Below are 144,179 nucleotides of genomic sequence, written 5' to 3'. Positions count from 1 at the left end.
TGCATCCTCGTTCGGGTAATATGCGTAATATTGATTACCAATAAGAAGTTTGTTGTGTTTGAACTTGAAAAACCTTTGGGCTTTTATTATACTCCACAACTTTTTTTGCGTGCAAGTCGAGTTGCAGGGCGAAAATCTAAACGAATGCTAAAATCTGAACCATCAAGCGATGATCGCTTAGCAAAAACAAGTTCCTTAATTTTGTTCGCAGATAATTGGACGATGATGTGTAGATTCCTACCAGTAGTATATCTGCCAATTCTATGTGCACCGGTAATGATACCAGTTGGAATCTCCAAATCTAGCTTTTTGGCAGCAAGTGCAACAATCTTCTTTTATGAATCTTGCCAGGTTTCTGATTTGCTGTCCGTAACTCCATAAAAAACTACGTTGTCTCGCCAAGACCGTTCCTCGGCGTCATCCCACGTGCTTTAAGGGTTGCATTTTCTTTTCCCATGCGCTGAAGGTCTTGACGTGTTTCGTCTGTGTCAAGTTTGCAGCTATCGCAGGTGGCGGTTTGTGTTTCAAGTGCCTGTAATTGTTTGTTCATACCAGCTATTGACTTAAAAATGGATTCTTGTGCATCTTTCAGTACGGTGATAGTCTGGGACCGGTCGCATTGGTTTTCCTCAATGCGGATTGAGCGCTGGCTAGTTTTTTTTTTTATAAGTTTAAACATTTCAGTCATGGTTTCATTTCCAGGTCCCGTATTTTCCTCAATGTCACCACACAATAGCAACAACAGATTACGAAATGGGTCAAACAGCGTTCCAGGGCATTGAAGCACGACTATAAACCGATTGTCTGACTTGAAACAGTCAATAATTGCATAGGATTGACCAACCTGTGCAAAGAAGACGAGTCGCGAATCGTTGGCCATTCTAGTCGTGCCTCCATGCCCACTTACGAGCGAGCACGCGAACCCAGCTTTTAAATGCTCGGACAGAAAGATGTTAGATGTCACTACGGCTGCACGGCTGAAGATGGGGCACAGGTGCACAGACTCGGTGGTGCTCGGAGAGCACAGCAACGCAGTGTAGATAGGCACGGGTAGTAGGTCATCCGTCTGCAGGCTGGGCCCATCATCGAAGCATGTTGCAGGGTACCATACCGACAATGCAAGGAGGCCTACGATCTGCGCAAGGAATACTTTTCTTCGTTTTAGGTAAACTATCGAGAACCTGTGCATACCGCATACCACAGACTGTGGTATACAAGTATGAGCCAACCGTGTCTGGAGGAACGCGTCTGACGTCGCACGCGACGGGAGTTTCACTTTAGTCATGCCATGACCAGACAATCACAATCAGCGAACCCCCTTATTTTCCCATGCTGATTTTGGTCTACGCGAAGTAAAGAAGGAGATTACGAAAGCATTATAGAATAACGCGTTCGATGCATCGAACACGTTATTCGAAGGTCGTAGGTGCGATTTCTGCTCACGGCTGGCTATTTTTTCATCCACTTTTCTTTCTTCTTATTTACATTCCATTCGTTCTAATAACTTCCCCTGTACATTCCTTGGCATTACTGTCTGTTAGATCTCATTATTGTTGTGTTAAACACGGAAACACGAGCCCTTAGGTATACACTTCTTTCCCTTATATATATATATATACACTCGAAGAAGTTTTTCAAATGAGCCAATGAGCCAAACGCAATTCGGAACTTAGCGGTCGCCTCAACTTAGCGGTTGCCACAACTTAGCGGTTGCCTCAATTTTATTTCCAACGGTTTCGACCGGTAAGCCGGTCTTCATCAGAGTTTGCGATCAAGTGCAACGCTATGCGAACATGCCGCATCGACATGGTGGCGCAAGAAGGACACGGGAGAGAGCGACAAATTATTGGTATTTTACATGGGTGACATATGCTGTTGTCGAACAGTTCTCTTCGTCTCATTCGTTGGAGCAAGGAGAAAAGAGCAGAGAAAAAGACAGAAGGCTGTGAGAGGTCTCATGCAAAGTGCGGCATGGGTCGTGTGTATGAACTAAAAAACAAATAAATGAGACCACAGAATGTAAATAAACAGACTAAAACTTAAAAAGAAAAAATAAATAAATAATTGAATAAAAATTGGGGAGCAAGGAGGTAGACAGAGGGGGATAGGGCGGCTTACGCGGCGCGTCATTGAACGTCGCGGAGGGACATTGTTCGTGAGCTTGGGTGGCAAGCAATTACTTGTAGGGAGACGGTGGACTCCACCAAAGAGGGCCCCGATACGGCCCCTTCTGGGATCAGTTAGAAAAAAGGAAAGGAGAATCAGGTGTTTCGCTTTCGCTGAAAATATACTGACACGTTCCATATGTTGAAAAGGGGGGGGGCAGATTTCGGGGCCAAAATGGTGAAAGCACACAAGGCCGTTTAAAAAGTAAAGGCTAAATCTACAGCCTGAAGATACATGTCAATATGACTGCGTGCATGTATCCAGCCCCTTTGTACCACTCCCCAAAGCGCCTGTGATCGAAACCGGCTGGCGCTGGTTGGGCTCTCTCACTTAAGATAAAGACGCATAAGGTAAACGGAATGACTAAAAGTTTTAGGAAAGGTGAAACGTGAAGATGGGAAAAAATTGGCAGATCCCACGTACAGTGGAATCGATTATATGCAAAGCATGCATGAGGAATGTTGGTATGTCACTTTAAAATCAGCAAAAGGTGACGAGGTGGAGGTAAATAATGCCGTACGTGACTTACGTGTCGTGATTATTATGTTTGGATGTGTCATTTGCCTTCGTCATCTATTCACGTCAAGTGATACCAACTTTAGTATATGTGGAGCTAGCGAAACGGCCAAGAGCACGTTATGAGCGTGGTATGTTGATATGTCCTTACATGACACGCGTGTCAGGATTATCATGTTTGAACCAGTCATATATTTCGTCATTCATTGACGTCACGTAACACCAAACATGGTATATGTGGAGCTAGCAAAACGGCCACGAGTGCATCATGAAGGGCAGAATTTACTCCTATGTAGCGTTGACGCGCGCGCACGCTGGGCACAGCAGCGCTATATTAGCAAAACGTGAGCACTCTACAAAGTCTGACGCCAGGATCGACCAGCGTCCGTCGCCGCAGCCCAACGGCAACCGGCGCAAAATGCTACATCCTACAATTCGCGCCGATGCGTTTTCAGACAACACTGCTTCTCCCTCTTTTCGTGACGAAGGGAGGCTGCACGTGCTGAAACGCGCATGCGTCAAAGCAGCGCAGCGCGGCGCGCACCTGCGAGTATATGGCAAGACCATCGCCTGGTGTGGCAACGCCGGCGTGACGCGACAAAATGAACGCCGTGACGCGACAAAATGAAATGGACGCGACAAAATGAAACATGTTTGTCATGTTTGCACACCAGTATCATGTCTTCGTCATTCACTTACGTCCCGTGATACCAAACTTGGTATAATTGAAGCTAGCGAAACGGCCGCCAGCGCATCATGAGCGTGGCCTCTAGTCATGTTGTTACATGACAAGCATCTCATGATTATCATGTTTGAAGCAGTCACATACCTTCGTCATTCGTTCACGTACTGTAATACCAAGTTTGGTATATGTGGCGTGAGTGAATCGGTCGCGAACGCATCATGAGCGTGTAGAGTAGTCATGTTGTTACATGACTCGAATGTCACGATTTTCATGTTAGGGTCTGTCGCTTGTGTTCGCCATGCAGTCATGCCATACTATACCAGTTTTGCAAAATGCCATGTGAACGAAACCACAGCAAAAGCTGAAGGACCATGAATTGTAAATCACGACATCCATGACATACATATCATGATTTCCATGTCATGACTAGTCAGATATATTCTTCATATAGTCATGTTATGTCATACCAAGTTTGGTATCGATACCATTATCCAACCCGCCAGGAGAGCTAAAAGTCATAGGCGGCTAGATAGATAGATAGATAGATAGATAGATAGATAGATAGATAGATAGATAGATAGATAGATAGATAGATAGATAGATAGATAGATAGATAGATAGATACGCTCAAGGTCGCCGAAGTTCGCTGAGAAATGCTTCACATTTAAAAATAATAACAAACATGAGGGAATAGGTGATATTGTGCGAGATATGTGCACAAATATAGAAACTAGGGAAGTGCAAACAGATAAAAGGTAACAGAAAATTGACATAATAAAACAGTAAATAAATACTAAGATAGATATACGAACAGAACATGGAGAAATACTCGGTTGGTCCCTTCCCCCTAAAACTTTCTGGCACTTTCTTTGAGGATATCAAAAAATAATAATAATATTAGTAATAAAATATAATTAAAAATAAAAAAAAATAATTACGCCAGACTTGATTCTTGTCTCATCTAATCCCTGCACGACCTAAGGAACGATAGGTTGCCGATGCTTTTATTGATGACATGTGTTAGGGTTTGAAATTTGTGGATGAAGTATGACTCCTTTTGTTCCCGTTCACGAGTTCCGGGGAAGCCTGACTGGAGGAGGGTGACTCGTATTTTCACGAATGTGTGTACTGGAAAGTTCAGATGCTTCAAAAAAAGCAGATTTGGTAGAGTGCGTGCTTGGGCTCTGTGGTTATTGAACCGTAGTCAGAATGCCGAACCAGTCTGACCGATATACTGCTGGCCACAAACATCGCAATGACACTATTACGATCTGGCTGTCACAATTCAGCGAGTACTTAATTTTGAATGTGAAGTCTGAGGACGAAGCCTTGGGAACACAGGTTATGGTCATGTGTTTGCACACTTTGCAGCGTGGTTTCACACGTGGCTTACAACCAGATTCACTGCTTTCAGGTTCGGTCGTCTTAGCTCTAACTATGACGTCTTTTATGTTCCTTCCGCGGTGGTAGACCACTCGCGGCGGCTCCTTGAAAATTGAGGATAGACGCGCGCTATGCTGTATAACATTAAAATGTATTGAAAGGATATCGTTGAGACGGTAGTGTGGATGAGTATGTGATGACAAGGTTAGTTTGGTTTTTTGAAAGGCGTGATTTCGGGATCGACAGAATTTCTTACATATCTAAACTATGTGCCCGGCTTATAGCATCATCAATGATTCTCTCTGGGTGCTCTTTTTCCACAAGGGCTGTTTTAGGATCCTTGACATGACCTTCAAAATCTGACACGTCCGAAAAAAATTCGGCGGCATATGCTTGCAAGTATGGGATGGCTATTTTGCAGTCATGCGGATGGCTACTCTTAAAATGAATATACTGATGGTGATCCGTTGGTTTTTTGTATAGGTCCGTGCCAATTCGTTTCTCAGTAATTTGAACATTGACATTGAGAAAGTTTATAGTTGACTTGGAGTAGGTGTGTGTAAACGAGATTGTTGAGTGAATTGAATTAAAATCATCTATGAATTACAGCATACTTTCCTCTCCATGGTGGCAAACAATGAATATATCGTCTTAGAATCTTTTGTAAACAAGAGACTTCAGTGTTCTGCTTGCAAGAAAAGGTTTTTCAATAGATTGCATAAAAATATTTCCGTAATTACGAGCCATATTTGTACCCATAGTTGTGCCATTTATCTGGAGAAAGTGCTTATTATCAAACTCAAAGTTATTGTGGCTGAGTACCAACTGCAGCAAAGTCGACAGCGTGTCCTCATCTAAGCACTCCGGCACACTGGCCTTCTTGAAAGCTGCGACTGTTGCGTCAATGTCATCTGACTGTGGAATGTTCGTGTAAAGGTACACTACATCCATTGTCACAAGAATGATATCGTTGTGAACCTGGAGTCTGGTGATTTCACGGAAAAAGTGGTTAATGTCCTCAGTGTATGAGAGGATAGTTCGAACACTATTCTTGATGATGAAATGTAGCGCGCTTGACCTTCTTTCTGTTACTGTGTCATTGCTTGAAACGATAGGGCGATCGGGTGGTTGGCTTTGTGTATTTCAGGGAGTAGGTAAAATCGGCCTGGAGCAGGGTGAATCGGTTGCATCGCCTTACGCATATCAGCCGTGATTTTTCCGTTCTTACGCAGTGAATTTAGTTCATGGATTATTTCTGATTCAAGTAATTTAGTGGGGTCCTCTTCGAGTTCTGCATAGAAGTTCTAGTCCTCCAGTTGCCGATAACATTTCTCTCAGGTACTCAGTTTTATCTAATATTACTATTGCATTGCCCTTATCCGCATGCTTAATTACCAAATCCACTCGACGGCTTAGGAGCGCCACTGACTTACGCTCTTCCGAGGTGAGGTTGTTTCAGTAGCGCCTCGTTTTTGAAAAAGCCAATATATATTTATATATATATATATATTGAGAGAGAGAGAGAAAAAGAGAGAGACAGAGAGAGAGACCGAGATCCTTCGTCAGCAGTCAGAACGTGGTTTATTTTGACGTTTCAGCCAGAGTCTGGCCTTCATCAGAATTGAGGGTACAGTTTGTTGGTGCTTAGCTTTATACAACCCTAAATGAGAGAGAGTACGCGAGAAAAAATAAAAAATAAAGTGATAAATTTATAACATAGGCCCCACCCCTCCACCCCAACCCCCGCCCGGCCGTCCCGTTTTACCCCTTTTTTACCAAGGATCACCTTTAAGATGTCTACGTTCTGCATATATTTCCATGCACTAACGTATTGTTCCCGACCAGACGGCGGCAAGTCTCCGGCGGTTCGGTGTGGAGAAAAAGAGCTTTTTATTAAGTTAAACCTATAACTACTCAGTATCTTGTGGACGTCTCGTCTTCGAAAAGGGGGGGGGGGGGCACCGCGCATTGCCACAGAGGCTGGCAAGCGAGTGCGATGCGATTCCGGCCCGTTCCTGGATTACGCAGAAGGGGGCTTCTGTCTGTGCACAAGGTTACTGTTGGACACGTCATACTTGGCCCAATTGATTATTTAGTAAGATAGAAACAGAAAGAGACGACATCTGTACTTGAAAATAGTAGTTACATTTAGATGTATTTTCAGTTGTCTTGTGACTGTCGCAGCTGCAGTGCCATGTAAACAATTATTATTGTCAATATTGCCGTTCTTGCTTTCTAATACTTTCAATTACTGCAAGCGTACCCGAATTATCATTTATTCCTCTTTCGAAAGGGTGAAATCGGTGGATGAGGTATGACGCTCAATGTTCACGTTCTCGGTTTGTTTAAAATCCCATTTCCAAGAGTATTATTGATAGTTTGTTGAATGCATGGTCGGGAACGTAGATATGTTTTGATAGAGGTAGTTTTGTGGCTGATTCCGCATGGGCTCTGTGATTACTTAAAGAAAAATATAAATCGTGTTTGTATTTTCCGTTGTACTGCATAGTGCACACGTTACATTCTAGTAGATATACCACAATAGAGGTAGCGCATGTTAGTTTCCTCGTATGTGAATCGAAATGTTGGATTGCCTGCTGGTTCCTTTGTCTGTTTCTCGCATTGCTTTACATACAAGACATCGCGACTTTAAACAAGGTTGGCATGAATAATTAGTGGATGAAGTACTGATCCGAGAGCGCACAAGCGTGGCTTTGGTGTTGCGTGGTCGTTGCTAAACGACATCAGGAGTGGATAGAAAGCGCGTTTCAGACGTTCACTTTGTTTCAGAATTTTCTTATGTCGTCTGAGCATTTTGTTTACATTGGGGAAGTTCGTGTTGTAAGTTAAGCAGAGGTTTGTCCGTTGCGGGCCTCAAGAAGGACATTTCTTCATGTTATTTGGTCATGTTTATCTAATTGATTGATTTATTTGTGGAGTTCAACATCCGAAAACCACCATATGATTATTAGAGACACTGCAGTGGAGGGCTTCATAAATTTCGACCACTTGGGGCTCTTTAACGTGCACCCAATTCTGAGCACACGGGCCTAGGACATTTCTGCCTCCATCGGAAAGGCAGCCGCAGCAGCCGGGTCTCGATCCCGTGACCTGCGGGTCAGCAGCCGAGTACCTTAGCCACTAGATCACCGCGGTGGGGGTCATGTTTTTCTAGGTTTGTACCGATCGGTGTCAGGAAGAGAGTCATACTTTTGGGGGCTATTCTAGCATCAAGGTACACTTGCAATGTTGATTTGTGCATTTCATGGCTGGTTGGTTTGCCAGCGAGTTTTCGTACTTTAACGAAGCTGGCACTGCAACTGAAAAGCGATGAGCTGGACTTACATTTTGAAGGTCAATTTTTTTTTTTTGCGTGCGAGGAAGAACCTGATGAAGTCGGCTGATTGCAGTTATGTCCGGCACGCCTTCGTCTTTATGTGGGGGGGGGGGGGAGTTCCGACGTATTGCTCCCGGCGAGCGTTGAGCGCAGAATATTTGTGTTCGTTGCGAGTTCCGGTATCGGGGTCCACCATAGAGGGACGCGGATTCGTAGTTAAGCAGGCTTCCCTTTGAGGAGCGGTGTAGTGGCGCTGTCGCGTGGTGCTTTTCGTCTTGCCATCCGCAATGTAGAGACGCGAGTTCGCTCTCTTGCGGACTTCCCCCTAGTAGTCGTACGCTGATGATGCTGAGGCGGTGGTTGTGGCTCGCAGTTGTCACAGTTTTGACGATCGTCGGAAAGTGCGGTGCGGGGCTCCAGGAACATGTTGATATGCAGGGCATATATGTATATATATATATATATATATATATATATATATATATATATATATATATATATATATATATATATATATATATATATATATATACATATATATATATATATATATATATATATATATATATATATATATATATATATATATATATATATATATATATATAAAGCGAGAGAGAGAGAGCTTCACAGTGCCGTACAAAATCCCTAGAATAGACACGAAGAAGCGTAGCCATTCGACAAAACAACTCAAATCTCAATTATTCTGAAGTGTCGAGTGCAAAGCAAAAGTGCGCATGTGATGCAAGTGTAGATAGAGGAGACAGAACGAAGTGAAAATACTTTCAAAAACACTTTTTGTTGCTCGCATGCGTGCAACAAGTTGTGCGTTCACCACTAGGCACCAAAACTGAAGAGTAATGACACATCAATGCTTCATCCACAGGCTGACGCTTTGGACTGCAGAATGAAGAAAAGAAGCGTATATTTAAAGGTTTGTTTTGTTTGTGAAACACAGTTTTAATGAGATCAAGCAGATAATCATGCCAAGAAAAATAAATTGGTGTTATGAGGAGCACTAATTGCAACGTAACTGTGAAGCAATAGATGTGAACGAAAAGATTGCCGTGGTGAAAGCGCCACGAGTGGCCTTCAAATAACGTGTCCGATGCCTATGATTTTTAGAAGGGCATGCTTATAAGGGCCAGTACTGTAAATTGTTTTCTTCGTGTATTTGTGTGCAGCCTAAAAATATTTGACTTTTACAAAGCAAAGCTACCCGTGAAGAGAGAGAGAGAGGACGAATATGAGAAATGTAGGGACGTTAAGTACACTGTGTCCAGTTCTCAATTCTGCGCTTTAGGATAGGGGAAAAGAAGAGTTAAAGAAGGAAAGAGACAGTGACATAAAGAAAAAATTGCATATTGAGCAAGTGCAGGGTTCAACAGGCTGACTGTCAGTGATATTGCCTTCAATAGGAGTAGAATAGTCTGTGTGGATTTCTGGGCTGATGTAATGTGAGACCGGGAGCCCAATATCTTTTCCTGAATAAAGAGAAGATTATCCAGTCTCTTCAAAGCCCGCCGCGGAATCTGGCAATCTTGTTGAAAGTTTGGACAGGGGCACACAAACTGAAGAAATCCACGTTAATATGACGTGCTTTGTGCTAATGCAACAAACCTCGCATTAACACAGTGAACACTTTCGTTTTGTATACCTTGTATACCTATTAACACACTGAACACTTTCGTTTTTTATAAACATTGCAACTGCTCGGAAACATTTCGTGTTCGCATTTTTCGCCAGTCTAACCAATATATCCTGCAGGTCGAGTGTTCCCAAGGAAGCCTCATTTTTTGCTGCATTTTTTTATGAAAAAAAGGAGATCCTGGTGTTTCCAGAAAGTGAAGGCAGTAGATGTATTGGCGGAAGCAGCAAACTCAATTATGTATTGGTGGAAGCAGCAAACTCAATTATAGTAATATAGTAATATATTTCACATTTACAGTATTTTTTTCACTTCGAGAAGCCTTTTGAACAAAAGCTTTTGCTTTTACGGCAAAGGGTACGTAAATATAGGCTCTGTATGTTGTTCCATAGCTACAGCGAACGCAAGGCCTCTAGAATGTGCGGCCACGGAGATGACCTAATTATCGAGCGGTGCTTATGTTGAAAGCAGATGTTACAGCCAGTTAGCCTCATTTTCAGGCCGCGCAACGTGGTTACCACTGCTTTATTGTAGCGAGTTACGTATTTAACGTTTTTCGCCTCAACAATAGCCAGGAGCAGCTAAGCTGATGCACCTTCCTGCAGCCCAGAAAGGTAGTACTTGTACGTGTATGTATATTGGTGAACACGGCACGATGACAAACTGTCCTCGTTAACAGCGGAACACCAGGAGGTTCTCTAGCCTCGCATGCCGCGATTATGCGCGTTAACCCGGTGGTCGCCTGCCGGCGCCTAAAACCCTTTTATTAAGCATTCTCGGCAGCTTTACTGTGCAAGCGTTATCACTGTTCGCAGCAGCCGCAACGCGCAAGTAGTTTAGTTGCTTGCTTTTTTTTTACTTCTGATAAGTTGGGCCATGCCAAGAATAATGTTCTTGATATCGTTCTTTTACATACACTGCACCAAATGTCCAGCGTAATCCTGATATTTATGTATTTCAGTTACTCTCCCTTGCCTAGATGTGAAGAAAAATGATCCTCATTGTTGATGCGCTTTTACCCTACAGACGAGTGCTCGTACACCTACCCAGTCCACTGTAAATACCTTTGTGCTACAAACTATCGTACCAAAGTGTAGGGTTCTCCCAAACATTCTAGCCCTCAAAAACCTTCCTGTCCTTCTCTTCGTTTAGTCCTCAATACTCTAAAAAAAGTGTCCATTCCTTTATTTGTCTCCTAACAAATATCTACATCTGCAAAGTTCAACCTCACGAGAGAAAACAAAAGCAGATGTATCGCTGTCAGCAGCGCCAAACATATGCAAGCTCTATTAACATAGCAAGCTTATCACATTTAGGGCTAATCGTTTTCGCATAATTTAAATAAATACATATGATTGTAATTAAATTATCTGTGAATACGAATTTATCCCATAAACACCTATTTTAAGGACCGATATGTCCTGTCCCGCCCTATCAAGGTGGTCAAGTGGCTAAGGTACTCGGCCGCTAACACGTAGGTCGCAGTATCGAATCCCGGCTGTGGCAGTTGCATATTAGATGTAGGCGAAAATGTGGTAGGCACGTGTGCCCAGATTTGTGTGCACGTTAAAGAACCCCAGGTGTTCGGAATTTGCAGAGCCCTTTACTACGGCGTCTTGCATATTCTTATGGTGGTTGCGCGAGGTTAAACACCAAATATCAATCAATCAATTAATCAATCAATCAATCAATCAATCAATCAACCACTGAATCAATACTTTTTTCATTCTTCATCGAAAGAAAATTTTCTAAGCGGTCATTGATGCATCGGCTTGCTTGGCCCATTGGCTCAAATAAAATTTACGTCAAGCATAAGTTCTTCCGTGCAATTTTTAACGCCGGGATTCTACTGCACCAAGCTGATATCTCGGCTGCGTCTTTCGAAGCAAGCGTGTGGCGGCAGCCATATTGCAGGATAGTGATCACCTATATTAGAAATACCTGCGTCAGCACATTGTGATAGACACTGGGACGATAAGCGCTTCGTTGCAAGACTAACGTATTTCTATCACCATCCACGACACTCCGGAAGTCCACTTATCTTCGGCGATAGCGGTGGTTTCAGTGTTCTACGATGATCAGCTTTCAGGAAGTAGAAACCGAATGTTAGGCTTGCAAGTAGTCAGCAGTGTTAAGTAGTCTCAATCAGCCTGTTGATCAAAACCCCTTCACAGACGGATGGAAACGCCTTAGCCAACGTAGCTGTGTTGTGCCCGAATCCAGTGTTGAGAATCATAAATAGACAGGAGCATGCTCGCATAGTTGACAGCAACTATCTTACCAGAACCTGTTCCTTGTCTAGCTGGTTTATAGCTGTGGGAAAAACATAGATGGATAAGTCCCATGCTCTTTTCTTGTACTTATTCCTGCTGCTCATGCTTAGGTGTCTTGGTTACTGGACACAAGCACGCTTGCATCTATCGTAATAAGTTTGAAGGTTTCAAATGGAACAAGCGCAGATATCTTGTATTCAAGTATTTGGGCTTGTGTATGTGTGTCTTTGTGCGTGTTAACCTCCCATACAACTCAAATACGGCTCATGCGTTCTTAAGTTGTTGTCTTCAGACAGGATGTAACACAAAGTTTCCTAGCACGAAGAAAAACGCAAACTGAGGTCCAAATTTTCGGGAGCTTAGCATTTAGGAGAAATAATTTCGATACATGTGTTCGTCAGGCACCCTCCAAATTTGAAGAAAAGCTGAGAAAAAAACGGATTCCTAATAATACAGGAGCACACAAAAACCGTAGTACGGCCGAAAAATTGACGTCCCTAAAAATAGAGAATGTACCTACATTTGGATAAAATAAACAAAAAATATAACCTTCGCTTCATCAGCCGGCCTTGCCGAGCAAAAGAGATTCACATGTATACGTCACATATTTCGTTCAGTCGTTTTTGTGACATCCAGCCCTGGAACAAGTTTTTTATAGTGGGATCTTTGATGAAAATAATAAATATTTGGCAACTGTTTTTATATAAGCAATTACAGCATCCTTGCAAACTTTACCAAACATTATCATAATCTTACCGACGAAATGTGAAGGAGTGCACTGAGAAACGGCCAGCTCTTTTTTTTCTATACACTACGAAAGAAAAGTACTTACACTTCGAATGAGAGCTTGCTCCCAAGACGCCTTTTTGAGATGAAAGACATTCGCAACTACTGTTCTGTGGGCACGGATTATACTTACTTGCAAACTGCTCGTCATTATAAAAGATGTCCCGAATACCATGCGGCGCCAATTCAAGAAGAAAAAATGGACGAACGTCGCTACGCGAAGAATTGCTAATACAGATTCTTCCCAGCATGCTCTAGCAGCTGCTAATTATTGTTTTTTATTGAAAATGATTTTAAAATATAATCAGAACGAATTAGGTTGAAATTTTTCACCTATTCGGCAAAATATATATAAAACATTCATAGGCATGTTCAAATCACTATTTGTATTAGATTTATTTTCTCTTGCAGTACCGTTCTAGCAAGTCTTTATTTTGTATAAATACATAAAGAAGTGTCTGCGTCCATGTGGCCTTCGATAAATTAAGACTAGTAGTCTGCTGTCTGTCGGCCCTGCCTTTCAAGCCCAATGAGGCTTTCGCTGGCCAATTTTGTATCTGTGTTCTGCTTTTTCAATATGCGAACAGAAGGATAAATCATATCGAATTACACTATCTTCCTAAACATAATGGTTGCGTGCTTGATTCCTTGCCTAACAAAGAAGGACCGAGACATATAAAAAAATGACAAGTTTCCAGACTGCAGCGTGCATCTGGAAGCAGCGTTCTCAAACAACCTCATTGTGAGCTAGCCACTCAAGGCTATACGCTTCCCTCTTGTGCATTTGGTGGCATAGTAACGTTTAATATTCTTATTTCATGTGATTTATTTGTCTGCTGGAAAACTTGGAGTGTAATGACAAGTTGCTAAAAATTATTCCTGTTTAATCACATTTTCACTTGCATAAAGACATCAAAGTCATTTCAATGATTATGTGAGGATTTGTTGAATTCACAACATAATAACTCAATCAATCAATCAGTTTTATTGTGTATCATACATATAATGACAGGTTATTACTATACAGGTAGGACCCCAGAGCCCAGTCAAGGCAGTTGCAGGCAGTTGCAGGGTTTTTAACAGTAGAAGGTACTGCTGAGCTACCAACAGATGGTAAGTACAAACCAGTGCAACGAAATACAATAAATACATATATTTGATACATAGCAATACAAAAATACATATAACTACAAAGAAATCGGAATAATATTCTTAATTCATGTATTACTGTTGTGAGTTTTGCAGGTGATTGCGGATACATTGTTTAGACATTGTGTTCGCAATCACCACAAAGACAAGTGAAGCAAATACTATTAACAAAAAAATGGTAGTCGTTACAACAGAATACGTAAAAAATATATACGGGGTGGGTCTTGCGTAACGAGGTTGCTCTTATTCTTCAATCGTGCTACGTGATATTTGGAACATCCGGTAAAGGAGGCACCTCTGCAAGGTTTTCTAGTTTTCGGCCTGAGACCACGGCGTTCTTTGAATTCATTTTATGGTTGTAACTGGCCCTAGTGACACAATCGAGGAGCAACATTTTTCCTTTCTAGATATTTGATTTACTAGAAATGTGAACATTCACCAAAAAAATACGTGATACGCCAGGGCATTATTTCACGATGATCACTTCCTCTAGGCATAGCGCAGGAACATTCTGTGTCGCAACCTTTTTGGTCAATATTCAGTGGGATAAAACATTTTAGCCCCTTGATTATTGTTTTCATTATAACAAGAATGTTTGCAAGCTCTTCCTATCAATATAGCAATAATACTTCAAATTTCAATATCAATATAGCAATGTCGACTATTAGATTTTACGTATGCTTTTTGCGACCGTGTAGTACAAGAAATCGGCGCATGCGGTGGTCTAACATAACGCGAAATACCGCGGAATCGGACGTACGTTTCCAGCCCTATCCCGGAAAACGACGTTCATTTTTGCTCACTTGTGACATCCGTTTCTACTCAGCCGTAGAATCGAAATAGGCCGAACTGCGAGTGCCTTCGCAATCACCTTGTTTCTGCGGAATTAGAAAAGCCAGATTGACATGTATACCAAAGCATCTGCTTGCAAGGCATAGCTCACCTGGCTGGATAGATGGCACCTCTATAGGTATCAAGATGATCAAAGGAAACCCAAAGCTATTCTGCCAAAAACACGGTGCCTTCTTCTTTAGTTGTAAATGCCTTGCATGTTGCCTGTTGTCCATAAAGTTTCCACTAAAATACACGACGGGAACAAACCCGCCCATCACTGTGGTTGCAGGAAGTGGCACAAGATGCCCGCGTCATAGCCCTGTAACTCGATTTTTTAACGACCCTTTGGGCATACCAAGATACTGTACAAAGATTAAATTTATTTTAACTGTGTGATGAATTTAGTTTGCTGCATTAAAAATATTTTAGGAGAAATTGTCACCCCCATTTGGCGATTTCCACAACCGTGAAAGTATACGCTTGCTTACGGGGAGCTAAAGCTTTACTAGGACATTTGTTCCGGTAAAATGACAAACGCGATCCAGTGTCGAGGTAACACTGTAACGTCAAAAAGGGTAGTTGCCCGCTAAAAGTTTGTATTAAATTTAAAATAGCACAATTTTACACTTTTTGATGACGAACCTTGCCATTACTTGAAAAAATGTTTTGTATTGTCCCGTGGTTATGGCGATGAAAGAGGCGGCTGTCGGGCCGTTAAAAAGGATACTCTTTCACGGCCAAACTTGTGTCCGGTAAATAAAAAAAAATCAGAAAAGATCAATACGCACTGTGCACTCTGCACTGGCAGCAACCGCCCAGTAACGAGATCTACAGTAAAGCGCAGAAGTTTACACATGTGACACCAAAAATACCAGCGTTATCATTGGCGGACGCATTACTTACAAAATAAAGTGTAGTGGTCACTTTACGCACACATGCTTATTAAAAAATCTAAAGAAAAGAAAATTCTGCAGTTGCGCTCAACGTGACAGCTGTAAAAATGCAAACAGAAAGTTTTCGAGCGCTGAAAGCGTACCAGAGTTAGAGCAAAAGCTGGAACAGTGGCATTCATAGAGGCCACTGTAAACTTTTTTGGGCTACTATTTCGCAAATGCTGCCAAGGCACCCACTACGCTAGTGGTCTCAAACTGACAAAAGCCAGCGGACCGAAATAACAAAATTTAGTTCCTTAAGGGGCAGAACAAGGAACAACTTTAGATCAGAGGATTGGAGATTGTGTTTTGTAAAAAGGATGTTTTTTTATATCTTTTGAAAACAGTCTTTCCCGTATCTCATATCTTGGTCCCGTCTAAACGGTATTTCACATCAGCATTAAAAAAAAGAAACACTTCGATACCTATATCTATACAGACTAAACTTAGAAGATGTCAATTCTGAAATATAGCGTTTGTTGCACAGCCATGGTCGAAGACATGTTGACCACATGGAGGGCCTCGGGAAAAATATGCTGCAAATCACTTGATCGTACCTTACTCGAATAAAGCACTTTTAACCATAAGAGGTGAGGCACCAATGTCGTTTCCATATGGCTGAGCCCCAAAGCTTACTTTCTTTTAAAAAATAAATTAAGACACAATTTCTAAACCCACTAATCTGATGACCTACAACGCTTAGCGGTGACTAGAGGAGAAGCGCCAACACAAACTTTTTGTGCAGAGGCAATCCTTGTCTTCACCTGTGAGCCAAACTAGTTCACCCTGAGCAAGCAGAGCAACTGTTCTCACAAGCAGATCTGGGCCGTGCGCCAACGAAGTGCCGGGCCATCTAGCGGCTTCAAGCGAGGGGTCTGTAGTCCGCGCACTTGAGCGCCCTGCACTACTTCATAAATATTATTTTTATCAAGTTGGGAAGAATCCACTACGCCGTTCTTTGTCATTCAGCAGAAAAAAGAGGTACCAGCTACACGATTGCTAGGCATTGTGTGCGCTTTGTTGGTGCAGTGGCTGATGACGATGAGTAATTATGGCTGAGACTTTTGTAATGAATTGTAAGCATTAAACGACCCAATTACAACGCAATAAGCATTGCGTGACATCTTGTAACACAATTCGCACTATTCAGCGACTGGTAGTTATTTCAATTTTTTACCATGCTCTATAACAAAATATATCGCCGTTATTTTCCGACATAAGCCTGTAGAGTTTCAATAGCAGGCATGGCTCGATGATCAATTGCTGGGCAACAACGGAGAGGACCCAAGTTTGAAACCTTTCTCATGCTGGGAAAATTTTCCTAAATTGTGTCTTTTCTTGATTTGCGCGGACACCAGCTGCGGCAGCGGCTAAAACTACGGCGCCAAACACGGTGCTGTTGATATTTTAGAGCAACCTTTGCTCTTAAAAGATATTTAAAAGCATGGGAGACATGATCGGTGCCATTTCTCTCGTTTCAGTCGTTCTATCTTTAGTAAATGTCTTAGTATTGGGGCTAAGACATTTTCCATTAGCTACGAACCGTTTTGCCGAATGGGCCTTTTCTAGGTCTGAACAGCGCCTCCAATTCAGGTCACTGATGACGACACTGGCGTACAGTGGCCTACGAATTTGTCAGTAGAGAAGTCTCGGCGGTCAGATATTTTTCATATTTATGAAGTTTCGCCAACCAGTGACTCCTCAAGTACATATCACGCGTGACGTCTCTGCCACTGCGAATGCGCAGGCTAGTTTCCTGAACAAGAGTACCGAACAAGTGAGGGTGACTTGTGCGCTTGAGCGGCACACAGGCACAGCCAGCTACTTTACCAAGCCAGCCGCTCACCCACATCGTCCCCTCAAACCACGCGTTCAGAAAGAGTGTGTGGCAAACCCTCTCTTATGGCGTCATCCTTTGGCAGGTTCAGAGCACTTCCGGTAATACTTCTTTCTGCTTCATGCGGAGCAAGTCTATGTTACGGGCGGATTGAGAGTGCTCCCAGTACGTTCCATTGGCCGATCTCGAGCCGCTCAGTCGTGAAATTCACTCCGTGGAACAACTTCTTCTACTGCGTGAAAATCGGCGGGTTCGTCTGGAAGTCGCAAGCGCCCCGTGCCTTGAAACAGTGCCAACTTTAGGTTCGCTAACGGACGCCGGTCGCTTCAGTTGCGCCTCGCGTCGGAGCTCACGTTTTGCTAGCGTAGTCTCGCTGTGCCCGGTGTGCTCACTCAAGCAAAAAAAAAAAAAAGAGACGGGCGCATCATGTTCAAGTATGACCATGCCATTTGCTCTGATTGATTGATTGATATGTGGGGTTTAACGTCCCAAAACCACTATATGATTATGAGAGACGCCGTAGTGGAGGGCTCCGGAAATTTAGACCACCTGGGGTTCTTTAACGTGCACCCAAATCTGAGCACACGGGCCTACAAACGCCATTTGCTCTAGAGGAAGTGCTTGTGTTCCATTGGTAGATTCCCTTCTGTTGCTCCCCGTCAAAGTGGAGTGCTCCGGCGCAGAGTTCGTGGGTGAGCCTGAATTAGCCATTGATTGACGCCATTAGATTAACAGTAACATCAACATTGTTCTGCAGTTGGTGCAGCAATGCGCTCTGTTTTATTTTGCGTGGCACTGCCCTTTGCGCCCTCTGGTCGCTTGGCTCTGTCCGTTGGCTCACTGAGCCGCTTATCTGCCATTTGCGTCAGAAGTCTGCCAGGTCTCCGTTGCATAGTTGGTGCTTGTGCTTCGTCACCAGGGCCTGTTCTTCTGACCGCACTGCTGCATCGGCCGGGTGAGCGTGTGTTCTCTCACGAACAGATCAGCTCTCGTTTCTGCTCTTGAAAAGTTGTCTGATGTTCGGACGACCGTACTACGTATGTCCTCCTCATGTTAAAGTTGCAAGTTGAATCTTCGTGTGACGCCAAAACCATGCGCTCCTGTGATCCAATTAGGCGATGTTCTTTACATCCCTCCTTTGCCTGCTGGCCAGCTTGACAGCTTTACTTGGCTGGGAGTTGACACGCGCACTTGGTTAGGAAGGGGGGGGGGGCAAATTACTTTCCTTCCAGCGATGTCTCTCTGCCCTCTCTCCCACTCCCCATATATCTGCAGTGTTTTTGAGGTGACTTTCACTCAGTGATAACGCCTGCATTTATTCATTATTTTTTCTTTTCAAAATCCACTTATTTGCAATGCTGCTCACACCCCGACGGCACGGCTGCGAACGAATGAATGACGTCGCTGATGGCGCTACTAGTGCACGTGAGTTGCAGTTCGACGTAAAGAAATACGTAATTCACAGAGCAGCCATTGAAGGCGTTTAGCGTTTCTCAAGCTGAGCGATTTTTTGTTTCGCCTCGCAATATACAAGTTTCTTAGTAAAAAAAAAAAAAACTACGCGCATTCTAAATGTTGTACCTACAGTGTATTGGGAGTAATTGTGTGTGTATACCATCTGTATTTCTTTTTCATTGCTAGGCATTATTTGTTTCAGCAGCAATAATTGGCCTGCTTTTATATTCACTTGAATAGGTAAAATATTAACCTTAGTTAGCAGGCTAGATCAAATAACTTTGTAATAAAGCAGTTATTTTATACTCAATAAGGCCTGGTTATTTTTTGGCAACAAATGAAAGCACGTGGAACAAGCCAAATATGAAATCAACGAGCGCTCACGCGCCACAAGTCGTCCCACCAGACCCCAAAAAAGCTTGCGCAGAGTATACTCGAACATAAGAACACGGTTTATTATAGACCACTTCTTTGCCACAAAGAAGCCGCCAGCGGCCATTTGTCCATTAAGCACCTGTTCAAACAAAGTATTCGATGCGTGTGCGTCCACCGAAAGAATGATGCCCTCTCAGATAAACCTGGAAGCAAGAGGCCCTGTGTACAACTGATGTTTACCTAAATGGGGCGAAACAGGCCATGTTTACGTCTCATATGGCTTTCGGTCTGCTTGCTTTGTTCAATTACCGGGAAAGGTATGTTTATATAAGGTTGGCGCAAATTTTCTTGTCCAGCCTTTGCACAGCGCCGCAGAACTCCCTTCTTCTCTGGTCTCTGTTGATGTTTTACGGAGTTTCGATTCAATCAACTGTGAAATGTTTACTGCTTTCTGCTATAAATATTCAAACAATAAGTATCTTTTTGGTGAGGGGGATCTTAGTTACCTCCATTCGGAAGCATCATTAGTCTTCATTGCTTCAGTGCTTCTGCAATATATAAAGTATATATGTATTAAGACTTCCACCCTTTTTGACAGCTTCGAATAAGACATAGTGCTCGCGTCGACAATATCAGCGGCAATACCAGGCAAAGGGGAAGTGAGTTAATGAAAATTATTGTGACTTTCTTCAATTCTCATGAGATGGTGGGTCAGAGAATACCAAGCACTAACAAAGTTTAAAAAAAATTCAGCCTCTATGTCGCATACCAGTGCTGTAAACTAGTGCGTTGTTTTGAAGCAATCCATGGTCACCTCACGCGTACTTTCATAATCTATGTATCAACACATGCGTGAGTGATTTGTTTAAAGCTCTATGAAAAAAGGCATCTCTCAAAACACCTGAAAATATTAAGACACAGAATTTGTCGCTTGAACTTTCTGTCTCAATATATTGTTCTTACTACAGGACACTCGTAAAGTCATATATTTACAATAGTATTGAATGTTGGGCTACTTGTTACCGGTGCATTTTTGGTCAGAGCGCGAGATAGACAAAGACGAAAAACGGAAGGAGCACAGATGATCGCTGACTTGCAACTGAGAGTCTTGTACAAAAAACACGAGAACGTTAAAGCGGACAAAAAAGCTTTGGAAAAGAGGAAACAGATCAACATTGAATCAGCACGGTTGAGATAATAAATCACTAAATTGGAAAAAATAAATTTCTTGTAACCATTTTACACTGTAATATATGTACACTTAGTATTTACTCTCTTCTGCCTAATTATTCATTTTTTGTCTCATCCTCCAGAGTGGGTTTGAGCCAATAATACAGGCCTTCATCATCATCATTGCACAGAGGTGTTAAAATGAATCTGTTCCAATAACACTTAGACTTGGGTGTGTTAGTAAATAGTCGGATAAGTTTAGCGCGATTTAGACGAAGGTAGGAGACACTCAGAACAGGAACTTGAGAACATCAAGACAGGAGACACACATACCACGAAACACGAGCATGAGGCATGAGACGTGAGACGCGATTACGCACAGTAGGTATGTGAACGGCATCACCACCGATGCTGGACATTGTGCAAATAAATTATGCTGCGCAATCAAAACAATCACCTCGTATCTGCTTGTTTCACTGCAAATGTCAATGAATGACGAGAGTACCGTCTGGAGAGAGTGAAAATACCTTTATTTGATGTTCTCCGCGAGAACATTTGTCAATGAAATTCTGTAGGCACTGCGTTGAAGTGCCTCGATGCGCGCAGCGGGTACACGTGCCACCACCGTATTGTCTCAGCAAAGCGCAGGAAGTCCTCCCCCCCCCCCTTTTTTTCGCATAGCATTGCTATGTCAGCTTAGCGTAATAAACATTCCTTTCGTTACAATTATCAATGTATGAACTTTTGTATAAAGCAATACACCACAGTGTAGGAAAGTGTTTATTTTCTGCGTCAGATATGCGCGACTTTATCTTTTTATTCGATACTAAGCACAAGAATGAAGGCAGAAGTCACAACTATATTGAGGGGTGCTGCAGATGTGCAGATGTGGTTGTATTTTGGTATTGAAGGCAAACAGAATAAAAAGCAAGGTAACAAGCTGTTTCGGGTAACAGACAGACAGGTCGACAGACAGACAGAACGAAATTTTCACGTCGAAGTATCCCAAGAAAGACAATCGTCTTTCAAAAAATATCACCACCGAAGCACTCCGTACAAATGTTTAACCAGCAAAAGCTGTAGTGTGTCGCCCCGGTGTTGAGCAGTGAGCTCGATCCGGCACGGCACTGAAGCATTTCACAATGGCTGGTTGAGATGCATATATACATAAATATTAGCAAAGATCTTTACTGACATTCCCTCTAAAACACCTTATTTACATCACGCTCTAATATATGTGACAAATATTCCTCAAGTAGATAATGCGAAACATCTTGGTGTAATATATGACCAATCTAGGTGTTTGAAAGAGCGCATTATATATACTACCGCAAAGGGTATTGAACGGTTGGATTATTAAGCAAACTGGGTATATATAATTGTAAGATTGGTGTGCGCAGAAAAAACGCCCTTATCAATATATTGCATGTACGTTATCCCGATTCTGGGGTTTGGGTGCACATTTTTCAATAGGGCGCCTGCGTATAAGCTTCATCCTTTCGTATTGATATAAAGACAAGCCTTGAGGCTATGTTTATGTCTCTCTCAATTCGTAGCAATCGAGGTTTTCTATATAGAAGCTCGGGTACCACCCTCACTTGCCACCAGGTTTATTAGTAGCGGTGCAAGCATTTTTTTGTCTATACGAATCCATGCACACTAAGACGTTCAGGAATAATTTTTATTTCCCATTCGAAATTATTTTTTGATGATTTAACCCGAGATATTGTACACCTCAAATACGGCGATACCTAGTTGTCTCGACACATTTATATTTTTCCAAGCAATGCTAATCCTATATCATACCAATTTTGGACTCCAAGTTAAGTGACTACCTCGCACACGTGCCAATAAAGACAGTCAATAGAACTGATGATTCTCAAAGTGAGGAATGGTGTAGAATTGGTATTGTATCTCCTACTCTAAATTCACCTTTGTCCGTTCGCCTTCCAGATTTCATGCATATCTTTATTACAAAACATTTAGGAATCATTCTAGCGTTCCGAAAATTCACATCATCAAGTTCTGCAGTATTTTTTTTTGACAGAATCCTTATCGGTGTACTCTTGCCTCCCAGGAAATAAGAAATCACATGTTCTGAGTGCACTGAAATTTGAATTTCCTCCATATAAGTTTGATTAGTTGATTTCTCTTCCATTGAATAAGGGCGTATTTCTTAATGCACTCGCAAAAACACTCGAGATGCACTCTCAAAAACAAATTTTAATGACCCGTGTATTCATGTATTGCCGGAGTCTAAATTCATAATAGGTGCTTGAATAAGGAAGAAAATGTTGTTACAAGAATTTCTCGCTTCACTATTACGGCCACAATAAAATTTCAGCACCTCAGACACTGTTGCAACAACAAACTAAGCCAAACGAGAAAACTTGAAGATACAGTCACTACGCTGCATTGTCAGCCTCCATATTTTAATTTTTATTTAAACAGCGCTTGTCTGGCAGCTTCTCCGAACTGTTATTCTTGAAGAGTACATGCTACAATCAAACATTGTTTCATTTTCTACCAAATATATTTCAAGTTGTAAAATAATAATTTGGGTCCCATTTGCTGACTCCCTAGACAAGATACAAATGTACAATATGTGCTTTCGTTCGGGGATTTTTACCTAGGCCACAGTGGTGGGAAGGTTGCCAGTGTCTTGGCAGAGTTTATGAAATAAATGTTCAAAGAGATTTAGATTGTAGAGACAACTCACGCTACTATTTTCTAGATTGCGTTTATATTTCTAATTAAAATTTCCTAAATGACGCAGCTCAGAGTCACCACCTGGTTTACCCATCTATTGGCAGTATCTTCAATTTCGTTACATTTTGCTTATTTGTTTTTAACTGGACGACATTCAATGAAATATTGCTACGTAGCTGACGTATCAGCAGTCAGAAGACGACAACGAGGAAGTGGTCTGTTGGTTGTGCGTGCTGCTTCCATCTTAGCCGACGCCATACACGTCAGTTTAAATATAGATTTTAAATAGACACGCCTCGTGTCATTTTCACGTAACATCTTTTTGGTGGACGTGCCGGGTACTTCCCCGTCTTCATCACGATCTCCGCAACGGCCGCATCATCATAGGTCCAACCATGTCACAGGTTGAACAACCGTCGTCTTCGCCACCTGCCCCTACCGTGACTTCTACATACGTCGTTCTACCTCCTGCTCGTGATCCCGGTGTATTTTCCGGTCAGGATGGCGTTGACGTCGACAAATGGATCAACCGGTACGAACGGGTCAGCGCAAGCTATAGGTGGGACCCGACTCTTATGCTTGCCAATGTGCTTTTTTACCTCGATGGCCCACCGCGAGTGTGGTTCGAGACGCACGAAGCGGAGATTACGAGCTGCGACTCCTTTGAAGAGAAGATCCGCGACCTTTTTGGCGACACCGTTGGGCGGCAGATCACAGCGCGGAATCAACTGGCGGCTCGTGCACAGACGTCGACGGAGTCGTACGTCGTGTACATTCACGAAGTCATCGCCCTATGCCGCCAGATTGACGAGCACATGAGTGAGTCGGAGAAAGTGGCCCATGTGCTGAAAGGCATAGCAGACGACGCATTTAATCTTCTAGTTTACAACAACGTTGCCACAGTCGACGCCATCATTAAAGAGTGCCGGCGGTTCGAAGAAGCCAACAGCCGCCGCATTACTCAGCGATTCACCAGGCTGCCCAACACGGCCGCGACCTCATCGTGTGAAGCCGCCCGCCAGTCCCCCACGTATGACAACGTCACACGCATTGTTCGTCGGGAAATCGAAGCCGCCTGATTGGCTCCTCTTGAGCCACCCGTTTTCGCAACGCTCGCCTCTGACCAACAACAGCCGTCAGTGGCGTTAATACAAGCTGTGGTGAGGCAGGAGTTTGCGAATCGTGGACTTCCATCAGCATGTTCCTTGACTCGCCCTGAAGTCCCGTCCTACTCCCGAGTACACGCTCGCCGTTTACGTCCAACAATGCCCTTCCGTAACCCTTCGGAATGGCGAACACCCGACGACCGGCCTATTTGTTTTTCCTGCCACCAGCCTGGGCACGTTTCTCGCTATTGCCGCCGCCGTTTGTCAAACCAACCACGTCAGACTTTCTCTAACTCGGCGCTCATGCATCCGACGACCCCTCGACGTCCAGTCGCCACACCCTTCAATTTCGATTCGTCGTCATCTTACGAGCCTTCCTCTGACGCCCCTTTGCCCGGTCGCCGCTACCCTGACGCCCCTTCATCGGGTCGCCGCAGTTCTCGCTCCCCGTCGCCGCTACGTCGCCAATCCCGCTCTCCGCCACCTCGGCGCTTTTCCTCGCCGAGCTTCTCTGGACGACCGCAGCAGGAAAACTAGATATTGCAGCTTATAGAGGTGAAGCTGCAATACCAATGACGGCCGAAAATCCTCTACTGACGCTTCCCACGCACCATAGCCTGCTTGAAGTACTAGTCGACCATGTTCCTGTGACCGCCCTCATTGACACAGGTGCGCACTTGTCTATTATGAGCGCTTGTCTACGCTGCCGCTTACAAAAGATTATGACGCCATCTACGACGCAGGCAATACGTGTTGCCGATGGTGGTACTGTACCAGTAATCGGAATGTGCACTGCTCGTGTCAGCATTGCCGGTCGTCACGCCGTGGTCCTTTTTGCCGTGCTAGCCTGCTGCCCTCATGACCTCATACTTGGCCTTGATTTCTTTTCGGCACACGCGGCCTTAATTGATTGTTCGTCTGGTACCCTCAGCCTTGATCTACCAATCTTTGCCGACTACTCTGCAAAGCCCACCAGCCGCTTGAGCCCAACCACTTTCGTTCACCTGCCACCTCGAGCCGTCACGTACGTGTCTTTTTCATCGACCCCTCCCGTCCCTGACGGTGATTATATTGTTACGCCAATTACTGACGTTCGGCTGACGCGCAGTGTTACTGTGCCCTATACCGTCGCGACCATAGCGGATAACTGTGTGTTACTTCCGCTCCTTAACTTTGGTTTTACCCTTCAAGTGTTTCCCTGCCAGATGTCTCTAGCCCAGCTAACTGCCATAACAGAGGACGATGTCAGTGTTGTCGCTGTATCTGCTCATGATCGAAGCGCAGTCTTGATCGATCTGGTCACCCAGATCAGACGATGCTATTTTTCGAAACATGATTGGATCGGAGCTGTCGCCTCACCAGGCCGACGCCCTCTGCCAAGTTTTGGGCTTATACAGTGACATTTTCTACACTGACGCTCGTCCCTTGGGCCAGACTAAAATTGTCACTCACCGAATCAACACTGGTGACTCTGCGCGCATTCACCGTCGGCCGTACCGCATGTCAGCGTCTGAGCGAGAAGTGATTCAGAAAGAAGTGGCCAAAATGCTTACGAAAAACGTAATCGAACCATCAACGAGCCCTTGGGCATCTCCCGTGGTATTAGTAAAAAAGGAAGACGGCTCATGGCGTTTCTGCGTTGATTATCGCCACCTCAACAAAATTACCAAAAAAGACGTGTACCCTCTACCACGCATTGACGATGCCCTTGATTGCCTCCATGGCGCCACATCCTTTTCATCTCTCGACCTCCGATCTGGCTACCGGCAAATTGCTGTAGATGAAATGGATCGAGATAAGACCGCCTTTGTTACCCCTGACGGTCTTTACCAATTCAAGGTCATGCCATTCGGGCTCTGCAACGCTCCAGCGACCTTCGAGAGAATGATGGACACGCTCCTACAAGGATTTAAATGGTCGACATGTTTGTGTTACCTGGACGACGTGACATTTTCTCACCTACCTTTGCAACCCACCTTGAACGCCTTTCGACCATTCTATCCATATTTCGACGGGCCGGCCTGCAGCTCAATTCCTCCAAGTGCCACTTCGGTCTTCGTCAGATTACCGTATTGGATCACCTTGTTGACGCTGCCGGCGTACGGCCAGACCCGGCGAAAGTACGCGCTGTAACAAACTTCCCAGTCCCACACTCTGTCCATGATGTTCGCAGTTTTGTGGGCTTCTGCTCCTACTTTTGCCGGTTCGTGAAAAACTTTGCAGCACTCGCCCGGCCACTCACGGACCTTCTCAAACAAGACGTCTCATTTTCTTGGGGCCCTCCTCAAGCTGACGCCTTCTTTCAGCTAATCACTGCTCTAACGACACCTCCTATTCTTGCACATTTCGACCCCGATGCTCCCGCAGAAGTGTGAACAGACGCGAATGGTCACGGAATTGGTGCAGTTTTGGCGCAAATTCAGCGGCGCAACGACCGTGAATTCGCGTACGCAAGCCATCTGCTTTCTAAGTCTGAACGCAATTATTCTATAACAGAACGGGAATGTCTCGCTCTTGTTTGGGCGGTTTCGAAATTCCGTCCTAACTATATGGCCGCCCTTTCCGTGTCATCACAGATCATCACGCGCTGTGTTGGCTTTCTTCTCTGAAGGACCCCACTGGACGACTTGGTCGTTGGGCATTACGCCTACAGAAGTGTTCTTACTCGGTTGCTTATAAGTCTGGATGCCTCCATCTGGACACCGATTGCTTATCCCGCTACCCTGTTGATAAGCCCGACGAACCAGACATCGAGCCTAGCCTCAGCGTCATGTCAATGTCCCAGTTTCTTCAGATACGTGATTAACAATGTCATGATGCTTCTCTGCGACAACGTATTGACCGTCTCGAATCTGCTCCGAACGACACGTCACTTCGCATGTACGTCCTCTTGAATGGCACGCTGTATCGTCGTAGCCTCCAGCCAGATGGCCCTGAGCTCTTTCTTGTCGTGCCGAAAAATTTGCGTTCAACCGTGCTGCACGAGCTTCAAGATGAACCAACTGCTGGTCATCTGGGTGTATCTCGGACGTACGACCGCGTGCGTCGCCGCATCTTTTGGCACGGTCTCGCCCGGTCCGTTCGCCGTTACGTGTCCCCTGCGATAAATGCCAACGTAGGAAGCGACCTACTGCGCCCCCGGCTGGACTTCTTCAACCAATCTCCATCCCAACCAAACCTTTCTTCCGTGTTGGTATAGATCTTCTCGGTCCTTTTTGCTGAGTCGAAATCGGGCAACAATTGGGTCGCCATTGCTGTAGACTACGCGACTAGATATGCCATCACTCGAGCGCTCCCCACCAGCACCGCTACTGACGTTGCGGACTTTTTGCTCAACGACGTCATCCTACACCATGGCGCTCCTCGCCAATTACTCACGGATCGTGGCCACGCATTTTTGTCCCGTGTGATCGATGACCTTCTGCGCTCTTCCTCGACGCACCACAAGCTGGCCACTTCCTACTATCCCCAAACAAATGGCCTTACCGAACGGCTAAATCGGACCCTAACGGACATGCTCGCGATGTATGTGTCCTCCGACCACCATGACTGGGACCTGGCGCCACCTCACGTGACCTTCGCGTACAATTCTTCGCACCACGACACCACTGGTTGTTCACCCTTTTATTTGCTTTATGGCCGTGATCCGACGTTACCACTCGACACCTTACTTCCAACCACTACAACGTCGTCAACCGAATATGCACGCGACGCTATTGCTCGTGCCGACCACGCACGTTAGATCGCCCGCTCTAGACTTTCGGCTTCGCAAGCCACCCAGAAAGCCATCTACGACAGCCGGCATGCTGACGTTCACTTCTCATCCGGTTCTCTTGTTCTCCTGTGGTGCCCAGTTCGTCGAGTTGGCTTATCAGAGAAGTTATTGTCTCGCTACATGGGTCCTTACCGTATCATCCGCCAGGTAACCGACGTCACCTATGAGATCATTCCTGCATCTGAGACCACAAGCCTGCCTGCAACCACACCCAGTGATGTTGTGCACGTCAGCAGGCTAAAACCTTACCACCTGCCTACTGAAGACCGTAGTTAATGTGCACCGAGACGGCGCTTTTACCGCCGGGGGAGTAATGCTACGTAGCTGACGTATCAGCAGTCAGAAGACGACAACGAGGAAGTGGTCTGTTGGTTGTGCGTGCTGCTTCCATCTTAGCCGACGCCATACGCATCAGTTTAAATATAGATTTTAAATAGACACGCCTCGTGTCATTTTCACGTAACAATATTAAGAGTTTCTTCTCAAAACTTCCCGGTTCATGGGCAATCCCCCAGCGTGGGTGTGCGCGACTGTCCAAGGTTGTACTCTACTGGTTACATGTTCGTGCTTCCTAATGAGACTAAGCACACCTTTTACTCGGGTTTCCATCAGTGGTTATTTCAGATGCCGCACATTGTGTCTTGCCTAGTTACCGTTATTGAAGTCTATAATGAGCGCGTAAACGCGTTTCGCAATGCGTTGATTACAGTGGTTTTTCTTGAACAACAGTCTCGCAGAGACGTCACAGTCGCAACCAATGTGCCTCTGGAGAAACTGCCGCTGAAAGCAGCGAGAAAAACGGCGTTTGCCCTAGCGAATGTGCTCCCGCAATCATAACGTGGACCCCGCACTGCCTCGTTGTTGTACTCGTTTGAAATCGCGAGCCAGCTCGACAGTGAGGCCTTGGGAGAAACTGTTGAGTGCGGACTAGGGCGTCCTGGCTGTGACAACGTCAAACACAACGCTGCCAAAGGCGTGCGTGCTTATGACGGAACTAAAAAGCCAGCCGAACGAGACCGCTCTTGAAACTACTAACGAGCGAATTTTCCTTTCTCCTAGCCATATACAGCTTTCAAAGTAGAAGACGGGAGCGCTTTTAGATAGAGCATGCGTTAGATACCTGTGAGAGGGACAGCGATGGCTGTGGGCGCAGCTGATGGATTCGCCCAAGCTCTAAGCGGGAATGAATGCAAGTGCCATAAAGCACTTCTTGGGCCAATACTACTGCATCACATTTTCCCGATTGAAGAAAATCATCACTTGAAGCAAGTAAATTAACACGCTGAATCACGTGAGAAGTGACCGCGGTGAGACATAACATGCGTGGAAACGCATGCCATGAACTGCAGCAGGGCCTGTAACGTTCCTGCCGTTGTAGTCAGCAACAGGTGGGTGGGTGCACTGGGTCACGGCGGCAGTGGAAAGTCGCAGTGACGTTTTGGCGCAACGGCGAATGAGACTATTGACACGTGTGAAAGCTCCGGCATGGCAGCTCCCGGTTGGGTGATCGTGTCGTGTTGGATTGTGCCGCGAAAAGAAAAAAAAACTCTTCGGAGCCAACGGAGCCTAATCAGTTATAACACCACGAAAACTTTCACTGTCCTTCAAACCAAGGAGGAAAGAGAAAGCTAGGGAGATGAACACTACACTCTTACAAGCCCACGCCCGCCACAGCCGTTCCCTTCTAATGCTCAATGTTGACGTTATAATCCTCACCATGCGTTTGTTCAATTTTCGTCAGAACTTCAAGAACGCCACGGGACGCGCTGCCTTTGCTGATTTTTCTCCTTGCTTCCAGCACACTGAAGGCACCGTCAGCCTACAGCAAGGACCCGCCAGCAGTAGTCTTGGGTTCAAATAGAAGATAACCAAATAGAGGAACGTAAAATGAGAAGTGACCTTGGCCAATATTACGATTTTAATATTTCAAATTTCTGATCACCGACAACGCCACGATCGAGAGAGCAATAGTCATGCCGCTAATCGGCCAGAACGATCTTTTAGTCTCGCTTTAACCGGGTCTAATTTTTCCTCTGTTAGGGCCTCTTACTGTTGTATGGGTGTCGGTTCATGCGAAAGAGGAGCAGACAAGTTTCCTGGGAGCCAGTAACGTTTATGGCCACATGTTCTTCGTTCCGTGGGCCGGTCCAGATAAGCCCGGGCGAGATGCGGTGCATGCTTTTTATTCGTTACATGCACGTGCGCATTATCGGCTTGATCAAACGCCGCCCTCGGCTGAACTCCACATCCCTCCCCCTTTATATTGGCTACAATCTACCAAGCTAAACTCCAGCTTGATATCTCTCAGGTGGTCGACGGTTTCTCAACGGGTAGCGTCTCGCACCCGCCATCTGAATGTCTTGCGAAACGTCAGGACTACTGGTGGTAGCAGCGCAGGATGTCCCTGCGTTGACGCTCGGCTGAACCACCAGGAACTCTGATTTCTCCTGGTCCGATGCCTCGCAGTATGGATCTGTGATGCGCCTGAGCAGCTGGTCTTTACGACGATGCCAGGTGAAACTGCCCCTGGGAGTGGTAACACGAACGGTGACAGACAAATGGTCCGACTGCCCCACCACAGTGCCAGGGACACATTTAGGTCTGCCAGGATAATTGCGAGCCATCACTCGGTCACGGACTGCTATGTCACGATCACGACGTGGGAGAGCCATGGTTTGCTTGAACTGATTATATGCAACCCTTCCTCCCACCTCTGGCTTGACGACGTCGAGTCGACTTTGGAGCCGACGATGTGGCAGCAAGTTTATTGGTGACTCCTTAGTTGTCGCATGAAGCCTTTTGCAATAAGCAAGCAAAAATTTTTGTAGTCTCGGATGTAACGTGTCCTTTCCACTAGATTTACGAAGAGCGTTTTTAAGTGTCGTAGCAAAACGCTCTGCAAGCCCATTTGAGCTGGGTTGATATGATGCTGTATATACGTGACGACAGCCCATTTCTTTGACAAAAAGTTGAAACTATTCCGAGTTGACCTGTGGGTCATTATATGTGAAAATCGTTTCAGAGAAACCAAAACACGAAAACAGTTCTCTCAATCTGTCAACGGTAACGTCTGCTGCAGTCGAGCGCATAACCAACGCTTCCGCCACTTGGAGTGCGCGTCCATGACTACAAAAACATCGAGTGCAAAAAGGGGCCAGCAAAATCTATGTGTATGTGCTGCCAAGGCGCTGTTGGCCATGACCAAGGGTGAAGGGGCGCTTTGCACGGTTTGCGACGTTGTTCTTGACCACTTAAGCAACCCTTGACATGATGCTCGAGGTCCGCCGTCATGGACGGCCACCACACGTAGCTCCGCACCAGTTGCTTGCTGCGCACGATGCCTTGGTGCCCTTCGTGGAGTTCTTCCAGCAGCAAGCTGCGCATTTTTGCCGGCATGATCACTCGCATCCCAAACTGAATGCAGCCTTGGTGAACTGTGAGCTCGTTGCGTATGTCAAAAAAAGGCTTCAAATCTTTTTCAGTCACAGACGACGCAGACGACCCCGCAACAACAAAATCCATCATTTTACAAAGCAAGGGGTCCCGAGCTTTTGTTCGCGCAATGTCTTGGCTCGAAGATGGCATCGATTGCAACCGAAATGAATACAAAGTTTCCTCTCGTTTTTGTGTTTCATCTTCCACAATTGATAGCGAGAGGCGCGAGCAGAAATCGGCTTTAGCGTTCTCGCGTGAACACCTGAAAATGAGAGAATACCGATAAGCTGATAGTGTGACAGCCCAGCGCTGCAAACGTGCTGCCGCGATGGTACGAATGCCGGTTGTCGGGCCCAAGATTGAAGCGTTTTATGGTCAGTCAATAATGTGAACGAACGACCGTAATTGTAAAAATTGAACTTCTTAACACAAAATATTATTGCAAGAGCCTCTTTATCAAGCTGGCTGTATTTTTTTTCGGCATAGGTCAATGTCTGCGATGCGAAAACGATTGGCTTCGTGCTTCCATTATCCAAAACGTGAAAAAGAACCGCGCCTAAACCATATTGTGGTGCATCGCATGAGAGCTGCAACAGTTTGCACGAGTCATAGCGCTCCAAAATGGGCGGAGAAGCTAGCAAGCTTTTAATTTTTGTGAACGCTTCCTGGCAGCGCGTATCCCAGTACCACGGGGTCTTTTTACGCAGCAACATGAAAAATGGTTACGCTACATACCTAGGTTAGGAAGTAACTTGCCGTAGAAATTGAAGACTCCCAGGAACGACTGCAGCTGCTGCCTGTCTTTAGGGGCTGTGGCTTTGAGGAGTGCGTCAAGCTTCTCTGTCGTTGCCGAGATGCTTTGGGTGGTGATTCTGTGACAAGGGTAGCGAAGTTCCTGCTCGAAAAACAAGAATTTCTCCTTCTTGACGCGGGCGCCTCTTTCAAGAGGTCGTTTTAACACAAATTCTAGATTCATGAAATGTTCTTCGCTGTCCTTACCAGTCACCAAGATGTCGTCCAGGTAGCAACAACAATTCCCACGCAAACCCTTCAGCATGATGTCTATTATTCTTTGGAAAATATCGGGTGAGGATGAAATCAGAAACGCGAGTCGGTGAACAGCAAAAAATCCTTCCTTCGTATTTAACGTGAGGTATTGTTTCGACGACTCTGACATAACCACTTGCTGGTAGGTCCGATCAAGATCAATCTTTCAGAAATGCTCACCTCCCCACAAAGCTGCGAACAGGTCTTCCACCTTCAGCAATGGGTAGTAGTTGACATCAAAGCACGGGTTAACGGTCGTCTTGTAGTCGCCACAAATCCTTATGCTGCCGTCTTGCTTGATTACCGGTACTGCCGGCGTAGCATATACCAAAGTCGTAACTGACGATATAATCCCGACTTTCTCCATTTTGGACAACTCATCGTCAAAAATTTTTTTGCAATGCAATTGGAACATTCCCGGCCTTTAGGAATCTCGACTTCATATGAGATTAAAGAGAAAGTTCGGCACGCTCTTCTGTTTTCGTGCCTAACTCGTCTTTGAAAAGGGGTCAGTAGTATAAGAACAATGCGTCGAGCCTCTTTTTTACGCTGATATGGATTGTGTCTGACCTTGAAATGTCTTACAGGTTTCAGATTTTTGCCTTGTCCAGTTGGACGGCGTGTAGCCACGCCCGGTCCAGTAGAGGTGGTTTCTTGTGGCCCACGACGTAGAGCGGAAGACGCGCCAAACGTTCGCCGTGCTGCACGTTTACCAAGGACACCCCCAGGGGTCGTACCAGTGCTCCTGTTTAGGTATGAAGTTTTACTGAAGTGGGCTCCCGGACGGCGGAGGCAAAGAACTAACGGAACCGAGTCGTTGATATGACGGAAACAGACGCACCCGTGTCTAGCTCCATTTTCACCAAGACGTTTTCGATATTCATCTGTACGGTGAGTGGGTCGAGCTTAGCCATGGACACGCTAATAGAGTGAGGGTCGAAGCTTTCCGCGATACAACCGTTAGAATCTTGACATTTATTTTCTCAGGCTTCTTTTTAGACGAACTCTTACGACCACTTTGGCACGCTCTCTGGACATGCCCTTTTTTGTTGCAGTTAAAACAGGTTTCGTCCACATGTGGGCACGCTCCACTCCTGTGTTTTGGTGAACCGCAGCGAAAACAGCTTTTACTTGTTTTCTGATATTCAGCTTGTACCTTGTTCACGTCACCGACTGCGCAGTCACCACCGTGTGCCTCAACGGCACTCTTTTTGGGCGCTTCCATGGCGTAGAGCCCGCTCCACCACTTTATAGAACGTTAGTTTACTATCTTCTCATAGCAGGCCACTCACGAAGCGGTCCCGAAGGGACGCGTCCACTGCACTTTCAAACTCGCACGTTCGCGATAGTTTACGAGGCTTGGCGACAAAACCAGACAAGTACTCACCTTCCTTTCGACACCTCCGATGAAACTTGGCTCGCTCTCCAATGACGGACGGCTTCGGAGGCAGCTGGTTGCTCAAAACCTTCTTGAGGACTTCAAAACTCTTTTTAGAAGGCAGTTACAGAGCTGTTACTGACTTCAACACCCTGTAAGTCTTGGGACCGATGATACTCGAAAACGCATGCACCTTGCCGCTGTCGAGTACACGATTGACAATCGAGAACGACGTAAAACACTCTTCGTACGAAGCCCAGTCGCTGGCAGACTCGTCGAAAGGTTCCAGCTGCCCTAGTCTCGGCGAAGTGCGTCCCCGCTCCCTCGGCCTCAGTCATGATGAAAGTCACCACTTTGCACAGTGCAAAAAGACGGTCTTCTTCATCGAGCCAAACTTGGAAACACTTGCCTTCCAAATTGAAGAACTAAGGCTTTAAAATTCCGTCCTCGTCGCCAGTTGTTGTGTGGGTGTCGATTCATGCGAAAAAGGAGCAAACAAGTTTTCTGGGAGTGAGTGTCATTTATTGCTATATGTTCATCGTTCCATGGCCCGGTCCATGTAAGCCCTGGGCGAGATGCGGCGCATGCTTTTTATTCGTTTCATGCGCGTGCGCATCATCGGCTTGATCAAATACGCCGCTTGGCTGTACGCCACACTTAACATGTTGGAGTAATTACTACAGGCAATAAAAATGTGCGCACAGAATGCTCGAGACCTTAAGGGCGAATATTTTCAACGCTGCGCACTCGGGTACGAAGTGAAGTTTCCCACTGAACTCCACTCACCCGCCATCTCATGGGCCCGGTGACGTATACAACAAGGAGTGTTCCTGCGCATGTCGAAGTATTAAACGTCACACCGTGATATTTATTCCATTCCACGTGTGAAACTTCTGCAATCTGTTGCTTGAATATAAGTAGAGATGTTGATAGAATAATAAAGCATACAATCACAACAATATGGGCGCGTTATACCTTATTTTTAATTCTTATAGAGTGAGATGCGACACTAAGCTGCCTTCACTTCGGTTTGGTTAACGTACTCGCCATTCTCGCATCGTGCCTGTGCGAGCACTGAGAATGCTTGGCGTACTTTTTGCCCGTGAAAATAATTTGAAGCACTGCAATGTAGCGAAGTTACAAGGCACATCACGGGTGCAAACAGTAGGCGTCGTATAAAGCTTGCTTTCAGGCACTGTATGTTTTGAAATATGGCAACTACATTCAGAGACAGCTGATTGTATGATACGGTCTACTTCTATTTACCAAAAATACGGGTGGTAATTACTAGGGCAGTTTTGCTGGGTTTACAGTATTGATTGAAAGGGCTCTTCTAAAGGCCGACATATCACGTCCTGCTCATCTACTAAGTAGAACGTGGGGTTGGGCTAGTTGCTAATTTGTTGTTGAACTTCTCAAAGAAAAAAATTCAGACAAAGAACACAAAAGGCACAAGAGCACTCTTCCTCGTCTCTTATTTTCGTCGTCTGAAATGTTTGCACTTAGAAGTTAAATAATACTCTACGAAGGTTCGCTTGCTGCTTTCTGATGGCTTCGTGAATAAATGCACACGACAGTATGCTAGATAAGTTATTTAACCAAAATGCATGCAACAAAAAACCCATAGCTGCAGAAAAAAATGTCTTCATCGTCGCGCAACAAAGAAATGCTGTCTCGGATGCGTTTACAGTGATGTTTCACAGAGCCACTGTTGCGGAAAAGCTCGCAGCTCAAGTTCGGCGAAATTAATTCCCAAAGCAACAAGCGGGCCGAAATTTCCCATTTCCTATGAGCCTCTCTTATATGATGAGACATCAAGCTGTCGGGGTTCGCCTGTCCATACCATTTTTAAGCTCGTACAATAAATACAGCCTCCAAGCAACGTTGGACCGAAGGCGCCCTACGTTTCCTCTAATAAGAAGTTGATTTATAGCAACGCTTTTGAAAAGTGTTTGAGCCATGGAAAACTCTCTGGTATCAACCGCGTCAATGTATTTTCTTCAATTAGTGACGTATTTGGCATAGAATAATAGAAATCTCGGCCTCTTCAGGGTATTGTGTGAGGAACAAAAAAATGACTAGAAAATTATGTGCATGAGATGAGTTATGTGAACCACTCGGATATTTATGGCTGGGCTTGTGTTTCTATAAGATTGAAAATGGTTAGCATTGTACCTGGTTTGCCTGTATCTTTTCTAAATATAGTGCAGAGGTAAGCAACCTCGCGAGCTAGAACGGCAAGTTGTATGAACCCAACATGGTGGGGGGAAATGGTGGATTTTAGGAGCAGGAGACATTGGCGTATTTCCAGATGAAAGGAAAAAAAATAACATGCTGCAAATTAACATTGTAATAAACTAGGATATGAACTATGCTCATTTTCAGTCCGCGTGTGACAAGGTTGTAATTGAGAAACTGAAGTTAGAAATATATTCCCTTTAACGCAACATTTTCTGACGAACTCATTAGACCACTCGCGAATCTATTCTCTCTCTTTTTAGAGGACCTCTGCAATGAAATAAAAATGTTGTCTGTCTAAGTTTGTATATGGGGGAGGGCAATGCCTAATGCAAGCGACTTGTCTTTGTTCCTTCCTAAGTCGATTTGAGGTCAGAACTGTCATGGCAACCTCGTAACTGGTGCATAAAGACACCCATCACTGACGTCGAAATTGAGTTGTCTGTAAAAAAATTTTACAATCGAGTCTCTTTTAAGGCAGACTCCGTAAACGCCCCGGCTCACCTACACATAGAGACATCGGTCACGTAAAAAATAAACAAGCATGCATAGTACGATCCTCACTTGCCCTCCGGCTGGCAACGTTAACAGCCCGCTACCCACCCATTTCCCATTTTATGGACTTATGTGTTGTTTGACGCATAGAGTACGCTACGACAGCGCATGGCAATAAGGTTACATAAAAATCCACTCCCACTAGGAATCAGTTCAGTGTGTACACAGCTACCCTCGTTTCCAAGCACCCAGTCCCTCTTTTTTTTTCGCGGGCAAAATTGCTTGGCTTCTTGGTACAACTAGGATTAAAAAGCAGCGTCTTCGGCTCGTTGTGACAACTGTTTTAGCAACTACCACTCAACTGATACTATATAACTTATTACCACTATCTAAAGTCAATCGTGAATGCTGAGCAGCTGCCTAAATACATAAGAATAAAGAAAACCCACTAAATTTGTTTAAAAGGTAGTAATAACAAATGCATGATCAGTAAAAGATTCCAGCAAGGTGAAGCAAAGGGTGCGTCTGAATAAACCTCATCAATACGCCGAAGTTTCGTCTCTTACAAACCTACTGAATGGTTAAAAGTTTGGTGATTTGATTGCTGCTTCCTGGCTATGTTTCAGACTTAGGCAGAAATATGAAACACATTGTTGTATCTAAAAGCATAACTTGATGACTATTGTTCTTGTACTATAGCTCACTTTTTTTTCTTTCAATTGACTATGTTAGAGACTTGAGTTGAGTAGTCCGTTACGTTAGCAAATTTAAATGTCAAAGAAGTGTCACGTCCGGCGCAACCTCAGAAGCAAAATTGGTAGTGAATGCAGTCGGTAGATGATCAACATATTTGCCTTGTTCGAATATGGCTAACCAACCACCATGCCTGAGCACCTTCTGCTATTTTCAGAGTGCTGAAAAGGGTTAATGGGTGCATGACAACAACTGCATCAGTTTTGGTACACATCCTAAATCTCAACAAACTGTCAAAACAGACGACAAAATGTGCATCACACATTGCGGCAAGTGATATTTCAAACAGAAAAAAATAAACTCTTGTTGTACAATAAGCTATTGGATTAGGAATGAATAACCTAGATATTTTTGAGAAAGTGCTTCGCAATGAAAGAATGACTTCGTCAACTTAACATGAAAGGCAGCAGTCTGGCAGTGCCCTGCGAGCAGAGCACCCTCAACACCGCATTCGGGCACGTGTGATGACCCGAAAAAGTATTGGCCTTGTATCTGCATGTTAATCTGCAAATGTCGTCGAAAGACGATGTTCTTGTGTGTAGAGAAAGTGAAAAAACATTTATTTGATGTTCTGCGCAAGGAAATCAGTGAATGGTATTCTGGAAGCGCTGCGTTAGAGTGCAGTGGAGGTGAACGAGCGTGAAGCGGAGGCGAACGAGCGCATCAAGGCACGCCACACGTGAGACATGACCGCCTTCTGGCAGTTTTCTGAGAAAACAAAGCGCGTGGCTCTTAGGCGGGTGTGTGCGCCCTTCTCAAAAGTGATATTGTGTAGAATTCAAGGCGACGTGCAGGTGCCACCACCGTCTCGTCTTAGCAAAGCCTTGGAAACACTCGTCTTTCCGCGCAAGCGTTGCATGGTCAGTGCAGCGTGATAACCGCTATGGTCTTTATTATTATTTATGTATGCCTTTTCTAGTAAAAGACGCACATGCAGAATATATGCGTGTTGTTATGATGCCCCAGACATGCGCAATATTTGCTTTTTGTTTGACGATTGCACAAGCATGAACGCTCAACCTTGAGCAACATCGGTGGGCGCTGCGGATGGGGTCAGCCGTTTCAAGTTCCCAATGCCGCTCGGAGTGGACCAACACACGAATGTACAGACAGACCAAAATTTTTGCGTCAAAGTTCCCCAAGAAAGACTATCGTCTTTGAAAAAAGTGGCCCCGGATCTGCTTGGTACATTGCGAATGCCACCGAAAGACGATATTCTTGCGTCTGGAGAGAGTGAACAAAACAATAATTTGATGTTCTGCGCAAGAAAATCGGTGAAAGGTATTTTGGAGGCGCTGCGTTAGAGTGCCTCGAGCGTGAAGCGGAGGGGAACGAGCGCATCGAGGCACGTTGGACACGAGCGCTATCTGCCAGTTATCTTCGAAAACGAAGGAAGGCATGCATGCCTGCAGAGAAAGATGCGTGCCATTCTCGAAGGCGATAAGATGTACAACGCAAAGCGACGGGTAGATGCCACCACCATGTCGTTTCAGCAAAGCGTTGGTAACACTGGCGTTTTTGAGCACTGCGTTGCACTGTCAGCGCAGCGTGTTTAACGCTACGGTCCTTGGAATTACTTCTGTGCGCCGTCTCTTGTATGAAGGAAACATACAAAACATCGACGTGTTGTTACGGTACCTCAGATATGGCAATGGTTGTTTTTAAAGACGATAGTATTTCTTGGGGAACTTCGACGCAAAAATTTTGGTCTGTCTGTCTGTCTGTCTGTCTGTCTGTCCGTCCATCCATCTGTCCGTCCGTCTGTACATTTGTCTCTTTGTCCACTCCTAATGGCACCGGGTACTTGAAACGGCCGACCCCATCCGCAGCACCCACCATCGTTGCTCAAGATTTAGCGTTCATACTTGTGCGATTGCCAATTAAAAGGGAATGATTGCGCATGTCTGGGGCATCATAGCAACACGTATGTATTCTGCATGGGCACCTTTTACTATAAAAGGCATACATAGTCCATTTAAAGAACCATAGCGCTTATCACGCTGCGCTGACCATGCCATGCTTGCACGAAAAGGCGAGTGTTTCCAACGCTTTGCTAAGACTAGACGGTGGTGGCACCTACCCATCGCATTGCGTTCTACACCTTATCACCTCTGAGACGGGCGTGCACTCCCGTCTCAGAGCCACGCGCTACGTCTTCCAAAAAAAACTGCCAGATGGCGATCATGTCTGACGTGTGACGTGGCTTGATGCGCTCGTTCGCCTCCGCTGCAGGCTCGAGGAACTCTAACGCAGCGCCTTCAGAATACCATTCACCGAATTTCTTGCGCAGAACATCAACTATATCTTTTGTTCACTCTCTCCATACGCAAGACTTTCGTATTTCGACGACATTTGCAGATAACATGCAGATACGGGTCCAATTTTTGAATTGACAATCGTACAAGTATGAACGCTGAAGCTTGAGCAATACTGGTGGGCGCTGCGGATGGGGTTGGCCGTTTGAGTTATCATTATGGGCGGACAAAGAGGCAAACGTACAGACAGACAGACAGACAGACAGACAGACAGACAGACAGACAGACAGACAGACAGACAGACAGACAGACAGACCAAAATTTTGTCATCGAAGGTCCCCAAGAAAGACTATCGTCTTTAAAAAAGGCGACCTTGAGCGCTGGCTGCTTCTGGAGTCTCGGCGAAAGCCAGGAACATTCAATCGCACTTCGAGAAGACAGACCTGCAGGTAATTTGAAGGCATGCGTCCCGTCTCTGCCACCTCGATTGCACTTCCAGAAAGCGTATAATATAAAAGCGCATTGCACCTCAGGTCTTATCTAGCCCGAAGAAGCTGGCCAGGCTTTGATTGAGAGAACTTAAATATTTATTGATTTCTGTTCGCACTTTCTTTTTATGTACTATTCCCCAATGAGGCACTGCCGAAACTTGACATATGAAAGCAATTTTTGAGTAATTTTAGTTTCCTAGTCATAGAAACTATACAAGCAATATAGCAGTTGGAATCGCTGTAGAGTTATTTACTTGTCATAATTGTTACTCGCAGGAATCCAGACAAAACTTATGTTTCAGTGGTCACGATTGCGTCGAATGCTGAAAAATCGCTGAGCAAATCATTTCGCTGTAATCAAAGTTTTGAGAATTACACATGTCATCGCTAGGACACCAAGGGCACGTAATATAACGTAAGCTGTGCGCGCTGTGGTGATTTCATCAGCACTTTGATCAAAAGCCAGAAAAAAGTTTCACCACGTGGTGCTCCAATTAAAATTCAGTTTGATATCACTATCGAACGCAAATAAGTAGTTCATCTTAGGTCGCATGCTTTGTTATTACAAGTTTCGTTTTAAGGACCCAAACCATTTTTTAATTTTGCCGTTCACTGTAGCATGGAGGAAGGTGCCGTATGACAATGGGGGAAAATATCTAATAATCTTTACATTAAAATATTATCTTCTCCAAATAGAACACTGTATTCATAAAACTAGTCACGTAAAAAAACTGTATTTGTTTTCGATTGAGGTTGAAAGCTAATCGTAGATTCAGCAGCACGTTGTGTAAGTTGGGTCTGAATCTAGACCATAATGGTAATTTCCTGAATCATGTGATTTCTTTTGTTGCAAAAAAATGTAATTGATCGCTAAACACTTTGACCAGTACGGCAAGGTGTGCCTTATGTGAAGTTAGCATTCGTTGCACAAATATTCATAAATAGCACCCCAATATTGAAAAAATTTCATAACTAGACCAATTCCCCTATTCTTGCAGAGCGTATCCAGAAAAAACTGCAGTAATAATATTGAGCTTCCAACAACTTACATAAGAACCTTTGCTTAATATGTAAACCACAGTTGGTAATGAAATAAAAAAAACGACTTTCTGTGAAAATGATTTCGATAAACTACGCTGAGATGAGACTCTATATAATTTGGAATTGCCTCACGTGACCAAAATATAATTTTTGCTTCGTAATTTTTTAAAAATTCACTGTTTTCAGTGCACAAAATAGCAAATCACTACCTGCGGTATTTGCAATAAGTGCCTGTGATTCGCTTTACTTCTACACGAAGCTATCAGTCGACAGTTACAAGTTCAGAACGGTATGGTTCAGGATGGCAATTTTTGAGGGCATAAATTTTAAAAACGCGCTTGTTAATGTTGGAGCTTTTCGCGAGTTTATTTTTATGGTATCTTCACGTGCACAGCTTAGCTGATAGGTAGGCTGGGAACGTCTATTTTGAAGCCATGAGTCAAAACATACTCATTTCCCCCAAACATGTTTAGCATCGTATTTTGTATTGGAGCACAATTAGAAATTCGATATTGAAAAACTATTAATGACATGTTTATTTAGGGTTAGGTTAAGGTTATCACTTATTAAAGTTTCTGTTATTTTTTTCATGGCCACCACTATTCACCAAAATCGCCGTAATACATCGGCACCGGGGAGTAGGAAACTTAAGGTTGCATATACATGCATCCAGACGACGTATGGTTTCATGAACGGCGAAGTGCCGCCAAGTATATCAATCCGGCCATGAATAGGGGAATCGGAGTTCTCCTTCCGCAATGGAGGCACCAGGGTGAGGCACCCGGGTCTCGAGGAAGGTGCGCTCTCAACTTGCACTGCCGACAGGGAATGCGCAAGCGAAGCGTGCAAACAACGACTCACACATAAGCGCAGAGAGGTCCATAATCAGCGTTTTTGCTTACTAAGCTCCCTTACCATTTCGCTGAAGGCAGGTACGTTGTTCTACTTGTCTCGTTGCCTTCTCGCTGGGAATCCACATCAGGTCTTCATTTGTTGGAGCATAAGAGGAACAAGCTCGAAAAAGGAGAAATACGTCTGTGGTACTGCACTCCTTTTTTTCTCAGCAGAAGTGGACGAGCAGGAAACGTTAGGTTTCGTCTAATAGAAAAACGAAAGAAAAGAAGATGCGCAGGGTGGTTCAGGGGCATTTACGGACGTCAAACGTAAAAGTTTTTTACTTCCCATAAAGCATTTTAACAATATTTTTTCTTCACATTGTTTTGAGTCTATATGCAGTGTAATAAACATGCGTTTTGCTTTAAGGTGTTTCATTAATTGGTTTCTTTTGAGACGGAGACATGCAGTGGCAGATGCGCCAGAAATTAGGTGCGTTTAAAAGGTACCATAATTTTTTTAGAATGCAGTTTGATATGCAAATATATAAGGACTATTACTTAGGCCGATTGTGAAAAAACTAGACTGCGAAATGGAACAAGGATATACTCCTATTGCAGTCGGGCAGCAGATAGTCACCAACAGATTCGTATGTAAGCAAGGACACCGTGGCACACGGAACGCCGCATATAAAGTTATTTTTCTATACCCATGGATTGATCAGTTTTCTGAAATACGCTCTACATTCACGTTCACTGTGAAAAGCGGTATCGTCATAAGATATTTTCTTTCCCCAGTCATCACCAACTTATAAGAATGCTTTTTCTGAAGAATATCAGCAACTTATAATTGCTGCCGAGGCGTATACAGGACAATTTGAAAAATTTTAACCAGTGCCATGGTAAAAGTGAAAAATTCAAGATCACGGAACACAATCCAATAAAAAATGACCAGTAAAGTTGTGAGTCTTCTTAGAGAGACTTTATGTGGGCATTTTTTGTGATGAGATGCCACGTGTTACGTACCTTTACGTTAGATGGACATATTTTCGATGTACACTATGTAGAATACGTTTACCATGAGATACAAGTGTGGAGGACATTTTGTCTTAACTACCTCATCCTAAGCTCAACGTATGAAACATGCAGCCTTCCCCGTGATGCCATTGCATCTACATCATTAAAGGTTTTCAACGAACTTAGAAAGGTTGAAGTAGAACCACGTAATGCAAAATCCGGAAAGGGTGAGAGGGCAGTGGTGAGTCCGCAATTCATCGTATTTCTCACCACGTAAAATATATTGTCAGACATTTCAAGACTGATTTTCCACCAAAAATATGCTCAACAGACTCTGTGCCGGAATGGATGAGTTGTCCTCGAATGCGAATATGTCGTTGAGCAGAACGTGCCCAGTCAAGCACCGCATGCTGTTTATCCCTTGCAAAACCAATGTTACCTATTCAATTTTAATGTCTTGCGGTAATATTTATGTGGGCCACACGGGGTGTTTCTTTAACAGTCACTTCCCTGACTGCTATACCTCTTGAAAGAGTGCGTTGTATACCCTGTTGTGTGCCCACTGTGGCGCCTGCAGTGACACCCCATAATTTTGCCGTGCCAGCACCGTTTATGGACACACGGATTCTCACTTGGAACCAATCGCTGAAGCCTTCACCATCAGCAGAAATTGGGACACGTGTGTTAGGTCACTGTTGATTGCGTTACTTGATTGCGAGCAGACTTACTTGGAGAACATGTAATGATGCTGCAAGTGTACTGTTTCTGTCATGTGCTTAGGTTCCATGTGTGTGTTTAGCCCTCCCTTTTTTCTGTTTTGCTTAAATAAATCCTTCATTTGTCTCTCAGCGCTCGTGTTCTCAAGTGCTCAAGTGCTTCTGCGTTCTTTGCTTTTGTGCTGCTTTATATTGTAACAAGGGCAAAAAATTCAGAAATGACTGTCCCTTTCACGTTAGGGTCGATTAATATATTAAATTTATTAATAGGTAACCTTTGATCGATTTATCTTTTCTCCGATAATGGCTTTCATCGCGATATTTTAATCAATTCATTGACATTTTCATGAGTTCTTTAAAAAGGGCATATAACTGTTGGGGAAGCATTGTTTGTGCTTGATCTCGAGCGGGGTCATACTGTCAGACATGGTAGAGATCTGAGATCACTTGTGGACGTTCCCGCTTTCGTGAAAGTCGTGCTTCGCCGAGTGGACAGAACGATAGTGCCGTATTTGGGTGATGACATGAATTTAACGATCAATGGTCTTGGTTTATGGTGGATATCACAGCATGTCACATTTTGTCGAAGCTCGCCTATTCGTGTGCACCGAAATCGGAGGTGTTTTTTGGCGACCACATATCGAACAGACATAACAGACGCATGCTGCAAGGTGGAGGTTTAGGCCATATCGCTAATTGCTAAGCAGAGATGAGGAGGAGAAGCAGTAAAAAAGACGCTGACACAATGAAACGGCATCCTTTCTTCATTCGGTAATTAGATAATGCTGACGCCCTCATTAACACTACAATTGCACACTGACGTGACATTTTCTTAGAGGCTCCCCATGCAAGATTGTACGGCAATATACTGGCCTCAAATAAACCATCGGTATAAACGTTACACTCTATCGAGGTGGTGCTGCGAAAAATGCCACCACCAGCGCCCCGACCGACGCTCCGGCCATAAAGGGTAATGCAGAGAGAGCCGTCCGCAAGCGAACGGGCATAGACCCTCCTGTTTTGTCGGTCTTAAGGCGTGGTTTCTTGAAAGTAAGTACCCGGCAAGCTTCTTCAGTCAATCCTACCTCGCTTCAGAAAAGCAGGAAGCTCATCAAAGCTAACGGCGGGTACAACGAAAAAGATGTTTCAGTTATTTCTGTTTTGTAATTTAAGTGCAAGCGAACATCGTATGACATCGAGTTTGAGGCAAACACTCCGACGTGCGTTATTGAACAACTAAAATCGTTAAACTTGGGCATACACATGATGCCAAAGCGATGAAGTACGTACCTGAGCCATCTATTCTACGATCTGTGAATCTCGCTTTATCTGGCACGAATGGCCCTGACGATTTTCGTTTTTGGATTTGCATTTTCTATCAATCTCTAGCTTCCTGTGCGTTTAACTGTTGCTAAAATGTTCTGTTGACAGTTTTCTTCCGTTCTATATACTGGAAATAGGGTTAAATACGTGTCCACTTTCTCAGTGAACATTAACAGGCAAAACCGAGGCCTCCGAAATATCTCCGGCAATCACGATAACCAACGGTAAGAAAAACCCGATTGTGGTCGCGATCAGTTTGCGATTAACCTGTGTGGCATACGTGTTCACATTTCCTATATAATTAAAGCCGGAACTTGGAGCCTCCAAAGCCCTACGTGCGTAATTCTGCGTCGTGGCGGCCACTTCGAACTATCGGTGCTCACGGAGTGTGCGATGTTTATCGCGCGCGTCACCTGTCTACTGTTGCAGGGTGCGAATGCACCACAGTCAGAGGCTCCATTAAGCTTCATAATCAAAATTACCATGGTTCTTTGTGGTAACGATCGGACGCACTAACCTATATCACCTACATTATCACACGTTTTCATGCGACCGGCTGTGGAGACACGAGTAATTCGCTAACCTAACACGCTCGTGACCGCGTGTATCCAGGGCTCTCGCCATTCTGCTTCGCGAATTCTGCAGAAATCAGCAAAACTGAAGTCCTTTACATTCGTGGCCATTTACAACGCAGCAGTAGCGTCGACTGGGTTCTTTTTTGTAAAGCGCAGAGCTGTTGCGTCTGCTCATTTTCGCCGTCGTTTTGGCGAGTGAACCAGCAAGCACAATATGGCAGTTAGGTGACGCGTCCAACTAGCGAAGATAAATTCGTAGCTCTTTTTGTAAGTGATCGTTGTTAAAATGCACCAAACATTGAGCTAAATCTTTGTTTTGTACGCTGTAGTTGCACCTAGTTGCTCAGCAAACTGTGCAAGGTAGTCGGGCTTTGCACTACTCAAAACTGCGTCGACAGTTGGCGCTGCGGGTCTGCAAAACTTCAGAGTGTGACGTCTCTACAGGCGTTTGCGGGAAGTAGAGCGACATAAGTTTTTCGCGCTTGTGAAAGTTCATGGGAGTTGCGCAAGTGGACCTCACTTATTCACATCGTCGTTGCCTTCACTCGGAGCTACGCGCACGTCGGTCATCGTGCGTACAGGTGTGTGGCACTAATAATAATAATAATAATAATAATAATAATAATAATAATAATAATAATAATAATAATAATAATAATAACGAAGTGAAGTTCATTTTCCTTTCATACAAAGGAGGAAGCCGGGGCGAAAGGCAGGGCTGCCTGACAAAGGCCTCGGCTTCATTGTACAGCCTGGCGGCAGTTAACAAAACAATATAACTTCATACATGACATAATGAATAGATAAATCAGCTACACTTACAAGTACAACAAAACAAACTGTTCTTAAGCATATAGCAGTGAAAATGTTATAACCAACAGAGACAAGAGTAGAGTAAATATTTCTTTGTCTCCTTTTATATATTTTCATTGAAACATCAAAATTAGCATTTGTAAACATTTTAATCATGGCCACAGTCAATTTAAAAGTTAAGTTTTGTTTGTCATAATTAGTACCCGTTTAGGGACCTGCAGGCTTTGTTTTCGAAAATGGTATGAATGATTAGTCAAAGTATTGCTTTGACTATGTAAACGATTGACATCACTATGCTGCAACAGACAAAAAAATAGACTTGATTCACTTTAAGCAAAGCATAGTGACAAAAAATGGTGATGTGGGAAGATCCTGGGGACTGCCGCCGAAACCATGAATGCACCGCAAAGCTCTCTCTTGAAGTACTTCTAGTTTCTGATAGTTAGTAGTCGTAGTTGTTCCCCAGACCAGAATACAATATGTTAGTTTAGAATATACAAGCGCATAGTACATCTGTAGTCTCAATCACACGGGTACAAGACTAATCACCATGTAGAGACAGCCAACACTTTTACTTATTTCAGACGCTAATTTTGAGACACGCGTTTTCCAGGAAAGGTTTGATTGATTGATATGTGGAATTTAACGTCAAAAAAAACCACAATATGGTTATGAGAGACGCCGTAGTGGAGCGCTCCGGAAATTTTGACCAACTGGGGTTCTTTAACGTGCACCTAAATCTGAGCACACGGGCCTACAACATTTCAGCCTCCATTGAAAGTGCAGCCGCCAGCCGGGATTCAATCCTGCGACCTGCGGGTCAGCAGCCGAGTACCTTAGCCCCTAGACCACCGCGGCGGGGCTTTCCAAGAAAGGTTCTGGTGGAACCAGACACAGAGAAATTTTATAGACTCAACCTCAAGTATTTTTACGTGTCCAAACTGAATGTTGACCTTAAAGAAATCTGCAGTAATAGTGGGTCTAAAAATGATATAGCTGGTTTTCGATAAATTTTAAAAAACATGATGGTACTTAGCCATGATTGCAGGTTACCTAGGTACCCATTTACTATACTCTCTGCTTGTACAAGAGAATTTGCTGTAAAAAATATACTTCTATCATTAGCATACATGGTAATGTCATGAGAACCTGGTAGTGTAGGTAAATCATTGATATATATTAAAAACGATAGTGGTCCTAGTGTTGAGCCTTGAGGTACTCCGCAGTGAAAGCTAGTTGGTTAGTTGTAATGTCGTTCACTCGTACGTACTGCATTCTATGACTTATGGAATTTTACACTAACTTGAGTGTAATACCATGCACACCGTAGTAGTTTGAATTTTGTAAGAGGATTTTGGTACGCAGCCAAATGCCTTTCGAAAATCTAAGAACAGACCACAGGTGAAAGCTAGTGTTCTATGTTTTCAAATATTTTATCTTTAATAACAAGCAGCGCTTGCTTTATGAACTTTTTTTTTAGAAAACCGTAGTGGGAAACGGATAATATGTTGTTCGTAGTTAGAAAACGTTCAAGCATGCAATTTATAAATCCTTCAAATAATTTCGAAAATACTGGCAACAAATTAATCAGTAGGTAGTTTGACACGTTCATTCTGTTACCACCTGTGTATATTGAACACACCTTGGCAATTTTTAGGTTATTAGGAAACACACCTATTGTAAACATCAGGTTAGCAAGATAAGTCAATACGTCAGGTATGAAAGGCGCAACGTACTTAATGGGAACTGATCTTATATCTTCGCGACCTGGAGATACATCATTTCTCGACTTGTTGATGAAAGTCACTATTTCCTGAGTGGATGTGGGTGAGAAAAACAAAGACTTTGATGACGAAATAGTAGCGTTGTTGAATGCATTGTCAAGTTTAGGCGGATCACAGAATGGTTTACCAACATTGACAAATTATTCATTTGAAGCACAGGCTAAATCGAAACCGGACAACATTCCATTCGGCGTACTTCTCTTGTTCAGTACATTGTTATCTTTCACTTTTGATAGATTAGTCACTTCTCTTCATACTTTCCTACTGTCGTTTCGAATTATCGTGTATCGCTAAATGAAAAAAAAAATTGTTTTTGCAGACTTTATTTATTTATTCAGTTGATTTCGGTACTTTTTGCACTCTTTCCAAATACTGGGTTCCTGTTTCCGAATGAAGGAATGGAACATCTTGTTCTTAGTGCAAATTTTTAAGTAAGTCTTTATTCATCTAAGGCTTTCTGATATTTTTCCTGTTAAGTCTTCTTTGAATTAGCAGGAAAGCGTTGTTATAGGCGTCTGAGAACTCAGAAATGAATTTTGAGTACGCCAAACTTACGTCACCAATAATGCATATGCTATTCCAATTTATATTCTGAGCGAGAATAAAACAAAATTTGTGTAAATTATCTTCATTTATTTCTCCCATTAAGTAACTATCTACTGTAACTTTATGTTCTCGCACTTTTTTGACGAAGTAAAGAACACGAATATGATCACTAATATCCGAGCTCAATAATACACATTCAATACTACTTGGTTGAATGCTTGTAACACAGACATCTAAAAGAGTGGCGGTGTGAATAGTAATTTTGGTTGGTAACGTAATGTGATTGTAACATGCTAAAGATGAAATCACACTCTTGAAATCGTTAGTGCTCGAATCGTCATGCAATAGATTTATGCTAACGTCACCCAAGAGCACAAATTGAACAGTGGTATAATTTATATTTCAAGCAATGTTTCAAGAAATTTTAGAAAGTGCCTCTTATTTCCAGTCGGTGGCCTATAAATGGGCGCTAAAATTACATTAGACAGTGATACAGTGAAACTGTCAACAATGGGAGTCATTATTAAGCAGTCCTCGAGTACAGAGTGCGGGTACTGGCATTTAACATAAACAGCAAGGCCTCCGCCTCTTCCGCTAGTACGTAGGAGACCGTTATATATGTAGTTATTGAAACGAAGGCGATCATTATGTGCGAGCAGCCTAGTCTCAGAAAACACCTATATATATGAAAATCTGCTGCTGATGACGCGAAAAAATGATCGAGTTGATCCCATTTGTGTTCCATGCTTCTTACCATAAAGTGGATAACAGATAGTTCCCGGTGTCGGTTTTTGGAATCTAGCGTTGAAAGACTCGGGTTTGTAGACAGAACAGGTCGGTATTTCGTACATTTCCATAATTGTTTAAGCGAAAAATGATGAAGCGATAGTGATAATTTGCACAAATCACTCATTGGCAATCCTGATGACATTCGATGATTTATTCCTTATGGCGAAAATCTTGCCTCCGCTCGTCCATACGAATTTCGAAGACATTTCTTTCTTGCGGGTAATTGTGGTTCCCAGTAGTTGCTTATTAGCACGAGTTAAATGCACGTTAACGTAGACCCGATCACATCCAGGAAGTACCAGCATCTCATAAGTGATAGGATGTTTCCTAGCTTTCGCAAGAATCACCTGTCGCTTATCGCGTCGCACGAAACGAACGATAATGTTGCTCTCGCCCGTCCCTCGTATTGCTATCTTGTGGCATATCAACAGCACAGAGTGGATTTTCAATTAATTTGCCAAGTTTTCCTATAACGTCAACAGCATTGTCGACTGACTTGACCACCTTAAGCTCGAGATTATTCAAACGGCTACACTATTCAAGCTCATCCACTTGTTGTGATAGCTCCTTATTTTTTTTCTTGAGAGCTTCATTATTTTTTAGCACGACGCTAAGTTCCTGCCTCAAAGCTTTTAGTTCTCTGTGAATCGCATTGGTTTCATCGCAAGTATCGCTACAAAACTCGACACTTTCTTTGACAGAGTGCATTTAAGTCTCATTTCACGTTTGAAATCATGGAGAGTCATTGCGAAATCTTTTGACATTGTTGCCAACAAAATAACAATACAAAACTAAGAAACTCAAAAATACAATGCAATGGATGCAGCGTAACAGAGCTTGGCAGCAGTGCACAGAGATTTATAACATATGCAGGAAAAACTAGAGGTCACCTGTAAGAAGCAGAATTATTCTGATGCCTATTGCTTGCGCACCACTGCCAACTTGTCTAAGTAATAATAATAATAATAATAATAATAATAATAATAATAATAATAATAATAATAATGACAATAATCTGGTGTTTTACATACAGAAATTACGACATTATAAGGAACGCTGTGGTAGAAAGTTCCAGAACCTTCGCGCCCATACGCTTCTCTATCACGACGACAGTTATAGCGTGAGAACAAAACGACGACACAGAGACAAGAAGGACACGAAATCTCTGTGTCGTCCTTTCGCTCTCGCGCTATAACTATCGTCATGCCATACCAACTAGCCCAAGCTGCCACACTCCTAAGCTTCTCTATCGTCCACGTAAATTCAAGTACACAGGCCCAGACATCTTTGATTCCACTTGAAAAACAGCCGCCGCGGCTAATATTTGTGTTCGCGACCTTAGAGTAAGCTTTATAGCACCGTAATAATTATAATCAACCGCGGAGCGTGAACTTAGAGTGTTCTTTCTGGCTCCACGTTCAGACCCTAGAAAATGTATTTCACGGCTGTGCTGCTTTCGCATCACAGACAAACACGTGGGCCTCTAGACTGGCTGACGTGGGAGGAGAAGCGTTAGCTGAGTCACATTTCTCTCGGGTCTAATCATAATCAGTGAGTGCGCTTCCTTGCGCTGAATACTCACTCAACTAATAGCGGCGCCTGTTTTGTTTTCTTTACAGACAAGGTTCTATAGCACTTTCGGCCATCGTCATACTTAATCACTAGCTTTCCAAACAGCAGTGTAGCACACCGGGGCGTAGTAGCCCAGCCTGCCCTCTCTGCCGGGTAATATATTTTCTCGCCTTAATTCAGAGGCAAGCAATAATCTTTTATTTGCTAAATAATAAAGTATAACGGTAATAGGTGTAACTGGTTTTTCGTGTAAGCTATGGTATGTTATGCGAGTGCTGTAATGTTTCCGCGTCAATGGGCAAAATTACATCGGGTGTTTCCAATATTTTTGAGGGAGTTGAACTGTGAACGCTGCAGTTGCACAAATTTATTTAAACGGATGAAGTGTAGAGGCCTTGAACGAGGAAATCTTCTTATCAAACAGTAGGAAAGGATCTCTTGTCTCAGGGAAAAAGAAAAACCTATTTATTAACTAACAGTATGTCAAACAAGACTGAGTAGACTGTTGCCTGCGTTAGCTGTGAGCACTCATGTTACCACAGTGGCTGTGCAAGGATACATGAAGGAAGTTGTGGCGAGCGTGCGGTTTTAAATGCGAAGTATTTCTCAGCGAACTTCGGTGACTTTAAACCTACCTACCTACCTACCTACCTACCTACCTACCTACCTACCTACCTACCTACCTACCTACCTACCAACCTACCTACCTACCTACCTACCTACCTACCTACCTACCTACCTACCTACCTACCTACCTACCTACCTACCTACCTACCTACCTACCCACATACCTACCTACCTACCTACGTACGTACGTGCCTACCTACCTACCTACCTACCTACATATCTATCTATCTATCTATCTATCTATCTATCTATCTATCTATCTATCTCTCTATCTATCCGCCTACGACGTTTAGCTCTGCTGGCGGTTTCGATAATGGTATTCATACTAAACTTGATATGCCATAACATTACTGCATGCCGAACATATTTGACTAGTCATAATATGAAAAACTTGACATGTATGTAATAAATGCCATGATTTACATTTCATGGTGCTGCAGCTCTTGCGGTAGTTTCGTTCACATGTCATGTTGCAAAACTGGTATGGTATGACATGATTGCATGGCGAACACAAGCGACAGATCCTAACATGAAAATCATCAGATGCAGGTCATGTAACAACATGACTAAATGCCACGCTAATGATGCGTTGGCGGCCGTTTCACTAGCTTCAATTATACCAAATTTGGCATTACGGGACGAGATTGTATTACGAAGGTATGATACTCGTGCAAACATGATAAAATGAGAGGCGTTTCATGTAAGAACATGACTGAATGCTACGCTCATCATGCGCTCGCGGCTATTTCGCTAGCTTCTCTTGTTCCAAACTCGGTATTACGTGACACGAGCGGACGACATAGGTTAATGACACATCCAAACATGACAATCACAACATGTGTGTCGTGTAACAAGACTACATGACACTGATAATGCGCTCGCGGCCGTTTCGCTAGCTTGACGTATGCCAAATTTGGTATCATGTGATGCTAATGGATGACGAAGGTATGTGACTGGTGCAAACATGATAATCATAAGATGCGTGTCATGTGAGAACATGACTACATGCCGCAGCGAAGGCGCCAATACATTTCAACGTGACGTGGTGCGCGTGCTCGCCGGCGTTCATTTCGTCGCGTCACGCCAGGTGCCGGTCCTGCCATATACTCGCTGGCACGCGCCACACTGTGTTGCTTCGACGCATGCGCGTTTCAGTGAATTCGGCGTCCCTCCGTCACAAAGAGAGGGAGCGCATCGGCGCGAAATGCAGCATGTCGCATTTCGCGCCAATTGCCGTCGGGCCGTGCCGAGTGGCAGAATATAGAGTGCTCGCGTTTTGCTAACGTTGCGTCACTCTGACCAGCGTGCGCGCGCGTCAACGCTACATCGGAGCATAGTGGGCCCTTCATTAAGCGTTCGCGGCCGTTTTGCTAGCTCTGTGTACATACCAAATTTAGTGTTTTGAGACGTCAATGGATGACAAAGGTAACACATCCAAACATGATAATCATGACACGGAAGTCCTGTACGGCATCATTTACCTCCACCTCGTAACGTTGTGCTGATTTTAAAGTGACATATCAACATTTCAAAATCATGTTTCGCATAACATCGATTCCCACTGTATATAGGATCTCCCAATTTTTCAGGTGTTCATTTTTCAACTGACTACCTGTGGTCTGTTGGAAAGAAAAAACTACTAAGATTTATGTGACGCTATGCTCCCCATCCCAATGTACAGAGTGCTATATACAGCATACAAGGGTGAGAACGTACTTAAATGAGTTAGAAAAATACCGGCAGTTCGAAGTTCAAAACGTCCTTTTTCAATTGACATACCGCCAGAGTTCCTATTTAAACCTTCTCAGAGGAGCGTGGTTTTTATACGCCTTGGGGATCACACTGTTTATTCTGGAAGAAACCGGAAACTATTTATGACGTTTAGCTGCACTGTTGGGAAGGAGTTTACATTTTGGACGTATTACAAAAGACAGCGTAAAAATAATTTCCGTTAGAGCTCAAGGAATCAGGTATTTGGCATTAGAGAATGATGACGAATTACCTTTTGATTTTATTATGATGACTTCCTTGCCTAGTATATGGCGCTCTAGAATGGCTGGATTTCACTTTGACCCTACCAGGAGACCAGCAAGAGATTGTTTTATAGGACGTATCTCAAGGTTTCCCGAGGTAGTAATAACAGACGAATGTGTACCTTTATGGTTTTAAAGGGTAGAGAGAGAGAGGACAACTTTATTTAAAAATATAAGAATCCCAGTATGGGTCTACTAAAAAAACCTATCCATGAGACAGGCCTAGAAGTTGTAAATGCTGGAGCAGTGTCTTCATGATGTCCGGGGAGGAGTCCGCCAGCCACTCCTCCAGGGTCGCAGGTCTTAGGTTTATAGGTATGCGCTTGAGGCTCTCGCCCAAGGCTGCGCGACCACCCAGAAAATCCCACAAAACGTGAGCATTATCCGGGAAGCCACCACATACCATGCAAGCAGGAGACCAGTCTTTTCCTTGTATGTAGTGTTGAATGTGTAGTGTCATTAAAGAGTGAGTTTGGGCACGCTTTATCAGGGATGCTTCGCGTCTCGTCATGAAATGAGGAGGATCGGGATAAACCCTGCGATTGTTGCGCATCTCATCTAATCGTTCGCGCCTCTCTAAATGTGCATAGCAAGTAATTCGGTGCGTTTCAGTGAATCCAGCCACCACAGAGGAGGGCCTGGGAGATTTACGCAGGACGTGGCGTGTGCCACTTCATTCCCTCTGATCCCCGAGTGACCAGGTATCCACTGTATACGAACACGTAACGAAGGGTGGTCAGCTAACTGCTTCGTTAGCTTGTTGTAATGCGCGTCTGGAATGTCACCTGTCGCGAGGGCTCGACAGGCAGCTTCGCTATCTGTGCGTATCAGTAAATTACGAGCATTTGGATTGGGCATGGTAACTGCTTCTACTATGGCCGTGATTTCTGCAATGCATTGCGTATTAATGTTGTAATGGAAGCCCCATGACAGTGGTAGTCCATCGGAAGCTATTCCCGTTCGAAAGCCCTGGCCGGTATGAGGCGGAGATGCATCCGTGTACAAGATCCACTCTCCAGTGGTTTCTTGGAGATGGTGTACTCTTGATTTACGTCATCCTGTTTGGTTATATTGATCCATGTGCCATGGAACTGGTTCGACGGTGATCTGTTCGAGCGTCGCCCAAGGAGGCCGGGTTGCTTCAAATGCGACAGGTGCTGATATGTCGTAGCCTAAATCACGAAGCAGGGTGTATCCTTGTGCGGAATGTTTGAGGCGCACGAATTGTGCTTTACGGTGAATTTGGGCTAACTCGTCGAAGTTTGGAAGGATCGCAGTTCTTTCAACCCTATCAGACTTTGCATATTGAGGAGTACCCAGTATTTTGCGAAAAGTCTGACGAAGCAGGGTGTCGAGCTTCGGTTTTTGGGTCTTGGTGATGTTAATATATTGTGACGATGGAACGCGTTTATTTACAGAATGGGTAATGCAGAGGTGTAGCTCTGCGAAGGATCAACAGCGTCGCTCGCGAGCCAGTCGAGTCTCTTCCTCCTCTTCGTCGAATCTTCGCTAGCGCGTTTCACTTCCCGGTTCGCAGACGATGCCCTCTGGGCGAGTCACTCAGATGGTTGATGATGGCACGGTTTAAGGCGCGCAACGTGTGTCAGTTGTGCTTTGCTAGAGCGGTGACCATTGCTTGTGACGCTCGAGATTACGTACGTGACGTCGCTGAGGCGGTCAAGAATGACGAATGGACCGGAATAGTGGGCCAAGAACTTCGGCACAAACCACGTTTGCGGACTGGTGTCCATAACCACACAAGATCGCCCTTTTTATAAGATACGGAGCGATGGCAGGCGTCGTAACGTTTCTTAGAACGCTGCTGGGATGCCAAGGTTCGGAGGCGTACGATGCGACGGGCTTCTTCTGCGCGGCAGAGCGTCTCGGCTATCGAGGTTTCCACGTCTAGCGTAAAAGGTAGTATAGTGTCGAGACAAAATCGTGGGGAGCGAGCGTACAGCAGGTAAAATGGAGAGTAACCTGTAGTCTCATGCTTCGCGGTATTGTACGCGTATGTGATGTAAGGTAGCACTTCGTCTCAGTTTTTGTGCTTAGAATCGACATAAATAGACAGCATGTTCGTGAGAGTCCGGTTCGTGCGCTCTACGAGACCATTGGTCTGCGGGTGATATGGTGTGGCATGGCGGAAATGGCAGGCAGACAGACGCAGGATATCTTCAACGACGTCGGCAACGAACTGACGTCCGTGGTCGCTAATGACAACGCGTGGAGGACCATGGCGGAGAATTATACAGCGAAGCATAAACTGCGACACGTGCATGGCCGTTGCAGCAGGTATTGCAGCAGTTTCTGCGTAGCGCGTTAGGTGGTCAACACAGACGACGACCCATCGATTGTTACTGCTCGATCGCGGAAATGGACCGAGCAGATCGACACCAACAGTCTCGAAGGGAGAGTTAGGAGGTGGAACAGGATGGAGAAGTCCTGGCGGCGTAGCCGTGGGGCCGTTTGTGTCGTTGGCATCGTTCGCATCCAGCAACGTATTTTTCCGTGTCGTGTCGCATCTTGGGCCAATAGAACCTTTGCTGGATTCGTTGAAGCGTTCTGGCGAAGCCCATGTGGCCGCAGGTTGCGGCGTCGTGTAAGGACCGATAGACGTGAGCCCGTAAAGTGCTTGGAACAACTAGAAGCAGACGGGCGCCTTGTCCGGAATAATTCTTCTTGTAAAGGACGCCGTCATAAACCACAAAAAAGCTTGGGTTTACGTGTTCATTTGCGGAGGCGAACAGAGAATCTAAGGAGCAGTCCTCTTGTTGGGCTGTCCGGAAAGTCGTGAGATCAGGGAATTCAGAGGCAATAGCGCCGATATACTGGTCGAAGTTGTCAGCGTCGCACTCAGTCGTCGGTAGAGGAAGGCGCGATAGGCAGTTGGCGTCTGCGTGCCGGTTACCGCTCTTGTAGCGTACTGTGAAGTCGAACTCCTGTAAGCGCAAAGCCCATCGCGCCAGTCGTCCAGATGGGTCTCGGAGGCCTACCAACAAGCATAGAGAATAATGGTCGGTGATTACCGAGAAGCGACGGCCGTAGATGTATGGGCGAAACTTGTGCACGGCGAAAACGACTGCGAGGCACTCCTGTTCTGTGTGTAATTTCGTTCTGCCTTGCTCAACGAACGACTCGCGTGAGCGACCACGTGTTCAGCATTGTCATAGCGCTGAACGAGCACTGCACCAAGGCCGATTCCACTGGCATCTGTGTGAATTTCCGTTTCAGCAGAAGGATCGAAATGGCGTAGTACCCATCCTGAAGTCAGTATGAACCGAAGCTGCTTAAAGGCTGCTTCGCAATCCGGTGTCCAGTGGAAAGGGACATCCTTTTGCAGCAAGTCAGTCAGTGGTTATGCTTTATCAGCGAAATTCGGAACAAATCGACGAAAGTAAGAACACAGGCCCAGGAAGCTACGCAACTCCCTGAGGGACTGCGGCTGCTTGAAGTTGCTGACAGCGGCGACTTTCTGCGGGTCCGGTCTCACGCCATTTTTATCCACCAGGTGTCCCAGAACCAAGGTTTCACGTTCTCCAAAGCGACATTTTTTGAGTTCAGTGTAAGCGCAGCTTCTTCGAGACAGGTTAGAACGAGTTCAAGGCGATGATTATGTTCTTCAAATGTTCGGCCAAAAATGACCACATCGTCCAGCTAACACAGGCAAATTTCCCATTTGAGGCCCCGTAAAACAGTGTCCATATATCTTTCAAATGTGGCGGGGGCATTACACAAGCCGAATGGCATAACATTAAACTCAAACAGACTGTCGGGTGTAACAAAGGCCGTCTTTTCTTTGTCAGCCGGATCCACGGGGATCTGCCAATACCCGGATCGCAAGTCCACCGATGAAAAATAGGACGCTGAATGCAGGCAGTCGATGACATCATCGATGCGAGGAAGCGGGTACACGTCCTTCTTAGTTATAGAGTTGAGACGTAGGCAGTCAACGCAGAACCCCCAGGACCCATCTTTTTTCTTGACCAAGATACAGGCGCGGCCCAGGGACTTGACCATTCTTGAATTACGCCAGAGGTTAGCATCTCGCTGACTTGCTCTGAAATTACCTTGCGCTCTGACGCGGAAACTCGATAAGGTTTCTGTTTGAGGGGGTGCGCAGATCCGGTGTCGATCTTGTGACGAGTGCGTGTGCTGGCCGTCTGAGGTCTATGCGACTTCCGTGCAAAATCAAATACTTTAGCGTGGCTGGCCAGCAGTGTGACCGACACTTTGCGCTTATGCGAGAGAATAGACTTGCTAACCATCTTATAAAATTCGTATTCCGTGCCGGAGACATCAGCATAGTATGAATTTGCGGCATTGCTGAGAGCTCCTATGCAGATACTGCACTGCCCTTCAAACATGGCAAGGCGCATTCCCTCTGGTAGTACAACAGACTCGGATGAGCAGTTAACTACCCATAATTTAGTTTTTCTCTCGGTGAGAGACACAATGCAGCGCGGCAGAAAGATCTTTTTCTTCATGCAAGGCAAAGGCAACGGCTCAATCACAATATCAGGAGAACTGAAATTCGAGTCGGCATTCGACGCAGCAACGGGCACGCTGGCAGTACACCATGCCGGTAGAATAGCGTCTTTAACTACAACGAGGTTGTCGTCTCCGCTACGCTGAGGCTGCTGGGCGAGGGCGGACAACAGAACCTCGCCTGCCCCGCAGTCGACAGTCGCACGGCACTCTTGCAAGAAGTCAATTCCAAGGATAACGTCATGCGTGGAATGAGCGAGCACTGCGAATTCTGCCTTGAACGTTTTACCAGCAACACAAACAGACACAGTGCACACACCTACTGGACACAAAGCCGTGCCGCTGACTGCTCGAAAAGTAGAAGATTTATCCAAATAAAACATAACCTTGCGGCCAAGTCTCTCCTTGAAAACTAAACTCATTACAGAAACTGTTGCACTGGTGTCTACCCGAGCCATCGTGGGAACATCGTCTATGAATACATGAACCTTGTTGTGAAGCATGTGAACTAATGGAGGCATACTTGTGTGCAAAGCGGTACGTCCAGCGACCTCGCCTCCATCGGCCGCGCCGGCTAGTTTCCCTGTGGCGGAGAGGAAAGCCGCGGCCGGGGACGGGGAGATGGGGACCGTCGCTGGCGCGTAGTAGGTGGCGTCAAGCTCCTCACAGAGGCAGGCGAGTCACTGCGGATGTTTGGCCGGTGCCCGTGCTTCTGGGCAGTTGAATCCGAAGGCCAGTAGGCGTAATCGGGCTGTTGGCTTCGCCGTGCAAGCATCGCTGGTCGGTCAAGAAAACGTCGTGCGTGGGCGACGTCGCGATGGGCAAAACCGGGCGATATGTCCGTGAACACCGCACTGGTAGCACACGGGGCGTTCCCGAGGCACATTGAATGCTGCGGTGTGGAGAGGATGCTCAGGGAACTGTTGCCACTCGGACATAAACGGAGGCGGTTGGCTGTCGTAGCTATAACTGCTGCGGGGCGCATAAGACGACTCGACGTAAGTATTCGTTGGTGGCGGAGCCCTCAGCTGTGGACTTCGGGTGGAGTAACTGCGCTCGTCGAAACTCGCAGCATTGATGCTTGGGGATAGTGTATCACACTGCGGGTCTCCAGCTTGCACGGGAACAGAGACGTGGCGACGCAGTTCCTCCCGTACAATCTGACGAATGGTGGAGGAAAGGTCGGCAGGTAGAGGATTTTGGCAGACATCGACGGTGGCAACAGTCGTGACGTTGGCCATACGTCCGAACTTCGATGTGATGCGACGAGTTTTAAGAGCCTCGAAGGTTCGGCAGTTGTTAATCACGTCGGCCACGCATTCCAGGCTCTGCTTGCCAATGAGGAAGTGGTAGACGTCATCGGCAATGCCCTTGAGTATATGGGCCACTTTGTCTTCTTCCGTCATGTGGGCATCCACCGACTTGCACAACTTCAGAATCTCTTCAATGTAGGTTCTGCCTGTCTCACCGGTGACTTGAACCCTCTGCAACAATGTCTGCTCGGCACGTTTCTTCTTCGTTGCTGGGTCTCCAAAGCATTTCTTAATTTCCTCCACAAACTGGTCCCAGGTTGTCAACGTGTCTTCATGGTTCTCAAACCATACCAGTGCCGTGAAATCGAGGAAGAGCCCCACGTGAGACAGCTGGCTAGCCGCATTCCGACCGTTCGATCGGCTCACCTGCTGATAGTGGCTTAGCCATTCGTCCACGTCATCGCCGGGTTTCCCTGTGAAGGTTCGCGGCTCCCTGTAGTGGTAGGGCGACGTCCTTGCGGCTGGTTGCTGGTGGTCTTTATCCGAGCTCATTTCTTGAGGTAATGGTGCCAAACGCGCTAGTCAACGGCTGCGGCGAAGCTCATGTAGCGGTTCCGTCGTTAGGGGACGGTGCCTCTCCGGTATCACTTGGTAGTAGCTAGCTTACCCAGCACCTCCACCACAATTGTGACGATGGAACGCGCGTATTTACAGAATGGGTAATGCAGAGGTGTAGCTCAGCGAAGGATCAACAGCGTCGCTCGCGAACTAGTCGAGTCTCTTCCTCCTCTTCGTCGAATCTTCGCTAGCGCGTTTCAATATGAATATTGATACATGATGCGTGGAATGGCTAAAGCTAGGGTAATGCGCCTGAGTTGGTGTTCTTTGATGCCTCTCAACTTCCGCGTTGTGCGTTTCAAAAGACGGTGTACTTGTGTCAACTGTTGTATTGTATGTCGGAGCCGCTCCTTTGACTGACCGTCATCTTGCCACCAGAAGCCTAACACTTTGATGCAGGGCTTCTTGGGAATATGGTCATTCTCTATAGAGAGTGTAACGAGTTGCCGGTCTTCCTGAGCGTTTGGAAGCTTCCCATTTGTTACGACGATAAACTCAGACTTGGCACTGGAAAGAGTTAGCCCTCTTTCTTCAAGGTATCGAGAAGTCGTGTAAATGGCCGATTGTTGCGTGTGTTGTATTTCTGATGGGGAAGCCCTTCCGGCCCAAAGGGTGATGTCATCCGCATATATTGTAAACTGAAGGTCTTGTATAGATCTGAGCTCCCGCGTCAGACCATTGAGAGCGAGGGAAAAGAGTGTCGGTGACAGAATTGATCCTTGCAGAACGCCTCGTTGGAGGTACCGCATGCGCGCTTTTGCTTCGTTTACCTGCACGGCGACTGTGCGGTCGGTAAGAACATTTTTAACATAGTTGTATAGCTTCGGTCCCGGTAGAATCGCCCTAAGGCCCTCAAGAACAACTGCTTGGGTTACGTGGTCAAACGCCCCCTTAATATCAAGGCCAACTACAGCACGCAGTTGAGAGGTGCTGTGCACGGTGTACACCTCCTGCAAAGCAAGCATCGCATCTTGCGTAGACATGTGTTTTCGGAAACCAATGACGTGCGGGTCAAACGGACAGGCTCTGTACTACTGCCAGAAAAGTCGCGTTAGTGCCATGCGCTCCATAAGTTTCCCTGGAACCGATGTCAGTGAAATTGGGCGAAAATTCTCAATTCCGTTTGGTGCCTTATTGTGCTTGGGGATAGGAATTACAGTGGCCACTTTCCACTCTGCGGGTATATTGCCTGTTTCCCAAGCTTGGTTGATGGTGTCTAGAAGAAACTTCAGTAGTGTTTCGGGCAAATTTTTTAACAATTTATTGCTTATGTCATCCGGGCCTACGCTGTCTGCCTTTTACAGGCGTCGGTAGCCATTCGCAGCTCTCCCATTGAGAAAGTTCGGTCGAGATCTTAAGAGGTGTCGTCAGCTAATACCGGAAGAGGTTGAGCGCAAGGGATTGTTGTAGCTGTTGGAAAGAAGTGGTCGGCGATTTCTTCTGCCAAAGTTTGTTAGTCAATCCCATTCTTGAGCTGTATTACCTCTAAGTGATTCTTTCGTTTGGGTTGCCCAAGCAAGGTGCGAAAAAGAGACCATTCTCTGCTCTTGTGCAAGCTGTTGCCGGTGTGCTCACAAAAATCCAGCCAATTGTCGATGGCTAACTTATCCGCATACTCTCACGCTTCTCGCTCGACCTCTTCTTTGCGGGACTTAACACGTTTGGTTAGTTTGTCCCGTTTCCATCTCCTAATTAGCCCATGCCTTTTCTCCCAGAGGGTCAGAAGGTGTTGATCGGTCTGTGGGTTGTCATCATTGCGCTAAACTGTTTTGCTGGTTTGTCTATGTGCTGTAAGGAGAAAACGGTTCCAATCGTCAAGTGTCGACGTTTTTACTTTTGTAGTGACCTTGCGAAAGGCATCCCAATTTGTAAGCTCCAACGGTATTGAGTAGTACCCCCGCCTGGGACGTCTTTTTCAATTAGGTAAGGGAATTGTAATTTCGAGAATGCAGTGATCACTGCCACATGTTTCACCTAAATTGCGTCAGTCGGGTGTCTTCTTTGTCCTGCTCCATGCCAAATCGGAATTTGTGTCACGTTGCACAGAATTACCGGTTCTAGTGGGATTGTGACGTCATTGAGAAGAGAAAGGTGGTGTGTGGGTCGAATCGAGGAGGCACCTTCCGGCCTCCGAAGATGCATGGTAACCCCAGTAGGTATGACAGCTATTGAAGTCACCTGCCCATAGCAAATCCGATTTTTCATGTTGCTTGAAAAAGTTGTGCCATGGACTACGGCACATTTTCGAACTAGGTAGGCGATATGTATTGATGATGCTTATGTAGTACTGTGGGAAAAATCTACATTTTAAGAAAATGCTTTCTTCTTTCTCATTATTCAGATAGTCGACAGGTTCCTGCACAACAGTGTGTTGATTCGATACCAGCGTTAAGGTGATGACTCGGTACGTAACTTGTGCAGTTCCATTCACATGTTTTTGTGGGATGCTAGGAGCATTATAGGTTGTATAGCCTGGTAAGATGATTACCGCTAATGGTTCCTGGAGAACCATGACATCCGGTTTGCGTGGAGATTGCGTAATGAAATGTAAGAGGGAGCTACGATTCCGGCGAATACCTCAACTGTTCCACTGCCACACGATAATCCCCGTAGTGGGCTGTGACGGAACGGGCTGCGAATCACTCAACGTCGCCATTATTATGATTGGTGAATTTATACGGGTATGCATCGTCACGTGCCGTACTTCGCCTGCGCGTTGTCACTGCATTTCTGAGTAGTTCAAGCGACTGCGCGAGGGCTGCTAGTTGCTTGAGGATCTCTACTTGTTGTGTCTGTATCTTATCTTGCTGCTTCTGCAGAAGATTAACTTGTTTTTCTATTGTTTCTAACTGCATATTATTCTCGGTCTTACATGCGAGAAAATAATGTGGTGGTGCTGATACCTGTGGAGCAGCAGAAGATGAAGTAGGGGTAGATGAATGTGTAGATGTGTTATGTTGTTTCGTGGTATTGCAACCCAGTGGAGTGAAAGACGGACTCACCTTGTCCGACGGAGACTGCCTTGGCTGCTTGCATGGTGGTCCTTCGGAAGTCGTAGGCGGCTTCTGGAATAGGAGGGCCTGTAGATAGCTAGGTGTTTTCGGTTTGGGTGGTGGTAGTGGTGGTGTCGGTCGTTTTGTTGTGTAGCCTGGTGGACTGCCCGACTTGGGCCGAGGTTCAGGTTGTGGGTCTGGTGTGGAATCTTGCAAAGCTGAAAACCGGTTCTGGAGCAGCAGTAAAAGGTAGTTTTGGTCGTACTTCTTGGCTGGTTTGGTTTGTCAACTCTGGCTTGCCTGGCTCTTCTGACGCTCAGCAGAGTCCGTATGTGTGGTCTTGAGTCGTCTCTTTTCCGCGGCGAAGCGAGCGAGGTTGTCGGCATGCTGTTTCTTGGGACACCATGGGTCGCGTGCCCCATGCGGTCCCTCGCAGTCGAAGCGCTTAACTTCACATTCATGCGTTGTACGCCCAGGTTGTTGGTCGGCAGGGAACTGTTGGCCACATGTTTCTCAACGAGTGAATTCATGTGTCGTGGGACATACATCGGCGTGGTGGCCTATGGTTAAACAAATGATGCACTGTACCGCGCGAGGGCGAAAAGGTTGAGTTTTTGTTAGCCACAGGCCCATCTTGACTTCTTCGTTGGGTACCGTGGCACCCTTCACTGTCAGAAGTATTGTCTCGTAATTGCCTATGCGACATGCTGCCAGAATCTGCTGGTCTTCAATGGCAATGATGCTGAGAAGCTGGTCGTCAGGAATATCTTTTGGAAGACCATGAACAACGCAGCGTGCGTGTTGTGCTTCGGTTGCCACATAGGCAGTCACATCATGGCGTTCCCCGTTAAACGCCAGTGATCGCAGGCCAACAAGTTTCTGCGTCACCGATTCTCGTCCACTCGTCGCCGTGACAAGGTTCTGTAGTTTTCTTGCTTGTATGGTGACGTCGCGCACCTCAGACGCTGTGAGTCCTGCAGCGACGCCGATGGCGTTGGTGACTTGGTAGGTCGGATATTTTGCAAGGTGGAGTTTTGTGCCCAGTCTAAGGATGATGGTCTGTGGGCTTACGTGGCGTCTCACAACATGCACGAGATCAGTTTGATGATCTTCACCTTGGTCTTGTGAATGTTCCATAGTTGTTTCGTCCTCCATTACTCCGGAGCGCAGAGCCGCGTTTCTCCCTGCCACGGGGAGGTTCCGGCGGCTAGCGTTAGCGAGGCTGCCGCGTGGCAGAAACGGAAATCAGCATCTGAAATAATATTGCACTGCTCCGACGTACTCCACTTGATGTCCATGTGGCGCCGGAACACTGGTCGAATTCTTGAAAAAAAAGCAGAGAGTCGTAAATCCGGTGACTCGGGTATTTCGGACGAAAATTGCGGAGCCATGGCGAGATGCGACTTGTCACCTGAAACGCGCGTCTATAAAGGGTAAAAGCCCTAGTGACCATGAAGAAGTACTAGGACGTGATGTGTTATAGTAATGCTTGACGACCATAGTTATTTTTTGTTATGTTCGTTATGTACTCTAATATCTCTATCTTAGCACGCCGTGTGTGAAGTTAAACTAGAAATAAAAACAACAAAAGCAGGGTAGTTCAGCGGTAGAATACTGGGCTGGCACGCAGTAGACCCGAGTTCGAGCCCCAATGTGTCTTCGGTGCTAGGTTTGATAACAAGTCACAAACGCCAGTGTAGCTCAGTGGTAGAATATTTGGCTGGCCCCCAACAGACCCAGGTTTTGAGCCACTCTGTGTCTTTAGTGCTAGTATTTTTTTCTAATTTCAAGCGATATGGTTACGAACACCAGCGTTGGCGGTGGCGGCAGTGGTGGTGCGGAAACTGCGCATCACCTGAGTTGTGATCTCATAAACACTTCGCTGTAAATATCATCAGGTGTTTCACGTCCCTAAACAATGATATTAACACAAGGTACGTCGAAGTGAAAGGTTCCGAAAATTTCGACTATCCGGTGTTCTTTAACCTGCATTGCCACAGCACAGCGCGCACGCCTGAAGTATTTTGCCTACAACAGAATGGAACCGTCTCGTCCGGGTTCAAAAATCGGTAACTTCCGGTTTGCAGTCGATTGCTGTAAACAATGATTCCACATGGGGGACGTCCGAATGATATAAAATACCCGAATATTTACCATAGACACGAGAGGTGAAGAAACCCGATATTTTAGCAACGGTAGAGGAAGCTTAGTTTTTTCAACAAAAAACGCTGAAACAGCGCGGAGACAGAAACGGGCACAAACAAAAGAAGCAAATAAGCGATACAGACGCAAGTCTCAGCCTACAGAAAACAACGAACTGTTGGGCATTCACACTCCGCCTGACTGCTTACATTCAGTGAATACAAAGTATTGAAAACGAAAGGCAAACGAAGGACCTTGCAAATGAAAACAAGCTTTTTGAATGAGTATGAAGTACCAAGAGTCCAATCTTTTGAAACATAACACTCTCTAGTAATGTATGGTGCTCTCTAAACAACAATGCGTTGATATTTGCAATTCTGTATAACGAGATGCGCAGGGCGGGCCCCTGGGACCTTCTAAAGCACCTGTTGGATGACACCAACACCAAATTGAATCAGAGGTGCACACTGATTTGCACATTTGATGCAGCTAGGCAATAATTCTTGGGCGTTTAGGTATTGGCAAAACTATTTGGGAAGTACTTGCCATTCGCCTCCTGTCCGCCACCTCTTTTTTCAGTCTGAAGAGAGGGTGCTAACCCAGAACTAGACGCGCGATTTGTAAGCGAGGAGATCAGGTAGGTAATGCATGACTTAGATGGCAAGTCAGCTCCAGTTCCTGATAAGATCACGAACAAGGCTTTGAAAAACTTGGATGACAGATCAGTACAGTACCTGACAGATGTCATCAAACAGGCATGAAAGAGTGGTAGTGTCCCAGAGATGTTGTAGGCGGCCATCACGATGTTCATCCCCAAAGCGGGCAAACATCACAGCCTCGACAACCTTCCGCGGAATTTCCTCACCTCAGGCGTAGGAAAGGTGGCCGTATGTGCTATCGTAATCAGGGATACCCAATACTGGGAGGAACGCGACATTTATCCCCACAACATGGTAGGCTTCAGAGCGGGCTTCTCAACACAGTACGCCATGAAGCTGATCAAAGATCAAGTCATTAATACGAACACAACAGACATAAATGTCATATTAAAACAGCACTTGAAGAGGGCATTCAACATTGTTCTCCATCCCTTCGTGCTGAGTCAGATCTAAGGCCTTGAACTTCGGAGGCACTTTCACAACTACACAAAATTATTTATGACTGACAAAAAGGCTATTCTCAAGATGGGCGATTTTTTCCGGTTAAGGATGCTAAAAACGCACTGAAGATGAAGACACAAAGAACACACATACACACACATAGCGCTTCTTTCGATCCGATAAGGCTTGAATATATAGGGACGCCATAAGGCCCAGTTTTATTCCCGACCATAGTTAACTTCCCCAAGATCGGTCCATCCTAAAGACTCTCTGAAGCCAATGGCATAACTCATACTATCTATGCAGACGACGTCATCATATGATGTACTGGTGGCAGCAATCAATGAATAGAGGTTGTGGTACAAGAAGCTATTTAGGTCGCGAAGACAAATTAAAACCAACTGGTCTTCAGCGCCCGTCATGGAAACCTTAACTGCTTTTGTACAAACCCAAGGGAAGGGCCCCCTAACCGAGAACGTGGAAGCCGTAAGAGGAAACATAGAGGACACTCTTAGAACATTTGAAGGCGGCGTGACCCCCAGGGTAGACTACATCCGGGTTCCAGCTATGACTATTCAGTCAAATGGCTCCAATAACCGTATGGTTACAAGACTCGCCAGAAAAAGTGACAACGTGATCAGACTGATAAGAAGGGTTGCCAGCAGGCAACATGGACTTAGATAAGGTAACCTCGCAAGGTTAGTGCACGTCCTTATGGTGCGAAATTTCACCTGCGTTGCAGCCATGCACAACTGGCAGAGCTGGGAGCGTTATAAGGTCAACTCGTTAATCAGAAAGGTCATCAAAAGAGCTCTCAGGCTTGCCATTTATACAAACTAACACAGATCGTTTCGTCTCGACATGGAGAACACGCTGGACGACATTGCACGGGTACGCGAAAGAGAACCATTCACCAGACTGTCTAACACGTGTTCCGCTAAAAACAACCTGCGGGAGCTGGGGATTCCACCGATGGAAATCAAGTCTCGCGTCTGCAGCAATCCTAGTCGACAGCAAGAAGGGATCGCCGTTCTCTCCATACCGTGAAATGTTCACTCCGAGCATAACAAGGATAGAAAGCGGGCCAGGACAAAGTCTCAAGCACTCAAGAACTTGCCTGGGACTGTTGCTTCGTCGATGTAGACCGGTATCCCGAGGGGAAGGCGTATACGGCGGAGACCATCAACCACAGGAGCAGTATCAAGAAATCAATAACGGTCCGGAAGATGGTGGCTGAAATAGCAGAGCCAGCGTCGATTGCGCTTGCCTTGATGAAAAACGGGTGCTCCACAATTTCCAGCGACTTCAGAACAGTGGTCAGAGCATTTGCCAAAAGAACCAGCTTTCCGGATCATCCGGGACAAATAGATCGAGCCACACAAACTTGTTTGATTCCCATCTCAAATGAGACGCATTGAGGGAGTCCCACCCAACTTTATCAAGTCCGTCCACATAGCTGCCATTTAGTCGTCGGGAGCCACGGCGCTAATATTTTGGAGAACCGTGACTCCCCCATCTCGTGTAAACAACTAACAAAATATTTTGCCTCACGCGGAGACAATACCCTCCACCCCACAGAAAAAAAGCAAACTTCAGGCTCGGAAACTCACACTTGTTCATGTCGGGGCGTATCCTAACCCTGCGCTCACCCGGCTCGTACGCTGACTTTGCTGGAGCATTTCATAGACTTGCTCGTTAACGACCGACGGCAGAGCAGCCAACACAAGGTATGGTCACTGGCGTCATAGAGGATGGGAGTTTGTGAGGACGCTGTGACTGACGTTCTCTGTACACCTCAAGTACGGCTTGTCGCAATCAAACGAAGATCGAAAATTCGGAAAAAGCGTGAAGACTTGCACACACTCCGGAGGTGGCAGGCCGGCATGCACGACCAATTCGAAGATGCCTGGCAAAAAGAAAGCTGGTGTTGATCAAGAAGACATGAGCAGTATGAGAGGAGAGAAGTGGGGGCTCTGAGCTCAGAACAGGGCGTGCCATCTGACCTCTCGACGCTAACTTTGCTGGAGCATTTCATAGACTTGCTCGTTAACGACCGACGGCAGAGCAGCCAACACAAGGTATGGTCACTGGCGTCATAGAGGATGGGAGTTTGTGAGGACGCTGTGACTGACGTTCTCTGTACACCTCAAGTACGGCTGGTCGCAATCAAACGAAGATCGAAAATTCGGAAAAAGCGTGAAGACTTGCACACACTCCGGAGGTGGCAGGCCGGCATGCACGACCAATTCGAAGATGCCTGGCAAAAAGAAAGCTGGTGTTGATCAAGAAGACATGCGCAGTATGAGAGGAGAGAAGTGGGGGCTCTGAGCTCAGAACAGGGCGTGCCATCTGACCTCTCAATTGTGTGGAGCGGACCACAGCCAGGCCACAACCAAGAGATTCTTCACGAAGCAATGTAACAGGTTGCTAGTACGGATCACACGCAAGCATATTGGATAATCCGGATGTAGCATGGAAGATACAAAACGTGAGAGGCAGAGTTCTGCGGCGCAGGGAAGCAGGTGATGGCGTAGAAAAGACAGTGGCGTACGTCGCGGCTTAGGAAGACACGAATATAAGCACTCACATGGCTGGCAGTGTGTATGGCCGTGTCGGATACGAGCTTCTGGGCTGGTCTCGTATCAGGGTAAGGCAGTGCGTCTTCAGAGAAAAGAAAGAGCGCCACTTCGAGCCAAGCACAGTCAATGATGGAAAGATGCTTAGACAAAACCCAGCCGAGGACGATGTGATGTCAATATGAAGACAGCCCGAGAAATTCGCTAACCAGCCTTGCGGTACATGCAGCGTCCAGCGCTTTGTGCTTCGTATTTTGAGTGCGAGTCATAATACCAGGGAATGACCTCTTGACCTTATAGAGTTTACGGTAGAAGTTTTCATCCATAGCTGAAATCCCAGCTTTAGTGTAAATAAGTGCAATCGCAGCAGTTTGTTCCACCGTTACTTCCATTAAATTGCATGGTGACAGTGCAGACCTTGTAGAAGTTGCTAAGCTGGTAGTTCGTTTCTGTGAAACTGCAGCAGCTAGTTTCCCTTGCTAGGGGGCTGCCGACGACGTATGAGTAGAAGCGAGCGAAGGTGAAGTGAAAGAGAAAAGTGGTCCGTTGCGGAGGTGGTGAAAAGTCTGAACTGTGACACTGGTATGCTCAGTAGTGTCGTGTGTTGCAGCAGCATTATTAGCAGGTGGCATGCGATAGTTGCAGAAGCTCGCCACATGACTGGCGAAACCACAAATATGGGACAGTTGTCGCATATGCGCCCTGTCTTCTGTACATACTGGCTTCGATATGACATTAATAGCGATGGAGAAGGGCGGGCTGCAAGCGGGCTTATTGTTGCACGGAAGGCATATGTCAGAGGCGGAGAGCGGCAGCGTATGCCAAAGGTGCAGCCACAGGTTGACACAATTGGGTCAAAGGTGCTGGCTCGGAGAGTTGATCGCAGATAGCTGTCTTCACAGAAGGAGCATGAGATGCATCAGACTTTACGAAGTACTCGGTCAGAGGCAGCATAGATAGCTAGTGCGCCATGTCCTCCTGAACGAAGTCTTTGATTTCGGTAGACATTGCTGTAGCGGGTGGCAACATAGAAGCAATTGTGGTGCTGAGAGTGACTCAGTAGATGTGGCAGTGCTGTGCACAAGCACTCTTTGTCGACGCAGCTCATCAAAGGTCCGGCAAAGAGTGACGACGGCCGCGACAGAAGTCGGGTTTCGCGCAAGAAGCACGTGAAAAGCCTCGTTCTCGATGCCTTACAGGATATGCTTGACTTTTTCCTCTTATGTCATGAAAGCGTTAACAAGGGCGCAAATAATGATGTGTAGCTTGTGTATGTTGCACCGGGATGCTGGGCGCTCTGGCTGAGGAGTTGTTTGGCGGGAGTTTTTTAAGTTGTGTTGCTGAAAACTCCTGCGATTGCTGCCTACTAGGTCTGCAAAAGTCAGACCAGCTAGGAAGCTCACGCTCTTGGTTTTAAAATGAGAGGTTGTCGAAGTCAGCGTGATAGAAGGTGAATACGCGTAGTTTTGCCGGGTCGTCCCAGTTGTTGGTTTCACTCACACGCTCATAGGTGGAACGCCAACCTTCCATGTGAGCTCCACCGCTACTGCAGAAATAGGGAGGTAACATTTCACTGGGCGGCCACACCGTGGCCACCGGAGATGGTAGCACCGATAATGCCGGGCTGGTTGTTGGCAACATCGGTTATTGCGGCAGCTAAAGAAGGTGGAAACGTTCGGTCGCAAAGTTTCAAGGAGAGGTCAGGCATTGCAGCAGCCTCCACCAAAAGTCTTAGACGACTTCGTGAGTAAGCAGCGATGTTTTTTTTTGTTCGTCAGATTAGCACCGTTCCAACTAAACAAAGATCTCGGGCGCAGCAGCAGACGCTGCTGATGGTCATGATGATGATTCCTAAATGCCTGGCTTACACCCACTTTTGAGAATGGCCCGAAAGTATCTTGTTTTTCTCATCACAAAAAGAGTGCACTGCATATTATAATAAATGTTGAAAAGAAATTCTACTCATAGCCACATCATTTCACTTAAACAGAAACTTCATCTCTCTGTCGATTAAGTATTTTACATTTTTTAGGTTCATGCGCTTTCGACCTATAAATTGTGCCTATTTTCATTACTTTATTTCTTTTATTTTTTATTTTGATGGTATGTCTTAACTTCCCCTTTGCAGGGTCTGCCTAGAGGCCTCTTAGCGTTACTGATATTGTGAGTTTTCTTCAATTATTTCCTGTTTTCTACCTCAGCTGACTTGTGAATATATACATGCTCAAGGGAGGTTTGACAGCAGTTCTTACGAATCTTTCACCTCGACAACCTTGTGTAAATAATACGCGAAACACTTAATTGCACTGACTTCAATATGTTTCCACGTTCTCTTTATTTGCATATTTGTAACAGGAAGGCGAAGCCACTAATGCTGCGGTGCATCTTGGAAGGCGAAAAACCCTGGCGGAAAACACGTCATGGCAAGAGCATGACGCGGTCACCTTTGCGCGTGCAAATGCCTGAAGCTCAAGCTGTCAACACGTAAACCCGTTTTGCTCTCACCGCAATTACCACGCGTGCCGTCCGCACCGTGCATAAATCTGTGCTCGGGCTCCCCGGTGAATCATGCAGCTGGCACTCTGCGACGAAGTTTTTTGGTGGAGCAAACGCTAGGGCGCTTCGTTATTAGTAATGCATCGCATTACTTTACTGCATCCCAGCACAAGGACAGGCAGTTGTCGCAAACAATTTCGGCGTTACCGAGGCAGGAGCTTTTCGGTCGATTTCGTTTTCTAGCTACGCGGCATCTTTGCAAAGGGGATACAGAGTATTTAAAACAGAGAAAATTGACAACCACCTGACTTTAGCGCGAAGCATCAAAGAAACACGTGCGAATTTATTAGATTAAGAGCTCCTTTGCTGCTGAAAAATGTGTTCTTGTCCAGGTTCCGGACGCATGACAAACACCTTTTTGGGGTGGTTGCCCTGCCGATTGAGCTAACGAGGAAGCTAGCAAAGTGCAATCCACCGACAAGTGGAAACACATAGACACAAGTAATGCACATCAGTTTATGCGAAATCACACAAGTTGGTGGTCCCGTTAAGGAAGAAGAGGGTAATCACTTCCTGCAAGATGCGCTCTGTATACAAGGAATATGTAATAAATGTCATCTCTCAAAGTGCTTGCGTCCATGTGTTTGTGTCTTTGTGTATGAGAGAGGGAAAGAAAAAGCAAATTGATAGAGATCTTGTAGTAAGCTCATCAGGCCTTGCAAAGTTTTATATTTTTAGGGACTCACTTTTATCATGAGTAAGCTAAAGACTTGCCTTTGTTTTAAGCTTATGCACTTTAAATTTTCGCTGAAACGTTGTCAACTAGAGCAGTAGGTTTCCCTTTGATGGCTACATTGCTCCGAATTGGATAAACTTAAAGACTGCTTGGCGACATTTATACTACGCTGGCGCCATGACTACTTTCTGACATCTTTAAACTTCCATTTTCGATCACTGAGTGCCCATTTTCATAGGCAATAAATGCGAAGCATTTCTTAGCGAACGTCGGCGACCTTGAGCGTATCTATCTATCTATCTATATATCTATCTATCTATCTATCTATCTATCTATCTATCTATCTATCCACCCAAGACTTTTAGCTTTCCTGGCAGTTTCAATAATGGTATCGATTCCAAACTTGGTGTCAAATAACATGACTGTATGAAGAACATACTTGACTAGTCGTAACATGAAAATCATGACATGTATTTCATGGATGTCATGATTTAGATTTCATGGTCCTGCGGCACTTGCGATGGTTTCGTTCACATAGCATATGGCGAAACTGGTATGAAATAGCATGATTGCATGGCGAACACAAGCGACAGACCCTACTGTGAAAATTGTGACGTGCATGTCGTGTAACAACATCACCACATGCCACGCTCATGATGCGTCGCGACCGTTTCGATAGCGTCACATATACCAAATTTAGTATTAGAATACGTGAATAGATGAAGAAAGTATGTGACTGGTGCAAACATGATAATCATGAGGTGCGTGTCATGTAACAACATGACTACATGCCACACTTATGATGCGCTGGAGACCGTTTCGCTAGCTTCACTTACGCCGAATTTGGTATTACGTGACGCCAACGAATGACGAAGGTGTATGACTGGTGCAAACATGAAAATCATGAGATGCATGTCATGTGATGGCATGGCTACATCCCTCCATCAAGGCGCCAATACATTTCGACGTGACGCGGTGCACGTGCTCGTCTGGGTTCACTTCGTCACGTCACGCCGGCGTTGCCACGCCAGGCGCCAGTCCTGCCATATACTCATAGGCGCGCCCCGAGTTGTGTCGCTTTCACGCATGCGCGTTGTAGTGCGTTTGGCGTCCCTCCGTCACGAAACGAGAGAGACGCAGTGTTGTCTGAGTAATGCATCGGCGCAAAACGCAGCATGTCGCATTTCGCGCTGGTTGCCGTTGGGCCGCGCTGTCAGACGCTGGTCGCGCCTGGCGCCAGACTATATGGTGCTCGCGTATTGCTAACGTAACGCCACTGTGCCCAGCGTGCGCGCATGTCAACGCTACTTTGGATTATATTGGGCCCTTCATGATGCGCTCGCGGTCGTTTTGCTAGCTACGCATATACGAATTCGGTGTTAGGTGACGTCAATTTATGACGAAATATATGTCTGGTGCAAACATGATACTGCTGACTTGCGTGTCAGGTAAGAACATTACAACATACCATGCTCATAGCGTGCTCGCGGCCGTTTCGCTAGCTCCACATATACTAAATTTGGCATTGACACAATGTGACTTCAAATTACGCGCGTTAGCAAATACTTGTGCCTTCTAGATGATTCGCGACGCACGAGCCTGCGGGACCCAGCTGCGTGCGAACCGTGTTGGAAAAAAGAAGAACGTAGAAGAAAAGGCAGAAGTGAATCCTCGAGGCAATCTAGCTGTGTTATTATTCTTGGAAGTTACATTTACAAGATTGCGTTGCAGAATTGCGCAACTAAATTATTATTTGCATAGAGTTGGTCTAAAGGCGTCACCTTTATGTCAGACTTGAGAAGAAATGGAAACGATAGATCACTTCTTTTTGTTCTGTCACCGATATTCTCATCAGCGGAAAAGATACCTGGTAGCTCCGCTTGAAAAATTGGGATTAAAACTAATTGTGGCAGTAATTTTGTCGTTTGGCAGCATTAAATTCGGTTATAGCCACAGGGACGTCTGCTCTGCGGTATTTGAATACATAATTGAAACAAAGCGATTGCCATGGTAATCTGCCTATATATATATATATATATATATCATTTTAGACCCACCATTACCTCTGTCTCAAATTGCATCTGATAGCCTGCATCGCTCCCTCCACAGATATACTCCTTTTTCGATTTCCGGCTTTTCTTTGTATATTTTTTTTCAGCCCAAAATTACAGTGTGTTTGAAAAAGCATTAGCGTTTTAGTTAAGATCCTGCCGCCCGGTTCTTGGCCAATCCCCCTTTGTGGGTGTGCGCCAGAGTATCAAGGATCATCATCATCATCATCATTATTCTCGGGCACAAGTTCGCCCTACCTACGTTAGCCTATTAAAAGAGTTAACTGAAGAGTGCGTTACAAATCTGGTGGAAGTGCTGGGTGTGATGCCAAACCCCTTTTGAGTGACGGAGCACACTCCAGAACCACAGCGATTTCGACCCAACGAGTTGACGCCTGTTCATCAGCGCTGCAGTCGACACCTACGTGGTGAGGGTCCTGAATTTTCACCTTTATCGACTTCACTTGGAACGTCAACGGCTGTGAACGGGAACGCAACCGACATGACAGCTCAGGTCACTCCAGCCAACATTGAAGTAAACCAGCCAATGCTACCAAAGCCTTTCCACGGCGAAAGCTACGAGGACGCAGAGAACTGGCTTGAGCACTTTGAACGCGTCGCAAAGGCTAACGAATATGGGGAAGAGCACAAACTTGCAAGTGTTTACTTCGCACTGGAAGATAGCGCACGAACGTTGTATGAAAACCACGAAGCTAACTTCCGATCATGGAATGATTTTCGACGGGAGCTGCTCGCTGCTTTCCCGAACACAGACCACAGAGAGAGAGCTGAAGCTGCGCTCTAGACAAGAAATCAGCGAAATAACTAAACTGTCGCCATGTATCTGGAAGACATGTCTCGCTTATTCCGCAGAGCGGATTCAAATATGAGCGAAGCCAGAAAGCTGCGCCATCTAATGCGAGGCCTGAAGCAAGAACTCTTTCCCGTACTGTTTCGAAGCCCGCCGCGCACCGTCGCTGAGTTTGGTTCCGAGGCGACTACAATTGAAAGGACGCTACAACAGCGAGCAAGGTTATAAAACCGGAATGCGATCGTCACATCCTTGGACATGTTGCCACCAGTCTTCGGTAACGGCATGGAAGCACTACGCGAGCTGGTGCGGTCTGTTGTGCGAGAAGAGCTGGAGAAGCAGCGTCTTGACCAGAACGCTCCAATGCTTTCGTCTCTGGCCGATGTGATCCGTGAGGAGGTCAGGCAGGTGGTATGCAAACGTTCGAGCGACGCACAGCCAGGCCGCCACTACAACAGAAGACGAGAATGACGTATGCTGATGTGCTACTACGAGGACCTCCAGGACGTGCTGACGTCGCGGCGGCTACACCTATGGGGTACCCGATGCCGCCAAGCACCCTGCAGCCAACGCCACAGAGGAGACTAAGGAAGAGCGATGCCTGGCGCACTCCCGACAGGATACCGCTGTGTTACCACTGTGGGGAGCCTGGTCATCTCTACCGAACGTGCCACTACCGCCAGGCAGGACTACGTGGCTTTCCTGTTAATGCACCTGGACCACGAATTGGTGAACGTCCCTTCGAAATTGAAGAATACCTGTCAGGTCGTCAAACCTCAAGTGGCTTCCAACGACACCAACCTCGTGCAACGACAACGGGGAGGTATAGATCGCCTAGCCCCCGACCTTCAGCAAGCTCCCCAAGGTCTCGTTCCCCAAGCCCGCGTCGGGAAAACTAGAGTCAGCGACCTGTGGAGGCAAGGCCGCTGTCGACGCTAATGCAAAAAAACCTCCATTGCTGACTCTGAACGACGACCGATTCAGAAACCAGTGCTTCGATAGTGACGTTGCTTCCGATTTACGTGTGTTCGTTGACGGCTACGAAGTCATCGGACTGGTAGATACCGGCGCAAATTATTCAGTGATGAGTAGCGGACTTTCTAAAATACTAAAAAAAGTGCTGACTCCTTGGAAGGGACCACAAGTTCGCACAGCAGGAGGGCACCTTATCGAACCTACTGGAATATGCACAGCAAGAATCGGAATACGGCGTTTCACGTACGTCGCCAGTTTTATTGTGCTGCCGGAATGCTCAAGAGACTTGATTATCGGCATGGATTTCTTACGAGCTAATGGCGCTGTAATCAACTTGCGAGAATCTTCCGTCTCAATTTCGACTAGGCACGCGATTGCTACCTTTCAAACGGAAGAAAACGTATATGACCTTTGTATTGCAGATGATGGCGTCATGGTGCCGCCAAGATCGAGCATATCTGTCGCAGTAACCAACAAATCAATCAGTGAATTTGAAGGATTTGCTGGCAACAACACTGCCTCACTACTCCAAAAAAGGATCTGCATGGCACGAGGCCTTGTTAAGTTACGTGACGGATGTGCAAATCTTCTACTCACAAACTTTGGAAATGAAGTGCAGCCCGTTGCAAAAGGAACCGTCATCGCCAGTCTGAATGATTTCGTCCAGGTTACGGAGCTGCGCACTTTGAAACCAATGAGTCTGATTTCGAAGACGTGGAGTCTGTCCTTGCAGCCATCGACATCGAGACAGGCATACTACCAAGCGAAAAAGAGCAAATAGAGGGTCTTTTAAGGGAATTCGCCGAATGTTTCTCGTTGTCATCTAAGGTTCGACGTACTCCTATCGCCAAACATTGCATCATTGTCGACGAGTCAGTGAGACCAATACACCAGCATCCCTACCGAGTGTCACCTAGAGAAAGAGAAGCCATTGGTAATCACGTTGAAGAAATGCTCACAGACGATGTAGTCAAGCCTTCATCAAGTTCATGGGCGTCACCTGTTGTTCTTGTGTAGAAAAAAGACCAAACCTTACGTTTCTGCGTTGATTATCGGAAGCCGAATGCCGTCACCAAACGGGATGTTTATCCTCTGTCATGAACTGATGGCACTCTGGATAGGCTGCGAAATGCCAGGTATTTTTCCTCATTGGATCTTAAAAGTGGGTATTGGCAGATAGAAGTTGACGAAAGAGATCGCGAAAAGACAGCGTTTGTGACACCGGACGGTTTATACGAGTTCAAGGTACTCCCTTTTGGTCTTTGTTCAGCACCCACCACATTCCAACGGATTATGGACTCAGTGCTTTGTGGTCCTAAATGGCAGTCATGCCTGGTTTATCTCGACAATGTTGTAGTTTTCTCTGCTACATTTGAGCAACATTTAGAAAGGCTCCGGGCCATGCTCACTGCGATCAAATCAGCGGACTTGACAATAAAACCGCAGAAATGTCATTTCGGCTTCCGTGAGCTCCTTTTTCTCGGCCATGTCATCAGTGCAGAAGGCGTCCGCCCAGACCCTGCAAAAACTGAGGCCGTAGCAAGATTTTCAAAGCCAACAGACAAAAAGGCTGTTAGGCGATTTTTAGGTCTCTGCGCCTATTATCGACGGTTCGTTAAAACATTTTCACGAATTGCTGAACAACTGACGCGACTGACAAAAAAGGAAATGCCTTTCGTATGGCTTGCGGAACAAGCGGATGCCTTCAATGAACTACGAAAGTGCCTTCAAAGCCATTTTGTTCTGGCGCATTTTGACGAGGAAGCGGAAACCGATATCCACACGGATGCAAGCAATTTTGGTCTTGGGGCTGTGCTCATTCAATGGCAAAACGGACAAGAACAAGTCATTGCGTATGCCAGTCGCACTCTTTCGAAATCTGAGGTGAACCACTCAGCGACCGAGAAAGAATGCCTTGCCGTGGTATGGGCTATCAGCAAGTTTCGACCATATTTATATGGTAGGCCTTTTCGAGCTATAAGCGACCATCATTCGCTATGCTGGGTGGCTAATCTCAAGGACCCATGTGGACGGCTTGCACGATGGAGCTTGCCATTACAGGAGTATGATATCACGCTTGTGTACAAGTCAGGTCGCAAGCACAGTGATGCGGACTGCTTGTCACGTGCTCCGATTGAACCTGCTGCTTCTGCTTCCACCGAGGATGGTGAAGATTTTATTTTCTTGGGAGCTGTGACACCATCAGAGATGGCACATCACCAGCGATCCGACCCTGAGATACTCCTCTTGATCAAGTACCTACAAGGACAGTCTGTCGACGTTGCACGACCTTTTGTCCGTGGCTTGTCAGCGTTCGTCCTACAAAACAACATCCTGTATAAAAGGAACTTTGACAACAATACAGCGACATTCCTGCTTGTCGTCCCTTCACCTCTGTGACCAGAGATTTTGTAGGCTTGCCACGACGATCCATCAGCTGGACACTTAGGAGTAAGCAGAACGTTAGCACGGATCCGCACTAAATACTACTGGCCGAAGTTGCTTAGCTCTGTACGACACTATGTCAGAACCTGCCGGGACTGCCAAAGACGTAAAACGCCACCGCTAAAACCAGCAGGTCTTCTTCAACCGATAGAACCACCAGAAGCCCCATTCACAAAAGTGGGAATGGACTTACTGGGACGATTGTCGACTGGAACTGTCTTGCCGCCGATTTCTTTGAGAATGTAGACACAGTTGAATCTTTTGTTGATAAATTAGAATTGTCATTGTATGATGTAGTTCCCACTCTGTAACAGCCCGACAGGGCTTACAGTATTGTGAATAAATAAATAAATAAATAAATTTCCTACGTCGTCATCGGGAAAACGGTGGATAATAGTTGCGACCGACTATTTAACCAGATATGCCAGGACAGCGACTCTTGTTAAAGGATCAGCCGTTGAAGTAGCCGAATTCTTCGTCTCCAACATCGTACTGCGGCACGGAGCCCCAAAAGCGTTGATCACGGTCCGAGGGACTGCATTTACGGCCGACCTGATGAAATGAATTATGAAATTGACGCACACCAGTCTTGGGAAAACGACGGCATATCATCTTCAAACAATTGGTCTTACACAACGACTGAACAGAACGCTGGCTGATATGTTGTCAATGTACGTTGATATAGAACACCGTACTTGGGATAAAATATTACCCCATGCAACATTCGCCTATAACACTGCGATGCAAGAGACAACACGGATGACGCCATTCCAACTTGTTTTTGGCCGGATGGTAACGACACCTTTAGATGCAATGTTACCTATTGACGAGACGCCCGAGAATTACAATGACGTTCACTACTACATAAAACGAGCAGAAGAAGCCAGACAGCTGGCACGATATCACATTCTCCAAGAGCAGAAAACCGACACGCAAAGATACAATCTGCGAAGAAGAGACGTCCAGTACGCACCAGGGGACAGAGTATGGGTGTGGATTCCTGTACGAATACGTGGCCTGTCAGAAAAACTGCTTCGCCGCTATTTCGGTCCGTATAGAGTGCTCCGCCACGTCGGCTCGCTCAACTACGAAGTTATGCCAGAGGGACAGGATATTTCACCCCGACGGCGGCATCGCACGGAAACTGCATGTCGTCAGGATGAAACCATATCACGACAGGCAATGAAACGCTGAAGAGACAACGTTGTTCGACTTTAACGACATCCCCGACGAGGGTTTGTGAATGACTGCCATGTAACCAGTTTGACACAAGCATCGGGACGATGCACTCTGGAAAGGAGGCAATGACACAGTGTGACTTAAAATTACGCGCGCTAGCAAATACTTGTGCCTGCTAGAACATTTGCGACGCACGAGCCTGCGGGACCCAGCTGCGCGCGAACCGTGTTGGAAAAAACAAGAACGTAGAAGAAGAGGCAGAAGTGAATCTTCGAGACAATCTTGCATATAACGATTACACCTCAGATATTCAACAAATTCTATTATTTCTCTCCACCCCTTTTTTTCTTTTTTTACATTGCGCCAAAATCATTTCACAGTCAAAACACAGTAATCATATTCCCCTAGTCTAGAAAACCTAAAGGTATTGACTTGCATTAACCACCGGCTTCTTGGCCAATCCCCCTTAGTGGGTGAGAGCCACAAAAGAAAGGAACAAGCAAGCAAGCAAGCTAGCTGTGTTATTATTCTCGGGCACAAGTTCGCCCTACCTACGTTAGCCTAAAAAAAGAGTTCATTGAAGATTGCGTTAAAATATCCCGTGACGTGAATGGAAGACAAAGGCAAACGACCCATCCAAACGTGATAATTGTAACACGGAAGTCATGTGCGGCATCATTTACCTCCTCTTTGTAACGTTGTGCTAAAGTAACACATCAACATTCCTAGTTCGTGCTTCGCATATAATCGATTCGCACTGTACGTGGTATGTGCCAAGTTTTTTTTCTTCATTGTGAACATCAAGCAACACTGAAGAATAAAATAGTATTCGCTCTTCTCTGTCGTGCTTGATATACGCGCTCATGTCTTTCTTCGCCAGCGTCGAGGTACCCGACGAGGGACAAGGAGGGTCACGCAGATGTAAGGAAGCGCGTGACCTTATAGCACGTTTCTGATACTATAAGCTTTAGGACACCACGTCGCGAAGATTTCTGCAACAATATGAACTGCACTGTCAGTAGCACAGCCAGAACATTTTTTTTTGAAGGAAGGGGGCTTCAATCATACTTTATGTATGTTCCTGCGAGCGCTCATATACGTGCGTGCATGAAAATTTTTCTCTATTTCAAAGAACTTTGATCATTCCCGGCCCTCTGGCTCCAGCACTGTGGACTGTACATCTTCGATGGCATGTTGTTGCTTGAAGCTTGACAGGAAATTTCGCAACTTTGTACCAATCTGGCCGACGGCTTCAAAAATACATAACCGAAACTCGTAATCGCATAATGTTCTAGCCAAGTGGTTCATCTTAGATGACCCTCACCAGATCTCCATTAATTGTGAACAACGTTTACACGTGCACTTAAAATGTGTTAATTCATCAATTTATTTGCTACTTACCTCTGGCTTTGATACCAAGCAAGAGGGGGAAATACTGAACTTGTTTGCGTTGTTTTGCTTTAGATCATTCAACATTGTATTGTTTACTGGTACACACTTAATGTATCTGCATAACTTTTTCTCTATACGGGTTAAAATATGAATCTAAAAAACACTTAGCTACTTTTACTACTTCTTCAAGCTTGAGGTTTGGGTCTTTTACAAGTCTGTCCAACTGCAACCACTGCAGCAAGCTCCCCACTTCGACAAGTACACAGGGCGAATACGTTTTTCCAAGGTGATTATTTGAGGGCCGGCACTTAAGCGGTTGAAACGCCTCCTGCTTTATAAATAAAGGCAGCTTCAAACTATAGGGTGGGGGGGGAGAGATTAACAATTTAAGGGGGGAGATTAACGCCTTAAGGAAAGGCGTTACTGGTTGGGTATTTATTCTCATGTTCTTCCTTCCTGTATTTCATTCTCTCTGTTTTTTACTATGTCCGTTTTCCTCTTTACATCTATTTCCTTTTAAATGAATCTTTTTAGCTGCCTTCTCTTCCTTTATCTACTTGTTTGTTTGTTTGTTTGTATCCTCTAATCCATGGCTCGTACCCACTCTGGGGGATTGGCCAAGAGAACATATAGTCTCATATGGACGATAACTGCATTATTGCTTACAACAAAAAAAAAGGGGGGGGGGGTTGGCGGAGTTGTATAGTGAAGGCAGTATGTTAAATAAAAGAAAGAAACCAAAGACTTAGATAGTGAGAAAAAAGAATCAACAACAAAATAGACACTAATAGCTACAACTTGATTTTGGGAGCCGACCAGACAGCTGGTTTTGCCAAACCCGATAAATTTGGTATGATGCGGATTTATCCAGAATTGAAAATTAGTTTTCGACCCGTTTTTTTTTTCATTTTCTCGCTTCCTCTTTCTCACTACTTCCTTCTCTATTTATTTGCTAGTCTTTGTTTCAATTTTTATGTCTTTCTTGCTCTCAGTTATTTCTATCTATTTGTTTTGTCTATTCTTTTTCATCTCTCTGTACCCGTTCTCTCATGCATCCGGTATATTACACCCCACCACGGACATATCGGTGTGGCGTGACAGCCCACTCCAGGGGCACGTGTTTGAGATGTGAAGCAGTAGATGAAGAAGAAGACAAAAAGAGCGTGCGCTGGCCGACATATGAATGACACAAGCGTTAAAGTACTCGTATCGCAGAAATTTTGACGTCAGCTTAGTTGTTTGTCAGCGAAAGGTGATCACCTCTCCTACGATCACATAATTGAGAGAAATGCAGATAAACTAGGTAATAAAAAATCAAAGGCCAAAATAGCGATCAAACCCAGACTATATGCGTGTCAAGCACGTGTTCCGCCACATAGCCACGAATTGTTGAAACTGCTTTGAAGAGAAAAGATATATACATATTTTGCACTCTAAGCCAGAATTGGATAAAGTTGGACTAACCGCAGTCATAAACCAACGTACGAACAGTTCATCCAACAGGGACAAAGTGCGCGACAGTGGGTGCCAAGCTTAAACGACGGCAGCAAAGGAGGGACCAAATGAACACCTCTCTAGACGACATAGCGCAAGGTTTAAAACGCCGCTTCACTGCTAATTTTTTGGCTATTCAGTCCGCTCTGGTAAACTTGCATGAATTTCCAGAAGTTTCTTTAGCTGAATTGAGTCAGACAGTATTATTCTTGCCGAGGACCGCTCGCGGACCAGATGAGATTACGAACTCTATGTTGAAATGTTTACTCGAGGAATCGCCTAATCTTCTGCTAGAACTAGTGAATTATTCGTTAGGGAACGCATGGATACCTCCAGAATCGAAACTTGCCAAAATTGCATTGTTGCTAAAAAATGAAAATGATGCATGCACGTTGGATAACATAAGGCCCATCGCACTGAGATCAAACTTAGTGAAATTGGTTAAGAGAATCATCAATATACAAAATAAGGAACTTATTACCATGAGGTCAATTCTAAGTCCCTGTCAAATTGGGTTCAGTGCTGGTTGTTCAAATTTGGACGCCCACGTTGATCTAGAAAGTGGGGTTCAATTAGCTCGGCTACATAAAAAATATGCAGCTTTAGTTACCTTAGACATCGCTAAAGCATATGATACCGTGGAGCACTGTATTTTGATAGATCGATTAGAATACCTTGATTTTCCAACGTACATAGTAGCGTGGGTTCACCATTTTCTTGCAGACAGGAAATATTTTTGTTTTAAAGATGGGTTTTCATCATCTACTCATACCAAAACGAGGGGAGTACCACAAGGCTCGGCGCTTTCCCCAGTGCTATTTAATTTACTAATGAGCACCGTTCCACGTACACAGGATATAACAACTTATGTTTATGCAGACGATATCGCATTTTTTGCAATGGCAGATAACATTCAGACCTTATATGAATGGCTGCAGGCTTACCTTAATATATTGGAGAGCTGGCTCGATGGCAATAGCTTTTTACTTAATCCGAGTAAATGTGCCCTCCTTGTTTTCCCGCTGCAATACCCTGTGAACATCTCTCTGTCTTACCATCATGAGGCTATACCACAGGTGGAATCTGTCAATACCTTGGAGTAATTTATCACACATCGCTTAACTGGCGACCTCATATAGAATATATCGCCGGAAAAAGTGTGCGGGCCATTGGCATATTACGTAGGCTAAGCAACTACCGCATAGGTATGAGAAGAGACAGATTCGTAATGATATATTGCATGTACATTAGTCCCATTTTGGAATTTGGTTGTGTACTTTTCTCTGGAGTTCCAGCTTACAAGTTGCGGCCTCTAATTCTTCTGGAAAGAGAAGCTTTGCGCTTATTCCTTGGCCTACCCAAAACAGTTGCCAACAATGTGTTGTATCTTGAATCGAGGGTTCCTCCGCTTTCTTGTAGAATTCGCCTTCTGACTGTTCAGACATTCTCAAGAATTTATGAATCACCATTACGACATTCAGAAACAGCCTTTATTTCCACCCCGGAATCATTTTTTGCTGCTAGATGGCCGTGATTTGACACGCCACAAATTATATTTGTGCAAAATTTACTGGAGCCTCTAAACGTACGTATATGTGACCTCATGCCGAGTCGTGATAATTCAGCCCTGGTGGAAATTCAATTCGACGACATTTTTTCTAATAATGCCAAATTACTTCTTATAATATTTTGGATGGTTTACTACAAGATCACCTGCGCCGTAATACAATGAACGTAATTATTGCTACAGACGCATCGCAATACGACGAAAAGTCAGGGGTTTGTATTTTCAGCCCGATTTTAAATTGGATTTATTCCCTTGGACTATCCGATTTCATACCCGTTTTTGTGGCTGAGTTTCTGGCAGTAGTGCTCGCCTTACGCAAGTTAGATACAGCAATTACATCAGCTACCATAATAACAGATTCCCTATCTCTCTGCGTGGCACTTTCTGTTGGTGCTGATAATCAAGTAACACAGGCGTTCCATGCACTAGTACCTGCGCATTTAGGAAAAGTACGATTAGTTTAGGTGCCTGGACATAAAGGTTTGTTTCTAGATGAAATAGCTGATTCCTTAGCTAAGTCGTCAATCAGTGAACCGATTCTACCGCTCTGTCCATCATCCGCTTATGTGACTGCTGCTCGATTCCGCAGACGTACGCTTATGCAAGTCTTTAAAGGTTCAGCACTAACAAGCTCTATAGAATATCGCCATTTATTATATCCCTGGCGAAGAAACTTTTGCCGCACTCGAAAACAAGAAGTAGCTATCACAAGGCTGCGTTGCCGGGTACCAAATCTAAATTTCTATAAACACAGGTCTGCTCAGGCACCTTCGCCACTGTGTGCACTCTGTGATGAACTGGAAACAATAGACCATTTCTTTTTGACCTGCAGGCGGTTTAACACATTACGAAAAACTCTATTAGAAATACCTTTACACGGTATTGGTATGGGCTTATCTCTGCCTGTCATTATGTCTTTTGGAGCTTCCATTTCTGGCTTCTCTAATGCGACAGTATGTGCGGCCGTCCGGGACTATATTGATGAAACTAATAGGTTGACTAATTAACCAGTTTCATTATCCTAACATGTTCACATAATTATATACGTATAAAATAAGATTATTGCTCTATTCTAAGAATAAATTCTTTTATGTAAATTTTTGTGTGCATTACATTAAGCACCACACTTTCCAAGGCTATCGGCAATCTTTCTGTTAAACCTCCATCATTTCAAATCTGAACAGTTAATTTTAAAACCACTCGATTCTTGGCCAATCCCCCACAGTGGGTATGCGCCACTAACAACAGGAGAACAACAACAACAACAACAACAGGGATAGTAACTGCGCGCCGTTCGCCTTCTGCTGATGCAGCAATGCACTGCTCGGTTTGGTTGGCTATCACGAAAATGAGTTATATTGGCTGTACGCCCCAGTCAAAGTACCATTGAGTGAATAGAAGAGGTTATGAGAAGCAAGGTCAACACGCATCAGTGCACACAGAAAGCGCTCTCGCGTTTCCTCCATGCCCGCACGGACAGGCCGAAAACAAGTGAAAGCCTCAGAGCTTGGACAACGCTGATACCTATCTCGCTTCAGTGTGCTGAATTGGAACTACAAAGAACACTGACAGCACTAACAAAAGCAAGCTGTTCGCCAGCAGTCGTGTTCCTGCACAGTCACTGGCCATAACTTCAACGCAATATATAGGAAAAGTAGGCTTTGTACGTCATAGGGATCAAGGTGGCCGGCTGTTTGAGTGCATCGCCGGCACACGTGAAGTAAACGTCACATAAAATTTCTTTCACTCAAAATAATATATCCTGAAATACAGCCCAGATTGTCTTTTCATGTGACAATCGTTGTGAAACTTCAAGCGGGAAGGCTGGGCGCGGATACGAATAATAGTGTGGCTGGCCGGGCTCAGCAAGCGACTTATGAGCACTATGAAAGAACCGTGCCTGCGAGCGGTCTCGTCACTGTAAGTATACATATATCTACGTCAACCTGCAATATGCAGCGCACAGTGGATACCTACATATTGTTCATTTCTGTCTAAAACAACGACGACGAAAATTCCACATGAGACGCATATTGCGATCGCCGGTGGTCGTTTAGGCGTACTCCTCGTAGGCCTAGTGACGCCGTCTGCAAGCCGACACGGTCGCTTGTTGGGGCGTCTGGCTGCGTTGCCGGCTTTCGTGTTTAGGCGCCGCGGCTATGCTTGCGTTTGTGGACTCGCGCACCAGCACTGCTAATGCTGGTTCGGCTTACACGATTGAATGCCAGCTGATAATTCGTATGCTTTGAGTGGAGGGAGGTTGAAGGTTAGATTAATAAATGGTGCGCTTATCTGCTACGAAATATACAACGTAGGTTTTCACGCACTGCAGTGTGAATGCTTCTGTTTTTTATGCCGAGCAAGTCTCCCACGGGCACTAAGTGAGAGGTCAAATTACTGTGCTCTATGTATCGATGGGTCTGCACTGTACACACTTCAGAGAACCTGTAGAGTACACTGCAGAGAAAATAACATGAAATAACATCAAAAACTGGGTAAACCACTTGTAATCTAGCGCACTACCTTTCCTGTTTTTTTTTACCCCCTACTAGTCCAAGTAAACATTTACTTTCGTGCTAACTGTCTTTTTGAACGTAGAAAGGGTAGTAATTATTTACCCCACTTAGGTTTTGAGCGAGTATAGAGAGAGTAAATTTTCAATGCCTTCAGTAGGTTTTTGAGGCAAGTTCTGGGAGTAGTTTCAGGTAGTAAAACAATAAAAGTTGACTGGTGCATTCACCCAGAGTGGACAAATCTAATAAATATCAAATGACGGCAGAATGGCAGAATCAATGACGCAGAGATTACCACACAGACTAACACGCACTTGCAACAAATGCAAACTAAAACACCACTCGAAAAGACTGCACGCGTTTTTTTCTTTCACTACTTAGTTTTGCGCATTATACATTAGTAAGACAGTGCATAAACAGTACATACAGTGGTAAATAAATACATAGTTACTAGAATTCTTTAATGCGAATAAGTGGCTCAGGATGTTCGAAGCACTCTGAAATTGGGCCTTTATTTTTACACTCCTCCATAAACTTCGTGATCTTTTGGTGGAAATAATCACCAAAGGGCAGTGTATTGATGTCAGCATGGCAGACTGCCATGTATTTTTTTTCCAAATACTGTGAAGGCCGAGCAACATAACAGTATCATAACAAGCTCCTTTGTCTTATTTATTGACGGGTAAAAAAACCGGATCCCGTAGGCATCAATTGGTAAATTTTTTTGATAGTTCTCTGAAGAATGTCTCAGAAAAACTCCCCTTCCCAACAATCCAGGCAGGCATGTTCGATGGTTTCAGGTTTACGACAAAGGAAACAGTGCGTTCCCCATGGTACCAACAGTTCCCTTTCTTGCATCTACTTTTTAACTTCTGGAGTGCGTGTATGAAGCCTAAATGAAATTGATTTTGAACTAGAAAAGACAGTCGTTTTTTTTTACTCGGGCCAGTACATTTCGGCCACGTCCAGAAGGATACAAAATTCTGTAAAGTAGTACCATTAAAACAATGTCGACAAGGTCTCTCTACAACCTTTTTTGTTTTACTCCCGCTAGATATTCGCTGGAGAACCGTGTAAATAAAAATTGCATGCACCAACTACTTGTTTTAGATAACCATAAAGCGCCCCATGCTCATCGCCCGTGGTGACAACGAGTGAAGGTAAAACTCTTCCAATCCTCAACTGAATAACTGAGCACAGAAACGGGTCTATCATGTCTCGCAGAAACCTAAATTAACTAACAATTTGTCTTAAAAACAAATGTCACCGACTTAGACAACCGAAGCGAACATGTCGAAAAAAATTAGTGCGATTAGACCGTTCCCACACTGATCCCCATTTAAGCACTGCAAACACATGGTTCAGCTTCTGCGCATTTTTACGCGAGCAATGTAAAACCTGTAATGTGTACCAAAGTTTAGAGACAAAGAAAAGATTATATATGGTGGAACGCGTGAAAATCGAAAAGTCCCATTCTCTAACATTATCCACTTTTTCACGCATTTCATTGGCTGCCGGTGCCAATACGGCTCACTGTCACGATAAAGTTGTAGTGGTACACCGAAATATTTTGCAGACTGACTCACCCATGCCATGTTGGCGAAAACATCTAGAGTGGAAAGCCCATCCCCATGCCCATATTCCAAGCACTTTTCTCAGCTTACCGAATTCACACTGGACGTACAAAACTGTTTCGCAATATGGACTACTTCGTTAACACTGTCGCGATCTTTATTCTTTATTCTTTATTCATCAGATACCCCGCAGCGCCCGAAGGCGTTATAGCAGGGGGGTTACATCAATAAATCACGTACATCTTCGTTCACACACACAATACAACTTTGTTCACACATAAATAACTAAAATACATTTTCGTTCACACACATAGTAGAATTTTGTTCACACATCAATACATCTTCGTTCAGGTTACAACACGGGTTTACAGCAGTGAATAAAATATACCTTCGTTCCCACTATGTACTTGCATTTCAGTTAGCCTGTTCCACTGTTTAATCGTTCTAGGAAAAAATGAATTGGCATACATGTTCGTTTTAGCTGGGTATTTCCGAATTTCGCAACTATGATCAAAACGCTTTGAAGTGCAATGAGGGTTGTGTAGGTATATTTCTCTATTAACTCCAGTTTTATTGTAGTAAATGCAGTAAAGAAATTTTAATCTCTGCTTCTGACGGCGGCCAGAAAGACACTCCCATCCTAGCTCAGCCTTCATTGCAGTGCAGCTCTCCCCCATTCCGTACCATCCCAAGACGAACCTGGCAGCACGATTTTGTAATTGTTCCAGAGCCCCAATGAAGGTTACCTCGGCGGGGTCCCACACGACACAACCGTATTCTAAGATAGGTCTGATACAAGTAGTGTATGCCATAGGTTTTAAATTCACATGCGAACATCGCAGGTTTCTTTGAATGAAATTTAAGGTCTTACCAGCTTTGGCTATGAGAGTGTCAACCTGAGGCCTCCATGAACATTCAGATGATAGTATTATACCTAGGTACTCATATGTACTCTCTTGTTTCAACTGTACATTGTTCAGGTGGTACTGCGACTGAAATGGTTTCATCTTTTTGGTAAATGAAATATGTACACACTTTGTTAGTCAAATTCATTTTCCATTTGGTACACCAGCTATAAATGAGCGATAAGTCTTTCTGAAGTACTAATACATCATTGTGATCAAAAATGTTTCTGTACACAACACAGTCATCCGCAAACAACCGTATAGAAGATGAAATTCCTGCAGAGATATCATTAACGTAAATCAAAAACAATAGCGGACCCAGGACGGAGCCTTGTGGGACCCCTGAGGTAACATCGGTGTATTCGGAGCATTTTCCATTCAGTACTACGGTTTGTGTTCTTTGGGAAAGGTAACATTCGATCCATTTAAAAACAGTCTTATTAATGTTCAGGGTGGTAAGCTTAAACAGTAAGAGTGAATGTGACACCGTGTCAAACGCTTTCCGAAAATCCAAGAACACACCGTCAACCTGTCCTACAGTATCTACGCCTGATACTACATCATGATAAAATTGGACTAATTGTGTTGTGCAAGACAGCCCTCTGCGAAATCCATGCTGCTCGTTGATTAGTACCTTATGCTTGTTTAAATGAGTTATTATTTCTTTGTATAAAATATGTTCGAGGATTTTACATGGGATAGACGTAAGCGATATTGGTCTATAATTACCAACGTCTTTTTTGGACCCACCTTTATGTATCGGTACCACGTGCGCAATTTTCCAGCCATGTGGTAAGGTACCTGTCGCTAAAGATCTTTCAAAAATTGCATAAAGATACATAGAAATTGGCCCCGCACAACGCTTGAGTACACGCGGAGAAATTTCCTCTGGACCACTAGATTTACTCTCATCAACGTCCTTCAATAGTTTTTCAATTCCATTAACACTAAGCTCGACAGGAAGCATAGGCGAAATGCTCATAATAGTTTGATGATCATTACAGCTGTGTTTGGGTAAGAATACCGAGTGGAAAAAGTTGTTTAGGCATGCAGCCTTATCCTCGTCATTCGTAATTGCCATGCCGTTATAATTTAACTCCTGTATTCCAAAGTAATCTGAGCCACACTGTTTTAAGTACTTCCAAAACATTTTAGGATTTGATTTCATTGTGTTGCTCAGCTCAGTGAAGTAATCATCTTTAGCTTTTTCTATCTTTCGCTTATATTCGTGGGTAATCAACTTCAGTTTTTCAAAGTGAGCAACTGATTTGCTTTCCTTCAATGCGCCTAATGCCCTCTTCCTTTTGTTGATAAGTTTTAATATATGTGCTGTTACCCATGGTTGTTTGTGCTTTTTTAGCCGTGATGAACGAACACTGGGGATATGTCTATTTGTTAACTCGGAAACTATATTCTTAAATTTGTCCCACATATCCTGCACATTGCCCTCCTCAAAAAGACATTCGAAAACAGAGAACGAATTACGAAGTTTTTTAGAAATTGTATCGTAGTCACCCTTGTCATAAAAGTAGATCCTTCTACTTGTAGGTAACTTCGCACACACTTTTTTCTTTTGGATACAAGCAACAACAGCAAGGTGATCACTAATTCCTGGAATCACAGTCACGTCATTTACGAAATTTGGCGAGTTACAAAACAACAAGTCTAACACATCGTCGTTGCGAGTAGGGGTGGTAACGTACTGCGTCAAACCAAACGTGTCGACGATATTTTTCATCGCAAGGTTCATGCGCCCGCTTATGTTTATACAGGAACCATTACCCCAGGATAAGCCAGGCAGATTAAAATCGCCCCTTAGGAGTATTATCTGGGTTGACGCTTCAGAAAGAATTTCATCTAATATTTGCATTATGCTAATATCTGAGATCGACGAGCGATAAACCACTCCGACCAAAAACGCGAAGTTATCAGGCAGTATTATCTTGCACCATACAGACTCCAGTGCGTCGCACTTATAATCAACTTCAAATGACTGTAAGCAAGAACGAACAAGTAAAAGAACGCCACCACCTGCTGTGAGCCTATCGTTGCGATAGACGACGTAATTTTGCGGAAACACCTCACTATCAGCAATCGAGGGCTTTAGCCAAGATTCTGTACCAAGGACTATATCTGCGTTAACACTCTCAATTAAGCCCAAGAGCTCAGCAACTTTATTAACTACGCTTCGGCAGTTCACGATGGCGGCAACAAGTTCTTGACATCGGTATTTCTCCTTTTTTCTAGTTTGTCATTGCCTGCGTACTGGGACGACCTGTTCTTTTTTGTCATCCCACCTGAAAGCCCTGCCGTTAATAATCAGTTTGTCAAAATTCAGCTTCACTTTATTGTTCTTATCCTCTCTTTTTCTCTTAGAATATTCCCACAGCTTACTCCTGACACTTCTTGTCTCATGTGAGTAATCTTCGCTAACGCTGTACTGGGAATTTTTGAATCTTTTGGCATTGAGAAGCACTGCCTGACGCTCTTTGTACAATGAGAATTTAACAATAATTGGCCTCTTCTTATTCTTATTATAGCGTCCTAAGCGATGTGCCCTTTCCACAGATTCGAGTTCCATTCCAAGGCTCGTTTTGCAAATATTCTTTATTATAGCTTTGGATTCATCCCAGGATTCTGAGGTTTTATCCTCAACGCCATAGAAAACAAGATTTTTCTGGCGACTTCTGTTTTCGAGGTCATTTGTTTTCTTTTGCCGATCTTTCACCTGTTGCATGAGTTGCCGTATAATAGCTGCCTGTTCGTTACAATCTTGCTGATGTCCCTTATCTGGTTCTGAGTTTGGCTAAGATCATCTTTTACTTCCATCAGTATGTTCTCATTTTTTTCGAACCTGGATTCAATGCCGTTTAGTTTTGAAATTAAAGTTTTCTGCCCACTCTGCAAATATTTCAGCACTTCCATCTCCTGTGTCTTAGCAGGACCTGGGTTCAGTTCAACATCCCCCGCGAGTATTAACAACAAAATCAAATACAGCACTCTGTTAGAAAATAATCGGAATCTCTTCAGACGCGACGTATGCATCGTGCATCCGTGGTTTTTGTTACGAACAGTTAGCAACGTGGGAGGAGCCGGCAATGCATATACAAGTCTCCGCGATTGAGATGGGTAGTAATGACTAACCTGCACCAACAACAGTTGCATCAGCGACATGTCGGCAAGTCGGATCTTAACAGAAAACTGCCACATCATCAGCATATGCAAATAATCGCACTCCATTATGATGCAGTTTGGATCCACAGAGGCACTGCTGTTCATCACACTCACACAGAAAGGCTCTAAAAGCAAACTTAAAAACAATGGTGAAAGAGAGCAGTCCTCACGCACAGAGCGTTGCAAGTTCATATGCACCCCCACCAACTTATTAAGAATTAGTTGCCTTGTACATCCTTATATGCCATAGCCACTCCTTTGATATAACAGCCCACGTTTATAAAATCCAAAACACTCATCGGAACATCATGTGACACACGATCAAAGGCTTTCCCTAAGTCCAACTGAACCATTGCCACACATGTCTCAGCCACATCGCAGCCCTCCAGAACAGCTCTGGCCTTATGTATATTAGACACAAATGTGCGTCCTCTGATTCCACACGTCTGGTGTGGACCCATTATTTCCTTTGCGACACCCTGTATTCGCTTAGCTAACATTTTCATGAAGATATTGTAATCCATAATAGTTAAGGTAATGGGGCGATACGATTTTATTAAGCGGAGTTCAGTTTTATCCGCTGTTTTGGGGACTAGAATAGTGCGCGCCGTCAGAAAGCTGGGAGGCAACATTTTATACTTGTAAGCTCCATTGAAAAGACCAGTCAAAATTGGCGAAAGTTCAGACTTACACGTTTTGTAAAAGGCTGCGCTCAACCCATTTGGTCCAGGTGACTTTCCTAGGTTTAGCCGTTCAATAGCTCTCTCTACTTTCCCATTTCAAGTAGGCAGTTGCCACCCTACAACAAGATTTTCGGGCTCTTTTGACATCAAAGGTAAGAATTTCTTCCTAAACATTCCTATGTCAATCTCCGATCGCTTAAACAGATCTAAATAGTAGTTAGAAAAAAAAACGTTTCCTATTCCCTTACTATCGGTGTAAACGGCACCATTGTGATGTATTTCCACTATGGTAATTCTGCGGGCATATCTCATCTCTTCACCCAGTGACGGTTTTGTTGGTGCTTCACCAACCAACAACTTTTCAGCACGACTCAAATTATAGCCCCCCCTATAACGCTCAATGTCAAAAACTTCCAGCTTATGCCTAGCCTTGCGAATATCTTCCGTGAATGTTCCTGGTGATTTTGCTTCTTACTCTAACAATGCAGCAAAATTATGTTTTAGCAATTCTTCCTCCTTTCTATTCTCTCGTTTAATTGTACAGTCTCTTTCCATTTCCAGCATCCTAATATCACTTTTAAAATATCTACACAGAGCACCGATCGTTATTTAGCTGCTTCTGTTAATTTTGCTGACATGTTCTAGTACCTTCTCTTTAAAAATGTCGTCCTCCAGAAGCTGCGAGTTCAGCTTTCAAAGGTCCCAGGAAAACTTACATTGTTTAGCGCCGCCACAGCGAATAATAAAGCTGATTAGGCAGAGATCCGTAAAAATACTGGTTCGACTACGTATTTGTAACACATTGGTATTATACTCGCCGTTACATAAGCTCTGTCCAGACAAGCGTGACTGGAAGTCTGAAAATGCGTAAAATGATTGCTTTGCCCCGTATCCAGACAATCCGCCACATATCCAAAGCTATATAAGTCCATAATATTGCTAAGGGCGGCCGTACTGGGATCCCTATACGGTGCACTGCTGGTCTTGTCATGTGCAGAAAGCACACAGTTAAAGTCTCCTATTATTACAACCTGCCTGTCGGTATCGAAATATCCATCTAGGGATTTAAAGAATTCACATCTTTTGGATTGCGCATTAGGTGCATATACAGTAATTACGCGCCATTTGAAAGAAAAGGCCTGAAATTACATACCACTAACCTCACCGATAAACTAGGTGTAACAGATTCAACGACCAGCCCCTGTATTTGGCGGGCAAACAAAGCACAACCGGTTGAAGAACCAATAGCATGACTTATACAAACACCGAACCATGAACTAAAGGGCCGCACCATGTTCCCAGTCTCTTGTTCACCTTAAACTTTGGTTTCCTGTACAGCTATAACGTCGAGATCTCGCTCTATAACATGTCGGTACAGTTGATTCTGTTTCTTTCTGCCAGCGAGACCCCGCACGTTAAGTGAAGCAAAACGGAAAAAGCTTTCCGTAGCTTTGGTATGCGGTCGACTGAGAATGGGAACATGATGCTCACCTACACCACTAAGTGCAGCTGAGCCGGCCAGCCGCAAGCCTCGTTCCCCATCCGTAGACGCGCCCTCAATGATACGAAGGCGACGACGCAGCCGGACGCCTATCCGGCGGGATAGCAGGCCATGAGCGCAATGCCGATCGACGCGGTGGCAATGTTTTAAATGGTGGCTCTTCGACGCCAGCGTCTCCTGCAAAGCCGTTCTCTCCCACGTCCTGCCATGCCCGTTTGCCTGTCGTGCCACTGGAAGCTTCCACCACCAGTTCATCTACTTGGAAATTCTCTCCGGTGACGTCCTCTATTACCTTTCTTGCTTCTGATGTCGGTGTCGCTGTCACTAGCGCCGACGTTTCCGCATTGTCCCTCATCATACGCTTGTTTTCTGCTTTTGAAGTAAGGGAGTCACTAGCCACGCGTCCCTCCATGTCTTCTGTGCTTGCAGGCCTCGGCGTGCTGCCAGCGACCTCTTCGGCATTGGCCTCGTCCATCATGAGCTCCCCAGTGTCTTCACTCACCATTATCCCGGGAGGTGCCGTAACTCTGGCGTACGTTCCGCGCAGACCACGTCATCGTAACCGTAGTGGCAGCACTGGCCGCACCGTGGTACACAACAATCTCGGCAAATATAGCCAGTATTTCTACATCGCAGGCACAGTGGAGCTCCACCAGGGATGACCATGAGAGCTTGGTCACCAGCCACTCGCAATAGATGGAGATTATCATCGACGCTGATGCCACTTTTAAGCTTCAGAGTAGCAGTTCTCCTTGTTGACTCTTTATCCGTGACGCCATTCACACGCCATCACTCACGAGTGATGTCTGTGACACGGCCGTAGTGCAGAAACGCCACCTTAACGTCTTCGTCGGCTGTGTTGTACAGAAGCCAGTGAACTTTGATGCGGAGAACCCTAATTCCTGGGTCAATAACGACACAACGGCGACCTTTCACTTTAACGTCATTGCTTGCAAGAAGTATTTAGGGCGAAGCTCCTTATAGCGGCACCCGTAAGTCCCTCGTAGTCGTAGTTGTAGTGTGCATTCAGTCTTACGTTTTGAACCTGCATGGTGGTGTGGGTGGGAGATTTCTTCTGTGCGTTGTTGAACAATAAAGAATTCGTAGCGTACGCGTTGACTAAAAGCCGAATTCTCCTATCTCTCATTTCCATTATCAGCCATTGGCATGTACATTTAGCACTATCTGACAAGAAAGGGTTGCTACGTTATACTCGCCGGGCGTAACCTCCTTGGTTTTAGAAAGCTTTAGCGAGCGTTGGGCCGCAGTGCCATGAATACAGTGAACTAGTAAATACCATGAAGTCGAGGTGGTTAAAGGTAGGAAGTAGACACGAAGCGCAAGCCGTAAGAAAGTGTGCGTGCGCCACCTCTCCTATAGTCCTTCGAATGTCCGCTGGATGGCGGTGCTTCCATATCGGGAATATATGATGAAAAGATACGAGATGGTGGTACTTGGAGTGTTGAATTGATGGACGAACGGACACACAGACAGATGCAAGGACGGACTCACGGATGGCTTCAATGATGAATGGACGCATGGACGGACACAGGGGTGGATCATTGGACGAACACAGAGACGGATGCACAGATGGACGTGCGGATGCACGAAAACACGCAAGCATGGATGGGCGAATGGACGCACAAATGGTCACACAGACGGACGCATGGACCGACGCAAGCAAGAACGCATAAACAGACCGATGCTTCACCTCACTCTCCATCATTCACTCCGTGAATAAGCTGCCATTTTTGGTCCCATCGTCGCTTCTGAAGGTGACTGCCCATACGTGGTTCATCTGGTAGGCACCCAAGGCGACTACTTGAGGGAGCAGACGCAGGTGGTCCAACGTGCCTCGGAAGTCTTCCACTCGAAAAGGCCTTGCTCGTATATCACCATGCATGAGCAGCGTGTTTAAAACAGAGCTTCCTCTGGGCAGATTGGGCAGAATCAAACGGTATTCGTCGTTTTCTATTGCAGCGTTCCTGTTACCGCGGCTCGACTCGACCGCTTCAACCGCTCTGACGGAGCATTGCATGCTGCGTCTGAACGCGTTTTTGTCCAAAAAACAGAGAACAAACTGCACGCGTTAATTGACTGCATTTCGACAATCCGGCATATATAGGCATGACGTTTTGACATGTCGTGTAGTACCGGTAGCTGTTTTTTCCCATCGATTACCAATTACGATTGAACGTAAAAAGCGTATATATATATATATATATATATATATATATATATATATATATATATATATATATATATATATATATATATATATATATATATATATATATATATGTATATATATATGTATATATATATATATAACCTAACCTTATCGTTTCATCCACATTTTATTCACATTTACCATACATTTCGATCTAATAAAATCACCTGTACTTTTTTTGGCACCATTGTCTGTTAGACTAAATTATTATTGAGTAAAAACACGGAAAAACGAGCCCTCAAGTGTACGCCTCTTTTCTTCATTCATTAATGAAGGTCTAGTACAGACAGACCTGGTGCCTTAGGTTGTATGCGAGGGACTATTGGTCAGCTGTCAGCTCGCATTGGGTTCGCGTGCTACGTGGCGCCACACAGGCTCATAAAAGAGAGTGCAACACTCACCCCCATGGCTACCGACGGCGCTGACTGACATTGCCACGTTTAAATTCACATATAAACCCAATAAAGTGGCTGGGGGGATAGCCGCCCTGATAGCTCAGTGGTAGAACACAGAACGCTTTATTTGAAGGTTGTAGGTTCAATTCCTGCTCACGGCAAGTTATTTTTTCACCCACTTACTTTTCTTCCTATTTACATTACATTGGTTCTAATAACTTCCCCTTAGCAATCCTTGATCTGTTAAATCCCATATATATATATATATATATATATATATATATATATATATGTGTGTGTGTGTGTGTGTGTGTGTGTGTGTGTGTGTCTGTGTGGCATTTGGAAATTGATGCATTCTTGAGTGCTGATTAGGTTGGAATAACAATAAAATACACATCACAAAAGCAGAGTCGCCACTTTTTTCTATATTCGTCCATGCGCTTCAAGTGCTAGTCCCACTGGAGCATTTTACGAGGACCAACTAATAAATCAAGTGTTTTAGTATAAGGAGTAACAATTGAATCCTTGCTCCCACCGTTAGCCCAACCGTTAGCACAAAATTGGTTCAAAATAGGTGGCAGCCCATTTAGTCCCCTAGAGGACCAATAGCATTTTCCACCTTGGTCCTTTTTGGCTTTCGCGCCCCGGCCCAGCCCAGGCACGATGCTGGCCGGAGGTGGGCCAGCCAGGCCCTATGATGTATTGACGAAGGGCCGCTAAGGCTCGGCCAGGCGTCTCATACCCACGGCCCGGCACGGCCTGGCCTGGCCCGACTCGAAGATCGACGCAATAAAGCGCATAGGAACAGAAAAATCAAAATGCATTTGTTAAAAAAATGGCAGCATATCCACGGAGTACATGATGGAGAGTGGGGCGAAGCGTTCCTCCGTCCATTCGTTCTTGCATCCATCCGTCAATGCTTCCGTCTGTGTGACCGTCCATGCGTCCATCCGCCCATCCGTGCGTGCGTCTGTTCGTGCGTCTGTCCCTGCGTTCGTTCATGCATCCACCCCTGTGTCCGTTCATGCGTCCATCCATGCATCTGTCTGTGTGTCCGTTCGTCCATCTATTCAACATTCAAAGTACCACCATCTCGCAACTTTTCATCATATATTCCCCATATAGAAGCACCGCCATCCAGCGGACATTCCAAGGACTAAACGAGAGGTGGCACACGCACACTTTCTTACGGCTTGCGCTTCGTGTCTACTTCCAACCTTTAACCACCTCAAGTTCATGGTATATACTAGTACCCTGTATTCATGGCACTGTGGCCCAACGCTCGCTAAACCTTTCTAAAACCAAGGAGGTTATGCCCAGCGAGTATAACGTAGTAAGCCTTTCTTGTCAGATGGTGCTGAATGTACACGCTAATGTCTGCTAATGTTGAATGAGAGACAGGAGCATTCGGCTTTTAGTTATTGTGCGCGCCACGAACTTTTTATTGTTCAACAAAGCACAGAACAACTCCCCAACGGCCCCACCTTGCAGGTCAGAATGTAACCCTGGTTACACACTACGACTAAGACTACGGCTACGAGGGACGAATGGGTGCTGCTTTAAGAAGCTTCGCCCCTAAAAAAGCGTGCAGTCCAAACCTGTAGCTTCTTTTTCTCAATTGTTGATGAAAGCCGAGCCCGAGTGCAAAACAATTCACAAATTATCATGCGGAAACAAATTGTTCTCGATCAATTAGGGCTTCAATCGAGTACGTCTATCTTGCACTACGTATCATGCAGCGCTGAAGTTGCGCTCGCTGCTGGTGCTTGAAGCTGGAATCAACAAGATATCTCTTGCAGGTTTGACGAGTTTTGGATAGTTCTTTCCCTTTCCAAAACTCAAAAGTTCTCATTTGGAGTGCGCTCTTAGTGATTCAGTAAGCAAGTACTTGCTAACTTTTTCCTGGTTATGTGAGCCATCGTCGATGTGAGCCGTCGTCATGTTTTCGCCACTTTTCTTCTCGCTCGGGAAGTCGCATGAGAAGAGCTTATATGTCCTGTTTCCTGAGCCCTTAGTGTTAAAAACTGTGAATTTCAGCTAATTAACCCACATGCAACCCTACTATGAAAACTATGACAAAGGAAAGGTTTTTATTTCACAAAAAGTGTACTTATTCTTTTTAAAGAAAGCACGCATATGAACAACGAGAATTCCGGCACATCATCTATATTTTCGGCGTCATTCGGGCTTTTACTCAGGCCGGAGCATGGCCTGATAATTCAACAAAGAAGCCCGAGCAAAGCCTGTACCCAAGGTAAAAAGACGTCGGTCCAGCCGAGCCTCATGCGCGGGCCCATTTCGTTTTCTTTTTCCGGCTGCCCAGAGCCTGCGAACTTCTCTACTTTAAAGGCCGACCTACCATTAAGGGTTGAGACATATTTCATTAACACTAGCAGTGGAATCGCAAACAAAGTGAACAGCTGCATAGGTTTGCTTGTTTCTTGGACGCGTAGTAGTGGCTCTACAAGGGCCTGGACAGTGAAAAAGGTGGGAGTGGAGCGTGGGTAGTTCGACACAAATTGTCAACCGACGTTGTTATTTCTCATGTCTCATACATTGGTCATTCTTGATCGACACATAGCACCAGGATTCGAGCTACGGATCTCTCAGATGCATTCATTACGTTCCCCTGAATCAAGCTCCATCCCAATTCCCTTTCTGTAACATGTCAGGTCAAGCCCCTTTTTCTCGTTTTTAAAGACAGGCCATGCTCCCCACAGACCCGCTTCCATAGATCCACTATTAGTATTCAGGACTCACGTGAACACAGGAATTTTAAACCCCTGCGCTGAGGAAAATATGAGATTCGTTCGAGAGACAGCATGTGAAGACAGCCGTCGGTTGTACATCACTCCATGTTGCCGCTATCTGGTGAGTGCAGCAAACACGCCATTTCTTTCGTACGAAGTTCCATTTGTTCTTGCCTTGCGCTGCTCTCCAGAAACAAAAACGATTGCTGCGTCATTAGAGGAGACGTAGCTGTATATATCAGTACGTAGATCTGGCTCCCGACTGATTACCACTGTTTACTACTACATTTATTTGCCAATATTTTTATTACTGCTCCACAACGCCACCGAAATACGATACGGCATGAAGTCTCTGCCATACTAAAGTTCTACCCTTGTATTCTGCCACGTTTACGTTTCCATGTATTCGAACAGCCTGCTACAGACACGAAACGTAACAATAACGTGAAAGTAGCTGATTAGTTTGCGAAAAAGGAGTGCGCAACTCGCCAGTCGACAGGAAGCGTCAAATTAAAAGTGGTACCCCTCAAAATCCGGAAAACTTCGACACTGCAGACCTTTTTAATCCAAAAATTTGAAAATTTAGCAAGCAGCTACGTGACAATAAACGCATGAAAAGGAAGGAAGGTTTTCCAGAGCAATTAAAAAGGCAAGATCGCAAGGTCAATTGTACCCGTTTGTGAATTTTTTTGTAATTTTAGAGTAAAGGTGTCAAAACAAATAAAAGAAGGCCAGATGAGCTATAAGCAATGTGAAGCTAGGAACTGACAGGCAAACATGTATTATTTAATGGTACTAAGAAAGTGTGCCAGAACCCCTACTTGGAGGTAGCGCATAAGCCTAACATGCAAGGGGTTCGTGGTTAGAATGTCGGTGGCGCAAAATTTCATACCGTATATATTTACTTTAAACATGCCACGAAGCCGTAAAAAAGGTCTCCGGGATGTGGCCTAATCGGCGACCAAAACCGATAATGAGCTCCCTCATCAGAGCAGGATTGCTCACTCTGATGTAGTGCTAGGCCACTACGCAACATGAACACAGCCAATAACCTTCGGCCCTCAGCCCCTCCGACTGCGAAGCAAGTGACCTAGGTGGTGGTCAGACCATCGAAGGAGCGGAGAGTGCTAAGAGTCTCTGGGTCCGGACAGGCCACTATTTAATCTTAGCTTGACTAGATTTAACGCTAAACGATATCTGGTGAGAGAAGTCTAGCTGTGGTTTTCGAGGAAATAGAGGGTGTCGGATTGAATGTAATAAAGCTAACTGAATTTAGGAGGACGCGTGAGACTTCCACAATGCAGATGGCCGGATACGTCCTATGCTACATGTATTTGTTGACAGAAGAGAACTAGTGGTGGGTTTCTTAATTCATACTTTATTGTTGTCAGCGTAAAGGAATACTATAGCATCAGTGAGAGGATGGCAAGTGTCCTAAGTTACCAAAAGGTACAAGTGTAAGGTGGTACAGGCCTACGCGCCTCACCAAATCATGGTGATCATTTGGCTAAACGCTTCTATAAAGATGTAGAGCCTTTTATTATTAAGGTAAAGACACAGCATGCTATTATGATGGGCAACTTTAATGCCAGAGTAAGAAAGAAACGGCCAGGAGACCATGAATTGGGGCAATAAGGCATGGGGTCAAAATATTCCTCCGAAGAGTAATTAGAAGAGTTTGCAGAACGTAACAATTCACGGATATTGAATACCTTCTACAGAAAGCGGGCTAACCGTAAGTGGACATGGCGGAGTCCTAATGGTGAACTAAAAAAGTGAATTGACTTCAATTTATGTGTGCACCCGGCATTGCACAGGATGTAGAAGTAGCTAGCAGGACCCGATGCAGTGACCATAAAATGGCAAGAACTTGAATTCACCTGGACTTCACAAAGCAACGGCAGAAACGAAAACGTACGAAGCCGCTTAATAAAATAGTGTTCAGAGAGAAAGTACAGAAGCTCAAAGTTTCGCTTCAAGATAGATTAGCTGCTCTAAATGAGGTAACTTATGTTAGCTTTGACACAACGTACGCTAATCTTATTAGTATCATCAAAGAGTATGCAATGGGAGTCGGAGGTACAGCCTCTAAACAGGACACTGGCAAACTATCTCAGGAGACCAAAATCTCAATAGGAGATGGCAAGCCATGAAACCCTCAAATGCAATTGACAAAATAGAGGTATTGGAGCTTCGGAAATCAATGTAAAGGTGGAAGACAGCTAACGTCAGAAGGTATAACAAGGAGACAGATGAGCAGACTATAAAAAGTGGCAGAAGCCAGAAGCTGTGAAAGCAATCTTGTGAATTAGCAAAAAATATAAAAAATCGGATGTGTGCAATAAAGGACAGCGAAGACAAGGTAATAATCATTATGGATGGGATAGTTGAGGTGGCGGAAGGATTTTACAGAGAGCTGCCCAGCATCCGAAACAACCAGTATTATATTCTGAGAAGCAGTAATCGCCCAAAGGAATCTGACATGCTACCAGTAGTGACAAGATAAGTAATGAAAGCCCTCAAGAGAATGCGAAGAATAAAGCTGCTGTTAATAATAAAATAACAAACCCTGTTGAAATATGGAAGAGAGATTGTGTTAGAAAAACGTTCCACCTTGTATACAAAATGTCTTTGACAGGAAGGGCACCAAAATTTCAGAAAAATGCTAATCTCATTTTCATCCACAAGAAAGGGAACGTCAAGGGCTTCAAAAACTACAGGCCGATAAACTAAATATACACCCTCTACAAGCTATTCACAAACATATAGGCTATTAGAATTAGCATATCCTTGTTGTTTTTCAACTACAGCTTTAAGCAAACATTTCTGCAGGCTACTCCAGTTTAGACAATGTTTGTACTACCAATCATGGAATACAACCGACTCCTATGCATAGGCCTAATTATTTACGAAAAGGCAATTGACTACGTTGAGATATCAGCAGTGGTGAATGCGCTTTGGAGTCAGGCCATCGATGAACCCTACATAAACATTCTGGAAGAAATCTACAGTGGATCCACCACCAACACAGTCATTCGTAAAACAGTGACAGAATCCCAATAAAGCAGGGTGCAAGGCAGGGAGGCACGACCTATTCAATGTTCTTTCCCGTGTGTGTGCAGGATACCTTCAGTGCCCTATTTCGGGAAGTGTTAGAGGTAAAAGGTAATGCAAAGTAACTTAGTAGCCTGTAAGTTGCTCATGACAGTGAGGACAGTGCTTGAATAAGAAACTCAGGACACAAATTACAGCTTATGAATACTAAAATATACACGCAAGGCAGACAAGCAGGTCTGAAAAATAATATGCATAAAACTAAAGTAATGCGCAACAATCTGGACAGAAAACAGCAGTTTCAAATATGTGGCGATGCCCTCGAAGACGAAAAGAAATATGTCTACTTAGGACTTCTATACTCAATGACAACTCTCTGTGGCAGCACAGCCAAGGCTACGAAGCCAAAGAACGGCCTTTTTAGTACGCTTCTGCGTGTAGTCAGCGAACGCTAACTTTTGTATAGTGCGTAGCATAATGAAAAATGTAAAAAAGAAAAGATTTATATATCATGTTCCAGATTGTTGGCCTTATTATGGGGAAGCATCACGCGTGCAGGTTTTTCGTGCTTTGCTGTTTCTATTTTTCTGGTTTTCTCGTGGCGCTTCACCTTTTCATTGCCTCTGTAGACAACGATGGCGTCGCTAGGTTGAAGCAAGTCTAGTCGCAGCTTGTCAGTGAGCATGAGTTAGTGTTCATTGGGTAAGTTCTATTCATTGAGCAGGAAAAATTGAAGACAGCAGTACGTCGTGAAATATTTTGTTTCCCGCCCAAGCAATCACCGAGAATTTGTGTGCGAGTGATACCATCAGTGAAAGTGGGACTCCAATAGCTATAGCCGCCTTGAAATGACAGCGGCGACCTGCCAATCTTCAGCAGCACCAGCTGCTTAGAAAAAAAAAATTGGTATTGGAAACTGTAGGTTAAAGCAATGACCATTTTTGTAAATTGCGTTGTATACTTGGGTGATGTTTCAGCTGCCTAATATTGTTATTACGATAACGCTGTAGATGCATACCCTAACCCCACTCCCGTCGGCGTCTACGGAGGAAGTCGTTCCTTGCGCTTTGCTTGGGTATCAGACGCGTTCATGTATATTACCTTGTTGGCTGTGGAAAGAACAGCGTTCTTGGCCGAGTAAAGACTGCGTTTCACCTGCTTGGATTTACGAACGTCAGACGCCCCCTCATGATCGATCGGTGCTAAACAAGACTAATGCTTCCCATAATTGCATTCACTTCTCTTGAAAAAAATAACGTGAGTGTCCCCGAAAAGTTCTTGTGTCTCTAGAGAAGGAAAACAATGATGCCTACCAAGTTTGCACTGAAGTTTAGAAAATGATTTCTTGGTTATGCATTGCTCTAATCGCACAGTGCCTGTTCAGACACACTTTTTTTCTGAAATGAATCTCAACGCTTCAAAGAAGTTTCGTGTTCTCTCTCTTACAAAAATGAACATTTCATTTATTTCCCACAAAAAATGTTAGATTTATTACATGGTGGTCGTCCAAAAATACATGTTGAATGTCCTTGCAAAACTGAAACCAAAATCGCACAATAACGGAACTCTTGGCGTAGTAATGCATGTTCAGAAGCTCAGCCCACATAGCTTTGACTGAGCTGCCACAGAAAGCTGTCGCCGCGTATGATATACACGGAGCCGACCAGTGAGAGTGAAGTAACTACAAGAATAAAATGGCGTGGAGCTCATTCGACAAGCATTCTGAAATCGTGAATGCTAGTCTACCACTCACAAAGAGGAAAGTTGTAAACAGCATCACTTAGACGGTACTTAACTATGGAGCAGAAATCCTGGAGGCTTACTAAGAGGGCCCAGTATTGAGGACAATGCAGCGAGCGGTGGAAAGGAAAATCATAAGTGTAACCCTAAGAGACAAGAAGTCCCTTAAGAGTTGGTCAGGGAACAAGCCATGGCCAAGGATATCAAAGTTGAAATTAAGAAGAAACGCACACGGGCTGGGCCCGCAGCGTTTACGCGGGATAATCGCTTGTTAATAAAGTGAAATGATTATATTCCCAATGAATGGAAACGCGCAAGGAAGAGACGAAACATTGGCATAACGAGGCAGCAGGAAGCACAAGATCGGGTTGACTTGCGAAACATGGGAGAGGCATTTGTCCTGAAGAGGCCGTAGGGAGGCTGATGACGATGATGATTATGAAGTTGAGTTCAACCATGGTGATTCCATGCGGTGCATCTCAAGAAATAATGCAGCAGACCTATCATATTTGTATAGTTGATAAACACCCTTAGTAATATTATAATATTTTTATTCGTATATTTTCCACCAATGCACAGTTGATGCAGAGGGTGAGGATACAAGCCACTAGCCGCTTGACTAAGCTCTCACCCCCTTATATACAAAAAGCAGTGGCGGTGGCGGCAACAGAACACCACAGCTGACAAAGGTACACAAAATGTACATAACATATAGAAAATTAGGAATTATAAAACAAACGCACTGCAGACGGTTGCGCTGACAAAAACACAAACACACCGTGAAATAAACATATATAAAAACGGAAATCAAAAGTCGCATTTTGTAAAACACATATACACTCAACATATGATTTACGTGCAGCGGTGAGGGTATTTTCATTCCTCGAGTTTTTCTTTATTCTTTTTTTTGCTACGAACTTCATGGATAAACTTCAATTGTCAAGAGCGTTAACAAGATATTGGCAATGATTAGAAAGTGTGATATGTGCTATGGTAACACCTGACGAATATAACCTGTTTTATGTAACAGAGGCCGATAAGAATTTTCTGCTCTCTATAGTTACTTATTGTACGAGGAAGCATCCTAGGTAACTAATGGTTGTGTGGGTATTTTGGTTGGTAACGTTTTATAAAAGTGACTTCAGTGATAGTGGATAAATGTTTTTTTGTTCATTATTATAGCGGCGTTAAAGCCTGTAAATGTATAGGTTGTAAATATATTCCATGTTCACTAACGAAGTGATCTATTGTATGTCTGTGAAGAAGGTTATAAACTAGGTGATGGTTTTATTATGAATGGATAATTTTTTAGTCGTTGTCACCTACACTAACGTGCAGTACAGTTCAAGTGCGAAAGGAATAAAGCGTGGTACATAGCAAGCTTTGCCTTTGAAGGTTAAACGAATTTATGTCACGAAAGTGTATCAACCGCTCTCGATTATTTCAATAAAATGATGTGGGCGTGATCTTTCCATTGCAAATGGTGTGCGAAAAAACCCCAAGTGATTTTATCGACCTGACAATTTCAACTGGCTGGGATTTATACTGCAAATGTACTAAAGTATGAGAATTTTTTAATTATTGAATTAAAAATACAGCTTTACGTTTATTTACATTATTAGATAGTGTATTTTTTGTCCAAAGTTCTAGCTTACAAAAGATATTATTACCACGGGAAGGCAGCTCAGTGTGTGTATCACCTGAGAGAAGATTCGTAGTGTTGTCCACATGAATAATAAATTTGAATTGAATACCGATGCTCTCAATCTCGTCATTAATATTGATAATAAGTAGAGGCCTATACTGCCCTGTGGCACACCGGCTGCAATATAACGCGTTTTGGACTGAAAATTGCTGATTAGAACGTACTCCTTCAGATTAGATAAATAAGATTTTATTAAATCTAAATCGTGCCCTCTAATACCACACAAATCGAATTTTCTAAATAATGTCCCTTGTACTATGCAATCAAATTCTTTGGTAAAATATACGAAAATTTCCAACACGAACTTATTTTTCGAATTTATCAAGAATATATTCCTTCTGATGAACCAAAGCAGTTTACGTAGAAGGGTTTTTCTTAATATATACTTGAAAATAGTCATAATGTTGTTAGATTGTAAAAACTTGTCCATACGTTTTAGTACAACTTTTTCCGAACATTAGAAAAAACAGGTAGCATACTAATTGGCATATAATTGCTAAAGTCAGTATTTGTTTCCGTTTTCGCGAAGCATAATTACTTTTTCTATTTGCATCGCCTAAGATCTTGTGGTTTGAAGGCTAAAGTTGAAGTTATGTGTAAGCCGAAAATAAAAGTAGAGCGCAAATATACACGAGACACAGGGAACATGTAGACAGGACAGAACGCTCACTACCAACTGATTTATTTACGAAAAAAATGTGGGGAGAAATGCGGAACATACGTCACAAACGCGGCTTCGCACATCGTGAAAGTACCTCACATCAAAACTGCCGCATATAAAGAAATCGGCAGATCCTACATACAGCGGGAATCGATATGCGAAGCACGAATGAGAAATGTTGATCTAGTCACTTTAAAATCAGTCCAAAGTTACGAGGTTGAGGTAAATGATGCCGCACATGACTTCCGTGTCATGATTATCAAGTTTGCATGTGTCGTTTGCCTTGGTCATCTATTCACCTCACGTGATACCAGTATTAGAATATGTGGAGCTAGCGAAACGACCACGAGCACGCTATGAGTGTGGTATGTTGTCCTGTTCTTTCATGACACGCGCGTAGGATTATCATTTTAGGGGCGAAGCTCCTTATGGCGTGGCTTGTGCGTCCCTCGTAGTACGTAACCACCAGTGGCACATACCCGAAATAGCGGTCCTTACGATTTTGACCTCCAAGATGGTTCCGGTGAGAGATTTCTTCTGTGCGTTGTTGAACAATAAAAGATAGTGCTCAATGCACATGTTAGTGGCTGCTAAGGGGGAATGAGAGACAGGAACGTTTGGCCTTTAGGTAATGCGCACGCTGCGATCCCCATTAGCAGCTATTGGCATGTACATTGAGGACGATCTGACAAGAAAGAGTTGCTACGTTATACTCGCTGGGTGTAACCTCCTTGGTTTTAGAAAGGTTTAGCGAGCGTTGGGCCGCATAGCCATGAATACAGTGAACTAGTATATACCATGAACTCGAGGTGGTTAAACGTGGGAAGTAAACCCGAAGCGCAAGCCGTAAGAAATTGTGCATGTGCTACCTCCCGTTTAGTCCTTGAAATGTCCGATGGATGGCGGCGCTTCTATATGGGGAATATATGATGAAAAGATGCGAGATAGTGGTACTTGGCCTGCTGAATAGATGGACGAACGGACACACAGACAGATGCATGGATGGACGCATGAAGGGACGCAGGCGCGGATGCATGGACGAACGCAGGGACGGACGCACGAACAGACGCACGCATGGATGGGTGAATGGACGCATGGACGGTTACACAGACGTACGCAGGAACGGACGGAAGCAAGAACGAATGGACGGACGAATGCTTCGCCCCACTCCCCATCATTCACTCCGTGGATATGCTGCCATTTTTTTTGCACCAGCCATATATTTTGTCATCAAGCGACGTAACGTTACACAGAATTCGGCATATGTGGAGCTAGCCAAACAGCCACGCGTTCATTATAAAGGAGCCCATATACTCCAATGTAGTGTTGACGCGCGCGCACGCTCGATACAGCGACGCAACGTTAGCAAAATGCGAGCACTCTGTAGTCTAATGCCAGGCGCGACCAGTGTCCGTCGGCCGTAACCGGTGCGAAATGCAACATGCTACATTTCGCGCCGATGCGTTACCCAGACAACACTGCGTCTCCCTCTCTTCGTGACAAAGGGACACCGGACGCGCTAAAACGCGCATGCTTCAAAGCAACGCAGCGCGGCACCCAGCTGCGACTATATGACAAGACCGGCGCCTTGCATGGCAGAGCCGATATGACGCGACTAAAAGAACGCCGGCGAGCACGCGCACCACGTACTGTCGAAATGTATTGATGCCTTCACTGTGGCACGTAGTCATGTTCTCACATTACACGCATCTCATAATTATCATGTTTGCACCAGTCCCATACCTTCGTCCTCCATTGGCGTCACGTAATACATAATTTGCCATATGTGTAGCTAGCGAAAGGGCTATGAGCGCATCATGAGTGTGGCATGTAGTCATGTTGTTACATGACACGCCTGTCGTGATTATCAAGTTTCGATGAGTCATTTACCTATGTCGTCCATTCGCGTCGCCTAATACCGAGTTTGGTACATGTGCTGCTAGCGAAACGGCCGCGATCGCGTCATGAGCGTAGCATGTAGTCATGTTGTTACATGACACAGATCTCATGCTTATCATGTTTGCGCCAGTATCAAACTTTGACATCCATTCACTTCCCGCAATACCAAATTTGGTATAAGTGAAGCTAGTGAAAAGGCCGCAAGCACACCATGGACGTGGAATGTATACAGTCATGTTGTTACATTACACGCATCTCATGATTATCATGTTTGCACCAGTCACATACTTTCGTCATTCATTCACGTACTCTAATACCAAATTCGGTATATGTGGCACTAGCGGAACGCCCATTAGCGCATCATGAGTGTGGCATGTAGTCATGTTGTTATATGACACGCATGTCATAATTTACAAGTTAGGAATTGTCGCTTGTGTTCACAATGCAATCATGTCATGCCATACCGGTTTCGCAACATGCCCTGTGGACGAAACCACCGCAAGAGTTACAGTTCATTAAATCCAAACCATGACAATCATGACATACATGTCATGATTTTCATGTTATGACTTGTCAAATATGTTCTTCATACAGTCATGTTATGCCATAGTGAGTCTGGTAACGATACCAATATCGCAGCGACCAGGGGAGCTAAAAGTCCTATAGGCGGGTAGATAGATGGATAGATAGATAGATAGATATATAAATAGATAGATAGATAGATAGATAGATAGATAGATAGGTAGGTAGATAGATAGATAGATAGATAGATGGATGATAGATAGATAGATAAATAAATGGATAGATAGATAGATAGATAAATAGATAGATAGATAGATAGATAGATAGATAGATAGATAGATAGATAGATAGATAGATAGATAGATAGATAGATAGATAGATAGATAGATAGATAGATAGATAGATAGATAGAGATGCGCTCAAAGTCGCTGAAGTTTGATAAGAAATGCTTCGCACTTAAAACTAAAGCATATGGCGGCATAGCAATTGAAATTTGCGCTCCCGCAAACACACTGCCGTCTGGCTGAAGCAACAATCACCCTCCAATTTTGTATAAAACGCCTCTGACAGTTCACGTGCAGCCGTTTCCCTACTGCATCCCAACGCCTGCAGTTTATCAAACAAAAGCACACAACTATACACTGCACAGTGAGCAGAAAGATGGGTGCTTTTATCGTTCGAGAGCGTCAACTCATGCTCCCGAGCCCGCTGGTTTCTACACCTGCCCGTTTGGCCGATGTTTGATTTGCCAGAGCTCAATTGTAACTCATATACCACCCCAACCGCACAGTCCACGTAACGTCTGGTGTGCTTGGCTCTACAGTTTGTCTTCTGTTTAACCTCATCGGGAATATGCGCTCACAGATTGGACAGCTTGCGCGGCGCCGAAGAGACGATCGGCACATTGTGTCTATTCGCAACTTTCCTGAGGTTATGCGCTACTTTGTGGATGTAAGGGATCACCTCCGGCCTCGTACTGTTTGCGTGTGTGTTGTCTTTTCTTCTCGCGGCCCTGTGGCCGTATAACGAACATGCTATTCCGTGTTTCTTATTACGTTTCGGCCCCATTGGCGCTCCCTGATTGTTCGTTAAACCTGTCAGTCAAGTGACGAGCCAGAAGCCCAAATTGTGGTGACGTCCAAATTGCAAGCAAGCGCCCTTTATGCAAAAATAAACGCTCCCTGATTGGTAGTTCAACCTGTCAATCAAGTGACGATTCGGAAGGCCAAATTTTGGTGACGTCAAAAAGACAAGTATGCGCTTTTTATGGCAAAAGAAACGGTATCGGTTCCGCGCTACAGCGTAACAGCCAGCGAGTGGACCCGTCGCAAACGGAATAGAAAAAATGGTGGTGGCGGCTGAGCCAGCGACATTCGCTGTAACCTTTGGCTACATGAACGTGGCTTACAACAAGCGCCAGAGGGATGTTGAGGTCGCGTTTGACATGCAAGACGAACAGTTTGGGCGTCAATTTCGCCTGAGTAAAGTAATGGTGTTGCGATCACGTGACGAGTCGCCGATGGTCTCGCTGCCTGCGCCGTTCTGTGGAGCGGCAATGGTGTGCGGCCCGCGTTTCTTCGCCACCGGATCCTTCCAGTCGTCAATCAGAGGCGAGGAGACCGTAGCGGTGATGCAGCCCGCGATCAGCATCTGTGTGCGACGTGTGTCTCAAGCGATCGTCAACGCCGGGACCCGCAACAAGTGTGTTCACTTCCCGAGAATGGCGGTGGAGAAGGCAGCCGTGAAGGGGGAATTTCTTCGGTTTGGACCCCTACCCGGCGTGATCGGATGCATTGACGGCAGCTTCGTCGCATCGAGGAGTGAGCAGGAGGCGCTCTTCTGGTGCCACAAAGATTATTTTTTCCCTCAACGTCATGTTCGTAAGTAGCGGTGTTCCCATTTTCTCGTGCGCAATTTTTCGTCGCAGTGAAACGTTGCTCATTTTGCTCTTAGTATTCCGAGATTTGCGTCGCGGACATGCTGATTCTCACCATGGACCCGCTGCGACCGGGATTGGATGACGACAGCCACATCAGCGTGGGTCAGCGAGTCTGACCGGCGAGTACTTTCTCAGTGAGAAGTAAATATATCTTCTTCCTTTTACGTTTGATGCCAGTTTTTTGTACATCGAAAGATTTCCTCACGGTATTGATAAAACTTCAGTGCATTGCAAAGTGGCATTATGTCGCAGGCTACCAATGCACAATCTCTCACCTGTGGCTTAAATGCTGCAGTATTGTTAAGTGATGCGCATGCAATGAGTACTTTATTGTAGTAGCCGAGTTGTGCATATAACTGGGTCAATGTCAGGCTAGTTAGGTACCACGGATTAATTTGTTTGTATCCTAGGGTCAACGAAGCTCAAGAGATCACGGTCATTTTAGCAGTATTTTTACCACAATTAATATTTCTGCAGAATACGATGGCTCCTTCTCGAGCCTTGGCTTGTGGTCCTGGTGAATGGTCGTTCTCCCACGGATAGGGCAGACGTAAAGTACAACTCTGCACATGCTTCATTGCGTTCCATGGTGGAGCATTGTATTGTGCTACTGAAGAGCCGTTTTCGCTGCATTCAGAGGCACCGTGCCCCCACCACTCACTGGAACGTTTTTCCAGTATTGCTGCTGCATGAGCAGTGTCCACAACTTTTGTTTTTTTTAGGTGACATAGGCTTTGACAGTCTCAGCGATGGCATTGGTGACGAGAACAGCGAGCATGGCAGCTCTCTCAATGACGACCTCCAACCTCAATTTAGACAGAAAAATGTCAGTGCACTGAGTAAACTTGCGTAGGCAAGCTGTCCGCAACTGTGTTATCAGCTTGTTTGGCACGACAAGGAAGCAACACCTGAAGTATTTAGGAAGAGTTTGAAGAGTTTGCAGGGGAGAACACCACCTGCAGCAGCAACCGCAGTTTTAAAATATTGGTGCTGCATTGCAAGAGCTTATCCTTCCGTGGTTCTTTAATATCCACCTAATATGAAGTAAACCGATGTTTCTGCATTTTGCCTCCAGGTGATCTCGTAACGACTGCTGTCAGCAGTAATGGGACAGACGTCCGCAAGTCTAGTAGTGTGATATCTTATGCGATCAGCTGCCATGGTGTTTCCAGAAACTTAGCAAGTAATTATGAAGCAGCAACAAAGTCTAGCACACTCACTGGGGAGTAGTAATTTTGGTAAAGTTTTTTGTAATTGAACATATTGCGTGGGTTCTTTGAGCTAAAACCACAATATGATTACGAGGCACACTTCACTTCAGGTCTTTAGAAAAATCGAACACCTCACGTTTCTAATGTGTATGTAAATGCCACGCAGGCCTCTAGGATTCCACCCCCATCAAAGTACACCTAAGAAAATTTGATCACGCCCTTGTGATTCGGGTGTACAGTCAAGCACTGTATCCAGAGTGCACCAATATCATTTTTGTCGCTGCTGCTATCCTGCAGTTGCCGACAATAGTTACCGTCGTCTGCATCATGCCTGCGCACTGCCTTCTCCCTTCTTGTCTAAGAAACGCACACCAACTACACTCAGTGACCTTCTGTGGCACATCCACCAATGTTTTTTTTTGAAATGGGACAGCCCATACTGAAACAGATAGTCTAGCTTTTCAAGTATATTTTGCTCAATTGTAAATGCTGAAGTAATGATAAAGAATATGTACGCAGTCTTTTTTTCAAGTCGGAGCTTTGTCAAAAATTATTTTATTCATGCTCCTGCCAATGCTAAGATGGCATACACCTTTTGTAAATAAATGCCCGTTGTGAAACCATGGTGTCATGTTTTCAAAGCAGAGATTTATAACGTTGTACAGATTACAACAAATATCATGCTGAATGAAACTGCGTCAAATGGGTTATTTAATACTAGAACACCATATGTATACATGATGCAAGACTTGGCTGATAAAATGAAGCCGCATGATATCTGTCGTGTGCAAAATTTGAGAAGGCCGACGAGCACACGTAAAAGTAAAGTGTAAAGATACCATCACAAGAAAGTGTCAAAATTCACCTTTTGACACTGGTATGCACCACACTTCTCGTATTGGGAAGCTGACTTGTAAGTAAAACAACACCAAAGAAAGATTAGTTAAAAGTGAGATAATGATGATGCTCATGGTCCTTACTGTGGTAGTGACAGCAAAAGCTGAGGAGTTCCAGGCATGACAGCCAGGGTAGCCGAACCCAAGCTCCTCACTCCATCGACAAGCTGCAGATGATGTAGAAAAATTTTGTGATGTATTGCAGACCCTGCACTGCAAAAATATACAGGAAACATAAATGATGCTCCACCTGTTCGAGCTGGATGGGCAGCAAAACGGGGCATTTGTGATTGATTTGGAAAAAATGTGAATCATCAAGATAGAAAAAGCCAACCTTTTCTGCCCATTTCTAGCACAGCCCAACCACAAGAAGTCAAACAGATTGGCTTGACATGGCTGCTTCCAAACCTTGGCACAAAAACCTCAATTTAGCATTATTAAGTATGCCCTTGCACTTCAGCCTCATCAGCAAAGATTGCAGAATTTCTTAGGTATAAAGCATGAATCCATAAGCATGTACTTAATCAATTTATCAGTAGCAGCAGTGAACATTGCAAAGTTGTAGGGAGTACGTAACCTGTGTCGTTCGGATCTTCCACAAATATTTTTATTCAATTTATCAGTAGCAGCAGTAAACATTGCAAAGTTGTAGGGAGTACGTAGCCTGTGTTGTTCGGATCTTGCACCAATATTTTTAAGCACACCAATAATGTTTTTGTTTGTCCTATTGTAAAGTATGCTGTACCTGTCAACGGCGGCCATTACTTCACTTATTAGGTAATTTCACTCGGTAGTTATTAAGAGAAGCCATATTTTTCTTATTGGTTGTCCAGTAACCCTGCAAAAGTTTTGTGCCTAGCTAATTCAGAGACACAACACAATAGTAACAGTGTATGAAATGCAGGATGCAATGTGCGACATGCATTGCCATGACCGCTGCAATTCTGATGTTTTGGTTCAGTGATCACCACCAATTTTATGCCAAAAATATTGTCCCTTTCCTAACAATTTGAATATATATAGGAAGCTGGGGCTTCGACAACGTTCTATTCTGTATAATAACAGTGATCATTTTTTGTTAACTGTCTTTACCGTGCATTAGTTTGCTGTCTGCCTGAACGTTATCATGCGAATAATGCAAGGCAAATAAATAATCAGGTGATTTCTGAGGTACGCTAAGTAGGCACATCATACTTGTCTCTTGGATCTACCTCCTGGATAAACAAAGTGTACCCAGAATAGACCAATTAGCTAAGTAATGTCCACTTCAAAAACACAGTGCGTCGAACATGATGGCAGCTGCACGCAGTGCTGCTCTGACAACAGCAATCGTAACTTGCCAACAAAGTCTTAACCCATCTGCTCGATAAGCACAAAAACCAGGCTCACCACTGCTGGGAAGCCATACCAAGTGGCTTCGTAAATGTTTTCCTTTATTTTCTTCCCAGTTCTCGCGGCAACGCGGTAAAAAACCAATGGGAAGCATAACTTTACAAATCATTAGCCGGCTAAAACAATTATGCTCATCAAAGCTAATTGTTAAATCATCGCAAATGAAACTCCGTGGCCTCCAGATGAACGTTAATTTTTCACGCGACAACTTTCTTCTGTGAGAGTTCAATTAGTAAAAATGTACGTTATATTCAGTGGGTAAACACATGAATGGGCACTTCTGTGTTATGCACCGTGCACTGTAATGACGCTCACCCACGCACGACCATTCCTTAAATAAAAAAAAAGAGTAGCTTACCTGTTAATTGAAGACAAAAGTGGAAGCTTCTTCTGTTTATGCTTTCTGTTTGTTAGCTGTAAGAACAAAAGCGAAGTAAATATATTGCGATCGCAGTATGTTCGGTTTTGTTTGCTCACCTTACGACAAGAATATCATGATTTATCTGTGTTCTTCGCAGCTCTCCATATCCTTCAGCGTGAAAAATACTCCACAGTAGTCGCAATCACATATTCTTCTCGCAGATTTATATGCCATAAAACGCAAAACGCAGCTCGCAGAGACGATCAGCTGTTTTTTACACACAGCGGCCAATATCTGACTTGGATTAGATGCGAAAATGACAGACAGGTGGCTTCAACTCCCAAAACACAAAAGTTTATAATTTACTTGCAGCAATATAATTCATTCATGTCAGCGCTAGTAGCTTATCAATCAAATTTCTTTTCATTTACTTCGGATGTTTTTTGTTACTTGCTCGCAAATAAAAGAAATAGAATATGCGACCCCTTTACGGCTCTCAGCCAGAAAGCCGCTAAGGTCCCTAAATTTTCCTCTTCAAAGTACTCCGAAAATACAAGGAATTTTTCCACTCGCGTAAAAAAAATAAATTGAGTACACGGCCCTTTTGCAACTTTTCGCCAGAATGTCGCTGAAGTCCAAAATTTTTTTGCTCAAAATACCAAGAAAGTACTAGAGAATTCTTTAGATTTTTACGTAAACTATTCCAACTGCCGCACTTGTCTTGTTTACACACAATGGGCGGTAACGAGCGCTTTTCATTGGCGAAATTTGAAAAACGTAGGAGCTTTCAGCATGGGCGGCGCCTCAAGCGGGACGTAATAGGGAAAAAAGAATACGTAATACGGAATAGAAGTACGTTATACGGCCACAGGCACTTTTACCTTCTGGAGTAGAGACTCGGCGGTAGCCACCAGAATAGCGACAGAATACCCCAATGACTGCAAACGTTGCACTTGCTGATAAAAACGGCCGGGGGCTGCATGAACGCAATACTCTTTGAGGGCGAATTCCAGGCACATGAAAGCGGTTGCAAGCTCCACAATTTCTGAATGAGCCGAATGAAACGGCAGTAACGGTTGGCAGGAGCATGGATTAATATGCCAACAAACAATCGAGTGCGATATGGTTAGCTTAACATCTGAAAACTAGAACTGCCCTTTTGCTTGAGTCTCGTGTGTGAATGACAACCTCTGTTCCAACAAATTGAAAGATTCTAAGATCTCATGCACATTGCCGCTAAAGGCACTAAAATCAACACCATTCACCACAATACTTTCCTGCTTCCTAATAACTTCTAGAGTGTCGTGAACATATCTACTTTCGGCAAGCACCTTGTCGCTATGAAAAGGACTCTTTAAACGTCTGTACAAAGCCTACAGAAAAACTTTACATAGTACCGGTGCTGCGCACGAACCAATATATATCCCACACTTTGCAAATACAACTTACGGTCAAAGTTCGCGATGGTACAACTTAAATAAAATTCTAAAGATGACATGAAGTTCTTAACAGTTATTCCAGCTCTATTGTTAACAGTACTTTCCTATTTCTTCAAATGCATTCGTTCACTGGAATGAACAATTCTTGATGTGGGATAGTGTAAAACGAATCCTCCACATTGACAAAAAAGAAGTACCCGACGTATACGTTGTTGCGCACATGGTCTAACACTTGAAGCCAATTTTTGTTGCAAAACGGCGTCAACGTCGAAGCAACTTGCTTTGGTTGATTGATTTGGGTGGTTTAATGTCCCTAAACAACCATATAATTATGAGAGACACCGTAGTGGAGGGCTGTGAAAATTTCAACCACCTGGGGTTTGTTAATGTGCACACAAATTTGAGTACATGGGCCTACAACATTTCCGCCTCCATCGGGAATGCAGCCGCCGCAGCCAGGATTTGATCCGGCTACCTGCGGGTGAGCAGCCGAGTACATTATCCACTATACCACCGTGGCGGGGCATTATCCAAGGAGCTTTAATGCTTGATCAGGTAGCTGCGTAGGTGCAGCTGCCACGATCCCTTCTCGCTTACAATTGCTGAAAACAGCACACCCTATTTATGAGTTTTCTCCGTAAAAAATATAACCAAACAATTACCTTTGCTTCCAGAAATGGACTTCGGCACCCTTTTCCGCTCAAGCTTGCTGCACCTAGCTACAGCTTCTGTCTTTGGCTCAGTCACTCTGGCTTTCACGAGAAAAGAGTTTTTGGAAATGACTGAGGCAGCGTTTTGCTTGAAGCAGTTCAATGGCATTACAATAAACGTCCCTTCATTATTGGCTTGAAGCAACCGCAGACTGTTTCCTCTGAAGTACTGTACAAGCACACCTGTAGATACCTTGTGTCGCTGAGTAGGCTTCTCCTTATTTGAAGCCAAAAAAATATGTACGCCCTCCAGTACGCATCTTTCCTGCTGCTCTCTTTCTCTCTTGTTAGCCACTCTTCTATAAATAGCAAGAAGGTAACGTGTAGGAACATGCGGCTCAGTGCTTTGAGCAGCTTTTATTCGCCGACACCGCGTGATACATTCACCAATCAGGCCCCCATACCTCTCGGCGCGAAGCACCGAGTTTCTGTTGGACAAAACCCTGGCACAATTGCCTACACAACCTAATCGGAAGCCTGACACCCACCAAAATTTGGTTGTCATCGGGGAAGTGGACGTTCCAGGTGAGATTATCAGTGTTTTAAAAATGGGTCCGACGTTTTGCCTCGAGCCGCATGTTCGAAGCAGTATGTTTGGTCTACAAAGCCAAACTGCTTTGTTGATCAAAGACGCCGGCAAAGTGCGAGAAATCACTGCGGCCGTTCAGACGTATAGTTTAAATGTGCAGCTTTCTTGCCCCAATTAGTGTCGTACAATTAGACATATTCGCTCCATAAAAATGCATTCATTTAAAAAACCATATTTGTATTTGAACAATAGTGACAAGGATACGAATTCTCGCATAGCCATCGGCAAAAGTTTGGTGATCCGCATGCTTGATTGAACGCCACACACTGCATGCGTTTTCATCATCAACATCATCATCAACACCACCACCACCACCACCATCATCATCATCATCATCATCACCACCCGAATCACGTCCACTGCAGGACAAATGCCTCTCCCGTGTAACGCCAGCCAACTCGGTCCTGTGCTTGCTGCTTGCTATTTATACCCACAAACTTCTTAACTCATCTCCCCACCTAACCTTCTGTCTCCCCCTAACCTGCTTGCATTCTCTAGAAATTTGGTTAGTTACCATTATTGACCAGTGGTTATCACGTCTACGTGCTACTTGCCCGCCCCATGTCAATTTCTTCTTGATTTCAACCGTGATGTCCTTCACCCCGGTTTGTTCCCTAATCCACAATGCTCTCTTCTTGTCTCCTAAGGTTACACCTACCATTTACCTTTCCATTGCTCGCTGCGTAGTCTTCAATTTAGGCTGGACCATCTTTTAAGTCTCCAGGTTTCTGCTCCGTAGCTAAGTACCGGCAAGATGCAGCTGTTATATACCTTCCTCTTCAGGGATAGAGGCAATTTACCTCTCGTGATTTGAGAGTGCTTGCCAAATGTGCTCCACCCCATTCTTATTCTTCGAGTTACTTCAGTCTCGTGGTTTGGCTCCGCGTTTATCACCTGTCCTAAGTAGACACCGTCTTTTACAACTTCAAGTGCACTATTACCTATCTCGAAGCGCTGTTCTCTTCCGAGGTTGTTGTACATCATTTTCGTTTTTCTGCAGAATAATTTTAAGACATACTTTTCGGCTCTCCTTGTCTAACTTGGTGATCATGAGTTGCCATTCGTCCCGTGAGTTACTCAGCCGTGCAAGATCATCAGCGAAGCGCGGGTTACTAGGTACTCTCCATTTACTCTTATGCCTAGCTGTTCCCATTCTAGGCCTCGGAAAACCTGAAAGCACGCGGTAAATAGCATAGTGGAGATTGTATCACCCTGCCTTACACCCTTATCGATTGGTGTTCTGTTGCTTTCTTTATGAATTTATGAAGCACTATGGTAGCAGTTGATCTCTTGTAGATTTCTTCCAGGATGTTTATATATGCTACACCGACGCTCTGATTACGCAGTGTCTGCATGACTGCAGATATTTCTACTGAATAAAACACCTCCTCGTAATCTGTGACAGCTATGTATAGTGGTTCTTGATTTACATGATCACAATTGTCGCTATATGTGATTGGAACTGCCCTCAAATTGCAATGAAGATTCTACAATGTGAAACAACCGTCATTGAATGCAGTGTTTGTGAATAGTTATGCAAATACATAACAGTCTCTGATATATAGTGAAAAAATATAATATTACAATATAAAGACTAAATAAATCCACATATAAGCAGACTTGGTTAAGGCTGATCGGTTCTCGTCTACGCAAAATGAGGTAAAATAGCACTGCCGCATTATTTTTTCTGCTGCAGTGAGCCAGTTGCGTGCCCTAAACTGGAATGGAAATTTCGGTGACCAACCAAAGGATTATAGGAATTAACGAAAATGAAGCCATTGTTGAGCAAATAAATAATTCCTGTGCATATAGGCACAACATAAAAACAACGAGAGCTTCACCTTTTATAGAACAAGTTATATCATAAAGAGGTAAAAGAACATCCATACTGACAACCACGAGTGACGCAATTAAGCCACGGGAAGACAAGGCGCACGCTTAGCGAGCATTCACTTTGACGTACTTACGAAAGCTCACCATTTTCTTCGGTGCTAGCATTACAGTGTCACTCTCTGTCAGTTGCAGTGTGCTTTCGACACATCCCAAAGTGTCATTGGCTTTTGTTTCGGACAAAGGATTGAAAGTATTCGTTTCATTATCAATTTCAGAGCAGCCGAGGAGTCAACAAAAAAGCACTCTTGGAGTGCCTTTTGTTGGCTCACTCGGCCGCTCGGAGAGTGATGGAGTCTTTTATGTCGGTCATTGTTCAGACAAGCAGCGGCACATAATGCAGGCGCTAATAAATTGATATCGATATCAGGCACCCTCTCCATTCCAAAGAACTTGCATATGGCTAAGAGCTCTCCGGATGCTTGCCGTCGCCTGCTGTTTTACAGAGATATCCGTGTTGCGCTGTTTGAAATATATCTATTACAGGGTACTCGATTTACCATACGAGTAGCCTACATGAATTCTCTCTCCGCATTGTTGCAGGCAATGCTCATGCACTGTTTTTGCAAACAGGCAGTCTTGTGTAGACTATCAACCTCAAGACGCATCTACTGTAGGTGAACGGATTCGCTTTCGATCAAGAATTATGACGTTGAATGAAGTGTTTAAAAGTTTTCGATACACGCAGTAAAGTTGGAGCCCGCCTATTTATTGCGAAGTATATTTGTATCGGATGTTTTAGGTCTCAAAACCTGGATATGATTTTGAGAAACGCCATTGTGTAGGGCTCAATGAACTTGGATCATGTAGTGTTTTTTTTACATTCACTGACGTCGCGCATTGACCGGTCTTCTGGCATTTCGCCTCCATTGAGATGCGACCACCGCAAAAGCGATTTAAATCGAGCCTTGTGGGTGAGCCGCAAGCACCAAACAATCTACTCCACCAAGCACGGCTCTCACGTTTCTAGTTAGGTCTGAGCACTGCAAGCTTTTGAAACACTTCTTATACAACCATTTACATGTACATTTTCTTGATAGTAATTACAGACTATACCTGTGTTGCGGCAAGATTACAGCTTCCGCATGATTATCGCGTGATATCTGGCACTGAGTACAACATAATCAAATGTTGCAGGTAAAATACCGGCCTTCATTCGTGACACAGAAAAGTTTGCATTTAAGCATGTGTAAGTGCAGCTTGAAGGACTAGGTAATGATAAAACGCAACGCTTAAGACTCACTAGACAAATAAAAAAGAGCAGCAGTTACCGAATACCTCAATAGAGAAATTCTTCACCATACCATTCTTCACCCATCTGTTGCAATGATTAAAGCGCGATATCACCTTGAAACTGAATTGCTAATTTTTGAAGCTCGACTTGTGCATTCTGAGGATCAGAGTGCTACGTTCCAAGTGACAACTCCTATTCCTGTCGCCATATTTATTAATATTCTTGTTTTAAATGTATACATATTTTGTATAAAATTGACAACGTTCCAAGTTTCCAAATAATATCCAGGAACTGTCGCAACAGTTTTAAAATATTCTCCTCCCAATAAAAAAGTCAGGTTGCCATGCATGTGATCGAGAAAGTTCGCCATCATGAAATTTTGTTCTAAAGGCAGCGCCTGATCTTCTTTCGGCACACTGAGAAGTATGTTAATGTCGACCTTACCTCACTATCAAAAGCAAAACAATTCAATGCTCGCAATATGCCTTGAAGTCTTTCTCTCAAAAGAAAAAAAAAGAGAAGGGGGACTATTAGGGCAAGCGCAACTCTGCGTCAGCAACACCTGCTAAATTATACCCTTTTAAGATTGACGTTCTGGTTGAAAAATCATTTTACTTTGTCTTTCGAAAGCATATATCATCACAACAAGGTCCTAAAATCTACCAATAATTGTGTAAATAAATGAAAGGATATAATATGAATGAGAAAAAGACACGTCATATGAGTTATTTCAGCTACCATGAGTAAAGAAGCCAATCCGAAGCTTGACATCTTCAATAATTTTAAATCCCTGGGTTTGCTCACGAAACGTTGCTCTTCAATTCTGACGATGTGTTCAATACATGCTCCCTTTATTTTTCTCTGACACACCTCCTCCCTTTTTGGTCAAAGTTTTTTATATAAGCCCATTTGTTATAGCGCTAAGCAGACTGTAACAACGCCTCTCATCTCTCTGAAATTCATCAAACTCGCTAAATGATACTGCTTTATTACAAACTACATACTACCACTCAGTAAGGCAAAAAAGGGTGTTTGTAAGGGTTTCCAAGCTTTTTCAGGACTGTTCGTTTCTTTTGAGGTTCATTATTCTCCTGCAAGTAGTGAATTAGTTCATCTGCAGTGTACGATTCGTTTTAGTGCACCGAGTATGTAGATTCTACTGTCCGATTTTCTTTATATTACTGTCTTGCAATATAATGTAGTGTTTCGTTGCAGATGAGAATGATCACTTCCTAAATGGGCATAACATTCTAACTACCTTTCAACATGGCTTCAGGGAAAGTATAATGACACTCACCCAGTCGAGTAGTCATTCATTCGTTCACTTCTGTGCTTGACGGAGGTGGCAAAATGAACCTTATATTTCTATATTTTCAAAAGGCTTTCGTATAGTCCTTCATGGTAATTGTATCACCAAATTACATTTCCTTGGCTTTCCTCGCTGGTATCCTGTGAGGAATAATCCGTTATCTTCTCGTGTATATCTGCTTATTTAATGCGTTAGCAGCAAATTGTTGTGATTGACAGACAGCAATTTGATCCTTCCTCGGTAACCTCTGGCGTTCTCCAAGGAAGTCTACTTGGTCCTGTAATATTTCTTATTTACTGTAACGACATAGTCAGGGGCGTAGACAAAGGGGTGTTGGGGGAGCTAGTTTCCTCACAATCGACTAGCTCCTTCACTATCTAAGGAGCGAAGGTGTTTGGAGGTTTCCAATCAATGCCTCTCAATGACTTGGACTTTTAAGTCGACTGTGAAACTGAACGGACGGGTTTTTTCATCGCTCCTCCCAGTCCTTGGGCGCTTTCATGAGTCTTAGTCCATGACACTCCCGTTGAACAGACCTACTTCGGCCTTTCCGGTGAGGACTTTCACAGCCAAGACTGTTTAAAGTGTTTCGAAACGTGAAAGTGCTCTTCTCAACAACTTTCTGGTGATCAAGCATGGCTGATACATCGGCTTCTCCGTGACCCTGCACCCACGCCACTGCAACTTTCGGCGCATGGCCGCGTTCATGCGAACACCGAGCCCAATGCAGTGACATTCGCTGTGTGCCTAATCTACACTGTTCAGACATGGCTTCTCCGGTTTCTACCATCGAATCAGCAGCGATGAATGCTGCAGACTACAACGAATATCCAGTGGATGCGGACAATGGTTCTTGAATTATTGCTACCCACAGACGCAAGCCAAAGATCACAGTGAATACTGCTCTCGAGGCCTTGCGTGCCAAAAATCAAGTGACCCCATGGCCGCCACCCGTACCTGTGGATGACTTGAAGGAGGTCTTCTGACGAGGAGGCCTTCGTATGAGTGATTGGGCACATCACGTGTTGAAACGCGCCATCTGCATAGCTACTGGGCTAGCTGTCAGGAGAAACAGTCATCAAGCTGCTTTTTCGCATCCAAGCGGAACTCAACATAGCCATCGCGAGCACACCAGACGAAACTATTGCTACAAAGTTGCAAGCCGTGACTGCACTAAATCTAGGATCATAGAGTTATGAAATGCAAGCTTATGTAGCAACTCCAGACAATTCTTGCAAGGGAGTCATCATCGGCCCCAAGAAGAATACTTCACCCACTGAACTCCTCGACAACATCTATGCACCCGAAGCCGAAGTCTTGCACGCCCGAATGTTGGGATCCACAAACATGGCGCTGTTAACTTTTGCAGGCCTTTACGTTCCACGTTATGTCTACTACCACCGCGCGGAAAAGCGATGCTATATTCACTGACCCCGCAAACAAGTTCGCACAATCTGCCTTGCATTTGGACATCGGGCAGACGTATGTCCAACCCCGGCAAAACGCCGATGCCAAGCATGTGAATTTGAGACACCAGCGCCGGAGCACAGCTGTATAACTCAATGCTTCCACTGCAAGGGTGACCACCCAGCAACGCTTCCCAAATGTCCTGCGAAAGAACAGAAACCTCCAAACAAGCATTACGTCAAGAAGGCACTGAAGGCGAACGTGTTAGCACCACCACCCACATCACCACCCAAGAGACGAAAGCCCAGGCCAAGAATGAGGCGCAGCCAATCCAAGAGCAGAGAGAAGTCTCAGGACCGGGCCTTGGAATCCTTAAACAACACGCCAGAAACCGCACCCAAAACCAGCACCACCACTCTGAAACTGAACCCCTTAAAGAACAAAGCAGCGAGTGTGGAGAGACTAGAATAGCCACCAGCTAAGAAGCTGGCACTTTCTAGACAGGCGCCTTCGGCTAAGGTGAGTTGGGCAGCGGGGCATCCCAGCCTGAAATCTTTTTTGTCTAATTCTTCTCCTCCACCCTCATCACACAACCACCCAACGTACCTCTCACATCTAACGCACATAACTACACTAAGCTAGAGCTGCGAGATGCCCTCACAACACTGAGTGACTCGCTTAAGGCTGAAGTAACCAGCATGATCACTCAGGCAAATAATAATTTTCTTGCAGAGCTTAGGTATATGTTAAAGATCCAAACCCAAGCACTTCTAACAGAGCTAGAGCAGCACATACAAGAAAGCTTCGCGTCCTTCAGTACAGGGCCCCAAGACTCATTGCCACTAGCTACAAACCCCAAAAGTCTGACCAAGCGACCCCATTCTTACATCCGTCCATCACTCTTAACTCAGGACCCACACAAAAAAAGCAAAAAGGGCTCCCATAGTCTTGCCTTCACCATGTGGCAGTGGAACTGCAGGGGGCTTCGACGAAAGAGGAGCTCCCTGCAACAGTAGACTGTCAATTTCCGGATATCGTGTCTCTGTAGGAGACGCACTGCACACCTACCTTCTCGGCCTTCCATATATACACAGATCAACAAACACCATCAATTGTCGCAATACTCGTATTCAAACACTTGACAATAAGAGAGCATCACTGACGTCATTCATTCCACATGTGCTTGTTGAAATTATTTTTCAGAAACGCAGTCAGCAGAGTTTGTTTATACCTAACATCTACAGCTACCCTTAATATAGGAAGGATGAATTCGGGTACCTTGTAGCGGAAACGTGCAAGCTAGGGGAACAAGTTGTAGTTGTTGGTGATTTTAACGCCCCACACACGTCATGGGGATACCTATCGGCAACACGTAAAGGTACCAAGTTAGAACGCATCATCTGCCATTACAGATTTACACTGCTCACAAATCCGCTAGAGCCAACCAGAATTGGAACCAGCGCAACCAGAGATACGTGCCCTGAATTAACTTTTGTAAGAGAAGTAAGCGATTGTAACTGGTCAAATCTACATGAAACGCTAGGTAGTGATCATTGCATCATTTCCACTACACTGCGCATTTTTAACCCCCGTGCTCCAGAGCGGAAGTTCCGCCTCACTAATTGGGATGCATTTAGCATACAACACGCTCAGACTGACAACATTGGGACACCTTAAAGTGAATGGATACTGTGCCCACAAGCTGCCCTTGATAAAGAAACCAAGAGGATGGGCATTACAACCGCAATTCCAGATGTAGACAGGCACCTTCTACAACCGTGGGAAGCATACCGAAGCCTCATAAAATGCCGGCGTAGGCAGAGAAACAATCGCAAGCTTAAACTTCGCATTGCTTAACTCTCTTTGCAAGCCGAAAAATACGCCATAGAGCTCACGAAGAGCTATTGGCACAACTTTAGAAGCTACCTAATAAAACGCTAAGCACTGCACGCACGTGGGCCATACTAAAAGTCCTTATTGATCTGAAAAGTATCAAATCCTACACGACCAGTATCATCACAACACTTCTTCACAAGAAGAATGGCGACGACAACTTAATCTTACAGACGCTTATAGAAAAGTACATCGCTGCTGGCTCTCAGCCAAAATATAAAAGCTACCCATATACAGAGTCAACACCGCTGGATGCTGATATCACTGCCCAACAAGCTTGAGCTGTCCTTCTGAACATCAAGCGCAACACAGCACCAGGGAAAGACAATATCTAATACTCTCTCATATGAAATCTCAACGATGAAGAACTAGAAAAGCTCACAGATTTTTACAACATCCAATAATAATCTGGAACGTTACCTCAAGAATGGAGGCATGCCGAAATAATGCCTTATTCCTAAGTCCGGAAAACCCCTACAACTTGGAAACCTGCGACCAATCTCGTTGACGTCTTGGCTCGGTAAATTATTGGAGCACGTCGTCCTCCAAAGAGCGCAACTATATTTTGAGGCCCAGGGATTTTTTCTGGACACACTGTTTGGGTACCGGGTCCATATTTTCATGCAAGACGTATTTCTCCAACTAAAAAAGAAAGTAATGGACAGGCTCAGTTCCACGCAAAATAAAGCTGTGATTTTTTTTTTCGACGAAGGCGAGGAAGAAGAAGTGCGTTCGGGCATAATTCTGCCTTGAACAGCTATCGTTTTTTCTTAAACTGTCAGAATTCCTGACTTTATCTGAACACGCCGAACGGAAGACGCTTCCCCCCGGGATGGGGGACCATCCATCCAACGAGACAACGGGCCCTAGCCGTTTGCATAAGGATGGACCGAATGTGGGTGACCGCGTTGGCGCGTCTGCTCCTTGTGATGATTCTACCGAGAGCTCATCAGTGGAAGAGATGGAATCGGAAGCCGACTTCAGGACATTCCATACCCGCCGGTTGAAAAGGAAGCTTCGCAGGACGTCATCAACGGCGGAGCCACAACTGGCGCTAGACAAAGGCAAGCGATGTTTCACCATCTCGTATGTACCCATGTCTACATCAGACAACCTGAACTCACTAAACAGGCAGTCATTGACTAATTATTTCGAGCGAGTAGCACCTGCTCAAGTGAATGAAATTCGCATTAATAGCAGGAAAAACATATTGTCAGTAGATGTGACAAACAAAACCAATCTTGACAGACTGAAGGCCGTCACGCAGCTCGGAAGTATTTCAGTTCGCGCGTTTCTCGCTCACGGGAAAGGAACAACGACTGGCGTGATAAATGATGTCAACGCTGACATCACAGGCGCTGAACTGCCGAATCTTGTGACGTCGACAGTCAGAATCGTGACCATACGCCGCTTCGGGCAGTCTCGCTGCATCAAACTAGTATTTAATTCTGAGACTCTGCCCCCTAGCGTGAAGGTTGGATACGTGAGACATCCCGTGCGCCCTTACGTGCCACGGCCTTTGCAGTGTCACAAGTGCTGCAAGTTGGGACACGTCAGCGCAGTGTGCAAAAGTGAGACAACTTGCCAGCGGTTCGGCGGGTCTCATAATGTGGAAAATTGCGATACTGCTGTTCCATTGAAACGCCCAAACTGCTCTGGTGCACATGAAGCAACGTCGAAGGAGTGCCCGAAGATCAAAGAAGAAATTCGCATTCTGCGGAAGATGCTCAGACAACTCGACACACAGAGAGGCTGTCACGTCCATCCGCGGACACAGACGTCGTCCAAAACGTAGGCACCAGCGAAAGCATAGTGGACATAGGAGTGATGCATCACCACCAGCAACAGATGAACATACACGTGCGCATTATCAGGCCTCTACACCCATGTTGTACGCACCACGTCTCTGGGATGCAGAAAGTGGACCAACGCCCGCGTTGCACGCCGATGCTTCAGATACTGAGTGGCCTTCGCTACCGACCGGAGCAATAAAAAAGACCAAATCATGGGCTGCAACTTCAAAGAGGGCGGAAAATGGTAGGCAAGACACTGAGAAGAGCCAAACTATGCTGAAGCATCTACTAAAATCTATTCGTGCGATTCCCAACGAGCTACACACACCAGGAGCGAAAACAGCAGTGCAGATCCTCAACGTGCTGGAAACGCTACTGGTGACCCTTCCATAAACAATATGGCGAATTTCTTCGATGAATGTGTGCGCACCTCTGCTATAATGCAGTGGAACGCACGAGGTTTGCGAAGCCGATTGTCTGACTTTCGACAACGGATGTTTAAATACAAATTTTCGTTGGTTGTAATATGTGAGCCGAATATGATGTCGTCGTTTTGTATTTCCGGATACGTCACTTTGTGGTCACGTGGTGATCGAAATGCGAGCAAAGTAATTATATGCGTACGTCAAGATTTAACGTACGTGAGACATGCCGTGGCTCCTCATTCTTCTAACGACTATATTTGCCTATCTATAAAGCACAAGCGACAGTCAATATCCATCATTGGTGGATACATTCCTCCTAGAAGCCACGTGGACTGTTCCCATCTCTTGTCTGTGCTCCAAGCTTGCCCTGGACCACATGTATTAGCTAGGGATTTTAATGCACATCATCCCATGTGGGGTTCTGCCTCAATGAACACCTGCGGTAGGGACATTGCTGATCTTGTGCTCAATCAGGGCCTGATGTCCATTAATGATGGCTCACCTACTTACCTCCGTGGCGCATCGTACAGAAGCTGTATAGATGTATGTTGTGTGAGCAGAAGTCTCTTGCCTACCACCTGTTGTTTCGTAGACGTTGAAACACATGGAAGTGACCATCTCCCTACATATATACAGCTAAAAGGATTCCGTCGTTCGGCTCCCCTGCCTGTGAAAAGCGTAGACTGGCCAGGATTCCAAGCTTCTGTAAATGCTCAGTGCGCGAACATTCAATCTATATCCGAAATAGAAAGACTAATTCCATCAGCCTTAACAACGCATACGAAACTTGTGAATGTGTCGCTACCAAGATCACAACTTGACGCATGATATGAATACCTTCGTGCAATCCGTCGCCGGGCAGAGAGAAAATACAGGAGGACAAAATCACCATCTGACCTATCTACAGCACGCCAAGCACAACGACATGTATTGCGACACCTCGATAAGCTCGATAGGCAACGGTGGAGGGTATTTTGTAGCTCTCTTTATCCCAGAAAACCCCTGTCTCGAATATGGCAAACTGTCCGAAGCCTTCAGACGCCCACACAACAGTTGTTCCCTTTCCGATCTTTGGCTGTAAAGCAAGGTCGACCTGAAGTAGAGGTTGGAGAAGATTACTGCCAATTACTCGTTGGTATGTCCTCCTCATCGATATCACCTTCGTGTTTAGCCTCACCGCCATCCAGCGACGATCGCCTCGACTTACCATTCACAATGAACGAACTCGATGCTGCGATTTCTGCGTCCCGACGGTCGTCCACACCAGGCCCTGACAGAATTACTTATTCGGCTCTATATCACCTCAGCCAGGAAGCAAGGCAGGCTCTCTTGTCGTTCTACAACTCTACGTGGAAAACAGCGACAGTCCCAGAGAGTTGGAAGTGCAGCCGCATAGTGGCCTTACTGAAACCAGGCAAGTGTTCACACGAGTTGTCTTCTTATAGACCCATTGCCCTAGCCAGTTGCATCGGTAAGGTGATGGAACGCATGGTGCTGGCAAGATTGGAATGGCTGCTGGAGAATAATGTCGGCTTACCAGATTTTATAAATGGCTTCCGTAGAGGTAGATCATCTATAGACGGTGTTGTAGATCTAGTTTCTTCTGTTGAAAAGGAAAGACAACATCGGAGATTGGTAGGGGCCATTTTCTTAGATGTAAAGGGCGCGTACGCTAGCGTCTACCATGAGGCCATTCTTGACGCACTTGAAGACATCGGCGTAGGTGGCCGACTACACGCATGGATAGGGAGCTATCTCAGAGGACGTACCATTTTTATGTCGACATCCGACGGTGACACGGCCAGGCACCTTGCGGAACTCCACGGCGTAAGCTGTGGAGTGCCGCAAGGCGCCGTCCTGAGCCCCATGCTCTTTAACATAGCACTCATTGGCCTTGAAGCTTAGCTTCCCGACGTTGTCAGAATCAGTGCGTATGCGGACGACATATGCATATGGGCATCTGGAGCCACGCGACCACAACTGCGAGCAAGGCTACAACAAGGCACATCAATAACATCTAAGTACTTAGGTCGTCAGGGCCTGGAACTTTCAATAGCAAAATGTGCTGCATTGGCATTTACGAAGAAATCAATGTCGCGGTACCCAATTTTCGCTCACGGAGCAGTGATTCCTGTGGTCAAGCACCACCGCTATTTAGGGAACGTCATTAATCGCAAGCTGTCCTGGTCAAAGCATGTGACTGTGCTGCGAAACAAACTAATCAGTTTTGTGTATGTTCTTCGTGTTATAGCAGGACTGAGATGGGGCCCTTCGGAGAAAAGTCTTCTGCAGTTATACAAGGCATTGTTTGTGGGCTATATAAGGTACAGCTCACCTGTGCTTTCCAGCATGCGGGCAACGTGCCTTCGTACTTTAGAGAGCCTTCAGGCACGAGCACTGAGAATATGCCTTGGCCTGCCACGGTGCACGTCCACCTCTGGCACTATAGAGGAGTCCCGCACCTACCCTATACAGGTTTACACGTCCTGTGAGCCTCTTCGAGTGCACCTTCGTCTGCTGACCCGACATGCACAGCACCAGTTGTCTTCGCTACAAGTGGACCGACCAGGCTGTACCTATTCGCGATGCCTCGATACGCATAGGCACATTATCCCTTCAGGCTTTGCACCTGCAGTAATCCCTGCAGTGCCTCCATGGACATTGACTAAACCGCTGGTGTGCCTTCACATACGTGGAATTTCGTATAAGTCGCGTGTTTCTTATATTGCCCTCAAGCAACTCACCTTGGCACATTTAGATGACAGATACAGCGACTCTGTGCACATTTACACCGATGGATCCGTAACTTCATCCGCCTCAGCTGCAGCCTTCGTGATCCCTCAACTCAGTATTTCCCGACAGTACAAATTAGATCATAGGTCATCTTCGACAGCTGCAGAACTTGTTGCTATACAAGAAGCCATAAAATTTGTGAACCACCAAGCACCGCATAAATGGACGATTCTGTCTGATTAAAAATCAGCGCTTCAAGCTATCCAATCTTGCTCAAGAAAAGGCCAATTTTACGAGTTAGCGTTAGGAGTCTTCCAAGCGTTTGACCTAACACACAGGAGCGGTCACTTGATTACACTCCAATGGATTCCTGGACACTGCGGCCTGGTTGGCAACGAAACAGCCGATAGCGAAGCAAGAGCGGCAATATACAACGCTCCTATGTACGTCAAAATACCGTACTCGCAAAGTGACGTCAACACATTGTTGAGATCACTCATGCGCGAATGCACTGCCACTTACTGGTCGCTACCAGATCACCAGAACAAGCGCCTGCGGGAAACAGACCCCGGTATTACTTTTCGTCTTCCAGATAAAATCAGCCGAAGACATGCTATATACTGCACCAAATTCGCCTGGGCGTCGCATTCACTCGTCACTACAGCCACCGAATCGGCCGTGCGGACAGCCCGAATTGTGAACTCTGCCAAGTGCACGAAACGATAGCTCACATATTTTGTGACTGTGCATTATACGTGGCGCAAAGAAAAATGCTAACTGCAACGTTGGCAAGCATTGGACGAACACCATTAAGTGAAAGCCACATATTGTCAGCAATGAACGACCAAACAGTGTCAAAAACTGCTACAAAGGCTGTTCTAGACATTATAAAAAGCACTGGACTAGAAACAAAACTGTAGGGTACCATGCTAAGTGGCTACTGTACATACGCACCACTTCTTCTTGTCCCCATCATCACCCTTCATTCCTCTTTCCTTCCCCTTTCCCTTATCCCCTGTGTAGAGTAGCAGGCTAGAGCGAACTAGCTCAGGCTGGCCTCTCTGCCTTCTAATAAATTTTCACACTCTCTCTCAAAAGGTCTGCTTGCCTTGGACGTTCGCGGTGTGTTTGACAACGTCTCGCATGACCTAACACTGGAGAATATTGTGTCGACACGTTGCAGACACGAGTTTACGACTATGCGAAAACATTCCTAATAAACAAGACTGCAACCATAAGATTAGGCTCTCTTCGCAGCGACATCATCAAGCTTGGAAGTAAAGGTACGTCACAGAGATTGGTGCTATCACCGACATTCTTTAACAACGCCATGGCTAAGTTACCACCTCTACTCGTGACCATTCTAAGTCTGTGACATACTTAGTACGCGGATGACGTCACTATGTGTGTGACCAAAGGCTCAGATGGACAAATACAAGATGCCCTCCAAGTAGCAGTAAATACAGTTCAAGCACACGCGTGAGCAGGTGGTCTATTGCGCTCTGCAAGTAAGTCGGAACTTCTACTCATTCGTTGTCCCTAGCGAAAGCCTCACAACCGGCCGCAAATCAAAGTCACCTTAGAGGACCATGTGATTCTCTGGGTACAGAAACTCCGCGTTCTTGGCTTTCATATACAAGCTTATCTCAAGGCAACGCACACCATGAAAATATTAGAACAGCAAGTTTCTCAAATCACGCATATGATCCACCGCATCACCAACCGAAGGCAAGGACTTCAGGAGCAAGACATTCTGCGTGTAGTTAATGCCCGCATAGTAAGCCGCATCACCTACCACGTCCCTTATGAAACCCTAACGCCTGCGCAAGAGAGAATACTGGACATTCTCTTCCATAGAGCCGTCAAAGTGGCGCTTTGACAACCTACGCATGCATCCACCAACTATCTCCTAGCCATGGGAGTACAGAACAACCTGAGGGAACTTACCGATGCACAACGTAATAGTCAGCTACGAAACATTCACAGCACGCACGTGAGAGAGTGGCTACTCGTCAGGCTAGGGTACCCCCCGAATCGATGCGATACAGCACACCAGGGAAATAGCTACCCAGTGACTTCTGAGCAAAAATTACAGTCGCGCCACTTCCACGCAACATGCACCCTGAGCGCAACGCTCAGGGCTGACGGGTAAGGGTGAAAAACCTCACGCGCCTCATTAATTAGTCTCCTCCAAACACACTCTTATACTGCGATGCCACCAGGTTTACAGTTGGAGCAGAGGGGAACAATGATCACGACGTAGTAGCCTTAATCAGCGTACCTACAAAGAACATATCTGAGGGCGAAGAGTGTGCCGTCGCTCTGGCGATTTCCCACGCTGTCATAGAGCGTCCTTAAACAGATAATATTCTAATCTTTACAGCTTCAATAGAGCCCCATCGCAGTGGTCTAGTGGCTAAAATACTCGGCTGCTGACCCGCAGGTTGCAGGTATCGAATTCAGGCTGCAGCGGCTGCATTTCCGGTGGAAGCGGAAATGATGTAGGCACGTGTGCTCAGAATTGGGTGCACGTTAAAAAGCCCCAGATGGTCGAATTTTCCGGAGTCCTCCACCACGGTGTCTCTCATAAACATATGGTGGTTTTGGGACACTAAACCTCCCATATCAATCCATTATACAGATTCAATAGATACCTGCCGTGCTTTCTCACGAGGTATTGCCTCACAGCACACACACTGAATTTCGAACACTGCATTCCACACGCCACACAAGTTCCGACTTCTCTGGACACCAGCGCACGCCTCTCTTCCCGGTCATGGCTGCGCTCATGCAGCTACACCAGCACTCACTAACCAAGATCCGGAGGAAGAGCTGTCCAACCCAGATGAAGAGGACACAAACACGGATCTTCTAAGATATCGAGACACTCTCGGATACTATAGACGAGAAAGCATTCAGTACGCTCCACCACCCCACACGCTCACATGAGAGAATGGAACGGCGGTGCGTCAACTGCAGGCGAACACATTTCCGAACATATATATCCTCCACATCCACCATCCCACTTCTTATCCTGACAAATGCCCTGGCTGTGGAGTGGTACCGACGTTATTTCACTAAACACTTGAATGTCAGCGTCCGCCTGCCAGGCGCTCTGTCAGCTCCTCTCCTATTTTTACCTTACAAGACTGGGAGGCCATGCTGCGTGACGAAAGCCCAAGTGGCCAACGGGCACTGGTCAGGCGGGCGCGAGACGCAGCAGCGGCTGTTGGAGCTCTTTACTGAGAGCCGCACTCTACATTTCTCTATGATTGAAATAAAAAGTTCATCTGTCTCTCTCGATGACTTGAGTGCTCGGCCGCAGCGCGAAAAAAGAGCCGTAGTCCGGTGAAGAGACGCTTTATTTCAGCCTCAGGTGCCTCCAAGCCCAAACTTCCACTCTCTTTTTTCACATTCAAACCCCCTCTTTTCAACCCTCGGTTGAAGGAAGGTCTTCGCACAAGCCAATCACACGTTGGGGCTTGCATCATCACAACCAATCCCAGAAACACTTTCATAGCAGGCACTACATTGATAAAAACCACATCACCGAATACAATCCGAGAAGGAATAGCTTCTCCGCGTGTCACTCTCTCTCCCATGCCAGGCCGTGTATTGGCCGACCTCCGTTGGTAGTCGTTCTTATGCTCGAGCTCCATCAGCTTTCTCGTTAAACGTCGCTTCGTAGAAGTCTCCATAAGCGCGGAGAGCACACCGGCAGACCCTGTGCGTTGACGAGGTGTGCACGCGACAGCGAGGCACCCCGCCATCCTAACAACCCTCGGTAATGACGTATAGAGTAGCGGGAGAGGAAAAGCTCGTCTCCGTGCCGCAATGTCTCGGTCAGCCCATTGGTCGCATCCCTGAGGATTCCCAATGGTACACGTGCATGCTAACAATGACTTAAACTCGGACGACCAAACTTGACGTGATTCTAGCAAGACGGGCGTCCGAGCAAGCTTTCCCCTTCTAGTCTGAAACGGGAGTGACCTTGAGGGCTCCGCTCGTGCGAGTGGTTCTTAAGATAGAGAAAGGAAGATAAAAGTGAGCCCCGTTATTGTCTGCTTCAGTGAGCGACACCGCCACAGAGCTCACAAAGGATGGGGTAAGGAGGTATAAAAGGGTAGAAGTAAAGGTATAGAAAAGAGGAAGAAGAAGCAACAACAAACTGAGGGGATAGGAGAGACAGGAAAGATGGAAGCACGGTCACTGGAGTCCGAAGACGGGGTACACTTGCGAGAGATGTTGTCGGCGTCTGTAGATGGCGTAGAGCAGGTCCAGTAGGTCAGAGCTGCACTGTCGTCGAAGATCGTCGGCGACAGAAAGTGACGTAGGGCCAGCCCAGTCGGCCAGAGCTACGATGACGCCGAAGGTCGCGAGCACGCGGAGCGCGCGGGCGCAAAACCGGTCGGCACAGAATCCAGCGAGCGACAGGCTCCACTCGTGAACCGAATGAAAGAACAAGTTTCCTTTCTTTCCCGTGCGCGGGTCTTCAGCATTCGCCTTTGCGGAACCTATCAGCATCGTTAGTGGACGGGTTGGAAACTCCACGCTCTGCAGCAGCCGCATGAGCTGCGCTACATACAACACGCCGCTAATGGTTGCCTCGTACTAACTGGGGGGTTCGAACCCCCCGAATTTTTTTATCATCATCCACCCTCTGCCTCTTACCCATCTTCGGTTCATCACTTTGCGCAGAGATGATTTAGAAACTAAGGGGTGCGACTAACACAATATCATTCCTGGGCGCTTATACAGTGAATAATATCGGCATATGAAAAAATGTGTGGCAGTGTTTGTCGAGACTTTGACACGCTGTAGGATTTTCGGCCTGAATCTCGGCCACGAGCACTTTATGTTGGCTCGGCGACGGAATTAATGCTGCAGTGGTGGTCATACTTGTACCCGTGTCATGTAAGTTATGACTACATGCCATTCTCATTGTGTGCTCACGATCGCTTCGCTAGCTTCGCGTATTAATTTACGTGAGTGGATGACGAAGGTATATGACTGGTACAAACATAATGATTGTGTGGTATGTAAAAACATGATTACATGACACACTTTCGTTGCGCTAGCTACTGTCTCGCTTGCTTCGCATATGCCAAATTTGGTCTTATGGGACATCAATTAGTGACAAAGATATACGGTTGGTGCAAAACTGATAATCAGTACATGTGTGTCATGTTAGGACATGACTACAAGATGGGCTCATGATACACTCGTGGCCGTTTTGCTAGCTTCACATATACCAAGTTTGGCATCACGTGAAGCTAAGAGACATCGAAGCTAAATAAGACGTACAAACATTATAACTATGATAGGTGCGCTAGTAAAACATGATTACATGCTAAGCTTATCGTGCGTTCGTGGTCATTTTGCTAGCTTCACATATACAAAGTTTGGTGTTACGTACCGTCAGTGGTTGACGATTGTATATGACAAATTCAAACATAATAATTATAGCATGCGTGTCATGCAACAAGACTACATATCACTCTCATGATGCACCTGAGGCCGTTTTGCTAGCTTGACATATACCAAGTTTGGTATTTTGTGACTTGGATAGACGACGAAGGTAAATGACGCGTCCAAACAAGGTATTCATGACATGCTTCTCACGCAAAACTCGACTACATGCAATGCTAATAGCGCGTTCATAGCTGTTTCGCTAGCTTCACTTCTATAAAACTTAGTATTACATGACGTGAATGGACGACGATTACAAATGCCAGACAAAAACATGATAATCATGTCATGGACGGCACGGGTTTCATCCACCTCGTAATGTTTTGCTGATTTTATTATGACATACTCGTAAAAATCTTCTTTATTCGTTCTTCGCATATCATGGAATCCCACTGTACATGTGATCTGCCAACTTCTAATACCCTTCATTTGGTCTTACGTTTAAAGTAATGCAGTGCAATTAAAAGACTATAAAATACTTCACTGTATATCATGATTACGTAGTTGCGCTGAAGTCGGTATTTATTACAGTGAAAAGAAAATTAGCTTCAAAGAGGGACTAAGACGTAGAAAAGACGGCATGTAGACAGAAAAAGTGTTTTACTATTTACAATAAATGAACATTTTCATGCAGTACAGAAAAATAACTGCGAGAGGGGGTGCATAACTTTACGTCAAACAGTGTTTCACCCCAGGAAGTCGCAATACACTCTAGCTGGCAGAGTGCGCATTCTCACCGTCAAAACATATTTTAAAATTTAGGCAGCTTCAATGTGACGATTACAGTTGATATTGGTTTGTTAATCGGGGACAGTTTTAACAAACTTTGCTTTAGGGTTTATAGGCCCCCAATTGTGTTTTTGCAAGAACATCTAGAGCCTTGAAATGTTGACGCATGTGAAATCGTTCCATACGAGGAATCAGTGCCAATAAATAAAATTTGATTTGATAATATATGTACTTTTAATGACTAAATTCCATTTTTTAAACACCAATTACGCTTGAAAGGTGAAATGCTAATCGGTACGGAGAGGCCTTGAACGAGAACACGGTGCGAACGGCGTGCATAGTTTTCCTTCCCGCTAGCGATGTTTTATGACAGAGGGCACGCCAGTACTGTACTCAGTTACGTGACGTTCTCAGGACGCCTGAGCGAACGCAGTTTCGCCTCCTCACGAATTCTCGCCCAGTGATTTCGGCTGTCATGTTATAGGGGCACACTTTCAAGCGAGATGGCTCTCGCGCAGTGGTTTCTAAATAGTCCTGTAATGTCCATTAAACCTGATACTCGTTTTATGACTCGATTGATTTGATTTGCGGGGTTTAATGTCCCAAAACCATCATATGATTATGAGAGACGCCGTTGTGGAGGGCTCCGGAAATTTCGACCACCCGGGGTTCTTTAACGTGCACCCAAGTCTGAGTTCACGGGCCTACAACATTTCCGCCTCCATCGGAAATGCAGCCGCCACAGCCGGGATTCGATCCCGCGACTTGCGGATCAGCAGCCGAGTACCTCAGCCACTAGACCACCGTGGCGGGGCCTCGTTTTATGACTCAATGAAGATTTCACAAATATACCTTTCATGATTCGATGAAAACTAGGCTACCATGTTCAAGAATATGGTCATGTTTTTGTAGAACTCACTGTTGGCATAGTTGGTACATGTCTGATTCAAATGGCCAACTTTGCGCCAAACTCTCAACCACACAAAAAAAGAAGACAGATAGACTGTACGGGCGCTCACTTATAACTGTTTATTTCTTGAGGAAACAGGCTATCATAAACTCAAATTTCGTCAACGCATGCGCAACATAATTGGGCTGTCGCTTATGCAATAACGCTATCGGATACATGCTCTCTAGATAACGTGCTTTCGACTCATACAGGTAAAGTGACATTTCGCTTACACAATGAATACCCCGTTTCTTTGTATATTAGGCTTCCGAAATTTCCCGTGCTACTTTCCTTCTGCTTTTCTCCAAAAACCTGGTCTGCGTGACGCATGGTATGCCACCACAAGAAGTAACATGTGCGCTTGAATGCGCACCACGCTTATTATTTACCGTGGGAGCGTGTTCTGTCGCTCGATCATTGACGCAACACCGCGTGTGGCCAACATAGCTCTTCCCGCACGATAGAGGTATTTTGCGAACCACTCCAGTAGCGCACTTCGTGAACGGTCACGCATGCTGCCTTTTGAAACCTTTCGGCTGTGGAGCATGACTTTCATTGATTAGAGAAATCAACTTTGCCAGTTTGAGGCCACGAACACAAGCGGTACACCATGCCGATTCGCCATCTTTGTTAGGTTGTGTGTAACTTTATTTTTATAAGGTACCACCTTCAGCCATTCTTCGTGCTCCAGTCCGCCTTTTTAGAGACGAAGTTCCATAGGCCGTGGGCCGTTCCTTCCTCCTTAGGTAGTACGTCGCCATTTGTAGTATATGACTTGCTGAATACATGTTGTTGTGTGTATATATTTTGAGAATAATATAACTACATGGTGTTAGTGGTTCTCACAGCACATCCAGGAAAGGAATGAGGGTGAGTGGTGCGAAGCATCCGTACATCCCGACGCATGGGTGGACGAACAGACGGAAGCAAGAAAAAACAGACGGACGCACAGATGGACGCTTCGCCTCACTCATTATTATTCAGTCCTTGCATACGCTGTGTATTCTCTAAATTTTCTGCAGAAGGCATTCCGCAACCGCATAAGACATCTAGCAAAGAACCCGGTGACTTTCAAACGGTCTAAGTGTGCAATAAATCTAGACTGGACGACAAACGGACATGACTTATTAGTGCAGACCCCATAAAAAGCATTGCAATGCCACTCTTCACGCTTTTAGAGTGGGCGAAGGGTAAAATGTTCTTCTTCGCACAGGGGGAAAAGCACCTGCAAACTTTACTGTTACAAAGGGTTAGTTTTAAATTTATGAGCTGCAGGGCCCCACGAATGGTGGACGAAATGATTGGCACGAACAGACGGGTGGCAAATAGAGCACGCTAAGAAGCACAACAGAGGTGTTTGCTTAAAAAGATGGACTGCCTGCATTGACAAATACGACAAAGCAGAGGGCATTCTACAGATTGCAGGTTTCCTATGGCATGAATGAAAGCAGATAAGGACAGTTGTTTTGTTGTACTCCCGAATGAACTTTATGGAGACAAATGTGTACAAGCTAGTATGACAAACTTCATGTCTGTAAAGCAAAATGTAACAAAAGCCAAGGGGGAAGATGTTGACGCCATGTAAAAGGTATGTGCCAACTAATTAGGCAAAAGAAATCTGTAAAAACAAAAAGGAGGCGCTGGAGATTTTTACCAGAAAGATGCACAAACCGAGCATTCTTTTTAGGTTGATTGTAAGTTCAAAATAATCATGGCATTGTAAAAGTCAGCCGCTTTCTGGCGACAAAGCTTTACATGCTTAAGGTTAGTGATCCGTTCCTCATCAAGAAGCGTAAGATTTGATTGAGTGCCTGCAGGATAACCACAGTATTGCTTTGGCATAATCAGCAAATATTCAGTGTTGCATGATGCTCTTTTTAAGGCAGTGATGACCTGTATTGATGAGCATAGAATTGTTGACTTTCAAGGTTCAGTAGGCAGGCTTGCAGGTAGCTCTTTATTGCTTCAGGGCGCATCAACTTTTGTGTCATATGAGAGAAAATTTGCCTGCAGCATCAAGGAGTTTTTGATGAGTCATGTGTTGCTCCTTTGCTGTGCAACATTTTTTTTTCAAAGGTTGACAAAACAGTGGAGCAAAGTTTTAGCAATGAATGAAATTCGAAAGTTTTCGCTGCGTAGATAATTTTCTGATTTACTAAAAAACGAGATGATGATATAAACCAAGTATGATGGATAAGGTTTGAAATACATTTAGGGGGGTGAGCAAGGTTCGTTCTTTGCTCCTAAGCTGCCTGGAAATAGGGTTCTGGAGTGTTAAGATTTAACACTAACTCTTTATGACAATCGCATTTACTGGTGGTCCCCTAGTACCCCCCCCCCCTGCGCTCCTTCGAAAGAGGAAATTTTCGCTTTAGTTCCGCCCACTCGAAAGCCGTGAAGAGCGGCATTGTAATGGTTTCCCTGGGGTTCACACTTCGGAAGTCACGTTCGCTTATCCTGCAGCCTAGTTTTAATGCGCAATTAGACTTTTTAGAGGTCTCCGGGCTCTGTTTCTCGATTTTGAATGTTCTGCAGAATGCCTTCTGTAGAAGGTCAAAAAGGCCCGGCTGAATCACGAAATGATAAAGAGCAGCTGGAGGTGGTACCTTATATTCATGAAGTCATACACAATCTAAAAAAAGGTGGCCAGTTGGCATGATGAACCGCTGGTGTTCGTCGCCCCAAACAAACTGGCGAAGCTCTGCCCTCGCATCAATGGAAGTCATTCTCTACAGCCGAAAGGATGCAAAAAAGAAGCCTGCGCTGCCGTTCAAGAATTGCGCCACTGGAGTGGTTTACGAAATACCCCGGCTAGAAGAGCAACGTTGGCAACACGGGCGCTGCGTCAATGATAGAGCGAAGGAACATGCTCATATAGCAATAAATAAGGATAGTGCGCCTTAAATCGTGCATGTCACTTGGATATCATGTGAATGTCATGTGGATGCGCACCATATGCTTCACGCAGATAAAGACACTGGGCAAAAGTTAAAGCAAGTTATCAGAGGAAATGTTTACGGCCTACCACATAAATAAACGTGGTATTCACTGTGTTAGCGAAACGTCACTTAACATGTATGAGTCTGAAACACGTTATCAATACAGCATGTTTCCGATACCGTGATTAGGCAAGTGACGGCCCGATCTGGTTGTGCATGTATTTACGAGAAGTGGATTGATGATTGATTGATATGTGGGGTTTAACGTCCCAAAACCACCATATGATTATGAGAGACGCCGTAGTGGACGGCTCCGGAAATTTCGACTTCCCGGGGTTCATTAACGTGCACTGAAATCTGAGTACACGGGCCTACAACATTTCCGCCTCCATCGAAAATTACGAGAAGTGGGTTCTTAATAGCCTGTTTACTCAAAGAATGAATAGTTGTAAGTGAGCGACCGAATTGTCTATGTGTTTTCTTATTCTGCATGGTTGTGATATTGTTGCGAAGTTCACTATTTATTTAATTAGGATGGTCATGTTCCCTTTTTGGAATGAGGAATGGTGCCCCACTTACAAGCTGGAAGTGTCTCGCACAAATTATAAATGCTGGGTTTCTCCTATTAGCTTTTACTTACATAGGTATGGTCGGGTGCCATCTCTTTTACGCTTTTACTGTCAACAGCCTTAATATTCTGATCACTGTTTGTCCTGCCATCATAGCACTAGCGTTACATTAACACATCAAAGTTTTATTCCAGAAAGAAATAATACTCTTAATCCTGAAAATATGGTTTCCCTTGGGGCTCCTTTTATGGGCACACGCTACAGGAATCTCTGTGTTGCCGTCTGCAAATTTATTAGAGACACAAGAAGAAGCGAACTGTAACGTGACCACAAATGGTCGCGCGACAAGACGTTAAGAACGTCATGCACACCATGAGTGAGAATATGAGGGCAACGTACTATATCACAAAAAAAGGAAAAATCACGATGTTTAACACGCGAGTAGAGAAAATGTAGATGTTTATAAAAACGGCACCGTCCCCGCCATGAAAAAGATGAAGTCACAGCACATTGGTGTTCCCGACCCTCGACAGACTGCTTTGACAGCTTGCGAAGAGGGCTATGATGGTCATCATGGCAGTGACAAACAGGACACGAAATCTCCGCATGTGGCAGTAGAACTCTACTGGGATCACCTCAAAAAAGGCGGCCCTCTCCAGGTGGTGAAATTGGAAACCGGTAAGTCAGACGTCATTTCTCTACAAGAAACGATCACAACCGAACCAGCCCTTATGGTTTATAAGAACGAAACCCACAGAAAGGACCAACGACAGAGCGTCGCTTTTCTGATGTAAAAGATCTAGACATTCGCCATAAAGTCCACCACGCAGCCCGCTGTATACAATGCCTCACGAACGAGATCAAACCTATCTCACAAAAAAAAAAACAATCGAAGCATTTTTCACACTAATTTGTACAGCAGCTTTAACAAAGCAAGGGTTCAGAGGCATACTTGGAAAGGTCTTGAACATCACTAGAGATATTACCCTAATTGTAGGTGATAATTTTAACGCCCCAGACCAGACACAGGACTACGCGTATAATAAATTATGCCAGTTACTACACTATCCCAGGTATTACAGAATTCCCAGGTGTGGAGCAAAGAGAGTAAAAACTAATTTATTCGGTCAAAGTTTGTAAAATACGGACTCAGTCATCAAAATCATCAGGAAAAACACAAAGTACACAATAGCAAGCTCGACCAAACAGCTCAAAGCTAACATTGCAGGCTCGGAACGAATGATTACTACGGACGTTAAGGTAGAGAGAATGAACAACCGGCTAGCGAATCTATTGGAAGCCAAGTACTCCATAAAAGCCAGGTGAAACGGTCAATGTTTCAACAGAAGACTACAAAAGAAGCGTGCCGAACTCAATAAGACTATTGAAGAATACTGCGTGGTTCTTTCGCGACAGCAATGAAACGGAGTCGTTAACTCCCTCAACAGACAAATACGAAAAGGGGTTTATGTGCATGACTGCGTGAACGATATCTCAAAAAAAGGGTCAAGTAATACGTCAGACAAACGGAAACAAAATGTAAGACAGCAATGAAAGAGAAAAATAAGTGTGACTCCAAGAAACTACCGAAACGAAAAACAATAAATAAGGAGGGATAAATTTTATGATGGTCAAGGGGAAGCGTTTTGCTGTTAGCAGCGCCAAGCGTCCAGTGGGCCCACGATGTGGTGGTTAGGTGTGACCAACCTGCCATGCGTGGGAGTTACCTGAATGCTGTCTCACATGTCTTCGCATTCACTAAAGATTTCTATCGATGTTATATTATCAATATCCAAATTGATCATAGAAGAGCAATGCGAAAAAAATCTCAAGTAGTTTCAAGCATGCAACGTTGACGAGTGAAGCTGTGTAACCCAACAAACAGAGGTGGCGCAGAATTTTGAAGAGAAGCCGAGACGCAAAATTTTCATGGAAGCAACAGAGAGGTACACGACACCCATTTGAATTTAAAATAGGCATCTATAGGTTGGCCATGTAAACAATATGCACCTTTTTTGGCGTGAGAGACATTCATTTGCTGGACACGCATGTGCTTGGCATTTCAAATGCTATATTGATTAGGATACCCCTTCATAAGGAAAGAAGAATGGGAAAATTTTATTGTGCAAGTGAGTTTGGGTCAAATATGGATCCTGAGCCAGAGCATGCTATCACATTGCGCGTACGTGTCCAGACCACGCAGGTCCACGGCACTGGCACCTCGGTTTCCACAGCGAAGCTGTGCGTCCAGATTCTGTGATGCAAGATGGATCTCCCATTCCTTGCATTTTCTGATGCCGGGCTGTCCCTTCACTGGAGGACCACTTGGGCAGCCTAAGAGAATGTGATCTAGGATGGCGGGTGCTCTACAGAGAGAGAGGGAGTACTCCGGAGAATAGGGGCGCAAATGGGATAGGACGTGAAGAGTTGGAGAAGTTCTTGCCTGGAGTCGCAATGAGATAATGTGTTGCAATGGGCAAAGGCCAGTGTGGGGAGGAGTGTCGTCCAGGCGTGCTTGCTGGGTGAGTTCATAGCATGCATGTGGTTGCTTTTTTGAGAAATCCCGGCTGAGGTTGTCATTCGACCGAATAAGCCCTCGAGCTATGTTATCTGCGACATCATTTTCGGGATTGCTGGCACCCCATGAGCTCTATATTCCTATGAGAATTTACGGTAGACACCCTCAACAGTTGCCACGTGGGAGGATGCATGCGATAACGGGCAAAGTTGAGAACTGCTCTTTGGATTTGCTAAGTTCGTAAGTGACATTGGCTTTGGCGATTA

Source organism: Rhipicephalus microplus, chromosome 6, assembly GCF_043290135.1.
Source record: "Rhipicephalus microplus isolate Deutch F79 chromosome 6, USDA_Rmic, whole genome shotgun sequence".
NCBI lineage: Eukaryota > Metazoa > Arthropoda > Arachnida > Ixodida > Ixodidae > Rhipicephalus > Rhipicephalus microplus.
The sequence above is the reverse complement of the archived record's forward strand: the minus strand, read 5'-3'. Positions refer to the sequence as shown.